A 100957-nucleotide genomic window follows, 5' to 3' on the forward strand; every position below is an offset into this window, starting at 1 on the left:
ACATGTCCCAAATATTGCAATACTTAGCTTAATATTGATTCCACTAATGCTAGCAACCTCAGGAACAATTCACAAGGATGTGACAGATTAAAGGTCAACGGAATGAAAGTATGCCAAAATAAATGAATGTGGCTGTTACTGACAGTGGCTCCCGATAGTGGCTAATATTTAACATGATACAAATGTCAAATAAAACTGGGAAAAGCCCCACAGTGGAGGTGTCATAATACCCATAAAACCTAGCGGTCAAACAGGGAAATGGTTCCAACCATTTTTCCACCTTCATTTTTCCATAGGGGATTTTAGAAACACTTAAAATAATACATTTGTAGTTCTTATGATAGCCACATTAGCAGTTAATAGCATTAATTTTGGGGGGGTAAATACAGGCGAATATTTTTTATAAAAGTCACCTTGTCCTAGAGAGAATTACACGGTTACCATGCCAGGGTAAGCCAACAGAAACCAGGCCTTTTTTAATTGTTTTTAAATCCCCTGTGGGGAATATGAATGGTGTGAAAAACGATTGGAACCATTTCCCTGTTCACCGCTAGTTCTTATGGGTATTATGACTCCTACTGTGGTACTCTATTTGGGATATATGGGCGGTAGACTTGTGTGCATTCCTAACATTTTCCATGACTTCCACTCTTTTTCTTGTAGTTCCGTAGTGTAGTGGTTATCACGTTCGCCTCACACGCGAAAGGTCCCCGGTTCGAAACCGGGGGAAACTAATTTTAACAAAACAGATAGTGATGACAGAAACAGGGTCATAACTGAAAAAAACGAAACAAATACATAGGCCTGCAGAATACATGAATAGACCAGTCTTAGACCGTCTTTCAATAACCAGAGGCAGATAGTGATAACTGAAAAAAAAAACGAAACAAATACATAGGCTACAGAATACATGAATAGACCAGTCTTAGACATGTCTTTCAATAACCAGAGCAATGCAATGTTATAAAAAAGGTTGTTTGGATCCTGGATGCTAATGGGTTAATAGCAGGGAGTTGAAGCACCACCATCCCAGCAATCTGCGGGTAGTGCTGTTAGCGGTTCCATTAGATTTATAAATGCGCATCCACTGTCCCACGGCCCAGCCAGCAATTTATAAACGTCATCTCCCTGGACTTCATTAGGTTCTGAGAGCGATAAATGCCCCACCCACCCAGCCACCCACCCAGCCAAAGTCACACCTTAGATCCTACTCATGCAGTTTCTGTAGTGTAGGTTTATCACGTTCGCCTACACGCGAAAGGTCCCCGGTTTCGAGGACCGGGCAGAAACACATTATAAACAAATTAGACAGTAAGCTATTCACTTAGGGCTCGATCCCAATTTAGGAATTCAGCTTTTCCTACGCACTTCTCAGTATTTGCTATTCAGACTTACCCTTTTAAGTCGCGTAACGCTCTGCTGGGGTGGCTAGCTTGGGCGCTGAATAAATTCCTGCTACGTGTGGTCTGAGTTCCATAATGATTCAAATAGGCTACATGTCCCAAATTATTGCAATACTTTAGCTTAATATGATTCACTAAGCTAGCAACCCTCAGGAACAATTCACAAGGATGTGACAGATAAAGGTCAACGGAATGAAAGTATGCCAAAATAAATGTATGTGGCTGTTACTGACAGTGGCTCCGATAGTGGCTAATATTTAACATGATACAAATGTCAAATAAAACTGGGAAAAGCCCCACAGTGGAGGGTGTCATAAACCCATAAAACCTAGCGGTCAAACAGGGAAAGTTCCAACCATTTTTCTACCATTCATTTTTCCATAGGGGATTTTAGAAACACTTAAATAATACATTTGTAGTTCTTTATGATAGCCACATTAGCAGTTAATTAGCATTAATTTTGGGGGGGTAAATACAGGCGAATATTTTTTATAAAAGTCACCTTGCCTAGAGAGAATTACACGGTTACCATGCCAGGGTAAGCCAACAAGAAACAAAGGCCTTTTTTAATTGTTTTTAAAATCCCTGTGGGGAATATGAATGGTGGAAAAAACGATTGGAACCATTTCCCTGTTCGACCGCTAGTTCTTATGGGTATTATGACTCCTACTGTGGTACTCTATTTGGGATATTAGGGCGGTAGACTTTGGGCAGTCCTAACATTTTCCATGACTTCCAATCTTTTTCTTGTAGTTTCAGTAGTGTAGTGGTTATCACGTTCGCCTCACACGCAAAAGGTCCCTGGTTTGAAACCGGGCGGAAACAAATTTTAACAAAAACAGATAGTGATGACAGAGAAACAGGGTCATAACTGAAAAAAACGAAACAAATAAATAGGCCTGCAGAATACATGAATAGACCAGTCTTAGACATGTCTTTCAATAACCAGAGGCAGATAGTGATATCTGAAAAAAAACAAAACAAATACATAGGCCTACAGAATACATGAATAGACCCAGTCTTAGACATGTCTTTCAATAACCAGAGGCAATGCAATGTTATTAAACAGGTTGTTTGGATCCTGGATGCTAATTGGTTAATAGCAGGAGTTGAAGCACCACCATCCCAGCATTCTGCGGGTAGTGCCTGTTAGCGGTTCCATTAGATTTATAAATGCGCATCCACTGTCCCACGGCCCAGCCAGTCAATTTATAAACTTCATCTCCCCCTGGAAAAATGTGTCTAGAACCAATGGTATTCAAACCTTTTCAGCAGGGACACCATTTTTTTCCTACGAATTTCTGGGGTCCCCATTTTTTTTGCAATCATTTTCTTGTGATCCCACCCCAAATACACTTTAAAATCGGTACGTTACATTTTTTTTTACATCAACAAATAACCTTCAATTACCCAATCAAATACTTTTTTTCTAATTAACTTTCTCAAAAACGTTTCTATATTGTCTCATACAATAATCTGTACTCATAATTTTTTGTTCCTAAATAATGAATATATATACCCCCACTTTAAATATCACTGGTCTAGACAATATTTCCAATGCCCCTAGGCTAGCATATGGTTTGAAACAGTTGAGGTTTGTCAATTCAAATAGGCTACATGTCCCAAATTATTGCAATACTTTAGCTTAATATGATTCACTAATGCTAGCAACCCTCAGGAACAATTCACAAGGATGTGACAGATTAAAGAAGGTCAACGGAATGAAAGTATGCCAAAATAAATGTATGTGGCTGTTACTGACAGCGGCTCCCGATAGTGGCTAATATTTAACATGATACAAATTGTCAAATAAAACTGGGAAAGCCCCACAGTGGAGGTGTCATAATACCCATAAAACCCTAGCGGTCAAAACAGGGAAATGGTTCCAACCATTTTTCCACTATTCATTTTCCCTTAGGGGATTTTAGAAACACTTAAAATAATACATTTGTAGTTCTTATGATCGCCACGTTAGCAGTTAATTAGCATTTAATTTTGGGGGGGTAAATACCAGGCGAAAATCTTTTATAAAAGTCACCTTGTCCTAGAGAGAATTACACGGTTACCATGCCAGGGTAAGCCAACAAGAAACACAGGCCTTTTTAATTGTTTTTTAAAATCCCCTGTGGGGAATATGAATGGTGGAAAAACGATTGGAACCATTTCCCTGTTCGACCGCTAGTTCTTATGGGTATTATGACTCCTACTGTGGTACTCTATTTGGGATATTATGGGCGGTAGACTTGTGGCAGTCCTAACATTTTCCATGACTTCCACTCTTTTTCTTGTAGTTTCCGTAGTGTAGTGGTTATCAAGTTTGCCTCACACGCGAAAGGTCCCCGGTTAGAAACCGAGCGCATTTTTTTTTTTTTAAAACAGATAGTGATGACAGAAACAGGATCATAACTGAAAAAAACGAAACAAATACATAGGCCTGCAGAATACATGAATAGACCAGTCTTAGACATGTCTTTCAATAACCAGAGGCAGATAGTGATAACTTGAAATAAAAATGAAACTAATACATAGCCTACAGAATACATGAAAAGACCAGTCTTAGACATGTCTTTCAATAACCAGAGGCAATGCAATGTTATAAAACAGGTTGTTTGGATCCTGGATGCTAATTGGTTAATAGCAGGGAGTTGAAGCACCACCATCCCAGCATTCTGCGGGTAGTGCCTGTTAGCGGTTCCATTAGATTTATAAATGCGCATCCACTGTCCCACGGCCCAGTCAGTCAATTTATAAACTTCATCTCCCCTGGAAAAATGTGTCTAGACCAATGGTATTCAAACCTTTTCAGCAGGGACACCATGTTTTCCTACAGAATTTCTGGGGTCCCCATTTTTTTTCAATCATTTATTGTGATCCACCCCAAACACAACTTTAAAATCGGTACGTTACATTTTTTTTTTACATCAACAAATAACCTTCAATTACCCAATCAAATACTTTTTTTCTAATTAACTTTCTCAAAAACGTTTCTATATTGTCTCATACAATAATCTGTACTCATAATTTTTTGTTCCTAAATAAATGAATATATATATCCCCACTGCAGTCCCCCCGACCCCGACTTTAAATATCACTGGTCTAGACAATATTTCCCAATGCCCCTAGGCTAGCATATGGTTTGAAACAGTTGAGGTTTGTCTAAACCTTGCTGTCTGCCCTCTCCGACCTGTGGATCAATGTTGCCGTATTTTTGGTGACCTCCACCGTGCGATGTGTATGAATGTGACCAGAATGACAGCTTCTCTGAGCCAGGCAAATTAATTTATCAGGGTCATTATAATGGATATATCCAAAGAAATGGCAATATAATCCAAGGTAAAACAAACAAAAGTGCAGACAGTTTTCTGTCATTTCAGCTGCTTGATGTGATTGTGTGATAGATTTAGTTGGCTGGCTAGCAAAGGGAAAAGTAGCTAGCCTGCATAAGCTACAGTGCATTCGGAAAGTATTCAGACCCCTTACTTTTTTCCACATTTTGTTACGTTACAGCCTTATTCTGAAAATGGATTAAGTCAAATAAAATCTATCTACACACAATACCCCATAATGACAAAGCGATAACATATCATTTTTAATTCATAAAAAAGATTTAAAAAATACCTTATTTACATACGTTTTCAGACCCTTTGCTATGAGGCTGGAAATTGAGCTCAGGTCAATCCTGTTTCCATTGATCATCCTTGAGATGTTTCTACAACTTGATTGGAGTCCACCTGTGGTAAATTCAATGGATTGGTCATGATTTGAAAAGGCACACACCTGTCTGTCTATATAAGGTTCCACAGTTGACAGTGCATGTCAGAGCATAAACTAAGCCATGAGGTGGAAGGAATTGTCCCTAGAGCTCCGAGACAGGATTTGTCGAGGCACAGACGTGGGGAAGGGTACCGATACATTTCTGCAGCATTGAAGGTACCCAAGAACACAGTGGCTTCCATCATTCTTAAAAGGAAGAAGTTTGGAACCACCAAGACTCTTCCAAGAGCCGGCTGCTCAGCCAAACCATCCCTACGGTGAATCAGCCCTTATTCAGGAGTTATTCACACGATAATTCCCGGGATCTCAAGCCTTATTGCTCAGTTAATGGACTAAGTCATTTTTGACTTCGTTAGGTTCTGAGAGCGATAAATGCCCCACCCACCCAGCCACCCACCCAGCCAAAGTCACACCCTTAGTATCCTACTCATGCAGTCACCTTGTCCTATAGAGAATTACACGGTTACCATGCCAGGGAAAGCCAACAAGAAACACAGGCCTTTTTTAATTGTTTTTAAAATCCCCTGTGGGGAATATGAATGGTGGAAAAACGATTGGAACCATTACCCTGTTCGACCGCTAGTTCTTATGGGTATTATGACTCCTACTGTGGTACTCTATTTGGGATATTATGGGTGGTAGACTTGTGGGGATTCCTAACATTTGCCATGACTTCCACTCTTTTTCTTGTAGTTTCCGTAGTGTAGTGGTTATCACGTTTGCCTCACACGCGAAAGGTCCCCGGTTCGAAACCGGGAGGAAATAAATTTTAACAAAACAGATAGTGATGACAGAAACAGGGTCATAACTGAAAAAAACGAAACAAATACATAGGCCTGCAGAATACATGAATAGACCAGTCTTAGATATGTCTTTCAATAACCGGAGGCAATGCAATGTTATAAAACAGGTTGTTTGGATCCTGGATGCTAATTGGTTAATAGCAGGGAGTTGAAGCACCACCATCCCAGCATTCTGCGGGTAGTGCCTGTTAGCGGTTCCATTAGAATTTATAAATGCGCATCCACTGTCCCACGGCCCAGCCAGTCAATTTATAAACTTCATCTCCCCTGGAAAAATGTGTTTAGACCAATGGTATTCAAACCTTTTCAGCAGGGACACCATTTTTTCCTACAGAATTTCTGGGGTCCCCATTTTTTTGCAATCATTTCTTGTGATCCCACCCCAAATACAACTTTAAAATCGGTACGTTACATTTTTTTTTACATCAAAAAATAACCTTCAATTACCCAATCAAATACTTTTTTCTAATTAACTTTCTCAAAAACGTTTCTATATTGTCTCATACAATAATCTGTACTCATAATTTTTGTTCCTAAATAATGAATATATATATCCCCACTGCAGTCCCCCCGACCCCCACTTTAAATATCACTGGTCTAGACAATATTTCCCAATGCCCCTAGGCTAGCATATGGTTTGAAACAGTTGAGGTTTGTCAATTCAAATAGGCTACATGTCCCAAATTATTGCAATACTTTAGCTTAATATGATTCACTAATGCTAGCAACCCTCAGGAACAATTCACAAGGATGTGACAGATTAAAGAAAGGTCAACGGAATGAAAGTATGCCAAAATAAATGTATGTGGCTGTTACTGTCAGTGGCTCCCGATAGTGGCTAATATTTAACATGATACAAATTGTCAAATAAAAATGGGAAAAGCCCCACAGTGGAGGTGTCATAATACCCATAAAACCTAGCGGTCAAACAGGGAAATGGTTCCAACCATTTTCCACCATTCATTTTTCCCATAGGGTATTTTAGAAACACTTAAAATAATACATTTGTAGTTCTTTATGATAGCCACATTAGCAGTTAATTAGCATTTAATTTTGGGGGGGTAAATACAGGCAAATATTTTTTATAAAAGTCACCTTGTCCTAGAGAGAATTACACGGTTACCATGCCAGGGTAAGCCAACAAGAAACACAGGCCTTTTTTAATTGTTTTTAAAATCCCCTGTGGGGAATATGAATGGTGGAAAAACGATTGGAACCATTTCCCTGTTCGACCGCTAGTTCTTATGGGTATTATGACTCCTACTGTGGTACTCTATTTGGGATATTATGGGCGGTAGACTTGTGGGCATTCCTAACATTTTCCATGACTTCCACTCTTTTTCTTGTAGATTCTGTGGTGTAGTGGTTATCACGTTCGCCTCACACGCGAAAGGTCCCTGGTTCGAAACCGGGCGGAAACAAATTTTAACAAAACAGATAGTGATGACCGAAACAGGGTCATAACTGAAAAAACGAAACAAATAAATAGGCCTGCAGAATACATGAATAGACCAGTCTTAGACATGTCTTTCAATAACCAGAGGCAGATAGTGATAACTGAAAAAAAAACGAAACAAATACATAGGCCTACAGAATACATGAATAGACCAGTCTTAGACATGTCTTTCAATAACCAGAGGCAATGCAATGTTATTAAACAGGTTGTTTGGATCCTGGATGCTAATTGGTTAATAGCAGGGAGTTGAAGCACCACCATCCCAGCATTCTGCGTGTAGTGCCTGTTAGCGGTTCCATTAGATTTATAAATGCGCATCCACTGTCCCACGGCCCAGCCAGTCAATTTATAAACTTCATCTCCCCTGGAAAAATGTGTCTAGACCAATGGTATTCAAACCTTTTCAGCAGGGACACCATTTTTTCCTACAGAATTTCTGGGGTGCCCATTTTTTTGCAATCATTTCTTGTGATCCCACCCCAAATACAACTTTAAAATCGGTACGTTACATTTTTTTTTTACATCAACAAATAACCTTCAATTACCCAATCAAATACTTTTTTTCTAATTAACTTTCTCAAAACGTTTCTATATTGTCTCATACAATAATCTGTACTCATAATTTTTTGTTCCTAAATAATGAATATATATATCCCCACTGCAGTCCCCCCGACCCCCACTTTAAATATCACTGGTCTAGACAATATTTCCCAATGCCCCTAGGCTAGCATATGGTTTGAAACAGTTGAGGTTTGTCTAAACCTTGCTGTCTGCCTCTCTGACCTGTGGATCAATGTTGCCGATTTTTTGGTGACCTCCACCGTGCGATGTGTATGAATGTGACCAGAATGACAGCTTCTCTGAGCCAGGCAAATTAATTGATCAGGGTCATTATAATGGATATATCCAAAGAAATGGCAATTTAATCCAAGGTAAAACAAACAAAAGTGCAGACAGTTTTCTGTCATTTCAGCTGCTTGATGTGATTGTTTGATAGATTTAGTTGGCTGGCTAGCAAAGGAAAAGTAGCTAGCCTGCATAGCTACAGTGCATTCGGAAAGTATTCAGACCCCTTACTTTTTTCCACATTTTGTTACGTTACAGCCTTATTCTGAAAATGGATTAAGTCAAATAAAATCTATCTACACACAATACCCCATAATGACAAAGCGATAACATATCATTTTTAATTCATAAAAAATATTTAAAAAATACCTTATTTACATACGTTTTCAGACCCTTTGCTATGAGGCTGGAAATTGAGCTCAGGTCCATCCTGTTTCCATTGATCATCCTTGAGATGTTTCTACAACTTGATTGGAGTCCACCTGTGGTAAATTCAATGGATTGGTCATGATTTGAAAAGGCACACACCTGTCTGTCTATATAAGGTTCCACAGTTGACAGTGCATGTCAGAGCATAAACTAAGCCATGAGGTGGAAGGAATTGTCCCTAGAGCTCCGAGACAGGATTGTGTCGAGGCACAGACGTGGGGAAGGGTACCGATACATTTCTGCAGCATTGAAGGTACCCAAGAACACAGTGGCTTCCATCATATTTAAAAGGAACAAGTTTGGAACCACCAAGACTCTACCAAGAGCCGGCTGCTCAGCCAAACCATCCCTACGGTGAATCAGCCCTTATTCAGGAGTTATTCACACGATAATTCCCGGGATCTCAAGCCTTATTGCTTAGTTAATGGACTAAGTCATTTCTGACTTCATTAGGTTCTGAGAGCTTATTCAGGAGTTATTCACACGATAATTCCCAGGATCTCAAGCCTTATTGCTTAGTTAATGAGCTAAGTCATTTCTGACTTCATTAGGTTCTGAGAGCGATAAATGCCCCACCCACCCACCCAGCCAAAGTCACACCCTTAGTATCCTACTCATGCAGTTTCCGTAGTGTAGCGGTTATCACGTTCGCCTAACACGCGAAAGGAGACCGGGCGGAAGCACATTTTAACAAATTAGACAGTAAGCCTATTCACTTAGGGCTCGATCCCAATTTAGGAATTCATGCTTTTCCTACGCACTTCTCAGTATTTGCTATTCAGACTTACCCTTTTAAGTCGCGTAATGCCCTCTGCTGGGGTGGCTAGCTTGGGCGCTCTGAATAAATTCCTGCTACGTGTGGTCTGAGTTCCATAATGATTCAAAAAGGCTACATGTCCCAAATTATTGCAATACTTTAGCTTAATATGATTCATTAATGCTAGCAACCCTCAGGAACAATTCACAAGGATGTGACAGATTAAAGGTCAACGGAATGAAAGTATGCCAAAATAAATGTATGTGGCTGTTACTGACAGTGGCTCCAGATAGTGGCTAATATTTAACATGATACAAATTGTCAAATAAAACTGTGAAAAGCCCCACAGTGGAGGTGTCATAATACCCATAAAACCTAGCGGTCAAACAGGGAAATGGTTCCAACCATTTTTCCACCATTCATTTTTCCCATAGGGGATTTTAGAAATACTTAAAATAATACATTTGTAGTTCTTTATGATAGCCACATTAGCAGTTAATTAGCATTTAATTTTGGGGGGGTAAATACAGGCGAATATTTTTTATAAAAGTCACCTTGTCCTAGAGAGAATTACACGGTTACCATGCCAGGGTAAGCCAACAAGAAACACAGGCCTTTTTTAATTGTTTTTAAAATCCCCTGTGGGGAATATGAATGGTGGAAAAACGATTGGAACCATTTCCCTGTTCGACCGCTAGTTCTTATGGATATTATGACTCCTACTGTGGTACTCTATTTGGGATATTATGGGCGGTAGACTTGTGGGCATTCCTAACATTTTCCATGACTTCCACTCTTTTTCTTGTAGTTTCTGTAGTGTAGTGGTTATCACGTTTGCCTCACACGCGAAATGTCCCTGGTTCGAAACCGGGCGGAAACAGATTTTAACAAAACAGATAGTGATGACCGAAACAGGGTCATAACTGAAAAAAACGAAACAAATAAATAGGCCTGCAGAATACATGAATAGACCAATCTTAGACCAGAGGCAGATAGTGATAACTGAAAAAAACGAAACAAATACATAGGCCTACAGAATACATGAAAAGACCAGTCTTAGACATGTCTTTCAATAACCAGAGGTAATGCAATGTTATAAAACAGGTTGTTTGGATCCTGGATGCTAATTGGTTAATAGCAGGGAGTTGAAGCACCAACATCCCAGCATTCTGCGGGTAGTGCCTGTTAGCGGTTCCATTAGATTTATAAATGCGCATCCACTGTCCCACGGCCCAGCCAGTCAATTTATAAACTTCATCTCCCCTGGAAAAATGTGTCTAGACCAATGGTATTCAAACCTTTTCAGAAGTGACACCATGTTTTCCTACAGAATTTCTGGGGTCCCCATTTTTTTGCAATCATTTCTTGTGATCCCACCCCAAATACAACTTTAAAATCGGTACGTTACATTTTTTTTTACATCAACAAATAACCTTCAATTACCCAATCAAATACTTTTTTTCTAATTAACTTTCTCAAAAACGTTTCTATATTGTCTCATACAATAATCTGTACTCATAATTTTTTGTTCCTAAATAATGAATATATATATCCCCACTGCAGTCCCCCCGACCCCGACTTTAAATATCACTGGTCTAGACAATATTTCCCAATGCCCCTAGGCTAGCATATGGTTTGAAACAGTTGAGGTTTGTCAATTCAAATAGGCTACATGTCCCAAATTATTGCAATACTTTAGCTTAATATGATTCACTAATGCTAGCAACCCTCAGGAACAATTCACAAGGATGTGACAGATTAAAGAAAGGTCAACGGAATGAAAGTATGCCAAAATAAATGTATGTGGCTGTTACTGACAGTGGCTCCCGATAGTGGCTAATATTTAACATGATACAAATTGTCAAATAAAACTGGGAAAAGCCCCACAGTAGAGGTGTCATAATACCCATAAAACCTAGCGGTCAAACAGGGAAATGGTTCCAACCATTTTTCCACCATTCATTTTTCCCATAGGGGATTTTAGAAACACTTAAAATAATACATTTGTAGTTCTTTATGATAGCCACATTAGCAGTTAATTAGCATTTCATTTTGGGGGGGGTAAATACAGGCGAATATTTTTTATAAAAGTCACCTTGTCCTAGAGAGAATTACACGGTTACCATGCCAGGGTAAGCCAACAAGAAACACAGGCCTTTTTTAATTGTTTTTAAAATCCCCTGTGGGGAATATGAATGGTGGAAAAACGATTGGAACCATTACCCTGTTCGACCGCTAGTTCTTATGGGTATTATGACTCCTACTGTGGTACTCTGTTTGGGATATTATGGGTGGTAGACTTGTGGGCATTCCTAACATTTGCCATGACTTCCACTCTTTTTCTTGTAGTTTCTGTAGTGTAGTGGTTATCACGTTCGCCTCATACGCGAAAGGACCCCGGTTCGAAACCGGGCGGAAACAAATTTTAACAAAACAGATAGTGATGACAGAAACAGGGTCATAACTGAAAAAAACGAAACAAATACATAGGCCTGCAGAATACATGAATAGACCAGTCTTAGACATGTCTTTCAATAACCAGAGGCAATGCAATGTTATAAAACAGGTTGTTTGGATCCTGGATGCTAATTGGTTAATAGCAGGGAGTTGAAGCACCACCATCCCAGCATTCTGCGGGTAGTGCCTGTTAGCGGTTCCATTAGATTTATAAATGCGCATCCACTGTCCCACGGCCCAGCCAGTCAATTTATAAACTTCATCTCCCCTGGAAAAATGTGTTTAGACCAATGGTATTCAAACCTTTTCAGCAGGGACACCATTTTTTCCTACAGAATTTCTGGGGTCCCCATTTTTTTGCAATCATTTCTTGTGATCCCACCCCAAATACAACTTTAAAATCGGTACGTTACATTTTTTTTTACATCAAAAAATAACCTTCAATTACCCAATCAAATACTTTTTTTCTAATTAACTTTCTCAAAAACGTTTCTATATTGTCTCATACAATAATCTGTACTCATAATTTTTTGTTCCTAAATAATGAATATATATATCCCCACTGCAGTCCCCCCGACCCCCACTTTAAATATCACTGGTCTAGACAATATTTCCCAATGCCCCTAGGCTAGCATATGGTTTTGAAACAGTTGAGGTTTGTCAATTCAAATAGGCTACATGTCCCAAATTATTGCAATACTTTAGCTTAATATGATTCACTAATGCTAGCAACCCTCAGGAACAATTCACAAGGATGTGACAGATTAAAGAAAGGTCAACGGAATGAAAGTATGCCAAAATAAATGTATGTGGCTGTTACTGACAGTGGCTCCCGATAGTGGCTAATATTTAACATGATACAAATTGTCAAATAAAACTGGGAAAAGCCCCACAGTGGAGGTGTCATAATACCCATAAAACCTAGCGGTCAAACAGGGAAATGGTTCCAACCATTTTTCCACCATTCATTTTTCCCATAGGGGATTTTAGAAACACTTAAAATAATACATTTGTAGTTCTTTATGATAGCCACATTAGCAGTTAATTAGCATTTAATTTTGGGGGGGTAAATACAGGCGAATATTTTTTATAAAAGTCACCTTGTCCTAGAGAGAATTACACGGTTACCATGCCAGGGTAAGCCAACAAGAAACACAGGCCTTTTTTAATTGTTTTTAAAATCCCCTGTGGGGAATATGAATGGTGGAAAAACGATTGGAACCATTTCCCTGTTCGACCGCTAGTTCTTCTGGGTATTATGACTCCTACTGTGGTACTCTATTTGGGATATTATGGGCGGTAGACTTGTGGGCATTCCTAACATTTTCCATGACTTCCACTTTTTTTCTTGTAGTTTCTGTAGTGTAGTGGTTATCACGTTCGCCTCACACGCGAAAGGTCCCCGTTTCGAAACCGGGCGGAAACAAATTTTAACAAAACAGATAGTGATGACAGAAACAGGGTCATAACTGAAAAAAACGAAACAAATACATAGGCCTGCAGAATAAATGAATAGACCAGTCTTAGACATGTCTTTCAATAACCAGAGGCAGATATTGATAACTGAAAAAAAACGAAACAAATACATAGGCCTACAGAATACATGAATAGACCAGTCTTAGACATGTCTTTCAATAACCAGAGGCAATGCAAAGTTATAAAACAGGTTGTTTGGATCCTGGATGCTAATTGGTTAAGAGCAGGGAGTTGAAGCACCACCATCCCAGCATTCTGCGGGTAGTGCCTGTTAGCGGATCCATTAGATTTATAAATGCGCATCCACTGTCCCACGGCCCAGCCAGTCACTTTATAAACTTCAACTCCCCTGGAAAAATGTGTCTAGACCAATGGTATTCAAACCTTTTCAGCAGGGACACCATTTTTTCCTACAGAATTTCTGGGGTCCCCATTTTTTTGCAATCATTTCTTGTGATCCCACCCCAAGTACAACTTTGAAATCGGTACGTTACATTTTTTTTTACATCAACAAATAACCTTCAATTACCCAATCAAATACTTTTTTTCTAATTAACTTTCTCAAAAACGTTTCTATATTGTCTCATACAATAATCTGTACTATAAATTTTTTGTTCCTAAATAATGAATATATATATCCCCACTGCAGTCCCCCCGACCCCGACTTTAAATATCACTGGTCTAGACAATATTTCCCAATGCCCCTAGGCTAGCATATGGTTTGAAACAGTTGAGGTTTGTCTAAACCTTGCTGTCTGCCTCTCCGACCTGTGGATCAATGTTGCCGTTTTTTTTGTGACCTCCACCGTGCGATGTGAATGAATGTGACCAGAATGACAGCTTCCCTGAGACAGGCAAATTAATTTATCAGGGTCATTATAATGGATATATCCAAAAAAATGGCAATATAATCCAAGGTAAAACAAACAAAAGTGCAGACAGTTTTCTGTCATTTCAGCTGCTTGATGTGATTGTGTGATAGATTTAGTTGGCTGGCTAGCAAAGGAAAAGTAGCTAGCCTGCATAGCTACAGTGCATTTGGAAAGTATTCAGACCCCTTACTTTTTTCCACATTTTGTTACGTTACAGCCTTATTCTGAAAATGGATTAAGTCAAATAAAATCTATCTTCACACAATACCCCATAATGACAAAGCGATAACATATCATTTTTAATTAATAAAAAAAGATTTTAAAAATACCTTATTTACATACGTTTTCAGACCCTTTGCTATGAGGCTGGAAATTGAGCTCAGGTCCATCCTGTTTCCATTGATCATCCTTGAGATGTTTCTACAACTTGATTGGAGTCCACCTGTGGTAAATTCAATGGATTGGTCATGATTTGAAAAGGCACACACCTGTCTGTCTATATAAGGTTCCACAGTTGACAGTGCATGTCAGAGCATAAACTAAGCCATGAGGTGGAAGGAATTGTCCCTAGAGCTCCGAGACAGGATTGTGTCGAGGCACAGACGTGGGGAAGGGTACCGATACATTTCTGCAGCATTGAAGGTACCCAAGAACACAGTGGCTTCCATCATATTTAAAAGGAACAAGTTTGGAACCACCAAGACTCTTCCAAGAGCCGGCTGCTCAGCCAAACCATCCCTACGGTGAATCAGCCCTTATTCAGGAGTTATTCACACGATAATTCCCGGGATCTCAAGCCTTATTGCTTAGTTAATGGACTAAGTCATTTCTGACTTCATTAGGTTCTGAGAGCTTATTCAGGAGTTATTCACACGATAATTCCCAGGATCTCAAGCCTTATTGCTTAGTTAATGAGCTAAGTCATTTCTGACTTCATTAGGTTCTGAGAGCGATAAATGCCCCACCCACCCACCCAGCCAAAGTCACACCCTTAGTATCCTACTCATGCAGTTTCCGTAGTGTAGCGGTTATCACGTTCGCCTAACACGCGAAAGGAGACCGGGCGGAAACACATTTTAACAAATTAGACAGTAAGCCTATTCACTTAGGGCTCGATCCCAATTTAGGAATTCATGCTTTTCCTACGCACTTCTCAGTATTTGCTATTCAGACTTACCCTTTTAAGTCGCGTAACGCACTCTGCTGGGGTGGCTAGCTTGGGCGCTCTGAATAAATTCCTGCTACGTGTGGTCTGAGTTCCATAATGATTCAAATAGGCTACATGTCTCAAATTATTGCAATACTTTAGCTTAATATGATTCACTAATGCTAGCAACCCTCAGGAACAATTCACAAGGATGTGACAGATTAAAGAAAGGTCAACGGAATGAAAGTATGCCAAAATAAATGTATGTAGCTGTTACTGACAGTGGCTCCCGATAGTGGCTAATATTTAACATGATACAAATTGTCAAATAAAACTTGGAAAAGCCCCACAGTGGAGGTGTCATAATACCCATAAAACCTAGCGGTCAAACAGGGAAATGGTTCCAACCACTTTCCACCATTCATTTTTCCCATAGGGTATTTTAGAAACACTTAAAATAATACATTTGTAGTTCTTTATGATAGCCACATTAGCAGTTAATTAGCATTTAATTTTGGGGGGGTAAATACAGGTGAATATTTTTTATAAAAGTCACCTTGTGCTAGAGAGAATTACACGGTTACCATGCCAGGGTAAGCCAACAAGAAACACAGGCCTTTTTTAATTGTTTTTAAAATCCCCTGTAGGGAATATGAATGGTGGAAAAACGATTGGAACCATTACCCTGTTCGACCGCTAGTTCTTATGGGTATTATGACTCCTACTGTGGTACTCTATTTGGGATATTATGGGCGGTAGACTTGTGGGCATTCCTAACATTTGCCATGACTTCCACTCTTTTTCTTGTAGATTCTGTAGTGTAGTGGTTATCACGTTCGCCTCACACGCGAAAGGTCCCCGGTTCGAAACCGGGCGGAAGCAAATTTTAACAAAACAGATAGTGATGACAGAAACAGGGTCATAACTGAAAAAAACGAAACAAATACATAGGCCTGCAGAATACATGAATAGACCAATCTTAGACCAGAGGCAGATAGTGATAACTGAAAAAAAACGAAACAAATACATAGGCCTACAGAATACATGAAAAGACCAGTCTTAGACATGTCTTTCAATAACCAGAGGCAATGCAATGTTATAAAACAGGTTGTTTGGATCCTGGATGCTAATTGGTTAATAGCAGGGAGTTGAAGCACCACCATCCCAGCATTCTGCGGGTAGTGCCTGTTAGCGGTTCCATTAGATTTATAAATGCGCATCCACTGTCCCACGGCCCAGCCAGTCAATTTATAAACTTCATCTAACCTGGAAAAATGTGTTTAGACCAATGGTATTCAAACCTTTTCAGCAGGGACACCATGTTTTCCTACAGAATTTCTGGGGTCCCCATTTTTTTGCAATCATTTCTTGTGATCCCACCCCAAATACAACTTTAAAATCGGTACGTTACATTTTTTTTTACATCAACAAATAACCTTCAATTACCCAATCAAATACTTTTTTTCTAATTAACTTTCTCAAAAACGTTTCTATATTGTCTCATACAATAATCTGTACTCATAATTTTTTGTTCCTAAATAATGAATATATATACCCCCACTTTAAATATCACTGGTCTAGACAATATTTCCCAATGCCCCTAGGCTAGCATATGGTTTGAAACAGTTGAGGTTTGTCAATTCAAATAGGCTACATGTCCCAAATTATTGCAATACTTTAGCTTAATATGATTCACTAATGCTAGCAACCCTCAGGAACAATTCACAAGGATGTGACAGATTAAAGAAAGGTCAACGGAATGAAAGTATGCCAAAATAAATGTATGTGGCTGTTACTGACAGTGGCTCCCGATAGTGGCTAATATTTAACATGATACAAATTGTCAAATAAAACTGGGAAAAGCCCCACAGTGGAGGTGTCATAATACCCATAAAACCTAGCGGTCAAACAGGGAAATGGTTCCAACCATTTTTCTACCATTCATTTTTCCCATAGGGGATTTTAGAAACACTTAAAATAATACATTTGTAGTTCTTTATGATAGCCACATTAGCAGTTAATTAGCATTTAATTTTGGGGGGGTAAATACAGGCGAATATTTTTTATAAAAGTCACCTTGTCCTAGAGAGAATTACACGGTTACCATGCCAGGGTAAGCCAACAAGAAACACAGGCCTTTTTTAATTGTTTTTAAAATCCCCTGTGGGGAATATGAATGGTGGAAAAACGATTGGAACCATTTCCCTGTTCGACCGCTAGTTCTTATGGGTATTATGACTCCTACTGTGGTACTCTATTTTGGATATTATGGGCGGTAGACTTGTGGGCATTCCTAACATTTTCCATGACTTCCACTCTTTTTCTTGTAGTTTCCGTAGTGTAGTGGTTATCACGTTCGCCTCACACGCGAAAGGTCCCCGGTTCGAAACCGGGCGGAAACAAATTTTAACAAAACAGATAGTGATGACAGAAACAGGGTCATAACTGAAAAAAAACGAAACAAATACATAGGCCTGCAGAATACATGAATAGACCAGTCTTAGACATGTCTTTCAATAACCAGAGGCAATGCAATGTTATAAAACAGGTTGTTTGGATCCTGGATGCTAATTGGTTAATAGCAGGGAGTTGAAGCACCACCATCCCAGCATTCTGCGGGTAGTGCCTGTTAGCGGTTCCATTAGATTTATAAATGTGCATCCACTGTCCCACGGCCCAGCCAGTCAATTTATAAACTTCATCTAACCTGGAAAAATGTGTTTAGACCAATGGTATTCAAACCTTTTCAGCAGGGACACCATTTTTTCCTACAGAATTTCTGGGGTCCCCATTTTTTTGCAATCATTTCTTGTGATCCCACCCCAAATACAACTTTAAAATCGGTACGTTACATTTTTTTTACATCAACAAATAACCTTCAATTACCCAATCAAATACTTTTTTTCTAATTAACTTTCTCAAAAACGTTTCTATATTGTCTCATACAATAATCTGTACTCATAATTTTTTGTTCCTAAATAATGAATATATATATCCCCACTGCAGTCCCTCCGACCCCGACTTTAAATATCACTGGTCTAGACAATATTTCCCAATGCCCCTAGGCTAGCATATGGTTTGAAACAGTTGAGGTTTGTCTAAACCTTGCTGTCTGCCTCTCCGACTTGTGGATCAATGTTGCCGTTTTTTTGGTGACCTCCACCGTGCGATGTGTATGAATGTGACCAGAATGACAGCTTCTCTGAGCCAGGCAAATTCATTTATCAGGGTCATTATAATGGATATATCCAAAGAAATGGCAATATAATCCAAGGTAAAACAAACAAAAGTGCAGACAGTTTTCTGTCATTTCAGCTGCTTGATGTGATTGTGTGATAGATTTAGTTGGCTGGCTAGCAAAGGAAAAGTAGCTAGCCTGCATAGCTACAGTGCATTCGGAAAGTATTCAGACCCCTTACTTTTTTCCACATTTTGTTACGTTACAGCCTTATTCTGAAAATGGATTAAGTCAAATAAAATCTATCTACACACAATACCCCATAATGACGAAGCGATAACATATAATTTTTAATCCATAAAAAAAGATTTAAAAAATACCTTATTTACATACGTTTTCAGACCCTTTGCTATGAGGCTGGAAATTGAGCTCAGGTCCATCCTGTTTCCATTGATCATCCTTGAGATGTTTCTACAACTTGATTGGAGTCCACCTGTGTTAAATTCAATGGATTGGTCATGATTTGAAAAGGCACACACCTGTCTGTCTATATAAGGTTCCACAGTTGACAGTGCATGTCAGAGCATAAACTAAGCCATGAGGTGGAAGGAATTGTCCCTAGAGCTCCGAGACAGGATTTTGTCGAGGCACAGACGTGGGGAAGGGTACCGATACATTTCTGCAGCATTGAAGGTACCCAAGAACACAGTGGCTTCCATCATTCTTAAAAGGAAGAAGTTTGGAACCACCAAGACTCTTCCAAGAGCCGGCTGCTCAGCCAAACCATCCCTACGGTGAATCAGCCCTTATTCAGGAGTTATTCACACGATAATTCCCGGGATCTCAAGCCTTATTGCTCAGTTAATGGACTAAGTCATTTTTGACTTCGTTAGGTTCTGAGAGCGATAAATGCCCCACCCACCCACCCAGCCACCCACCCAGCCAAAGTCACACCCTTAGTATCCTACTCATGCAGTTTCTGTAGTGTAGCGGTTATCACGTTCGCCTAACACGCGAAAGGTCCCCGGTTCGAGACCGGGCGGAAACACATTTTAACAAATTAGACAGTAAGCCTATTCACTTAGGGCTCGATCCCAATTTAGGAATTCATGCTTTTCCTACGCACTTCTCAGTATTTGCTATTCAGACTTACCCTTTTAAGTCGCGTAACACACTCTGCTGGGGTGGCTAGCTTGGGCGCTCTGAATAAATTCCTGCTACGTGTGGTCTGAGTTCCATAATGATTCAAATAGGCTACATGTCCCAAATTATTGCAATACTTTAGCTTAATATGATTCACTAATGCTAGCAACCCTCAGGAACAATTCACAAGGATGTGACAGATTAAAGAAAGGTCAACGGAATGAAAGTATGCCAAAATAAATGTATGTGGCTGTTACTGACAGCGGCTCCCGATAGTGGCTAATATTTAACATGATACAAATTGTCAAATAAAACTGGGAAAAGCCCCACAGTGGAGGTGTCATAATACCCATAAAACCTAGCGGTCAAACAGGGAAATGGTTCCAACCATTTTTCCACTATTCATTTTTCCCATAGGGGATTTTAGAAACACTTAAAATAATACATTTGTAGTTCTTTATGATAGCCACATTAGCAGTTAATTAGCATTTAATTTTGGGGGGGGTAAATACAGGCGAAAATCTTTTATAAAAGTCACCTTGTCCTAGAGAGAATTACACGGTTACCATGCCAGGGTAAGCCAACAAGAAACACAGGCCTTTTTAATTGTTTTTTAAAATCCCCTGTGGGGAATATGAATGGTGGGAAAACGATTGGAACCATTTCCCTGTTCGACCGCTAGTTCTTATGGGTATTATGACTCCTACTGTGGTACTCTATTTGGGATATTATGGGCGGTAGACTTGTGGGCAGTCCTAACATTTTCCATGACTTCCACTCTTTTTCTTGTAGTTTCCGTAGTGTAGTGGTTATCAAGTTTGCCTCACATGCGAAAGGTCCCCGGTTAGAAACCAAGCGCATTTTTTTTTTAACAAAACAGATAGTGATGACAGAAACAGGATCATAACTGAAAAAAACGAAACAAATACATAGGCCTGCAGAATACATGAATAGACCAGTCTTAGACATGTCTTTCAATAACCAGAGGCAGATAGTGATAACTGAAATAAAAATGAAACTAATACATAGGCCTACAGAATACATGAAAAGACCAGTCTTAGACATGTCTTTCAATAACCAGAGGCAATGCAATGTTATAAAACAGGTTGTTTGGATCCTGGATGCTAATTGGTTAATAGCAGGGAGTTGAAGCACCACCATCCCAGCATTCTGCGGGTAGTGCCTGTTAGCGGTTCCATTAGATTTATAAATGCGCATCCACTGTCCCACGGCCCAGTCAGTCAATTTATAAACTTCATCTCCCCTGGAAAAATGTGTCTAGACCAATGGTATTCAAACCTTTTCAGCAGGGACACCATGTTTTCCTACAGAATTTCTGGGGTCCCCATTTTTTTCAATCATTTATTGTGATCCCACCCCAAACACAACTTTAAAATCGGTACGTTACATTTTTTTTTTACATCAACAAATAACCTTCAATTACCCAATCAAATACTTTTTTTCTAATTAACTTTCTCAAAACGTTTCTATATTGTCTCATACAATAATCTGTACTCATAATTTTTTGTTCCTAAATAATGAATATATATATCCCCACTGCAGTCCCCCCAACCCCGACTTTAAATATCACTGGTCTAGACAATATTTCCCAATGCCCCTAGGCTAGCATATGGTTTGAAACAGTTGAGGTTTGTCTAAACCTTGCTGTCTGCCTCTCCGACCTGTGGATCAATGTTGCCGTTTTTTTGGTGACCTCCACCGTGCGATGTGTATGAATGTGACCAGAATGACAGCTTCTCTGAGCCAGGCAAATTAATTTATCAGGGTCATTATAATGGATATATCCAAAGAAATGGCAATATAATCCAAGGTAAAACAAACAAAAGTGCAGACAGTTTTCTGTCATTTCAGCTGCTTGATGTGATTGTGTGATAGATTTAGTTGGCTGGCTAGCAAAGGAAAAGTAGCTAGCCTGCATAGCTACAGTGCATTCGGAAAGTATTCAGACCCCTTACTTTTTTCCACATTTTGTTACGTTACAGCCTTATTCTGAAAATGGATTAAGTCAAATAAAATCTATCTACACACAATACCCCATAATGACAAAGCGATAACATATCATTTTTAATTCATAAAAAAAGATTTAAAAAATACCTTATTTACATACGTTTTCAGACCCTTTGCTATGAGGCTGGAAATTGAGCTCAGGTCAATCCTGTTTCCATTGATCATCCTTGAGATGTTTCTACAACTTGATTGGAGTCCACCTGTGGTAAATTCAATGGATTGGTCATGATTTGAAAAGGCACACACCTGTCTGTCTATATAAGGTTCCACAGTTGACAGTGCATGTCAGAGAATAAACTAAGCCATGAGGTGGAAGGAATTGTCCCTAGAGCTCCGAGACAGGATTTTGTCGAGGCACAGACGTGGGGAAGGGTACCAATACATTTCTGCAGCATTGAAGGTACCCAAGAACACAGTGGCTTCCATCATTCTTAAAAGGAAGAAGTTTGGAACCACCAAGACTCTTCCAAGAGCCGGCTGCTCAGCCAACCATCCCTAAGGTGAATCAGCCCTTATTCAGGGAGTTATTCACACGATAATTCCCGGGATCTCAAGCCTTATTGCTTAGTTACTGGACTAAGTAATTTCTGACTTCATTAGGTTCTGAGAGCGATAAATGCCCCACCCACCCAGCCACCCACCCAGCCAAAGTCACACCCTTAGTATCCTACTCATGCAGTTTTCCGTAGTGTAGCGGTTATCACGTTCGCCTAACACGCGAAAGGTCCCCGGTTCGAGACCGGGCGGAAACACATTTTAACAAATTAGACAGTAAGCCTATTCACTTAGGGCTCGATCCAAATTTAGGAATTCATGCTTTTCCTACGCACTTCTCAGTATTTGCTATTCAGACTTACCCTTTTAAGTCGCGTAACGCACTCTGCTGGGGTGGCTAGCTTGGGCGCTCTGAATAAATTCCTGCTACGTGTGGTCTGAGTTCCATAATGATTCAAATAGGCTACATGTCCCAAATTATTGCAATACTTTAGCTTAATATGATTCACTAATGCTAGCAACCCTCAGGAACAATTCACAAGGATGTGACAGATTAAAGAAAGGTCAACGGAATGAAAGTATGCCAAAATAAATGTATGTGGCTGTTACTGACAGCGGCTCCCGATAGTGGCTAATATTTAACATGATACAAATTGTCAAATAAAACTGGGAAAAGCCCCACAGTGGAGGTGTCATAATACCCATAAAACCTAGCGGTCAAACAGGGAAATGGTTCCAACCATTTTTCCACTATTCATTTTTCCCTTAGGGGATTTTAGAAACACTTAAAATAATACATTTGTAGTTCTTTATGATCGCCACGTTAGCAGTTAATTAGCATTTAATTTTGGGGGGGTAAATACAGGCGAAAATCTTTTATAAAAGTCACCTTGTCCTAGAGAGAATTACACGGTTACCATGCCAGGGTAAGCCAACAAGAAACACAGGCCTTTTTTAATTGTTTTTAAAATCCCCTGTGGGGAATATGAATGGTGGAAAAACGATTGGAACCATTTCCCTGTTCGACCGCTAGTTCTTAGGGTATTATGACTCCTACTGTGGTACTCTATTTGGGATATTATGGGCGGTAGACTTGTGGGCAGTCCTAACATTTTCCATGACTTCCACTCTTTTTCTTGTAGTTTCCGTAGTGTAGTGGTTATCAAGTTTGCCTCACATGCGAAAGGTCCCCGGTTAGAAACCAAGCGCATTTTTTTTTAACAAAACAGATAGTGATGACAGAAACAGGATCATAACTGAAAAAAAACGAAACAAATACATAGGCCTGCAGAATACATGAATAGACCAGTCTTAGACATGTCTTTCAATAACCAGAGGCAGATAGTGATAACTGAAATAAAAATGAAACTAATACATAGGCCTACAGAATACATGAAAAGACCAGTCTTAGACATGTCTTTCAATAACCAGAGGCAATGCAATGTTATAAAACAGGTTGTTTGGATCCTGGATGCTAATTGGTTAATAGCAGGGAGTTGAAGCACCACCATCCCAGCATTCTGCGGGTAGTGCCTGTTAGCGGTTCCATTAGATTTATAAATGCGCATCCACTGTCCCACGGCCCAGTCAGTCAATTTATAAACTTCATCTCCCCTGGAAAAATGTGTCTAGACCAATGGTATTCAAACCTTTTCAGCAGGGACACCATGTTTTCCTACAGAATTTCTGGGGTCCCCATTTTTTTTCAATCATTTATTGTGATCCCACCCCAAACACAACTTTAAAATCGGTACGTTACATTTTTTTTTACATCAACAAATAACCTTCAATTACCCAATCAAATACTTTTTTTCTAATTAACTTTCTCAAAAACGTTCTATATTGTCTCATACAATAATCTGTACTCATAATTTTTTGTTCCTAAATAATGAATATATATATCCCCACTGCAGTCCCCCCGACCCCGACTTTAAATATCACTGGTCTAGACAATATTTCCCAATGCCCCTAGGCTAGCATATGGTTTGAAACAGTTGAGGTTTGTCTAAACCTTGCTGTCTGCCTCTCCGACCTGTGGATCAATGTTGCCGTTTTTTTGGTGACCTCCACCGTGCGATGTGTATGAATGTGACCAGAATGACAGCTTCTCTGAGCCAGGCAAATTAATTTATCAGGGTCATTATAATGGATATATCCAAAGAAATGCAATATAATCCAAGGTAAAACAAACAAAAGTGCAGACAGTTTTCTGTCATTTCAGCTGCTTGATGTGATTGTGTGATAGATTTAGTTGGCTGGCTAGCAAAGGAAAAGTAGCTAGCCTGCATAGCTACAGTGCATTCGGAAAGTATTCAGACCCCTTACTTTTTTCCACATTTTGTTACGTTACAGCCTTATTCTGAAAATGGATTAAGTCAAATAAAATCTATCTACACACAATACCCCATAATGACAAAGCGATAACATATCATTTTAATTCATAAAAAAAGATTTAAAAAATACCTTATTTACATACGTTTTCAGACCCTTTGCTATGAGGCTGGAAATTGAGCTCAGGTCAATCCTGTTTCCATTGATCATCCTTGAGATGTTTCTACAACTTGATTGGAGTCCACCTGTGGTAAATTCAATGGATTGGTCATGATTTGAAAAGGCACACACCTGTCTGTCTATATAAGGTTCCACAGTTGACAGTGCATGTCAGGCATAAACTAAGCCATGAGGTGGAAGGAATTGTCCCTAGAGCTCCGAGACAGGATTTTGTCGAGGCACAGACGTGGGAAGGGTACCAATACATTTCTGCAGCATTGAAGGTACCCAAGAACACAGTGGCTTCCATCATTCTTAAAGGAAGAAGTTTGGAACCACCAAGACTCTTCCAAGAGCCGGCTGCTCAGCCAAACCATCCCTAAGGTGAATCAGCCCTTATTCAGGAGTTATTCACACGATAATTCCCGGGATCTCAAGCCTTATTGCTTAGTTACTGGACTAAGTAATTTCTGACTTCATTAGGTTCTGAGAGCGATAAATGCCCCACCCACCCAGCCACCCACCCAGCCAAAGTCACACCCTTAGTATCCTACTCATGCAGTTTCCGTAGTGTAGCGGTTTATCACGTTCGCCTAACATGCGAAAGGGTCCCCGGTTCGAGACCGGGCGGAAACACATTTTAACAAATTAGACAGTAAGCCTATTCACTTAGGGCTCGATCCCAATTTAGGAATTCATGCTTTTCCTACGCACTTCTCATTATTTGCTATTCAGACTTACCCTTTAAGTCGCGTAACGCACTCTGCTGGGGTGGCTAGCTGGGCGCTCTGAATAAATTCCTGCTACGTGTGGTCTGAGTTCCATAATGATTCAAATAGGCTACATGTCCCAAATTATTGCAATACTTTAGCTTAATATGATTCACTAATGCTAGCAACCCTCAGGAACAATACACAAGGATGTGACAGATTAAAGAAAGGTCAACGGAATGAAGTATGCCAAAATAAATGTATGTGGCTGTTACTGACAGTGGGTCCCGATAGTGGCTAATATTTAACATGATACAAATTGTCAAATAAAACTGGTAAAAGCCCCACAGTGGAGGTGTCATAATACCCATAAAACCTAGCGGTCAAACAGGGAAATGGTTCCAACCATTTTTCCACCATTCATTTTTCCCATAGGGTATTTTAGAAACACTTAAATAATACATTTGTAGTTCTTTATGATCGCCACATTAGCAGTTAATTAGCATTTAATTTGGGGGGGGTAAATACAGGCAAATATTTTTTATAAAAGTCACCTTGTCCTAGAGAGAATTACACGGTTACCATGCCCAGGGTAAGCCAACAAGAAACACAGGCCTTTTTAATTGTTTTTTAAAATCCCTGTGGGGAATATGAATGTGGAAAAAACGATTGGAACCATTTCCCTGTTCGACCGCTAGTTCTTATGGTATTATGACTCCTACTGTGGTACTCTATTTGGATATTATGGGCGGTAGACTTGTGGGCATTCTACATTTTCCATGACTTCGACTCTTTTCTTGTAGTTTCTGTAGTGTGTGGTTATCACGTTCGCCTCACACGCGAAAGGTCCCTGGTTCGAACAGGGCGAAAAAACAATTTTAACAAAACAGATAGTGATGACCGAAACAGGGTCCATAACTGAAAAAAACGAAACAATAAAATATGCCTGCAGAATACATGAATAGACCAAATCTTAGACAATAGCAGATAGTGATAACTGAAAAAAAAACGAAACAAATACATAGGCCTACAGAATACATGAAAAGACCAGTCTTAGACATGGGTCCTTTCAATAACCATAGGCAATGCAATGTTAGAAAACAGGTTGTTTGGATCCTGGATGCTTAAGTGGGTAATAGCAGGGAGTTGAAGCACACCCATCCCAGCACCTCTGCGGTAGTGCCTGATTAGCGTTCCATTAGATTTATAAATGCGCATCCACTGTCCCACGGCCCAGCCAGTCAATTTATAAACTTCATCTCCCCTGGAAAAATGTGTCTAGACCAATGGTATTCAAACCTTTTCAGCAGGGACACCATGTTTTCCTACAGAATTTCTGGGGTCCCCATTTTTTTGCAATCATTTCTTGTGATCCCACCCCAAATACAACTTTAAAATCGGTACGTTACATTTTTTTTACATCAACAAATAACCTTCAATTACCCAATCAATATTTTTTTCTAATTAACTTTCTCAAAAACGTTTCTATATTGTCTCATACAATAATCTGTACTCATAATTTTTTGTTCCTAAATAATGAATATATATACCCCACTGCAGTCCCCCGACCCCGACTTTAAATTATCACTGGTCTAGACAATATTTCCCAATGCCCTAGGCTAGCATATGGTTTGAAACAGTTGAGGTTGTCAATTCAAATAGGCTACATGTCCCAAATTATTGCAATACTTTAGCTTAATATGATTCACTAATGCTAGCAACCCTCAGGAACAATTCACAAGGATGGACAGATTAAGAAAGGTCAACGGAATGAAAGTATGCCAAAATAAATGATATTGGGCTGTTACTGACAGTGGCTCCCGATAGTGGCTAATATTAACATGATACAAATGTCAAATAAAACTGGGAAAAGCCCCACAGTGGAGGTGTCATAATACCCATAAAACCTAGCGGTCAAACAGGGAAATGGTTCCAACCATTTTTCCACCATTCATTTTTCCCATAGGGGATTTTAGAAACACTTAAAATAATACATTTGTAGTTCTTTATGATAGCCACATTAGCAGTTAATTAGCATTTAATTTTGGGGGGGTAAATACAGGCGAATATTTTTATAAAAGTCACCTTGTCCTAGAGAGAATTACACGGTTACCATGCCAGGGTAAGCCACAAGAAACAAAGGCCTTTTTTAATTGTTGTAAAATCCCCTGTGGGGAATATGAATGGTGGAAAAACGATTGGAAACCATTCCCATGTTCGACCGCAGTTCTTATGGGTTATTATGACTCCTACTGTGGTACTCTATTTGGGATATTATGGGGCGGTAGACTTGTGGGCAGTCCTAACATTTTCCATGACTTCCACTCTTTTTCTTGTAGTTTCCGTAGTGTAGTGGCTATCACGTTCGCCTCACACGCGAAAGGTCCCTGGTTGAACACGGGCCGGAAACAAATTTTAACAAAACAGATAGTGATGACAGAAACAGGGTCATAACCTGAAAAAAACGAAACAAATAAATAGGCCTGCAGAATACATGAATAGACCAATCTTAGACCGAGATTAATAACAGGGCAGATAGTGATAACTGAAAAAAACCGAACAAATACATAGGCCTACAGAATACATGAAAGACCAGTCTTAGACATGTCTTTCAATAACCGAGGCAATGCAATGTTATAAACAGGTTGTTTGGATCCTGGATGCTAATGGGTTAATAGCAGGAGTGAAGCAACACCATCACAGCATTCTGCGGTAGTGCCTGTTAGCGGTTCCATTAGATTTATAATGCGCATCCACTGTCCCCACGGCCCGCCAGTCAATTTATAAACTTCATCTCCCCTGGAAAAATGTGTCTAGACCAATGGTATTCAAACATTTTCAGCAGGACACCATTTTTTCCTACAGAATTTCTGGGTCCCATTTTTTTGCAATCATTTCTTGTGACTCCCACCCCAAATACAACTTTAAAATCGGTAACGTTACATTTTTTTTACATCAACAAATAACCTTCAATTACCCCAATCAAATACTTTTTTTTCTAATTAACTTTCTCAAAAACGTTTCTATATTGTCTCATACAATAATCTGTACTCATAATTTTTTGTTCCTAAATAATGAATATATATCCCCACTGCAGTCCCCCCGACCCCGACTTTAAATATCACTGGTCTAGACAATATTTCCCAATGCCCCTAGGCTAGCATATGGTTTGAAACAGTTGAGGTTTGTCAATTCAAATAGGCTACATGTCCCAAATTATTGCAATACTTTAGCTTAATATGATTCACTAATGCTAGCAACCCTCAGGAACAATTCACAAGGATGTGACAGATTAAAGAAAGGTCAACGGAATGAAAGTATGCCAAAATAAATGTATGTGGCTGTTACTGACAGTGGCTCCCGATAGTGGCTAATATTTAACATGATACAAATTGTCAAATAAAACTGGGAAAAGCCCCACAGTGGAGGTGTCATAATACCATAAAACCTAGCGGTCAAACAGGGAAATGGTTCCAACCATTTTCCACCATTCATTTTTCCCATAGGGGATTTTAGAAACACTTAAATAATACATTTGTAGTTCTTTATGATAGCCACATTAGCAGTTAATTAGCATTTAATTTTGGGGGGGTAAATACAGGGAATATTTTTTATAAAAGTCACCTTGTCCTAGAGAGAATTACACGGTTACCATGCCAGGGTAAGCCAACAAGAAACAAAGGCCTTTTTTAATTGTTTTTAAAATCCCCTGTGGGGAATATGAATGGTGGAAAAACGATTGGAACCATTTCCCTGTTCGACCGCTAGTTCTTATGGGTATTATGACTCCTACTGTGGTACTCTATTTGGGATATTATGGGCGGTAGACTTGTGGGCATTCCTAACATTTTCCATGACTTCCACTCTTTTCTTGTAGTTTCCGTAGTGTAGTGGTTATCACGTTCGCCTCACACGCAAAAGGTCCTGGTTCGAAACCGGGCGGAAACAAATTTTAACAAAACAGATAGTGATGACAGAAACAGGGTCATAACTGAAAAAAACGAAACAAATAAATAGGCCTGCAGAATACATGAATAGACCAGTCTTAGACATGTCTTTCAATAACCAGAGGCAGATAGTGATAACTGAAAAAAAACGAAACAAATACATAGGCCTACAGAATACATGAATAGACCAGTCTTAGACATGTCTTTCAATAACCAGAGGCAATGCAAGTTATAAAACAGGTTGTTTGGATCCTGGATGCTAATTGGTTAAGCAGGGAGTTGAAGCACCACCATCCCAGCATTCTGCGGGTAGTGCCTGTTAGCGGTTCCATTAGATTTATAAATGCGCATCCACTGTCCCACGGCCCAGCCAGTCAATTTATAAACTTCATCTCCCCTGGAAAAATGTGTCTAGACCAATGGTATTCAAACCTTTTCAGCAGGGACACCATTTTTTCCTACAGAATTTCTGGGGTCCCCATTTTTTTGCAATCATTTCTTGTGATCCCACCCCAAATACAACTTTAAAATCGGTACGTTACATTTTTTTTTACATCAACAAATAACCTTCAAACCCAATCAAATACTTTTTTTCTAAACTTTCTCAAAAACGTTTCTATATTGTCTCATACAATAATCTGTACTCATAATTTTTTGTTCCTAAATAATGAATATATATATCCCCACTGCAGTCCCTCCGACCCCGACTTTAAATATCACTGGTCTAGACAATATTTCCCAATGCCCCTAGGCTAGCATATGGTTTGAAACAGTTGAGGTTTGTCTAAACCTTGCTGTCTGCCTCTCCGACCTGTGGATCAATGTTGCCGTTTTTTTGGTGACCTCCACCGTGCGATGTGTATGAATGTGACCAGAATGACAGCTTCCCTGAGCCAGGCAAATTAATTTATCAGGGTCATTATAATGGATATATCCAAAGAAATGGCAATATAATCCAAGGTAAAACAAACAAAAGTGCAGACAGTTTTCTGTCATTTCAGCTGCTTGATGTGATTGTGTGATAGATTTAGTTGGCTGGCTAGCAAAGGAAAAGTAGCTAGCCTGCATAGCTACAGTGCATTCGGAAAGTATTCAGACCCCTTACTTTTTTCCACATTTTGTTACGTTACAGCCTTATTCTGAAAATGGATTAAGTCAAATAAAATCTATCTACACACAATACCCCATAATGACAAAGCGATAACATATCATTTTTAATTCATAAAAAAAATTTTAAAAAATACCTTATTTACATACGTTTTCAGACCCTTTGCTATGAGGCTGGAAATTGAGCTCAGGTCCATCCTGTTTCCATTGATCATCCTTGAGATGTTTCTACAACTTGATTGGAGTCCACCTGTGGTAAATTCAATGGATTGGTCATGATTTGAAAAGGCACACACCTGTCTTCTATATAAGGTTCACAGTTGACAGTGCATGTCAGAGCATAAACTAAGCCATGAGGTGGAAGGAATTGTCCCTAGAGCTCCGAGACAGGATTGTGTCGAGGCACAGACGTGGGGAAGGGTACCGATACATTTCTGCAGCATTGAAGGTACCCAAGAACACAGTGGCTTCCATCATTTTAAAAGGAAGAAGTTTGGAACCACCAAGACTCTTCCAAGAGCCGGCTGCTCAGCCAAACCATCCCTACGGTGAATCAGCCCTTATTCAGGAGTTATTCACACGATAGTTCCAGGATCTCAAGCCTTATTGCTTAGTTAATGAGCTGGTCATTTCTGACTTCATTAGGTTCTGAGAGCGATAAATGCCCACCCACCCACCCAGCCAAAGTCACACCTTAGTATCCTACTCATGCAGTTTCCGTAGTGTAGCGGTTATCACGTTCGCCTAACACGCGAAAGGAGACCGGGCGGAAGCACATTTTAACAAATTAGACAGTAAGCCTATTCACTTAGGGCTCGATCCCTTTAGGAATTCATGCTTTCCTACGCACTTCTCAGTATTTGCTTCAGACTTACCTTTTAAGTCGCGTAACGCACTCTGCTGGGGTGGCTAGCTTGGGCGCTCTGAATAAATTCCTGCTACGTGTGGTCTGAGTTCCATAATGATTCAAATAGGCTACATGTCCCAAATTATTGCAATACTTTAGCTTAATATGATTCACTAATGCTAGCAACCCTCAGGAACAATCACAAGGATGTGACAGATTAAAGAAAGGTCAACGGAATGAAAGTATGCCAAAATAAATGTATGTGGCTGTTACTGACAGTGGCTCCCGATAGTGGCTATATTTAAATGATACAAATTGTCAAATAAAACTGGGAAAAGCCCCACAGTGGAGGTGTCATAATACCCATACAACCTAGCGGTCAAACAGGGAAATGGTTCCAACCATTTTTTCCCACCATTCATTTTTCCCCATAGGGTATTTTAGAAACACTTAAATAATACATTTGTAGTTCTTTATGATAGCCACATTAGCAGTTAATTAGCATTTAATTTTGGGGGGGTAAATACAGGCAAAATTTTTTATAAAAGTCACCCTTGTCCTAGAGAGAAATTACACGGTTACCATGCCAGGGTAAGCCAACAAGAAACACAGGCCTTTTTTAATTGTTTTTAAAATCCCCTGTGGGGAATATGAATGGTGGAAAAACGATTGGAACCATTTCCCTGTTCGACCGCTAGTTTCTTATGGGTATTATGACTCCTACTGTGGTACTCTATTTGGGATATTATGGGCGGTAGACTTGTGGGCATTCTAACATTTTCCATGACTTCCACTCTTTTTCTTGTAGTTTCTGTAGTGTAGTGGTTATCACGTTCGCCTCACACGCGAAAGGTCCCTGGTTCGAAACCGGGCGGAAACAATTTTAACAAACAGATAGTGATGACCGAAACAGGGTCATAACTGAAAAAAACGAAACAAATAATAGGCCTGCAGAATACATGAATAGACCAATCTTAGACCAGAGGCAGATAGTGATAACTGAAAAAAACGAAACAAATACATAGGCCTACAGAATACATGAAAAGACCAGTCTTAGACATGTCTTTCAACTAACCAGAGGCAATGCAATGGTATACAAACAGGTTGTTTGGATCCTGGATGCTAATTGGTTAATAGCAGGGAGTTGAAGCCACCACCATCCCAACTTCTGCGGGTAGTGCCTGTTAGCGGTTCCATTAGATTTATAAATGCGCATCCACTGTCCCACGGCCCAGCCAGTCAATTTATAAACTTCATCTCCCCTGGAAAAATGGTCTTAGACCAATGGTATTTCAAACCTTTTCAGCAGGTGGACACATGTTTTCCTACAGGAATTTCTGGGGTCCCCATTTTTTTGCAATCATTTTCTTGTGATCCCCACCAAATACAACTTTAAAAAATCGGTACGTTACATTTTTTTTTACAATCAACAAATAACCTTCAATACCCAATCAAATACTTTTTGTTCTAATTAACTTTCTCAAAAAACGTTTCTATATTGTCTATACAATAATCTGTACTCATAATTTTTTGTTCCTAAATAATGAATATATATATCCCCACTGCAGTCCCCCCGACCCCGACTTTAAATATCACTGGTCTAGACAATATTTCCCAATGCCCCTAGGCTAGCATATGGTTTGAATAGTTGAGGTTTGTCAATTCAAATAGGCTACATGTCCCAAATTATTGCAATACTTTAGCTTAATATGATTCACTAATGCTAGCAACCCTCAGGAACAATTCACAAGGATGTGACATGATTAAAGAAAGGTGCAACGGAATGAAAGTATGCCAAAATAAATGTATGTGGCTGTTACTGACAGTGGCTCCCGATAGTGGCTAATATTTAACATGATACAATTGTCAAAATAAAACTGGGAAAAGCCCCACAGTGGAGGTGTCATAATACCCATAAAACCTAGCGGTCAAACAGGGAAATGGTTTCCAACCATTTTTTCCCCCATTCATTTTTCCCATAGGGGATTTTAGAAACACTTAAAAATAATACATTTGTAGTTCTTTATGATAGCCACATTAGCAGTTAATTAGCATTTCATTTTGGGGGGGGTAAATACAGGCGAATATTTTTTATAAAAGTCACCCTTGTCCTAGAGAGAATTACACGGTTACCATGCCAGGGTAAGCCAACAAGAACACAAGGCCTTTTTTTAATTGTTTTTAAAATCCCCTGTGGGGAATATGAATGTGGAAAACGACTTGGAACCATTTCCCTGTTCGACCGCTAGTTCTTATGGGTATTATGACTCATACTGTGGTACTCTATTTGGGATATTATGGGGCGGTAGGATTGTGGGCATTCCTAACATTTTCCCTTGACTTCCACTCTTTTCTTGTAGTTTCTGTAGTGTAGCTGCCGCTTATCACGTTCGCCTCACACGCCGAAAGGTCCCTGGTTCGAAACCTGGGCGGAAACACACTTTTAACAAAACAGATAGCTGGATGACCGAAACCGGGTCATAACTGAAAAAACGAAACAAATAAATAGGCCTGCAGAATACATGAATAGACCAATCTTAGACCAGAGGCAGATAGTGATAACTGAAAAACTAACGAAACAATACATGGCCTTACAGAATACATGAAAAGACCAGTCTAGACATGTCTTTCAATAACCAGAGGCATGCAATGTTATTAAACAGGGTGTTGGATCCTGGATGCTAATGGTTAATAGCAGGCGAGTTGAAGCACCACCATCCCAGCATTCTGCGGGTAGATGCCTGTTAGCGGTTTCCATTAGATTTATAAATGCGCCATCCACTGTCCCACGGCCCAGCCAGTCAATTTATAAACTTCATCTCCCCTGGAAAAATGTGTCTAGACCAATGGTATTCAAACCTTTTCAGCAGGGACACCATGTTTTTCCTACAGAAATTTCTGGGGTCCCCATTTTTTTGCAATCATTTCTTGTGATCCACCCCCAAATACAACTTTAAAATCGGTGACGTTACATTTTTTTTTACATCAACAACTAACCTTCAATTAACCCAATCAAATACTTTTTTTCTAATTAACTTTCTCAAAAACGTTTCTATATTGTCTCATACAATAATCTGTACTATAATTTTTTGTTCCTCAATAATGAATATATATATCCCCACTGCAGTCCCCCGACCCCACTTTAAATATCACTGGTCTAGACAATATTTCCCAATGCCCCTAGGCTAGCATATGGTTTGAAACAGTTGAGGTTTGTCAATTCAAATAGGCTACATGTCCCAAATTATTGCAATAACTTTAGCTTAATATGATTCACTAATGCTAGCAACCCTCAGGAACAATTTCACAAGGATGTGACAGATTAAGAAAGGTCAACGGAATGAAAGTATGCCAAAATAAATGTATGTGGCTGTTACTGACAGTGGCTCCCGATAGTGGCTAATATTTAACATGATACAAATTGTCAAATAAAACTGGGAAAAGCCCCACAGTGGAGGTGTCATAATACCCATAAAACCTAGCGGTCAAACAGGGAAATGGTTCCAACCATTTTTCCACCATTCATTTTTCCCATAGGGGATTTTAGAAACACTTAAAATAATACATTTGTAGTTCTTTATGATAGCCACATTAGCAGTTAATTAGCATTTAATTTTGGGGGGGTAAATACAGGCGAATATTTTTTATAAAAGTCACCTTGTCCTAGAGAGAATTACACGGTTACCATGCCAGGGTAAGCCAACAAGAAACACAGGCCTTTTTTAATTGTTTTTAAAATCCCCTGTGGGGAATATGAATGGTGGAAAAACGATTGGAACCATTTCCCTGTTCGACCGCTAGTTCTTATGGGTATTATGACTCCTACTGTGGTACTCTATTTGGGATATTATGGGCGGTAGACTTGTGTGCATTCCTAACATTTTCCATGACTTCCACTCTTTTTCTTGTAGTTTCGTAGTGTAGTGGTTATCACGTTCGCCTCACACGCAAAGGTCCCTGGTTCGAAACCGGGCGGAAACAAATTTTAACAAAACAGATAGTGATGACAGAAACAGGGTCATAACTGAAAAAAACGAAACAAATAATAGGCCTGCAGAATACATGAATAGACCAGTCTTAGACATGTCTTTCAATAACCAGAGGCAGATAGTGATAACTGAAAAAAAACGAAACAAATACATAGGCCTACAGAATACATGAATAGACCAGTCTTAGACATGTCTTTCAATAACCAGAGGCAATGCAATGTTATAAACAGGTTGTTTGGATCCTGGATGCTAATTGGTTAATAGCAGGGAGTTGAAGCACCACCATCCCAGCATTCTGCGGGTAGTGCCTGTTAGCGGTTCCATTAGATTATAAATGCGCATCCACTGTCCCACGGCCCAGCCAGTCAATTTATAAACTCATCTCCCTGGAAAAATGTGTTTAGACCACATGGTATTCAAACCTTTTCAGCAGGGACACCATTTTTCCTACAGAATTCTCTGGTGTCCCCATTTTTTTGCAATCATTTCTTGTGATCCCACCCCAATACAACTTTAAAAGCGGTACGTTACATTTTTTTTTACATCAAAAAATAACCTTCAATTACGCAATCAAATACTTTTTTTCTAATTAACTTTCTCAAAAACGTTTCTATATTGTCTCATACAATAATCTGTACTCATAATTTTTTGTTCCTAAATAATGAATATATATATCCCCACTGCAGTCCCCCCCACCCCCACTTTAAATATCACTGGTCTAGACAATATTTCCCAATGCCCCTAGGCTAGCATATGGTTGAAAACAGTTGAGGTTTGTCTGCCTCTCCGACCTGTGGATCAATGTTGCCGTTTTTTTGGTGACCTCCACCGTGCGATGTGTATGAATGTGACCAGAATGACAGCTTCTCTGAGCCAGGCAAATTAATTTATCAGGGTCATTATAATGGATATATCCAAAGAAATGGCAATATAATCCAAGGTAAAACAAACAAAAGTGCAGACAGTTTTCTGTCATTTCAGCTGCTTGATGTGATTGTGTGATAGATTTAGTTGGCTGGCTAGCAAAGGAAAAGTAGCTAGCCTGCATAGCTACAGTGCATTCGGAAAGTATTCAGACCCCTTACTTTTTTCCACATTTTGTTACGTTACAGCCTTATTCTGAAAATGGATTAAGTCAAATAAAATCTATCTACACACAATACCCCATAATGACAAAGCGATAACATATCATTTTTAATTCATAAAAAAAGATTTAAAAAATACCTTATTTACATACGTTTTCAGACCCTTTGCTATGAGGCTGGAAATTGAGCTCAGGTCCATCCTGTTTCCATTGATCATCCTTGAGATGTTTCTACAACTTGATTGGAGTCCACCTGTGGTAAATTCAATGGATTGGTCATGATTTGAAAAGGCACACACCTGTCTGTCTATATAAGGTTCCACAGTTGACAGTGCATGTCAGAGCATAAACTAAGCCATGAGGTGGAAGGAATTGTCCCTAGAGCTCCGAGACAGGATTGTGTCGAGGCACAGACGTGGGGAAGGGTACCGATACATTTCTGCAGCATTGAAGGTACCCAAGAACACAGTGGCTTCCATCATTCTTAAAAGGAAGAAGTTTGGAACCACCAAGACTCTTCCAAGAGCCGGCTGCTCAGCCAAACCATCCCTACGGTGAATCAGCCCTTATTCAGGAGTTATTCACACGATAATCATCCCGTAGACCTTCACAGTTATTATCACACGATAATTGGATCTCAAGCCTTATTGCTTAGTTAATGACTAAGTCATTTCTGACTTCATTAGGTTCTGAGAGCGATAAATGCCCCACCCACCACCACCCAGCCAAAGTCACACCCTTAGTATCCTACTCATGCAGTTTCCGTAGTGTAGCGGTTATCACGTTCGCCTAACACGCGAAAGGAGACCGGGCGGAACACATTTTAACAAATTAGACAGTAAGCCTATTCACTTAGGGCTCGATCCCAATTTAGGAATTCATGCTTTTCCTACGCACTTCTCAGTATTTGCTATTCAGACTTACCCTTTTAAGTCGCGTAACGCACTCTGCTGGGGTGGCTAGCTTGGGCGCTCTGAATAAATTCCTGCTACGTGTGGTCTGAGTTCCATAATGATTCAAATAGGCTACATGTCCCAAATTATTGCAATACTTTAGCTTAATATGATTCACTAATGCTAGCAACCCTCAGGAACAATTCACAAGGATGTGACAGATTAAAGAAAGGTCAACGGAATGAAAGTATGCCAAAATAAATGTATGTGGCTGTTACTGACAGTGGCTCCCGATAGTGGCTAATATTTAACATGATACAAATTGTCAAATAAAACTGGGAAAAGCCCCACAGTGGAGGTGTCATAATACCCATAAAACCTAGCGGTCAAACAGGGAAATGGTTGGAACCATTTCCCTCCATTCATTTTTCCCATAGGGTATTTTAGAAACACTTAAAATAATACATTTGTAGTTCTTTATGATAGCCACATTAGCAGTTAATTAGCATTTAATTTTGGGGGGGTAAATACAGGCAATATTTTTTATAAAAGTCACCCTTGTCCTAGAGAGAATTACACGGTTACCATGCCAGGGTAAGCCAACAAGAAACACAGGCCTTTTTTAATTGTTTTTAAAATCCCCTGTGGGGAATATGAATGGTGGAAAAACGATTGGAACCATTTCCCTGTTCGACCGCTAGTTCTATGGGTATTATGACTCCTACTGTGGTACTCTATTTGGGATATTATGGGCGGTATGACTGTGGGCATTCCTAACATTTTCCATGACTTCCACTTTTTTCTTGTAGTTTCTGTAGTGTAGTGGTTATCACGTTCGCCTCACACGCGAAAGGTCCCTGGTTCGAAACCGGGCGGAAACACATTTTAACAAAACAGATAGTGATGACCGAAACAGGGTCATAACTGAAAAAAACGAAACAAATAAATAGGCCTGCAGAATACATGAATAGACCAGTCTTAGACATGTCTTTCAATAACCAGAGGCAGATAGTGATAACTGAAAAAAAACGAAACAAATACATAGGCCTACAGAATACATGAATAGACCAGTCTTAGACATGTCTTTCAATAACCAGAGGCAATGCAATGTTATTAAACAGGTTGTTTGGATCCTGGATGCTAATTGGTTAATAGCAGGGAGTTGAAGCACAACCATCCCAGCATTCTGCGTGTAGTGCCTGTTAGCGGTTCCATTAGATTATAAATGCGCATCCACTGTCCCACGGCCCAGCCAGTCAATTTATAAACTTCATCTCCCCTGGAAAATGTGTCTAGACCAATGGTATTCAAACCTTTTCAGCAGGGACACCATTTTTTCCTACAGAATTTCTGGGGTGCCCATTTTTTTTGCAATCATTTCTTGTGATCCCACCCCAAATACAACTTTAAAATCGGTACGTTACATTTTTTTTTACATCAACAAATAACTTCAATTACCCAATCAAATACTTTTTTTCTAATTAACTTTCTCAAAACGTTTCTATATTGTCTCATACAATAATCTGTACTCTTAATTTTTTGTTCCTAAATAATGAATATATATATCCCCACTGCAGTCCCCCCGACCCCCACTTTAAATATCACTGGTCTAGACAATATTTCCCAATGCCCCTAGGCTAGCATATGGTTTGAAACAGTTGAGGTTTTGTCTAAACCTTGCTGTCTGCCCTCTCCGACCTGTGGATCAATGTCTGCCGTTTTTTTGGTGACCTCCACCGTGCGATGTGTATGAATGTGACCAGAATGACAGCTTCTCTGAGCCAGGCAATTAATTGATCAGGGTCATTATAATGGATATATCCAAAGAAATGGCAATATAATCCAAGGTAAAACAAACAAAAGAGCAGACCAGTTTTCTGTCATTTCAGCTGCTTGATGTGATGTGTGATAGATTTTAGTGGCTGGCTAGCAAAGGAAAAGTAGCTAGCCTGCATAGCTACAGTGCATTCGGAAAGTATCAGACCCCTTACTTTTTTCCACATTTTGTTACGTTACAGCCTTTATTCTGAAAATGGATTAAGTCAAATAAAATCTATCTACACACAATACCCCATAATGACAAAGCGATAACACTATCATTTTTAATTCATAAAAAATATTTAAAAAATACCTTATTTACATACGTTTTCAGACCCTTTGCTATGAGGCTGGAAATTGAGCTAGGTCCATTCCTGTTTCCATTGATCATCCTTGAGATGTTTCTAAAACTTGATTGGAGTCCACCTGTGGTAAATTCAATGATTGGTCATGATTTGAAAAGGCACCCACCTGTCTGTCTATATAAGGTTCCACAGTTGACAGTGCATGTCAGAGCATAAACTAAGCCATGAGGTGGAAGGAATTGTCCCTAGAGCTCCGAGAAGGATTGTGTCGAGGCACAGCCGTGGGGGAAGGGTACCGATACATTTCTGCAGCATTGAAGGTACCCAAGAACACAGTGGCTTCCATCATATTTAAAAGGAACAAGTTTGGAACCACCAAGACTCTTCCAAGAGCCGGCTGCTCAGCCAAACCATCCCTACGGTGAATCAGCCCTTATTCAGGAGTTATTCACACGATAATTCCCGGGATCTCAAGCCTTATTGCTTAGTAATGGACTAAGTCATTTCTGATCATAGGTTCTGAGAGCTTATTCAGGAGTTATTCACACGATAATTCCCAGGATCTCAAGCCTTATTGCCTTAGTTAATGAGCTAAGTCATTTCTGACTTCATTAGGTTCTGAGAGCGATAAATGCCCCACCCACCCCACCCAGCCAAAGGTCACACCCTTAGTATCCTACTCATGCAGTTTCCGTAGTGTAGCGGTTATCACGTTCGCCTAACACGCGAAAGGAGACCGGGCGGAAGCACATTTTAACAAATTAGACAGTAAGCCTATTCACTTAGGGCTCGATCCCAATTTAGGAATTCATGCTTTTCCTACGCACTTCTCAGTATTGCTATTCAGACTTACCCTTTTAAGTCGCGTAACGCACTCTGCTGGGGTGGCTAGCTTGGGCGCTCTGAATAAATTCCTGCTACGTGTGGTCTGAGTTCCATAATGATTCAAAAAGGGCTACATGTCCCAAATTATTGCCAATACTTTAGCTTAATATGATTCATTAATGCTAGCAACCCTCAGGAACACTTCACAAGGATGTGACAGATTAAAGAAAGGTCAACAGAATGAAAGTATGCCAAAATAAATGTATGTGGCTGTTACTGACAGTGGCTACCGATAGTGGCTAATATTTAACATGATACAAAATTGTCAAATAAACTGGAAAAGCCCCACAGTGGATGGTGTCATAATACCCATAAAACCTAGCGGTCAACAGGGAAATGGTTGCAACCATTTTTCCACCATTCATTTTTCCCATAGGGGATTTTAGAAACACTTAAAATAATACATTTGTAGTTCTTTATGATAGCCACATTAGCAGTTAATTAGCATTTAATTTTGGGGGGTAAATACAGGCGAATATTTTTTATAAAAGTCACCTTGTCCTAGAGAGAATTACACGGTTACCATGCCAGGGAAGCCAACAAGAAACACAGGCCTTTTTAATGTTTTAAAATCCCCTGTGGGGAATATGAATGGTGGAAAAACGATTGGAACCCATTTCCCTGTTTGACCGCTAGTTCTTCTGGGTATTATGACTCCTACTGTGGTACTCTATTTGGGATATTATGGGCGGTAGACTTGTGGGCATTCCTAACATTTTCCATGACTTCCACTCTTTTTTCTTGTAGTTTCTGTAGTGTAGTGGCTATCACGTCGCCTCACACGCGAAAGGTCCCCTGGTTCGAAACCGTGCGGAAACAAATTTAACAAAACAGATAGTGATGACAGAAACAGGGTCATAACTGAAAAAAAACGAAACAAATACATAGGCCTGCAGAATACATGAATAGACCAGTCTTAGACCATGTTCTTTCAATAACCAGAGCAGATAGTGATAACTGAAAAAAACGAAACAAATACATAGGCCTACAGAATACATGAATAGACAGTCTTAGGACATGTCTTTCAATAACCAGAGGCAATGCAAAGTTATTAAAACAGGTTGTTTGGAATCCTGGATGCTAATTGGTTAATAGCAGGAGTTGAAGCACCACCATCCCAGCATTCTGCGGTGTAGTGCCTGTTAGCGGATTCCATTAGATTTATAAATGCGCATCCACTGTCCCACGGCCCAGCCAGTCAATTTATAAACTTCATCTCCCCTGGAAAATGTGTCTAGACCAATGGTATTCAACCTTTTCAGCAGGGACACCATTTTTTCCTACAGAATTTCTGGGGTCCCCATTTTTTGCAATCATTTCTTGTGATCCCACCCCAAGTACAACTTTAAATCGGTACGTTACATTTTTTTTTACATCAACAAATAACCTTCAATTACCCAATCAAATACTTTTTTTTTAATTAACTTTCTCAAAAACGTTTCTATATTGTCTCATACAATAATCTGTACTATCTAATTTTTTTGTTCCTAAATAATGAATATATATATCCCCACTTGCAGTCCCCCCGACCCCGACTTTAAATATCACTGGTCTAGACAATATTTCCCAATGCCCCTAGGCTAGCATATGGTTTGAAACAGTTGAGGTTTGTCTAAACCTTGCTGTCTGCCTCTCCGACCTGTGGATCAATGTTGCCGTTTTTTTTTTGGTGACCTCCACCGTGCGATGTGAATGAATGTGACCAGAATGACAGCTTCCCTGAGACAGGCAAATTAATTTATCAGGGTCATTATAATGGATATATCCAAAAAATGGCAATATAATCCAAGGTAAAACAAACAAAAGTGCAGACAGTTTTCTGTCATTTCAGCTGCTTGATGTGATTGTGTGATAGATTTAGTTGGCTGGCTAGCAAAGGAAAAGTAGCTAGCCTGCATAGCTACAGTGCATTTGGAAAGTATTCAGACCCCTTACTTTTTTCCACATTTTGTTACGTTACAGCCTTATTCTGAAAATGGATTAAGTCAAATAAAATCTATCTTCACACAATACCCCATAATGACAAAGCGATAACATATAATTTTTAATTCATAAAAAAAGATTTAAAAAATACCTTATTTACATACGTTTTCAGACCCTTTGCTATGAGGCTGGAAATTGAGCTCAGGTCCATCCTGTTTCCATTGATCATCCTTGAGATGTTTCTACAACTTGATTGGAGTCCACCTGTGGTAAATTCAATGGATTGGTCATGATTTGAAAAGGCACACACCTGTCTGTCTATATAAGGTTCCACAGTTGACAGTGCATGTCAGAGCATAAACTAAGCATGAGGTGGAAGGGAATTGTCCCTAGAGCTCCGAGACAGGATTGTGCGAGGCACAGACGTGGGAAGGGTACCGATACATTTCTGCAGCATTGAAGGTACCCAAGAACACAGTGGCTTCATCATTCTTAAAAGGAAGAGTTTGGAACCACAAGACTCTTCCACGAGCCGGCTGCTCAGCCAAACCATCCATCCCTGTGAATCAGCCCTTATTCAGGAGTTATTCACACGATAATTCACAGGATCTCAAGCCTTATTGCTTAGTAATGAGTTAAGTCATTTCTGACTTCATTAGGTTCTGAGAGCGACTAAATGCCCCACCCACCCACCCAGCCAAAGTCACACCCTTAGTATCCTACTCATGCAGTTTCCGTAGTGTAGCGGTTATCCGTTCGCCTAACACGCGAAAGGAGACCGGCGGAAGCACATTATAACAAATTAGACAGTAAGCCTATTCACTTAGGGCTCGATCCCAATTTAGGAATTCATGCTTTTCACTACGCACTTCTCAGTATTTGCTATTCAGACTTACCCTTTTAAGTCGCGTAACGCACTCTGCTGGGGTGGCTAGCTTGGGCGCTCTGAATAAATTCCTGCTACGTGTGGTCTGAGTTCCATAATGATTCAAATAGGCTACATGTCCCAAATTATTGCAATACTTTAGCTTAATATGATTCACTAATGCTAGCAACCCTCAGGAACAATTCACAAGGATGTGACAGATTAAAGAAAGGTCAACGGAATGAAAGTATGCCAAACTAATGTATGTGGCTGTTACTGACAGTGGCTCCCGATTAGTGGCTAATATTTAACATGATACAAATTGTCAAATAAAACTGGGAAAAGCCCCACAGTTGAGGTGTCTAAATACCCATAAAACCTAGCGGTCAAACAGGGAAATAGTTCCAACCATTTTTCCACCATTCATTTTTCCCATAGGGATTTTAGAAACACTAAAATAATACATTTGTAGTTCTTTATGATAGCCACATTAGCAGTGTAATTAGCATTTAATTTTGGGGGGGTAAAATACAGGCGAATATTTTTTATAAAAGTCACCTTGTCCCTAGAGAGAATTACACGGTTACCATGCCAGGGTAAGCCAACAAGAAACACAGGCTTTTTTAAGTGTTTTTAAAATCCCCTGTGGGGAATATGAATGGTGGAAAACGATGGAACCATTTCCCTGTTCGACCGCTAGTTCTTATGGGTATTATGAACTCCTACTGTGGTACTCTATTTGGGATATTATGGGCGGTAGACTTGTGGGCATTCTAACATTTTCCATGACTTCCACTCTTTTTCTTGTAGTTTCCGTAGTGTAGTGGTTATCACGTTCGCGTCACACGCGAAAGGTCCCTGTTTTGAATCCGTGCGGAAGAACAAATTTTAACAAAACAGATAGTGATGACAGAAACAGGGTTCATAACTGAAAAAAAACCAAACAAAATACATTAGGCCAGCAGAATACATGAATAGACCAGTCTTAGACATGTCTTTCAATAACCAGAGGCAGATAGTGATAACTGAAAAAAAAACGAAACAAATACTAGGCTACAGCATACATGAATAGACCAGTCTTAGACATGTCTTTCAATAACCGGAGGCAATGCAAGTTATAAAACAGGTTGTTTGGATCCTGGATGCTAATTGGTTAATAAGCAGGGAGTTGAAGCACCACCATCCCAGCATTCTGCTGGTGAGCCTTTTAGCGCTCCCATTAGATTATAAATGCGCATCACTGTCCCACGGCCCCAGCCAGTCAATTATAAACTTCATCTCCCCTGGAAAAATGTGTCTGACCAATGGTATTCAACCTTTCAGCAGGGACACCATTTTTTCCTACAGAATTTCTAGGGTCCCCATTTTTTGCATCATTTCTGTGATCCCACCCCAAATACAACTTTAAAATCGGTACGTTACATTGTTTTTTTACATCAACAAATAACCTTCCAATTACCCAATCAAATACTTTTTTTTCTAATTAACTTTCTCAAAAAACGTTTCTATATGGTCTCATACAATAATCTGTACTCTAATTTTTTGTTCCTAAATACTGAATATATATATCCCCACTGCAAGTCCCCCGACCCCCACTTTAAATATCACTGGTCTACACAATATTTCCCAATGCCTCTAGGCTAGCATATGGTTTATGAAACAGTTGAGGTTTGTCTAAACCTTGCTGTCTGCCTCTCCGACCTGTGGATCAATGTTGCCGTTTTTTTTGGGTGACCTCCACCGTGCAATGTGTATGAATGTGACCAGAATGACAGCTTCTCTGAGCCAGGCAAATTAATTTATCAGGGTCATTATAATGGATATATCCAAAGAAATGGCAATATAATCCAAGGTAAAACAAAACAAAAGTGCAGACAGTTTTTCTGTCATTCAGCTGCTTGATGTGATGTGTGATAGATTTAGTTGGCTGGCTAGCAAAAGGAAAGTAGCTAGCCTGCATAGCTACAGTGCATTCGGAAAGTATTCAGACCCCTTACTTTTTTCCACATTTTGTTACGTTACAGCCTTATTCTGAAAATGGATTAAGTCAAATAAAATCTATCTACACACAATACCCCCATAATGACAAAGCGAGTAACATATCATTTTTAATTCATAAAAAATATTTAAAAATACCTTATTTACATAGTTTTCAGACCCTTTGCTATGAGGCTGGAAATTGAGCTCAGGTCCATCCTGTTTCCATTGATCATCCTTGAGATGTTTCTTACAACCTTGATTGGAGTCCACCTGTGGTAAATTCAATGGATTTGGTCAGATTTGAAAAGGCACAACCTGTCTGTCTATATAAGGTTCACAGTTGACAGTGCATGTCAGAGCATAAACTAAGCCATGAGGTGGAAGGAATTGTCCCTAGAGCTCCGAGACAGGATTGTGTCGAGGCACAGACGTGGGGAAGGGTACCGATACATTTCTGCAGCATTGAAGGTACCCAAGAAACAGTGGCTTCCATCATTCTTAAAAGGAAGAAGTTTGGAACACCAAGACTCTTCCAAGAGCCGGCTGCTCAGCCAAACCATCCCTACGGTGAATCAGCCCTTATTCAGGAGTTCTTCACACGATAATTCCCGGGATCTCAAGCCTTATTGCTTAGTTAATGGACTAAGTCATTTCTGACTTCATTAGGTTCTGAGAGCTTATTCAGGAGTTTTCACACGATAATTCCCAGGATCTCAAGCCTTATTGCTTAGTTAATGAGCTAAGTCATTTCTGACTTCATTAGGTTCTGGAGAGCGATAATGCCCCACCCACCCACCCAGCCAAAGTCACACCCTTAGTATCCTACTCATGCAGTTTCCGTAGTTGTAGCGGTTATCACGTTCGCCTAACACGCGAAAGGAGACCGGGCGGAAGCACATTTTAACAAATTAGACAGTTAGCCTATTCACTTAGGGCTCGATCCCAATTTAGGAATTCATGCTTTTCCTACGCACTTCTCAGTATTTGCTATTCAGACTTACCCTTTTAAGTCGCGTAACGCACTCTGCTGGGGTGGCTAGCTTGGGCGCTCTGAATAAATTCCTGCTACGTGTGGTCTGAGTTCATAATGATTCAAAAAGGCCTACATGTCCCAAATTATTGCAATACTTTAGCTTAATATGATTCACTAATGCTAGCAACCCTCAGGAACAATCACAAGGATGTGACAGATTAAAGAAAGGTCAACGGAATGAAAGTATGCCAAAATAAATGTATGTGGCTGTACTGACAGTGGCTCCCGATAAGTGGCTAATATTTAACATGATACAAATTGTCAAATAAAACTGGGAAAAGCCCCACAGTGGAGGTGTCATAATACCCATTAAACCTAGCGGTCAAACAGGGAAATGGTTCCAACCATTTTTCCACCATTCATTTTTCCCATAGGGGATTTTAGAAACACTTAAAATAATACATTTGTAGTTCTTTATGATAGCCACATTAGCAGTTAATTAGCATTTAATTTTGGGGGGGTAAATACAGGCGAATATTTTTTATAAAAGTCACCTTGTCCTAGAGAGAATTACACGGTTACCATGCCAGGGTAAGCCAACAAGAAACACAGGCCTTTTTTAATTGTTTTTAAAATCCCCTGTGGGGAATATGAATGGTGGAAAAACGATTGGAACCATTTCCCTGTTCGACCGCTAGTTCTTCTGGGTATTATGACTCCTACTGTGGTACTCTATTTGGGATATTATGGGCGGTAGACTTGTGGGCATTCCTAACATTTCCATGACTTCCAATTTTTTTCTTGTAGTTTCTGTAGTGTAGTGGTTATCACGTTCGCCTCACACGCGAAAGGTCCCCGGTTCGAAACCGGGCGGAAACAAATTTTAACAAAACAGATAGGTGATGACAGAAACAGGGTCATAACTGAAAAAAACGAAACAAATACATAGGCCTGCAGAATACATGAATAGACCAGTCTTAGACATGTCTTTCAATAACAGAGGCAGATAGTGATAACTGAAAAAAACGAAACAAATACATAGGCCTACAGAATACATGAATAGACAGTCTTAGACATGTCTTTCAATAACCAGAGGTAATGCAACGTTATAAAACAGGTTGTTTTGGATCCTGGATGCTAATTGGTTAAGAGCAGGGAGTTGAAGCACCACCATCCAAGCATTCTGCGGGTAGTGCCTGTTAGCGGATCCATTAGATTATAACTGCGCATCCCTGTCCCACGGCCAGCCAGTCAATTATATAAACTCATCTCCCCTGAAAAATGTGTCTAGACCAATGGTATTCAAACCTTTTCAGCAGGGACACCATTTTTTCCTACAGAATTTCTGGGGTGCCCACTTTTTTTTGCAATCATTTCTTGTGATCCCACCCCACATACAACTTTGAAATCAGTTACTTTATCTTTTTTTTACATCAACAAATAACCTTCAATTACCTTATCAAATACTTTTTTCTTAATTAACTTTCTCAAAAACGTTTCTCTATTGTCTCATACAATAATCTGTACTATTAATTTTTGTTCTAAATAATGAATATATATATCACCACTGCAGTCCCCCCCGACCCCGACTTTAAATATCACTGGTCTAGACAATATTTCCAATGCCCCTAGGCTAGCATATGGTTTGAAACAGTTGAGGTTTGTCTAAACCTTGCTGTCTGCCTCTCCGACCTGTGGATCAATGTTGCCGTTTTTTTGGTGACCTCCACCGTGCGATGTGTATGAATGTGACCAGAATGACAGCTTCCCTGAGACAGGCAAATTAATTTATCAGGGTCATTATAATGGATATATCCAAAGAAATGGCAATATAATCCAAGGTAAAACAAACAAAAGTGCAGACAGTTTTCTGTCATTTCAGCTTCTTGATGTGATTGTGTGATAGATTTAGTTGGCTGGCTAGCAAAGGAAAAGTAGCTAGCCTGCATAGCTACAGTGCATTCGGAAAGTATTCAGACCCCTTACTTTTTTCCACATTTTGTTACGTTACAGCCTTATTCTGAAAATGGATTAAGTCAAATAAAATCTATCTACACACAATACCCCATAATGACAAAGCGATAACATATCATTTTTAATTCATAAAAAATATTTAAACAATACCCTTATTTACATCGTTTTCAGACCCCTTTGCTATGAGGCTGGAAATGAGCTCAGGTCCATCTGTTTCCATTGATCATATGAGATGTTTCTACAACTGATTGGAGTCCACCTGTGGTAAATTCAATGGATTGGTCATGATTTGAAAAGGCACACACCTGTCTGTCTATATAAGGTTCCACAGTTGACAGTGCATGTCAGAGCATAACTAAGCCATGAGGTGGAAGAATTGTCCCTAGAGCTCCGAGACAGGATTGTGCGAGGCACAGAGTGGGGAAGGGTACCAGATACATTTCTGCAGCATTGAAGGTACCCAAGAACACAGTGGCTTCCATCATTCTAAAGGAAGAAGTTTGGAACCACCAAGACTCTTCAAGGCCCGGCTGCTCAGCCAACCCATCCCTACGGTGAATCAGCCCTATTCAGGAGTATTCACACGATAATTCCGGGATCTCAAGCCTTATTGCTTAGTTAATGGACTAAGTCATTTCTGACTTCATTAGGTTCTGAGAGCTTATTCAGGAGTTATTCACACGATAATTCCCAGGATCTCAAGCCTTATTGCTTAGTTAATGAGCTAAGTCATTTCTGACTTCATTAGGTTCTGAGAGCGATAAATGCCCCACCCACCCACCCAGCCAAAGTCACACCCTTAGTATCCTACTCATGCAGTTTCCGTAGTGTAGCGGTTATTCACGTTCGCCTAACACGGCGAAAGGAGACCGGGCGGAAGCACATTTTAACAAATAGACAGTAAGCCTATTCACTTAGGGCTCGATCCCAATTTAGGAATTCATGCTTTTCCTACGCACTTCTCAGTATTTGCTATTCAGACTTACCTTTTAAGTCGCGTAACGCACTTGCTGGGTGGCTAGCTTGGGCGCTCTGAATAAATTCCTGCTACGTGTGGTCTGAGTTCATAATGATTCAAATAGGCTACATGTCCCAAATTATTGCAATACTTTAGCTTAATATGATTCACTAATGCTAGCAACCCTCAGGAACAATTCACAAGGATGTGACAGATTAAAGAAAGGTCAACAGAATGAAAGTATGCCAAATAAATGTATGTGGCTGTTACTGACAGTGGCTCCCGGATAGTGGCTAATATTAACATGATACAAATTGTCAAATAAAACTGGAAAGCCCCACAGTTGAGGTGTCAAATACCCATAAAACCTAGCGGTCAAACAGGGAAATAGTTCCAACCATTTTTCCACCATTCATTTTTCCCACAGGGGATTTTAGAACACTTAACATAATACATTTGTAGTTCTTTATGATAGCCACATTAGCAGTTAATTAGCATTTAATTTTGGGGGGGTAAATACAGGCGAATTTTTTTATAAAAGTCACCTTGTCCTAGAGAGAATTACACGGTTACCATGCCAGGGTAAGCCAACAAGAAAACAAGGCCTTTTTAATTGTTTTTTAAAATCCCCTGTGGGGAATATGAATGGTGGAAAAACGATTGGAACCATTTCCCTGTTCGACCGCTAGTTCTTCTGGGTATTATGACTCCTACTGTGGTACTCTATTGGGATATTATGGGCGGTTAGACTTGTGGGCCTTCCTAACATTTTCATGACTTCCAATTTTTTTCTTGTAGTTTCTGTAGTGTAGTAGTTATCACGTTCGCCTCACACGCGGAAAGGTCCCCGGTTCGAAACCGGGCCTGGAAACAAATTTTAACAAAACAGATAGTGATGACAGAAACAGGGTCATAACTGAAAACAACGAACAAATACATAGGCCTGCAGAATACATGAATAGACCAGTCTTAGACATGTCTTTCAATAACCAGAGGCAGATAGTGATAACTTGAAAAAAAACGAAACAAATACATAGGCCTACAGAATACATGAATAGACCAGTCTTAGACATGTCTTTCAATAACCAGAGGTATGCAAAGTTATAAAACAGGTTGTTGGATCCTGGATGCTAATTGGTTAAGAGCAGGGAGTTGAAGCACCACCATCCCAGCATTCTGCGGGTAGTGCTGTTAGCGGATCCATTAGATTTTTAATGCGCATCCACTGTCCCACGGCCCAGCCAGTCAATTTATAAACTTCATCTCCCCTGGAAAATGTTGTCTAGACCAATGGTATTCAAACCTTTTCAGCAGGGGACACCATTTTTTCCTACAGAATTTCTGGGGTGCCCATTTTTTTGCAATCATTTCTTGTGATCCCACCCTAATACAACTTTAAATCGGTACGTTACATTTTTTTTTTACATCAACAAATAACCTTCATTACCCAATCAAATACTTTTTTTCTAATTAACTTTCTCAAAAACGTTTCTATATTGTCTCATACAATAATCTGTACTCATAATTTTTGTTCCTAAATAATGAATATATATATCCCCACTGCAGTTCCCCCCGACCCCGACTTTAAATATCACTGGTCTAGACAATATTTCCCAATGCCCTAGGCTAGCATATGGTTTGAAACAGTTGAGGTTTGTCTAAACCTTGCTGTCTGCCTCTCCGACCTGTGGATCAATGTTGCCGTTTTTTTGGTGACCTCCACCTTGCGATGTGTATGAATGTGACCAGCATGACAGCTTCTCTCAGCCTCCAGTATTTATGCTGCAGTAGTTATGTGTCGGGTGGGCTAGGGTCAGTCTGTTACATCTGGAGTATTTCTTGTCTTATCCGGTGTCTGTGTGAATGTAAATATGCTCTCTCTAATTCTCTCTTTCTTTCTTTCTTTCTTTCTCTCGGAGGACCTGAGCCTAGGACTACTGGCACGATGACTCCTTGCTGTCCCAGTCCACCTGGCCATTGCTGCTGCTCCAGTTTCAATGTTCTGCCTGCGGGCTACGGAACCCTGACCTGTTCACGGACGTGCTTGTTGCACCCTCGACAATTACTATGATTATTATTATTTGACCATGCTGGTCATTTACGAACAATTTTTAACATCTTGACTATGTTCTGTTATAATATCCCCCGGCACAGCCAGAAGAGGACTGGCCACACCTCATAGCCTGGTTCCTCTCTAGGTTTCTTCCTAGGTTTTTGGCCTTTCTCAGGAGTTTTTCCTAGGGAGTTTTTCCAGCCACCGTGCTTTCTTTCACATGCATTGCTTGCTGTTTGGGGTTTTAGGCTGGGTTTCTGTACAGCACTTTGAGATTTCAGCTGATGTACGAAGGGCTATATAAATAAATTTGATTTGATTTGATTTTGATTTGATTCTCTGAGCCAGGCAAATTAATTGATCAGGGTCATTATAATGGATATATCCAAAGAAATGGGCAATATAATCCAAGGGTAAAACAAACAAAAGTTGCAGACAGTTTTCTGTCATTTCAGGCTGCTTGATGTGATTGTGTGATAGATTTAGTTGGCTGGCTAGCAAGGAAAAGTAGCTAGCCTGCATAGCTACAGTGCATTCGGAAAGTATTCAGACCCCTTACTTTTTTCCACTTTTGTTACGTTACAGCCTTATTCTGAAAATGGATTAAGTCAAATAAAATCTATCTACACACAATACCCCATAATGACAAAGCGATAACATATCATTTTTAATTCATAAAAAAAGATTTTAAAAAATACCTTATTACATACGTTTTCAGACCCTTGCTATGAGGCTGGAAATTGAGCTCAGGTCCATCCTGTTTCCATTGATCATCCTTGAGATGTTTCTACAACTTGATTGGAGTCCACCTGTGGTAAATTCAATGGATTGGTCATGATTTGAAAAGGCACACACCTGTCTGTCTATATAAGGTTCCACAGTTGACAGTGCATGTCAGAGCATAAACTAAGCCATGAGGTGAAGGAATTGTCCCTAGAGCTCCGAGACAGGATTGTGTCGAGGCACAGACGTGGGGAAGGGTACCGATACATTTCTGCAGCATTGAAGGTACCCAAGAACACAGTGGCTTCCATCATTCTTTAAAAGGAAGAAGTTTGGAACCACCAAGACTCTTCCAAGAGCCGGCTGCTCAGCCAAACCATCCTACGGTGAATCAGCCCTTATTCAGGAGTTATTCACACGATTAATTCCGGGATCTCAAGCCTTATTGCTTAGTTAATGGAACTAAGTCATTTCTGACTCATTAGGTTCTGAGAGCTTATTCAGGAGTTATTCACACGATAATTCCCAGGATCTCAAGCCTTATTGCTTAGTTAATGAGCTAAGTCATTTCTGACTTCATTAGGTTCTGAGAGCGATAAATGCCCCACCCACCCACCCACCCAGCCAAAGTCACACCCTTAGTATCCTACTCATGCAGTTTCCGTAGTGTAGCGGTTATCACGTTCGCCTAACACGCGAAAGGAGACCCGGGCGGAAGCACATTTTAACAAATTAGACAGTAAGCCTATTCACTTAGGGCTCGATCCCCAATTTAGGAATTCATGCTTTTCCTACGCACTTCTCAGTATTTGCTATTCAGACTTACCCTTTTAAGTCGCGTTAACGCACTCTGCTGGGGTGGCTAGCTTGGGCGCTCTGAATAAATTCCTGCTACGTGTGGTCTGAGTTCCATAATGATTCAAAAGGCTACCATGTCCCAAATTATTGCAATACTTTAGCTTAATATGATTCACTAATGCTAGCAACCCTCAGGAACAATTCACAAGGATGTGACAGATTAAAGAAAGGTCAACGGAATGACACAGTATGCCAAAATAATGTATGTGGCTGTTACTGACAGTGGCTCCCGATAGTGGCTAATATTTAACATGATACAATTGTCAAATAAAACTGGGAAAAGCCCCACAGTGGAGGTGTCATAATAACCATAAAACCTAGCGGTCAAACAGGGAAATGGTTCCAACCATTTTCCACCATTCATTTTTCCCATAGGGATTTTAGAAACACTTAAAATAATACATTTGTAGTTCTTTATGATAGCCACATTAGCAGTTAATTAGCATTTAATTTTGGGGGGGTAAATACAGGCGAATATTTTTTATAAAAGTCACCTTGTCCTAGAGGAGAATTACACGGTTACCATGCCAGGGTAAGCCAACAAGAAACACAGGCCTTTTTTAATTGTTTTTAAAATCCCCTGTGGGAATATGAATGGTGGAAAAACGATTGGAACCATTTCCCTGTTCGACCGCTAGTTCTTCTGGGTATTATGACTCCTACTGTGGTACTCTATTTGGGATATTATGGGCGGTAGACCTTGTGGGCATTCCTAACATTTTCCATGACTTCCAATTTTTTTCTTGTAGTTTCTGTAGTGTAGTGGTTATCACGTTCGCCTCACACGCGAAGGTCCCCGGTTCGAAACCGGGCGGAAACAATTTTAACAAAACAGATAGTGATGACAGAAACAGGGTCATAACTGAAAAAAACGAAACAAATACATAGGCCTGCAGAATACATGAATAGACCAGTCTTAGACATGTCTTTCAATAACCAGAGGCAGATAGTGATAACTGAAAAAAAAACGAAACAAATACATAGGCCTACAGAATACATGAATAGACCAGTCTTAGACATGTCTTTCAATAACCAGAGGTAATGCAAAGTTATAAAACAGGTTGTTTGGGATCCTGGATGCTAATTGGTTAAGAGCAGGGAGTGAAGCACCCACCATCCCAGCATTCTGCGGGTAGTGCCTGTTAGCGGATCCATTAGATTTATAAATGCGCATCCACTGTCCCACGGCCCAGCCAGTCAATTTATAAACTTCATCTCCCCTGGAAAATGTGTCTAGACCAATGGTATTCAAACCTTTTCAGCAGGGACACCATTTTTTCCTACAGAATTTCTGGGGTGCCCATTTTTTTGCAATCATTTCTTGTGATCCCACCCCAAATACAACTTTGAAATCGGTACGTTATATTTTTTTTTTACATCAACAAATAACCTTCAATTACCTTATCAAATACTTTTTTTCTAATTAACTTTCTCAAAAACGTTTCTATATTGTCTCATACAATAATCTGTACTATAATTTTTTGTTCCTAAATAATGAATATATATATCCCCACTGCAGTCCCCCCGACCCCGACTTTAAATATCACTGGTCTAGACAATATTTCCCCAATGCCCCTAGGCTAGCATATGGTTTGAAACAGTTGAGGTTTGTCTAAACCTTGCTGTCTGCCTCTCCGACCTGTGGATCAATGTTGCCGTTTTTTTGGTGACCTCCACCGTGCGATGTGTATGAATGTGACCAGAATGACAGCTTCCTGAGACAGGCAAATTAATTTATCAGGGTCATTATAATGGATATATCCAAAGAAATGGCAATATAATCCAAGGTAAAACAAACAAAAGTGCAGACAGTTTTCTGTCATTCAGCTTCTTGATGTGATTGTGTGATAGATTTAGTTGGCTGGCTAGCAAAGGAAAAGTAGCTAGCCTGCATAGCTACAGTGCATTCGGAAAGTATTCAGACCCCTTACTTTTTTCCACATTTTGTTACGTTACAGCCTTATTCTGAAAATGGATTAAGTCAAATAAAATCTATCTACACACAATACCCCATAATGACAAAGCGATAACATATCATTTTTTAATTCATAAAAAAATATTTTAAAAAATACCTTATTTACATACGTTTTCAGACCCTTTGCTATGAGGCTGGAAATTGAGCTCAGGTCCATCCTGTTTCCATTGATCATCCTTGAGATGTTTCTACAACTTGATTGGAGTCCACCTGTGGTAAATTCAATGGATTGGTCATGATTTGAAAAGGCACACACCTGTCTGTCTATAAGGTTCCACAGTGACAGTGCATGTCAGAGCATAAACTAAGCCATGAGGTGGAAGGAATTGTCCCTAGAGCTCCGAGACAGGATTGTGTCGAGGCACAGACGTGGGGAAGGGTACCGATACATTTCTGCAGCATTGAAGGTACCCAAGAACACAGTGGCTTCCATCATTCTTAAAAGGAAGAAGTTTGGAACCACCAAGACTCTTCCAAGAGCCGGCTGCTCAGCCAAACCATCCCTACGGTGAATCAGCCCTTATTCAGGAGTTATTCACACGATAATTCCCGGGATCTCAAGCCTTATTGCTTAGTTAATGGACTAAGTCATTTCTGACTTCATTAGGTTCTGAGAGCTTATTCAGGAGTTATTCACACGATAATTCCCAGGATCTCAAGCCTTATTGCTTAGTTAATGAGCTAAGTCATTTCTGACTTCATTAGGTTCTGAGAGCGATAAATGCCCCACCCACCCACCCACCCAGCCAAAGTCACACCCTTAGTATCCTACTCATGCAGTTTCCGTAGTGTAGCGGTTATCACGTTCGCCTAACACGCGAAAGGAGACCGGGCGGAAACACATTATAACAAATTAGACAGTAAGCCTATTCAACTTAGGGCTCGATCCCAATTTAGGAATTCATGCTTTTCCTACGCACTTCTCAGTATTTGCTATTCAGACTTACCCTTTTAAGTCGCGTAACGCACTCTGCTGGGGTGGCTAGCTTGGGCGCTCTGAATAAATTCCTGCTACGTGTGGTCTGAGTTCCATAATGATTCAAATAGGCTACATGTCCCAAATTATTGCAATACTTTTAGCTTAATATGATTCACTAATGCTAGCAACCCTCAGGAACAATTCACAAGGATGTGACAGATTAAAGAAAGGTCAACAGAATGAAAGTATGCCAAAATAAATGTATGTGGCTGTTACTGACAGTGGCTCCCGATAGTGGCTAATATTTAACATGATACAAATTGTCAAATAAAACTGGGAAAAGCCCCACAGTAGGAGTCATAATACCCATAAGAACTAGCGGTCAAACAGGGAAATAGTTCCAACCATTTTTCCACCATTCATTTTTCCCACAGGGGATTTTAGAAACACTTAAAATAATACATTTGTAGTTCTTTATGATAGCCACATTAGCAGTTAATTAGCATTTAATTTTGGGGGGGTAAATACAGGCGAATATTTTTTATAAAAGTCACCTTGTCCTAGAGAGAATTACACGGTTACCATGCCAGGGTAAGCCAACAAGAAACACAGGCCTTTTTTTAATTGTTTTTAAAATCCCCTGTGGGGAATATGAATGGTGGAAAAACGATTGGAACCATTTCCCTGTTCGACCGCTAGTTCTTCTGGGTATTATGACTCCTACTGTGGTACTCTATTTGGGATATTATGGGCGGTAGACTTGTGGGCATTCCTAACATTTTCCATGACTTCAATTTTTTTCTTGTAGTTTCCTGTAGTGTAGTGGTTATCACGTTCGCCTCACACGCGAAAGGTCCCCGGTTCGAAACCGGGCGGGAAACAAATTTTTAACAAAACAGATAGTGATGACAGAAACAGGGTCATAACTGAAAAAAACGAAACAAATACATAGGCCTGCAGAATACATGAATAGACCAGTCTTAGACATGTCTTTCAATAACCAGAGGCAGATAGTGATAACTGAAAAAAAACGAAACAAATACATAGGCCTACAGAATACATGAATAGACCAGTCTTAGACATGTCTTTCAATAACCAGAGGTAATGCAAGTTATAAAACAGGTTGTTTGGATCCTGGATGCTAATTGGTTAAGAGCAGGGAGTTGAAGCACCACCATCCCAGCATTCTGCGGGTAGTGCCTGTAGCGGATTCCATTAGATTATAAATGCGCATTCCACTGTCCCACGGCCCAGCCAGTCAATTTATAAACTTCATCTCCCCTGGAAAAATGTGTCTAGACCAATGGTATTCAAACCTTTTCAGCAGGGACACCATTTTTTCCTACAGAATTTCTGGGGTGCCCATTTTTTTGCAATCATTTCTTGTGATCCCACCCCTAAATACAACTTTAAAATCGGTACGTTACATTTTTTTTTACATCAACAAATAACCTTCAATTACCCAATCAAATACTTTTTTTCTAATTAACTTTCTCAAAAACGTTTCTATATTGTCTCATACAATAATCTGTACTCATAATTTTTTGTTCCTAAATAATGAATATATATATCCCCACTGCAGTCCCCCCGACCCCGACTTTAAATATCACTGGTCTAGACAATATTTCCCAATGCCCCTAGGCTAGCATATGGTTTGAAACAGTTGAGGTTTGTCTAAACCTTGCTGTCTGCCTCTCGACCTGTGGATCAATGTTGCCGTTTTTTTGGTGACCTCCACCTTGCGATGTGTATGAATGTGACCAAATGACAGCTTCTCTCAGCCTCCAGTATTTATGCTGCAGTAGTTATGTGTCGGGGGCTAGGGTCAGTCTGTTACATCTGGAGTATTCTCTTGTCTTATCCGGTGTCCTGTGAATGTAAATGCTCTCTCTAATTCTCTCTTTCTTTCTTTCTTTCTTTCTCTCGGAGGACCTGAGCCCTAGGACTACCTGGCACGATGACTCCTTGCTGTCCCCAGTCCACCTGGCCATGCTGCTGCTCCAGTTTCAACTGTTCTGCCTGCGGCTACGGAACCCTGACCTGTTCACCGGACGTGCTTGTTGCACCCTCCAATTACTATGATTATTATTTGACCATGCTGGTCATTTACGAACATTTTAACATCTTGACTATGTTCTGTTATAATATCCACCCGGCACAGCCAGAAGAGGACTGGCCACCCCTCATAGCCTGGTTCCTCTCTAGGTTTCTTCCTAGTTTTTGGCCTTTCTCAGGAGTTTTTCCTAGGGAGTTTTCCCAGCCACCGGCTTCTTTCACATGCATTGCTTGCTGTTTGGGGTTTTAGGCTGGGTTTCTGTACAGCACTTTGAGATTTCAGCTGATGTACGAAGGGCTATATAAATAAATTTGATTTGATTTGATTTGATTTATTCTCTGAGCCAGGCAAATTAATTGATCAGGTCATTATAATGGATATCCCAAAGAAATGGCAATATAATCCAAGGTAAAACAAACAAAAGTGCAGACAGTTTTCTGTCATTTCAGCTGCTTGATGTGATTGTGTGATAGATTTAGTTGGCTGGCTAGCAAAGGAAAAGTAGCTAGCCTGCATAGCTACAGTGCATTCGGAAAGTATTCAGACCCCTTACTTTTTCCACATTTGTTACGTTACAGCCTTATTCTGAAAATGGATTAAGTCAAATAAAATCTATCTACACACAATACCCCATAATGACAAAGCGATAACATATCATTTTTAATTCATAAAAAAAGATTTAAAAAATACCTTATTTACATACGTTTTCAGACCCTTTGCTATGAGGCTGGAAATTGAGCTCAGGTCCATCCTGTTTCCATTGATCATCCTTGAGATGTTTCTACAACTTGATTGGAGTCCACCTGTGGTAAATTCAATGGATTGGTCATGATTTGAAAAGGCACACACCTGTCTGTCTATATAAGGTTCCACAGTTGACAGTGCATGTCAGAGCATAAACTAAGCCATGAGGTGGAAGGAATTGTCCCTAGAGCTCCGAGACAGGATTGTGTCGAGGCACAGACGTGGGGAAGGGTACGATACATTTCTGCAGCATTGAAGGTACCCAAGAACACAGTGGCTTCCATCATTCTTAAAAGGAAGAAGTTTGGAACCACCAAGACTCTTCCAAGAGCCGGCCTGCTCAGCCAAACCATCCCTACGGTGAATCAGCCCTTATTCAGGAGTTATTCACACGATAATTCCCGGGATCTCAAGCCTATTGCTAGTTAAGGACCTAAGTCATTTCTGACTTCTTAGGTTCTGAGAGCTTATTCAGGAGTATTCACACGATAATTCCCAGGATCTCAAGCCCTTATTGCTTAGTTACTGAGCTAAGTCATTTCTGACTCATTAGTTCTGCGAGCGATAACATGCCCCCCCACCCACCCACCCAGCCAAAGTCACACCCTTTAGTATCCTACTCATGCAGTTTTCCGTAGTGTAGCGGTTATCACGTTCGCTAACACGCGAAAGGAGACGGGCGGGAAGCACATTTTAACAATAGACCAGTAAGCCTATTCACTTAGGGCTCGATACCCAATTTAGGAATTCATGCTTTTCCTACGCACTTCTCAGTATTTGCTATTTCAGACTTACCACTTTTAAGTCGCGTAACGCACTCTGCTGGGGTGGCTAGCTTGGGCGCTCTGAATAAATTCTGCTACGTGTGGTCTGAGTTCCATAATGATTCAAATAGGCTACATGTCCCAAATTATTGCAATACTTTAGCTTAATATGATTCACTAATGCTAGCAACCCTCAGGAACAATTCACAAGGATGTGACAGATTAAAGAAAGGTCAACAGAATGAAAGTATGCCAAATAAATGTATGTGGCTGTTACTGACAGTGGCTCCCGATAGTGGCTAATATTTAACATGATACAAATTGTCAAATAAAACTGGGAAAAGCCCCACAGTGGAGGTGTCATAATACCCATAAGAACTAGCGGTCGAACAGGGAAATGGTTCCAACCATTTTTCCACCATTCATTTTTCCCATAGGGGATTTTAGAAACACTTAAAATAATACATTTGTAGTTCTTTATGATCGCCACATTAGCAGTTAATTAGCATTTAATTTTGGGGGGGTAAATACAGGCGAATATTTTTTTTAAAAGTCACCTTGTCCTAGAGAGAATTACACGGTTACCATGCCAGGGTAAGCCAACAAGAAACACAGGCCTTTTTTAATTGTTTTTAAAATCCCTGTGGGGAATATGAATGGTGGAAAAAAGATTGGAACCATTTCCATGTTCGACCGCTAGTTCTTCTGGGTATTATGACTCCTACTGTGGTACTCTATTTGGGATATTATGGGCGGTAGACTTGTGGGCATTCCTAACATTTTCCATGACTTCCACTCTTTTTCTTGTAGTTTCCGTAGTGTAGTGGTTATCACGTTCGCCTCACACTGTGGAAGGTCCCCCTGTTCGAAACCGGGTTGGAAACTAATTTTAACAAACAGATAGTGATGACAGAAACAGGGTCATAACTGAAAAAAACGAAACAAATACATAGGCCTGCAGAATACATGAATAGACCAGTCTTAGACATGTCTTTTCAATAACCAGAGGCAGATAGTGATAACTGAAAAAAAACGAAACAAATACATAGGCCTACAGAATACATGAATAGACCAGTCTTAGACATGTCTTTCAATAACCAGAGGCAATGCAATGTTATAAAACAGGTTGTTTGGATCCTGGATGCTAATTGGTTAATAGCAGGGAGTTGAAGCACCACCATCCCAGCATTCTGCGGGTAGTGCCTGTTAGCGGTTCCATTAGATTTATAAATGCGCATCCACTGTCCCACGGCCCAGCCAGTCAATTTATAAACTTCATCTCCCCTGGAAAAATGTGTCTAGACCAATGGTATTCAAACCTTTTCAGCAGGGACACCATTTTTTCCTACAGAATTTCTGGGGTGCCCATTTTTTTGCAATCATTTCTTGTGATCCCACCCCAAATACAACTTTAAATCGGTACGTTACATTTTTTTTTTACATCAACAAATAACCTTCAATTACCCAATCAAATACTTTTTTTCTAATTAACTTTCTCAAAAACGTTTCTATATTGTCTCATACAATAATCTGTACTCATAATTTTTTGTTCCTAAATAATGAATATATATATCCCACTGCAGTCCCCCCGACCCCGACTTAAATATCATGGTCTAGACAATATTTCCAATGCCCCTAGGCTAGCATATGGTTTGAAACAGTTGAGGTTTGTCTAAACCTTGCTGTCTGCCTCTCCGACCTGTGGATCAATGTTGCCGTTTTTTTGGTGACCTCCACCGTGTGATGTGTATGAATGTGACCAGAATGACAGCTTCTCTGAGACAGGCAAATTAATTTATCAGGGTCATTATAATGGATATATCCAAAGAAATGGCAATATTAATCCAAGGTAAAACAAACAAAAGTGCAGACAGTTTTCTGTCATTTCAGCTGCTTGATGTGATTGTGTGATAGATTTAGTTTGCTGGCTAGCAAAGGAAAAGTAGCTAGCCTGCATAGCTACAGTGCATTCGGAAAGTATTCAGACCCCTTACTTTTTTCCACATTTTGTTACGTTACAGCCTTATTCTGAAATGGATTAAGTCAAATAAAATCTATCTACACCAATACCCCATAATGACAAAGCGATAACATATCATTTTTAATTCATAAAAAAGATTTAAAAAATACCTTATTTACATACGTTTTCAGAACCTTTGCTATGAGGCTGGAAATTGAGCTCAGGTCCATCCTGTTTTCCATTGATCATCCTTGAGATGTTTCTACAACTTGATTGGAGTCCACCTGTGGTAAATTCAATGGATTGGTCATGATTTGAAAAGGCACACACCTGTCTGTCTATATAAGGTTCCACAGTTGACAGGCATGTCAGAGCATAAACTAAGCCATGAGGTGGAAGGAATTGTCCCTAGAGCTCCGAGACAGGATTGTGTCGAGGCACAGACGTGGGGAAGGGTACCGATACATTTCTGCAGCATTGAAGGTACCCAAGAACACAGTGGCTTCCATCATTCTTAAAAGGAAGAAGTTTGGAACCACCAAGACTCTTCCAAGAGCCAGCTGCTCAGCCAAACCATCCCTACGGTGAATCAGCCCTTATTCAGGAGTTATTCACACGATAATTCCCGGGATCTCAAGCCTTATTGCTTAGTTAATGGACTAAGTCATTTCTGACTTCATTAGGTTCTGAGAGCGATAAATGCCCCACCCACCCAGCCACCCACCCAGCCAAAGTCACACCCTTAGTATCCTACTCATGCAGTTTCTGTAGTGTAGTGGTTATCACGTTCGCCTAACACGCGAAAGGTCCCCGGTTCGAGACCGGGCAGAAACACATTATAACAAATTAGACAGTAAGCCTATTCACTTAGGGCTCGATCCCAATTTAGGAATTCATTCTTTTCCTACGCACTTCTCAGTATTTGCTATTCAGACTTACCCTTTTAAGTCGCGTAACGCACTCTGCTGGGGTGGCTAGCTTGGGCGCTCTGAATAAATTCCTGCTACGTGTGGTCTGAGTTCCATAATGATTCAAATAGGCTACATGTCCCAAATTATTGCAATACTTTAGCTTAATATGATTCACTAATGCTAGCAACCCTCAGGAACAATCACAGGATGTGACAGATTAAAGAAGTCAACGGAATGAAAGTATGCCAAATAAATGTATGTGGCTGTTACTGACAGTGGCTCCCGATAGTGGCTAATATTTAAAATGATACAAATTGTCAAATAAAACTGGGAAAAGCCCCACAGTGGAGGTGTCATAATACCCATAAAACTTAGCGGTCAAACAGGGAAATGGTTCCAACCATTTTTCCACCATTCATTTTTCCCATAAGGGATTTTAGAAACACTTAAAATAATACATTTGTAGTTCTTATGATCGCCACATTAGCAGTTAATTAGCATTTATTTTGGGGGGATAAATACAGGCGAATATTTTTTCTAAAAGTCACCTTGTCCTAGAGAGAATTACACGGTTACCATGCCAGGGTAAGCCAACAAGAAACACAGGCCTTTTTGAATTGTTTTTAAAATCCCCTGTGGGGAATATGAATGGTGGAAAAACGATTGGAACCATTTCCCTGTTCGACCGCTAGTTCTTATGGGTATTATGACTCCTACTGTGGTACTCTATTTGGGATATTATGGGCGGTAGACTTGTGTGCATTCCTAACATTTTCCATGACTTCCACCACTTTTTCTTGTAGTTTCCTGTAGTGTAGTGGTTATCACGTTCGCCTACACACGCGAAAGGTCCCCGGTTCGAAACCCGGGCGGAACAAATTTTAACAAAACAGATAGTGATGACAGAAACAGGGTCATAACTGAAACAAACGAAACAAATACATAGGCCTGCAGAATACATGAATAGACCAGTCTTAGACATGTCTTTCAATAACCAGAGGCAGATAGTGATAACTGAAAAAAACGAAACAATACATAGGCCTACAGAATACATGAATAGACCAGTCTTAGACATGTCTTTCAATAACCAGAAGGCCAATGCAATGTTATAAAAAAGGTTGTTTGGATCCTGGATGCTAATTGGTTAATAGCAGGGAGTTGAAGCACCACCATCCCAGCATTCTGCGGGTAGTGCCTGTTTAGCGGTTCCATTAGATTTATAAATGCGCATCCACTGTCCACGGCCCAGCCAGTCAATTTATAAACGTCATCTCCCCTGGAAAAATGTGTCTAGACCAATGGTATTCAAACCTTTTCAGCAGGGACACCATTTTTTTCCTACAGAATTCTGGGGTCCCCATTTTTTTGCAATCATTTCTTGTGATCCCACCCCAAATACAACTTTAAAATCGGTACGTTACATTTTTTTTTTTACATCAACAAATAACCTTCAATTACCCAATCAAATACTTTTTTTTCTAATTAACTTTCTCAAAAACGTTTCTATATTGTCTCATACAATAATCTGTACTCATAATTTTTTGTTCCTAAATAATGAATATATATATCCCCACTGCAGTCCCCTCCGACCCCGACTTTAAATATCATTGGTCTAGACAATATTTCCCAATGCCCCTAGGCTAGCATATGGTTTGAAACAGTTGAGGTTTGTCTAAACCTTGCTGTCTGCCTCTCCGACCTGTGGATCAATGTTGCCGTTTTTTTGGTGACCTCCACCGTGTGATGTGTATGAATGTGACCAGAATGACAGCTTCTCTGAGCCAGGCAAATTAATTTATCAGGGTCATTATAATGGATATATCCAAAGAAATGGCAATTTAATCCAAGGTAAAACAAACAAAAGTGCAGACAGTTTTCTGTCATTTCAGCTGCTTGATGTGATTGTGTGATAGATTTAGTTGGCTGGCTAGCAAAGGAAAAGTAGCTAGCCTGCATAGCTACAGTGCATTCGGAAAGTATTCAGACCCCTTACTTTTTTCCACATTTTGTTACGTTACAGCCTTATTCTGAAAATGGATTAAGTCAAATAAAATCTATCTACACACAATACCCCATAATGACAAAGCGATAACATATCATTTTTAATTCATAAAAAAAGATTTAAAAATACCTTATTTACATACGTTTTCAGAACCTTTGCTATGAGGCTGGAAATTGAGCTCAGGTCCATCCTGTTTCCATTGATCATCCTTGAGATGTTTCTACAACTTGATTGGAGTCCACCTGTGGTAAATTCAATGGATTGGTCATGATTTGAAAAGGCACACACCTGTCTGTCTATATAAGGTTCAACAGTTGACAGTGCATGTCAGAGCATAAACTAAGCCATGAGGTGGAAGGAATTGTCCCTAGAGCTCCGAGACAGGATTGTGTCGAGGCACAGACGTGGGGAAGGGTACCGATACATTTCTGCAGCATTGAAGGTACCCAAGAACACAGTGGCTTCCATCATTCTTAAAATGAAGAAGTTTGGAACCACCAAGACTCTTCCAAGAGCCGGCTGCTCAGCCAAACCATCCCTACGGTGAATCAGCCCTTATTCAGGAGTTATTCACACGATAATTCCCGGGATCTCAAGCCTTATTGCTTAGTTAATGGACTAAGTCATTTCTGACTTCATTAGGTTCTGAGAGCGATAAATGCCCCACCCACCCAGCCACCCACCCAGCCAAAGTCACACCCTTAGTATCCTACTCATGCAGTTTCCGTAGTGTAGAGGTTATCACGTTCGCCTAACACGCGAAAGGTCCCCGGTTCGAGACCGGGCGGAAACACATTTTAACAAATTAGACAGTAAGCCTATTCACTTAGGGCTCGATCCCAATTTAGGAATTCATGCTTTTCCTACGCACTTCTCAGTATTTGCTATTCAGACTTACCCTTTTAGTCGCGTAACGCACTCTGCTGGGGTGGCTAGCTTGGGCGCTCTGAATAAATTCCTGCTACGTGTGGTCTGAGTTCCATAATGATTCAAATAGGCTACATGTCCCAAATTATTGCAATACTTTAGCTTAATATGATTCACTAATGCTAGCAACCCTCAGGAACAAATCACAAGGATGTGACAGATTAAAGAAGGTCAACGGAATGAAAGTATGCCAAAATAAATGTATGTGGCTGTTACTGACAGTGGCTCCCGATAGTGGCTAATATTTAAAATGATACAAATTGTCAAATAAAACTGGGAAAAGCCCCACAGTGGAGGTGTCATAATACCCATAAAACTTAGCGGTCAAACAGGGAAATGGTTCCAACCATTTTTCCACCATTCATTTTTCCCATAAGGGATTTTAGAAACACTTAAAATAATACATTTGTAGTTCTTTATGATCGCCACATTAGCAGTTAATTAGCATTTAATTTTGGGGGGATAAATACAGGCGAATATTTTTTCTAAAAGTCACCTTGTCCTAGAGAGAATTACACGGTTACCATGCCAGGGTAAGCCAACAAGAAACACAGGCCTTTTTGAATTGTTTTTAAAATCCCTGTGGGGAATATGAATGGTGGAAAAACGATTGGAACCATTTCCCTGTTCGACCGCTAGTTCTTATGGGTATTATGACTCCTACTGTGGTACTCTATTTGGGATATTATGGGCGGTAGACTTGTGGGCATTCCTAACATTTTAAATGACTTCCGCTCATTTTCATGTAGTTTCCGTAGTGTAGTGGTTATCACGTTCGCCTCACACGCGAAAGGTCCCCGGTTTCGAACCGGGCGGAAACAAATTTTAACAAAACAGATAGTGATGACAGAAACAGGGTCATAACTGAAAAAAACGAAACAAATACATAGGCCTGCAGAATACATGAATAGACCAGTCTTAGACATGTCTTTCAATAACCAGAGGCAGATAGTGATAACTGAAAAAAAACGAAACAAATACATAGGCCTACAGAATACATGAATAGACCAGTCTTAGACCAGAGGCAGATAGTGATAACTGAAAAAAAAACGAAACAAATACATAGGCCTACAGAATACATGAAAAGACCAGTCTTAGACATGTCTTTCAATAACCAGAGGCAATGCAATGTTATAAAACAGGTTGTTTGGATCCTGGATGCTAATTGGTTAATAGCAGGGAGTTGAAGCACCACCATCCCAGCATTCTGCAGGTAGTGCCTGTTAGCGGTTCCATTAGATTTATAAATGCGCATCCACTGTCCCACGGCCCAGCCAGTCAATTTATAAACTTCATCTCCCCTGGAAAAATGTGTCTAGACCAATGGTATTCAAACCTTTTCAGCAGGGACACCATGTTTTCCTACAGAATTTCTGGGGTCCCCATTTTTTTTGCAATCATTTCTTGTGATCCCACCCCAAATACAACTTTAAAATCGGTACGTTACATTTTTTTTATTTTTACATCAACAAATAACCTTCAATTACCCAATCAAATACTTTTTTTCTAATTAACTTTCTCAAAAACGTTTCTATATTGTCTCATACAATAATCTGTACTCATAATTTTTGTTCCTAAATAATGAATATATATATCCCCACTGCAGTCCCCCCGACCCCGACATTAAATATCATTGGTCTAGACAATATTTCCCAATGCCCCTAGGCTAGCATATGGTTTGAAACAGTTGAGGTTTGTCTAAACCTTGCTGTCTGCCTCTCCGACCTGTGGATCAATGTTGCCGTTTTTTTGGTGACCTCCACCGTGTGATGTGTATGAATGTGACCAGAATGACAGCTTCTCTGAGCCAGGCAAATTAATTTATCAGGGTCATTATAATGGATATATCCAAAGAAATGGCAATTTAATCCAAGGTAAAACAAACAAAAGTGCAGACAGTTTTCTGTCATTTCAGCTGCTTGATGTGATTGTGTGATAGATTTAGTTTGCTGGCTAGCAAAGGAAAAGTAGCTAGCCTGCATAGCTACAGTGCATTCGGAAAGTATTCAGACCCCTTACTTTTTTCCACATTTTGTTACGTTACAGCCTTATTCTGAAAATGGATTAAGTCAAATAAAATCTATCTACACACAATACCCCATAATGACAAAGCGATAACATATCATTTTTAATTCATAAAAAAAGATTTAAAAAATACCTTATTTACATACGTTTTCAGAACCTTTGCTATGAGGCTGGAAATTGAGCTCAGGTCCATCCTGTTTCCATTGATCATCCTTGAGATGTTTCTACAACTTGATTGGAGTCCACCTGTGGTAAATTCAATGGATTGGTCATGATTTGAAAAGGCACACACCTGTCTGTCTATATAAGGTTCAACAGTTGACAGTGCATGTCAGAGCATAAACTAAGCCATGAGGTGGAAGGAATTGTCCCTAGAGCTCCGAGACAGGATTGTGTCGAGGCACAGACGTGGGGAAGGGTACCGATACATTTCTGCAGCATTGAAGGTACCCAAGAACACAGTGGCTTCCATCATTCTTAAAATGAAGAAGTTTGGAACCACCAAGACTCTTCCAAGAGCCGGCTGCTCAGCCAAACCATCCCTACGGTGAATCAGCCCTTATTCAGGAGTTATTCACACGATACTTCCCGGGATCTCAAGCCTTATTGCTTAGTTAATGGACTAAGTCATTTCTGACTTCATTAGGTTCTGAGAGCGATAAATGCCCCACCCACCCAGCCACCCACCCAGCCAAAGTCACACCCTTAGTATCCTACTCATGCAGTTTCCGTAGTGTAGAGGTTATCACGTTCGCCTAACACGCGAAAGGTCCCCGGTTCGAGACCGGGCGGAAACACATTTTAACAAATTAGACAGTAAGCCTATTCACTTAGGGCTCGATCCCAATTTAGGAATTCATGCTTTTCCTACGCACTTCTCAGTGTTTGCTATTCAGACTTACCCTTTTAGTCGCGTAACGCACTCTGCTGGGGTGGCTAGCTTGGGCGCTCTGAATAAATTCCTGCTACGTGTGGTCTGAGTTCCATAATGATTCAAATAGGCTACATGTCCCAAATTATTGCAATACTTTAGCTTAATATGATTCACTAATGCTAGCAACCCTCAGGAACAAATCACAAGGATGTGACAGATTAAAGAAAGGTCAACGGAATGAAAGTATGCCAAAATAAATGTATGTGGCTGTTACTGACAGTGGCTCCCGATAGTGGCTAATATTTAAAATGATACAAATTGTCAAATAAAACTGGGAAAAGCCCCACAGTGGAGGTGTCATAATACCCATAAAACTTAGCGGTCAAACAGGGAAATGGTTCCAACCATTTTTCCACCATTCATTTTTCCCATAAGGGATTTTAGAAACACTTAAAATAATACATTTGTAGTTCTTTATGATCGCCACATTAGCAGTTAATTAGCATTTAATTTTGGGGGGATAAATACAGGCGAATATTTTTTCTAAAAGTCACCTTGTCCTAGAGAGAATTACACGGTTACCATGCCAGGGTAAGCCAACAAGAAACACAGGCCTTTTTGAATTGTTTTTAAAATCCCCTGTGGGGAATATGAATGGTGGAAAAACGATTGGAACCATTTCCCTGTTCGACCGCTAGTTCTTATGGGTATTATGACTCCTACTGTGGTACTCTATTTGGGATATTATGGGCGGTAGACTTGTGGGCATTCCTAACATTTTAAATGACTTCCGCTCATTTTCATGTAGTTTCCGTAGTGTAGTGGTTATCACGTTCGCCTCACACGCGAAAGGTCCCCGGTTCGAAACCGGGCGGAAACAAATTTTAACAAAACAGATAGTGATGACAGAAACAGGGTCATAACTGAAAAAAACGAAACAAATACATAGGCCTGCAGAATACATGAATAGACCAGTCTTAGACATGTCTTTCAATAACCAGAGGCAGATAGTGATAACTGAAAAAAAACGAAACAAATACATAGGCCTACAGAATACATGAATAGACCAGTCTTAGACCAGAGGCAGATAGTGATAACTGAAAAAAAACGAAACAAATACATAGGCCTACAGAATACATGAAAAGACCAGTCTTAGACATGTCTTTCAATAACCAGAGGCAATGCAATGTTATAAAACAGGTTGTTTGGATCCTGGATGCTAATTGGTTAATAGCAGGGAGTTGAAGCACCACCATCCCAGCATTCTGCAGGTAGTGCCTGTTAGCGGTTCCATTAGATTTATAAATGCGCATCCACTGTCCCACGGCCCAGCCAGTCAATTTATAAACTTCATCTCCCCTGGAAAAATGTGTCTAGACCAATGGTATTCAAACCTTTTCAGCAGGGACACCATGTTTTCCTACAGAATTTCTGGGGTCCCCATTTTTTTTGCAATCATTTCTTGTGATCCCACCCCAAATACAACTTTAAAATCGGTACGTTACATTTTTTTTTATTTTTTACATCAACAAATAACCTTCAATTACCCAATCAAATACTTTTTTTCTAATTAACTTTCTCAAAAACGTTTCTATATTGTCTCATACAATAATCTGTACTCATAATTTTTTGTTCCTAAATAATGAATATATATATCCCCACTGCAGTCCCCCCGACCCCGACATTAAATATCATTGGTCTAGACAATATTTCCCAATGCCCCTAGGCTAGCATATGGTTTGAAACAGTTGAGGTTTGTCTAAACCTTGCTGTCTGCCTCTCCGACCTGTGGATCAATGTTGCCGTTTTTTTGGTGACCTCCACCGTGTGATGTGTATGAATGTGACCAGAATGACAGCTTCTCTGAGCCAGGCAAATTAATTTATCAGGGTCATTATAATGGATATATCCAAAGAAATGGCAATTTAATCCAAGGTAAAACAAACAAAAGTGCAGACAGTTTTCTGTCATTTCAGCTGCTTGATGTGATTGTGTGATAGATTTAGTTGGCTGGCTAGCAAAGGAAAAGTAGCTAGCCTGCATAGCTACAGTGCATTCGGAAAGTATTCAGACCCCTTACTTTTTTCCACATTTTGTTACGTTACAGCCTTATTCTGAAAATGGATTAAGTCAAATAAAATCTATCTACACACAATACCCCATAATGACAAAGCGATAACATATCATTTTTAATTCATAAAAAAGATTTAAAAAATACCTTATTTACATACGTTTTCAGAACCTTTGCTATGAGGCTGGAAATTGAGCTCAGGTCCATCCTGTTTCCATTGATCATCCTTGAGATGTTTCTACAACTTGATTGGAGTCCACCTGTGGTAAATTCAATGGATTGGTCATGATTTGAAAAGGCACACACCTGTCTGTCTATATAAGGTTCAACAGTTGACAGTGCATGTCAGAGCATAAACTAAGCCATGAGGTGGAAGGAATTGTCCCTAGAGCTCCGAGACAGGATTGTGTCGAGGCACAGACGTGGGGAAGGGTACCGATACATTTCTGCAGCATTGAAGGTACCCAAGAACACAGTGGCTTCCATCATTCTTAAAATGAAGAAGTTTGGAACCACCAAGACTCTTCCAAGAGCCGGCTGCTCAGCCAAACCATCCCTACGGTGAATCAGCCCTTATTCAGGAGTTATTCACACGATAATTCCCGGGATCTCAAGCCTTATTGCTTAGTTAATGGACTAAGTCATTTCTGACTTCATTAGGTTCTGAGAGCGATAAATGCCCCACCCACCCAGCCACCCACCCAGCCAAAGTCACACCCTTAGTATCCTACTCATGCAGTTTCCGTAGTGTAGAGGTTATCACGTTCGCCTAACACGCGAAAGGTCCCCGGTTCGAGACCGGGCGGAAACACATTTTAACAAATTAGACAGTAAGCCTATTCACTTAGGGCTCGATCCCAATTTAGGAATTCATGCTTTTCCTACGCACTTCTCAGTGTTTGCTATTCAGACTTACCCTTTTTAGTCGCGTAACGCACTCTGCTGGGGTGGCTAGCTTGGGCGCTCTGAATAAATTCCTGCTACGTGTGGTCTGAGTTCCATAATGATTCAAATAGGCTACATGTCCCAAATTATTGCAATACTTTAGCTTAATATGATTCACTAATGCTAGCAACCCTCAGGAACAAATCACAAGGATGTGACAGATTAAAGAAAGGTCAACGGAATGAAAGTATGCCAAAATAAATGTATGTGGCTGTTACTGACAGTGGCTCCCGATAGTGGCTAATATTTAAAATGATACAAATTGTCAAATAAAACTGGGAAAAGCCCCACAGTGGAGGTGTCATAATACCCATAAAACTTAGCGGTCAAACAGGGAAATGGTTCCAACCATTTTTCCACCATTCATTTTTCCCATAAGGGATTTTAGAAACACTTAAAATAATACATTTGTAGTTCTTTATGATCGCCACATTAGCAGTTAATTAGCATTTAATTTTGGGGGGATAAATACAGGCGAATATTTTTTCTAAAAGTCACCTTGTCCTAGAGAGAATTACACGGTTACCATGCCAGGGTAAGCCAACAAGAAACACAGGCCTTTTTGAATTGTTTTTAAAATCCCCTGTGGGGAATATGAATGGTGGAAAAACGATTGGAACCATTTCCCTGTTCGACCGCTAGTTCTTATGGGTATTATGACTCCTACTGTGGTACTCTATTTGGGATATTATGGGCGGTAGACTTGTGGGCATTCCTAACATTTTAAATGACTTCCGCTCATTTTCATGTAGTTTCCGTAGTGTAGTGGTTATCACGTTCGCCTCACACGCGAAAGGTCCCCGGTTCGAAACCGGGCGGAAACAAATTTTAACAAAACAGATAGTGATGACAGAAACAGGGTCATAACTGAAAAAAACGAAACAAATACATAGGCCTGCAGAATACATGAATAGACCAGTCTTAGACATGTCTTTCAATAACCAGAGGCAGATAGTGATAACTGAAAAAAAACGAAACAAATACATAGGCCTACAGAATACATGAATAGACCAGTCTTAGACCAGAGGCAGATAGTGATAACTGAAAAAAAACGAAACAAATACATAGGCCTACAGAATACATGAAAAGACCAGTCTTAGACATGTCTTTCAATAACCAGAGGCAATGCAATGTTATAAAACAGGTTGTTTGGATCCTGGATGCTAATTGGTTAATAGCAGGGAGTTGAAGCACCACCATCCCAGCATTCTGCAGGTAGTGCCTGTTAGCGGTTCCATTAGATTTATAAATGCGCATCCACTGTCCCACGGCCCAGCCAGTCAATTTATAAACTTCATCTCCCCTGGAAAAATGTGTCTAGACCAATGGTATTCAAACCTTTTCAGCAGGGACACCATGTTTTCCTACAGAATTTCTGGGGTCCCCATTTTTTTGCAATCATTTCTTGTGATCCCACCCCAAATACAACTTTAAAATCGGTACGTTACATTTTTTTTTACATCAACAAATAACCTTCAATTACCCAATCAAATACTTTTTTTCTAATTAACTTTCTCAAAAACGTTTCTATATTGTCTCATACAATAATCTGTACTCATAATTTTTTGTTCCTAAATAATGAATATATATATCCCCACTGCAGTCCCCCCGACCCCGACATTAAATATCATTGGTCTAGACAATATTTCCCAATGCCCCTAGGCTAGCATATGGTTTGAAACAGTTGAGGTTTGTCTAAACCTTGCTGTCTGCCTCTCCGACCTGTGGATCAATGTTGCCGTTTTTTTGGTGACCTCCACCGTGCGATGTGTATGAATGTGACCAGAATGACAGCTTCTCTGAGCCAGGCAAATTAATTGATCAGGGTCATTATAATGGATATATCCAAAGAAATGGCAATATAATCCAAGGTAAAACAAACAAAAGTGCAGACAGTTTTCTGTCATTTCAGCTGCTTGATGTGATTGTGTGATAGATTTAGTTGGCTGGCTAGCAAAGGAAAAGTAGCTAGCCTGCATAGCTACAGTGCATTCGGAAAGTATTCAGACCCCTTACTTTTTTCCACATTTTGTTACGTTACAGCCTTATTCTGAAAATGGATTAAGTCAAATAAAATCTATCTACACACAATACCCCATAATGACAAAGCGATAACATATCATTTTTAATTCATAAAAAAGATTTAAAAAATACCTTATTTACATACGTTTTCAGAACCTTTGCTATGAGGCTGGAAATTGAGCTCAGGTCAATCCTGTTTCCGTTGATCATCCTTGAGATGTTTCTACAACTTGATTGGAGTCCACCTGTGGTAAATTCAATGGATTGGTCATGATTTGAAAAGGCACACACCTGTCTGTCTATATAAGGTTCCACAGTTGACAGTGCATAAACTAAGCCATGAGGTGGAAGGAATTGTCCCTAGAGCTCCGAGACAGGATTGAGTCGAGGCACAGACGTGGGGAAGGGTACCGATACATTTCTGCAGCATTGAAGGTACCCAAGAACACAGTGGCTTCCATCATTCTTAAAAGGAAGAAGTTTGGAACCACCAAGACTCTTCCAAGAGCCGGCTGCTCAGCCAAACCATCCCTACGGTGAATCAGCCCTTATTCAGGAGTTATTCACACGATAATTCCCGGGATCTCAAGCCTTATTGCTTAGTTAATGGACTAAGTCATTTCTGACTTCATTAGGTTCTGAGAGCGATAAATGCCCCACCCACCCACCCAGCCAAAGTCACACCCTTAGTATCTTACTCATGAAGTTTCTGTAGTGTAGCGGTTATCACGTTCGCCTAACACGTGAAAGGTCCCTGGTTCGAGACCGGGCAGAAACACATTTTAACAAATTAGACAGTAAGCCTATTCACTTAGGGCTCGATCCCAATTTAGGAATTCATGCTTTTCCTACGCACTTCTCAGTATTTGCTATTCAGACTTACCCTTTTAAGTCGCGTAACGCACTCTGCTGGGGTGGCTAGCTTGGGCGCTCTGAATAAATTCCTGCTACGTGTGGTCTGAGTTCCATAATGATTCAAATAGGCTACATGTCCCAAATTATTGCAATACTTTAGCTTAATATGATTCACTAATGCTAGCAACCCTCAGGAACAATTCACAAGGATGTGACAGATTAAAGAAAGGTCAACGGAATGAAAGTATGCCAAAATAAATGTATGTGGCTGTTACTGACAGTGGCTCCCGATAGTGGCTAATATTTAACATGATACAAATTCTCAAATAAAACTGGGAAAAGCCCCACAGTTGAGGTGTCATAATACCCATAAAACCTAGCGGTCAAACAGGGAAATAGTTCCAACCATTTTTCCACCATTCATTTTTCCCATAGGGGATTTTAGAAACACTTAAAATAATACATTTGTAGTTCTTTATGATAGCCACATTAGCAGTTAATTAGCATTTAATTTTGGGGGGGTAAATACAGGCGAATATTTTTTATAAAAGTCACCTTGTCCTAGAGAGAATTACACGGTTACCATGCCAGGGTAAGCCAACAAGAAACACGGGCTTTTTTTAATTGTTTTTAAAATCCCCTGTGGGGAATATGAATGGTGGAAAAACGATTGGAACCATTTCCCTGTTCGACCGCTAGTTCTTATGGGTATTATGACTCCTACTGTGGTACTCTATTTGGGATATTATGGGCGGTAGACTTGTGGACATTCCTAACATTTTCCATGACTTCCACTCTCCTTCTTGTAGTTTCAGTAGTGTAGTGGTTATCACGTTTGCCTCACACGCAAAAGGTCCCCGGTTCGAAACTAGGCGGAAACAAATTTTAACAAAACAGATAGTGATGACAGAAACAGGGTCATAACTGAAAAAAAACAAAACAAATACATAGGCCTGCAGAATACATGAATAGACCAGTCTTTGACATGTCTTTCAATAACCAGAGGCAGATAGTGATAACTGAAAAAAAACGAAAGAAATACATAGGCCTACAGAATACATGAATAGACCAGTCTTAGACATGTCTTTCAATAACCAGAGGCGATGCAAAGTTATAAAACAGGTTGTTTGGATCCTGGATGCTAATTGGTTAATAGCAGGGAGTTGAAGCACCACCATCCCAGCATTCTGCGGGTAGTGCCTGTTAGCGGATCCATTAGATTTATAAATGCGCATCCACTGTCCCACGGCCCAGCCAGTCAATTTATAAACTTCATCTCCCCTGGAAAAATGTGTCTAGATCAATGGTATTCAAACCTTTTCAGCAGGGACACCATTTTTTCCTACAGAATTTCTGGGGTCCCCATTTTTTTGCAATCATTTCTTGTGATCCCACCCCAAATACAACTTTGAAATCGGTACGTTACATTTTTTTTTACATCAACAAATAACCTTCAATTACCCAATCAAATACTTTTTTTCTAATTAACTTTCTAAAAAACGTTTCTATATTGTCTCATACAATAATCTGTACTCATAATTTTTTGTTCCTAAATAATGAATATATATATATCCCCACTGCAGTCCCCCCGACCCCGACTTTAAATATCACTGGTCTAGACAATATTTCCCAATGCCCCTAGGCTAGCATATGGTTTGAAACAGTTGAGGTTTGTCTAAACCTTGCTGTCTGCCTCTCAGACCTGTGGATCAATGTTGCCGTTTTTTTGGTGACCTCCACCGTGCGATGTGTATGATTGTGACCAGAATGACAGCTTCTCTGAGCCAGGCAAATTAATTTATCAGGGTCATTATAATGGATATATCCAAAGAAATGGCAATATAATCCAAGGTAAAACAAACAAAAGTGCAGACAGTTTTCTGTCATTTCAGCTGCTTGATGTGATTGTGTGATAGATTTAGTTGGCTGGCTAGCAAAGGAAAAGTAGCTAGCCTGCATAGCTACAGTGCATTCGGAAAGTATTCAGACCCCTTACTTTTTTCCACATTTTGTTACGTTACAGCCTTATTCTGAAAATGGATTAAGTCAAATAAAATCTATCTACACACAATACCCCATAATGACAAAGCGATAACATATCATTTTTAATTCATAAAAAAAGATTAAAAAAATACCTTATTTACATACGTTTTCAGACCCTTTGCTATGAGGCTGGAAATTGAGCTCAGGTCCATCCTGTTTCCATTGATCATCCTTGAGATGTTTCTACAACTTGATTGGAGTCCACCTGTGGTAAATTCAATGGATTGGTCATGATTTGAAAAGGCACACACCTGTCTGTCTATATAAGGTTCCACAGTTGACAGTGCATGTCAGAGCATAAACTAAGCCATGAGGTGGAAGGAATTGTCCCTAGAGCTCCGAGACAGGATTGTGTCGAGGCACAGACGTGGGGAAGGGTACCGATACATTTCTGCAGCATTGAAGGTACCCAAGAACACAGTGGCTTCCATCATTCTTAAAAGGAAGAAGTTTGGAACCACCAAGACTCTTCCAAGAGCCGGCTGCTCAGCCAAACCATCCCTACGGTGAATCAGCCCTTATTCAGGAGTTATTCACACGATAATTCCCGGGATCTGAAGCCTTATTGCTTAGTTAATGGACTAAGTCATTTCTGACTTCGTTAGGTTCTGAGAGCGATAAATGCCCCACCCACCCACCCACCCAGCCAGCCAGCCAAAGTCACACCCTTAGTATCCTACTCATGCAGTTTCCGTAGTGTAGCGGTAATCACATTTGCCTAACACGCAAAAGGTCCCTGGTTCGAGACTGGGCGGAAACACTTTACTTTAGCTTAATATGATTCACTCATGCTAGCAACCCTCAGGAACAATTCACAAGGATGTGACAGATTAAAGAAAGGTCAACGGAATGAAAGTATGCCAAAATAAATGTATGTGGCTGTTATTGACAGTGGCTCCCGATAGTGGCTAATATTTAACATGATACAAATTGTCAAATAAAACTGGGAAAAGCCCCACAGTGGAGGTGTCATAATACCCATAAAACCTAGCGGTCAAACAGGGAAATGGTTCCAACCATTTTCCACCATTCATTTTTCCCATAGGGGATTTTAGAAACACTTAAAATAATACATTTGTAGTTCTTTATGATAGCCACATTAGCAGTTAATTAGCATTTAATTTTGGGGGGGTAAATACAGGCGAATATTTTTTATAAAAGTCACCTTGTCCTAGAGAGAATTACACGGTTACCATGCCAGGGTAAGCCAACAAGAAACACAGGCCTTTTTTAATTGTTTTTAAAATCCCCTGTGGGGAATATGAATGGTGGAAAAACGATTGGAACCATTTCCCTGTTCGACCGCTAGTTCTTATGGGTATTATGACTCCTACTGTGGTACTCTATTTGGGATATTATGGGCGGTAGACTTGTGGGCATTCCTAACCTTTTCCATGACTTCCACTCTTTTTTTTGTAGTTTCTGTAGTGTAGTGGTTATCACGTTCGCCTCACACGCGAAAGGTCCCCGGTTCAAAACCGGGTGGAAATAAATTTTAACAAAACAGATAGTGATGACCGAAACAGGGTCATAACTGAAAAAAACGAAACAAATAAATAGGCCTGCAGAATACATGAATAGACCAATCTTAGACCAGAGGCAGATAGTGATAACTGAAAAAAAACGAAACAAATACATAGGCCTACAGAATACATGAAAAGACCAGTCTTAGACATGTCTTTCAATAACCAGAGGCAATGCAATGTTATAAAACAGGTTGTTTGGATCCTGGATGCTAATTGGTTAATAGCAGGGAGTTGAAGGACCACCATCCCAGCATTCTGCGGGTAGTGCCTGTTAGCGGTTCCATTAGATTTATAAATGCGCATCCACTGTCCCACGGCCCAGCCAGTCAATTTATAAATTTCATCTCCCCTGGAAAAATGTGTCTAGACCAATGGTATTCAAACCTTTTCAGCAGGGACACCATATTTTCCTACAGAATTTCTGGGGTCCCCATTTTTTTGCAATCATTTCTTGTGATCCCACCCCAAATACAACTTTAAAATCGGTACGTTACATTTTTTTTTACATCAACAAATAACCTTCAATTACCCAATCAAATACTTTTTTTCTAATTAACTTTCTCAAAAACGTTTCTATATTGTCTCATACAATAATCTGTACTCATAATTTTTTGTTCCTAAATAATGAATATATATATCCCCACTGCAGTCCCCCCGACCCCGACTTTAAATATCACTGGTCTAGACAATATTTCCCAATGCCCCTAGGCTAGCATATGGTTTGAAACAGTTGAGGTTTGTCAATTCAAATAGGCTACATGTCCCAAATTATTGCAATACTTTAGTTTAAAATGATTCACTAATGCTAGCAACCCTCAGGAACAATTCACAAGGATGTGACAGATTAAAGAAAGGTCAACGGAATGAAAGTATGCCAAAATAAATGTATGTGGCTGTTACTGACAGTGGCTCCCGATAGTGGCTAATATTTAACATGATACAAATTGTCAAATAAAACTGGGAAAAGCCCCACAGTGGAGGTGTCATAATACCAATAAAACCTAGCGGTCAAACAGGGAAATGGTTCCAATCATTTTTCCACTATTCATTTTTCCCATAGGGGATTTTAGAAACACTTAAAATAATACATTGTAGTTCTTTATGATAGCCACATTAGCAGTTAATTAGCATTTAATTTTGGGGGGGTAAATACAGGCGAATATTTTTTATAAAAGTCACCTTGTCCTAGAGAGAATTGCACGGTTACCATGCCAGGGTAAGCCAACAAGAAACAAATACCTTTTTTAATTGTTTTTAAAATCCCCTGTGGGGAATATGAATGGTGGAAAAACGATTGGAACCATTTCCCTGTTCGACCGCTAGTTCTTATGGGTATTATGACTCCTACTGTGGTACTCTATTTGGGATATTATGGGCGGTAGACTTGTGGGCATTCCTAACCTTTTCCATGACTTCCACTCTTTTTCTTGTAGTTTCTGTAGTGTAGTGGTTATCACGTTCGCCTCACACGCGAAAGGTCCCCGGTTCGAAACCGGGTGGAAACAAATTTTAACAAAACAGATAGTGATGACCGAAACAGGGTCATAACTGAAAAAAACGAAACAAATAAATAGGCCTGCAGAATACATGAATAGACCAATCTTAGACCAGAGGCAGATAGTGATAACTGAAAAAAACGAAACAAATACATAGGCCTACAGAATACATGAAAAGACCAGTCTTAGACATGTCTTTCAATAACCAGAGGCAATGCAATGTTATAAAACAGGTTGTTTGGATCCTGGATGCTAATTGGTTAATAGCAGGGAGTTGAAGGACCACCATCCCAGCATTCTGCGGGTAGTGCCTTTTAGCGGTTCCATTAGATTTATAAATGCGCATCCACTGTCCCACGGCCCAGCCAGTCAATTTATAAATTTCATCTCCCCTGGAAAAATGTGTCTAGACCAATGGTATTCAAACCTTTTCAGCAGGGACACCATGTTTTCCTACAGAATTTCTGGGGTCCCCATTTTTTTGCAATCATTTCTTGTGATCCCACCCCAAATACAACTTTAAAATCGGTACGTTACATTTTTTTTTACATCAACAAATAACCTTCAATTACCCAATCAAATACTTTTTTTCTAATTAACTTTCTCAAAAACGTTTCTATATTGTCTCATACAATAATCTGTACTCATAATTTTTTGTTCCTAAATAATGAATATATATATCCCCACTGCAGTCCCCCCGACCCCGACTTTAAATATCACTGGTCTAGACAATATTTCCCAATGCCCCTAGGCTAGCATATGGTTTGAAACAGTTGAGGTTTGTCAATTCAAATAGGCTACATGTCCCAAATTATTGCAATACTTTAGTTTAAAATGATTCACTAATGCTAGCAACCCTCAGGAACAATTCACAAGGATGTGACAGATTAAAGAAAGGTCAACGGAATGAAAGTATGCCAAAATAAATGTATGTGGCTGTTACTGACAGTGGCTCCCGATAGTGGCTAATATTTAACATGATACAAATTGTCAAATAAAACTGGGAAAAGCCCCACAGTGGAGGTGTCATAATACCAATAAAACCTAGCGGTCAAACAGGGAAATGGTTCCAATCATTTTTCCACTATTCATTTTTCCCATAGGGGATTTTAGAAACACTTAAAATAATACATTTGTAGTTCTTTATGATAGCCACATTAGCAGTTAATTAGCATTTAATTTTGGGGGGGTAAATACAGGCGAATATTTTTTATAAAAGTCACCTTGTCCTAGAGAGAATTGCACGGTTACCATGCCAGGGTAAGCCAACAAGAAACAAATACCTTTTTTAATTGTTTTTAAAATCCCCTGTGGGGAATATGAATGGTGGAAAAACGATTGGAACCATTTCCCTGTTCGACAGCTAGTTCTTATGGGTATTATGACTCCTACTGTGGTACTCTATTTGGGATATTATGGGCGGTAGACTTGTGGGCATTCCTAACATTTTCCATGACTTCAACTTTTTTTCTTGTATTTTCCGTAGTGTAGTGGTTATCACGTTCGCCTCACACACGAAAGTTCCCCGGTTCGAAACCGGGCGGAAACAAATTTTAACAAAACAGATAGTGATGACAGAAACAGGGTCATAACTGAAAAAAACGAAACAAATACATAGGCCTGCAGAATACATGAATAGACCAGTCTTAGACATGTCTTTCAATAACCAGAGGCAGATGGTGATAACTGAAAAAAAACGAAACAAATACATAGGCCTACAGAATACATGAATAGACCAGTCTTAGACATGTCTTTCAATAACCAGAGGCAATGCAATGTTATAAAACAGGTTGTTTGGATCCTGGATGCTAATTGGTTAATAGCAGGGAGTTGAAGCACCACCATCCCAGCATTCTGCGGGTAGTGCCTGTTAGCGGTTCCATTAGATTTATAAATGCGCATCCACTGTCCCACGGCCCAGCCAGTCAATTTATAAACTTCATCTCCCCTGGAAAAATGTGTCTAGACCAATGGTATTCAAACCTTTTCAGCAGGGACACCATTTTTTCCTACAGAATTTCTGGGGTCCCCATTTTTTTGCAATCATTTCTTGTGATCCCACCCCAAATACAACTTTAAAATCGGTACGTTACATTTTTTTTTACAACAACAAATAACCTTCAATTACCCAATCAAATACTTTTTTTCTAATTAACTTTCTCAAAAACGTTTCTATATTGTCTCATACAATAATCTGTACTCATAATTTTTTGTTCCTAAATAATGAATATATATATCCCCACTGCAGTCCCCCCGACCCCAACTTTAAAAATCACTGGTCTAGACAATATTTCCCAATGCCCCTAGGCTAGCATATGGTTTGAAACAGTTGAGGTTTGTCTAAACCTTGCTGTCTGCCTCTCAGACCTGTGGATCAATGTTGCCGTTTTTTTGGTGACCTCCACCGTGCGATGTGTATGATTGTGACCAGAATGACAGCTTCTCTGAGCCAGGCAAATTAATTTATCAGGGTCATTATAATGGATATATCCAAAGAAATGGCAATATAATCCAAGGTAAAACAAACAAAAGTGCAGACAGTTTTCTGTCATTTCAGCTGCTTGATGTGATTGTGTGATAGATTTAGTTGGCTGGCTAGCAAAGGAAAAGTAGCTAGCCTGCATAGCTACAGTGCATTCGGAAAGTATTCAGACCCCTTACTTTTTTCCACATTTTGTTACGTTACAGCCTTATTCTGAAAATGGATTAAGTCAAATAAAATCTATCTACACACAATACCCCATAATGACAAAGCGATAACATATCATTTTTAATTCATAAAAAAGATTAAAAAAATACCTTATTTACATACGTTTTCAGACCCTTTGCTATGAGGCTGGAAATTGAGCTCAGGTCCATCCTGTTTCCATTGATCATCCTTGAGATGTTTCTACAACTTGATTGGAGTCCACCTGTGGTAAATTCAATGGATTGGTCATGATTTGAAAAGGCACACACCTGTCTGTCTATATAAGGTTCCACAGTTGACAGTGCATGTCAGAGCATAAACTAAGCCATGAGGTGGAAGGAATTGTCCCTAGAGCTCCGAGACAGGATTGTGTCGAGGCACAGACGTGGGGAAGGGTACCGATACATTTCTGCAGCATTGAAGGTACCCAAGAACACAGTGGCTTCCATCATTCTTAAAAGGAAGAAGTTTGGAACCACCAAGACTCTTCCAAGAGCCGGCTGCTCAGCCAAACCATCCCTACGGTGAATCAGCCCTTATTCAGGAGTTATTCACACGATAATTCCCGGGATCTGAAGCCTTATTGCTTAGTTAATGGACTAAGTCATTTCTGACTTCGTTAGGTTCTGAGAGCGATAAATGCCCCACCCACCCACCCACCCAGCCAGCCAGCCAAAGTCACACCCTTAGTATCCTACTCATGCAGTTTCCGTAGTGTAGCGGTAATCACATTTGCCTAACACGCAAAAGGTCCCTGGTTCGAGACTGGGTGGAAACACTTTACTTTAGCTTAATATGATTCACTCATGCTAGCAACCCTCAGGAACAATTCACAAGGATGTGACAGATTAAAGAAAGGTCAACGGAATGAAAGTATGCCAAAATAAATGTATGTGGCTGTTATTGACAGTGGCTCCCGATAGTGGCTAATATTTAACATGATACAAATTGTCAAATAAAACTGGGAAAAGCCCCACAGTGGAGGTGTCATAATACCCATAAAACCTAGCGGTCAAACAGGGAAATGGTTCCAACCATTTTCCACCATTCATTTTTCCCATAGGGGATTTTAGAAACACTTAAAATAATACATTTGTAGTTCTTTATGATAGCCACATTAGCAGTTAATTAGCATTTAATTTTGGGGGGGTAAATACAGGCGAATATTTTTTATAAAAGTCACCTTGTCCTAGAGAGAATTACACGGTTACCATGCCAGGGTAAGCCAACAAGAAACACAGGCCTTTTTGAATTGTTTTTAAAATCCCCTGTGGGGAATATGAATGGTGGAAAAACGATTGGAACCATTTCCCTGTTCGACCGCTAGTTCTTATGGGTATTATGACTCCTACTGTGGTACTCTATTTGGGATATTATGGGCGGTAGACTTGTGGGCATTCCTAACCTTTTCCATGACTTCCACTCTTTTTTTTGTAGTTTCTGTAGTGTAGTGGTTATCACGTTCGCCTCACACGCGAAAGGTCCCCGGTTCGAAACCGGGTGGAAACAAATTTTAACAAAACAGATAGTGATGACCGAAACAGGGTCATAACTGAAAAAAACGAAACAAATAAATAGGCCTGCAGAATACATGAATAGACCAATCTTAGACCAGAGGCAGATAGTGATAACTGAAAAAAACGAAACAAATACATAGGCCTACAGAATACATGAAAAGACCAGTCTTAGACATGTCTTTCAATAACCAGAGGCAATGCAATGTTATAAAACAGGTTGTTTGGATCCTGGATGCTAATTGGTTAATAGCAGGGAGTTGAAGGACCACCATCCCAGCATTCTGCGGGTAGTGCCTGTTAGCGGTTCCATTAGATTTATAAATGCGCATCCACTGTCCCACGGCCCAGCCAGTCAATTTATAAACTTCATCTCCCCTGGAAAAATGTGTCTAGACCAATGGTATTCAAACCTTTTCAGCAGGGACACCATGTTTTCCTACAGAATTTCTGGGGTCCCCATTTTTTTGCAATCATTTCTTGTGATCCCACCCCAAATACAACTTTAAAATCGGTACGTTACATTTATTTTTTACATCAACAAATAACCTTCAATTACCCAATCAAATACTTTTTTTCTAATTAACTTTCTCAAAAACGTTTCTATATTGTCTCATACAATAATCTGTACTCATAATTTTTTGTTCCTAAATAATGAATATATATATCCCCACTGCAGTCCCCCCGACCCCAACTTTAAAAATCACTGGTCTAGACAATATTTCCCAATGCCCCTAGGCTAGCATATGGTTTGAAACAGCTGAGGTTTGTCTAAACCTTGCTGTCTGCCTCTCTGACCTGTGGATCAATGTTGCCGTTTTTTTGGTGACCTCCACCGTGCGATGTGTATGAATGTGACCAGAATGACAGCTTCTCTGAGCCAGGCAAATTAATTTATCAGGGTCATTATAATGGATATATCCAAAGAAATGGCAATATAATCCAAGGTAAAACAAACAAAAGTGCAGACAGTTTTCTGTCATTTCAGCTGCTTGATGTGATTGTGTGATAGATTTAGTTGGCTGGCTAGCAAAGGAAAAGTAGCTAGCCTGCATAGCTACAGTGCATTCGGAAAGTATTCAGACCCCTTACTTTTTTCCACATTTTGTTACGTTACAGCCTTATTCTGAAAATGGATTAAGTCAAATAAAATCTATCTACACACAATACCCCATAATGACAAAGCGATAACATATCATTTTTAATTCATAAAAAAAAGATTTAAAAAATACCTTATTTACATACGTTTTCAGACCCTTTGCTATGAGGCTGGAAATTGAGCTCAGGTCAATCCTGTTTCCATTGATCATCCTTGAGATGTTTCTACAACTTGATTGGAGTCCACCTGTGGTAAATTCAATGGATTGGTCATGATTTGAAAAGGCACACACCTGTCTGTCTATATAAGGTTACACAGTTGACAGTGCATAAACTAAGCCATGAGGTGGAAGGAATTGTCCCTAGAGCTCCGAGACAGGATTGTGTCGAGGCACAGACGTGGGGAAGGGTACCGATACATTTCTGCAGCATTGAAGGTACCCAAGAACACAGTGGCTTCCATCATTCTTAAAAGGAAGAAGTTTGGAACCACCAAGACTCTTCCAAGAGCCGGCTGCTCAGCCAAACCATCCCTACGGTGAATCAGCCCTTATTCAGGAGTTATTCACACGATAATTCCCGGGATCTCAAGCCTTATTGCTTAGTTAATGGACTAAGTCATTTCTGACTTCATTAGGTTCTGAGAGCGATAAATGCCCCACCCACCCAGCCACCCACCCAGCCAAAGTCACACCCTTAGTATTCTACTCATGCAGTTTTTGTAGTGTAGCGGTTATCACGTTCTCCTAACACGCGAAAGGAGACCGGGCGGAAACACATTTTAACAAATTAGACAGTAAGCCTATTCACTTAGGGCTCGATCCCAATTTAGGAATTCATGCTTTTCCTACGCACTTCTCAGTATTTGCTATTCAGACTTACCCTTTTAAGTCGCGTAACGCACTCTGCTGGGGTGGCTAGCTTGGGCGCTCTGAATAAATTCCTGCTACGTGTGGTCTGAGTTCCATAATGATTCAAATAGGCTACATGTTCCAAATTATTGCAATACTTTAGCTTAATATGATTCACTAATGCTAGCAACCCTCAGGAACAATTCACAAGGATGTGACAGATTAAAGAAAGGTCAACGGAATGAAAGTATGCCAAAATAAATGTATGTGGCTGTTACTGACAGTGGCTCCCGATAGTGGCTAATATTTAACATGATACAAATTGTCAAATAAAACTGGTAAAAGCCCCACAGTGGAGGTGTCATAATACCCATAAAACCTAGCGGCCAAACAGGGAAATGGTTCCAACCATTTTTCCACCATTCATTTTTCCCATAGGGGATTTTAGAAACACTTAAAATAATACATTTGTAGTTCTTTATGATAGCCACATTAGCAGTTAATTAGCATTTCATTTTGGGGGGGTAAATACAGGCAAATATTTTTTCTAAAAGTCACCTTGTCCTAGAGAGAATTACACGGTTACCATGCCAGGGTAAGCCAACAAGAAACACAGGCCTTTTTTAATTGTTTTTAAAATCCCCTGTGGGGAATATGAATGGTGGAAAAACGATTGGAACCATTTCCCTGTTCAACCGCTAGTTCTTATGGGTATTATGACTCCTACTGTGGTACTCTATTTGGGATATTATGGGCGGTAGACTTGTGGGCATTCCTAACATTTTCCATGACTTCCACTCTTTTTCTTGTAGTTTCTGTAGTGTAGTGGTTATCACGTTCGCCTCACACGCGAAAGGTCCCTGGTTCGAAACCGGGCGGAAACAAATTTTAACAAAACAGATAGTGATGACAGAAACAGGGTCATAACTGAAAAAAACGAAACAAATACATAGGCCTGCAGAATACATGAATAGACCAGTCTTAGACCTGTCTTTCAATAACCAGAGGCAGATAGTGATAACTGAAAAAAAACTAAACAAATACATAGGCCTACAGAATACATGAAAAGACCAGTCTTAGACATGTCTTTCAATAACCAGAGGCAATGCAATGTTATAAAACAGGTTGTTTGGATCCTGGATGCTAATTGGTTAATAGCAGGGAGTTGAAGCACCACCATCCCAGCATTCTGCGGGTAGTGCCTGTTAGCGGTTCCATTAGATTTATAAATGCGCATCCACTGTCCCACGGCCCAGCCAGTCAATTTATAAACTTCATCTCCCCTGGAAAAATGTGTCTAGACCAATGGTATTCAAACCTTTTCAGCAGGGACACCATGTTTTCCTACAGAATTTCTGAGGTCCCCATTTTTTTGCAATCATTTCTTGTGATCCCACCCCAAATACAACTTTAAATCGGTACGTTACATTTTTTTTTACATCAACAAATAACCTTCAATTACCCAATCAAATACTTTTTTCTAATTAACTTTCTCAAAAACGTTTCTATATTGTCTCATACAATAATCTGTACTCATAATTTTTTGTTCCTAAATAATGAATATATATATCCCCACTGCAGTCCCCCCGACCCCGACTTTAAATATCACTGGTCTAGACAATATTTCCCAATGCCCCTAGGCTAGCATTTGGTTTGAAACAGTTGAGGTTTGTCAATTCAAATAGGCTACATGTCCCAAATTATTGCAATACTTTAGCTTAATATGATTCACTAATGCTAGCAACCCTCAGGAACAATTCACAAGGATGTGACAGATTAAAGAAAGGTCAACGGAATGAAAGTATGCCAAAATAAATGTATGTGGCTGTTACTGACAGTGGCTCCCGATAGTGGCTAATATTTAACATGATACAAATTGTCAAATAAAACTGGGAAAAGCCCCACAGTGGAGGTGTCATAATACAAATAAAACCTAGCGGTCAAACAGGGAAATGGTTCCAACCATTTTCCACCATTCATTTTTCCCATAGGGGATTTTAGAAACACTTAAAATAATACATTTGTAGTTCTTTATGATAGCCACATTAGCAGTTAATTAGCATTTAATTTTGGGGGGGTAAATACAGGAAAATATTTTTTATAAAAGTCACCTTGTCCTAGAGAGAATTACACGGTTACCATGCCAGGGTAAGCCAACAAGAAACACAGGCCTTTTTTAATTGTTTTTAAAATCCCCTGTGGGGAATATGAATGGTGGAAAAACGATTGGAACCATTTCCCTGTTCGACCGCTAGTTCTTATGGGTATTATGACTCCTACTGTGGTACTCTATTTGGGATATTATGGGCAGTAGACTTGTGGGCATTCCTAACATTTTCCATGACTTCCACTCTTTTTCTTGTAGTTTCCGTAGTGTAGTGGTTATCACGTTCGCCTCACACGCGAAAGGTCCCTGGTTCGAAACCGGGCGGAAACAAATTTTAACAAAACAGATGGTGATGACAGAAACAGGGTCATAACTGAAAAAAACGAAACAAATAAATAGGCCTGCAGAATACATGAATAGACCAATCTTAGACCAGAGGCAGATAGTGATAACTGAAAAAAAACGAAACAAATACATAGGCCTACAGAATACATGAAAAGACCAGTATTAGACATGTCTTTCAATAACCAGAGGCAATGCAATGTTATAAAACAGGTTGTTTGGATCCTGGATGCTAATTGGTTAATAGCAGGGAGTTGAAGCACCACCATCCCAGCATTCTGCGGGTAGTGCCTGTTAGCGGTTCCATTAGATTTATAAATGCGCATCCACTGTCCCACGGCCCAGCCAGTCAATTTATAAACTTCATCTCCCCTGGAAAAATGTGTCTAGACCAATGGTATTCAAACCTTTTCAGCAGGGACACCATGTTTTCCTACAGAATTTCTGGGGTCCCCATTTTTTGCAATCATTTCTTGTGATCCCACCCCAAATACAACTTTAAAATCGGTACGTTACATTTTTTTTTACATCAACAAATAACCTTCAATTACCCAATCAAATACTTTTTTTCTAATTAACTTTCTCAAAAACGTTTCTATATTGTCTCATACAATAATCTGCACTCATAATTTTTTGTTCCTAAACAATGAATATATATACCCCCACTTTAAATATCACTGGTCTAGACAATATTTCCCAATGCCCCTAGGCTAGCATATGGTTTGAAACAGTTGAGGTTTGTCAATTCAAATAGGCTACATGTCCCAAATTATTGCAATACTTTAGCTTAATATGATTCACTAATGCTAGCAACCCTCAGGAACAATTCACAAGGATGTGACAGATTAAAGAAAGGTCAACGGAATGAAAGTATGCCAAAATAAATGTATGTGGCTGTTACTGACAGTGGCTCCCGATAGTGGCTAATATTTAACATGATACAAATTGTCAAATAAAACTGGGAAAAGCCCCACAGTGGAGGTGTCATAATACAAATAAAACCTAGCGGTCAAACAGGGAAATGGTTCCAACCATTTTCCACCATTCATTTTTCCCATAGGGGATTTTAGAAACACTTAAAATAATACATTTGTAGTTCTTTATGATAGCCACATTAGCAGTTAATTAGCATTTAATTTTGGGGGGGTAAATACAGGAAAATATTTTTTATAAAAGTCACCTTGTCCTAGAGAGAATTACACGGTTACCATGCCAGGGTAAGCCAACAAGAAACACAGGCCTTTTTTAATTGTTTTTAAAATCCCCTGTGGGGAATATGAATGGTGGAAAAACGATTGGAACCATTACCCTGTTCGACCGCTAGTTCTTATGGGTATTATGACTCCTACTGTGGTACTCTATTTGGGATATTATGGGCGGTAGACTTGTGGGCATTCCTAACATTTTCCATGACTTCCACTCTTTTCCTTGTAGTTTCCGTAGTGTAGTGGTTATCACGTTCGCCTCACACGCGAAAGGTCACTGGTTCGAAACCGTGCGGAAACAAATTTTAACAAAACAGATAGTGATGACCGAAACAGGGTCATAACTGAAAAAAACGAAACAAATAAATAGGCCTGCAGAATACATGAATAGACCAATCTTAGACCAGAGGCAGATAGTGATAACTGAAAAAAAACGAAACAAATACATAAGCCTACAGAATACATGAAAAGACCAGTATTAGACATGTCTTTCAATAACCAGAGGCAATGCAATGTTATAAAACAGGTTGTTTGGATCCTGGATGCTAATTGGTTAATAGCAGGGAGTTGAAGCACCACCATCCCAGCATTCTGCGGGTAGTGCCTGTTAGCGGTTCCATTAGATTTATAAATGCGCATCCACTGTCCCACGGCCCAGCCAGTCAATTTATAAACTTCATCTCCCCTGGAAAAATGTGTCTAGACCAATGGTATTCAAACCTTTTCAGCAGGGACACCATGTTTTCCTACAGAATTTCTGGGGTCCCCATTTTTTTGCAATCATTTCTTGTGATCCCACCCCAAATGCAACTTTAAAATCGGTACGTTACATTTTTTTTTACATCAACAAATAACCTTCAATTACCCAATCAAATACTTTTTTTCTAATTAACTTTCTCAAAAACGTTTCTATATTGTCTCATACAATAATCTGCACTCATAATTTTTTGTTCCTAAATAATGAATATATATACCCCCACTTTAAATATCACTGGTCTAGACAATATTTCCCAATGCCCCTAGGCTAGCATATGGTTTGAAACAGTTGAGGTTTGTCTAAACCTTGCTGTCTGCCTCTCCGACCTGTGGATCAATGTTGCCGTTTTTTTTGGTGACCTCCACCGTGCGATGTGTATGAATGTGACCAGAATGACAGCTTCTCTGAGCCAGGCAAATTAATTGATCAGGGTCATTATAATGGATATATCCAAAGAAATGGCAATATAATCCAAGGTAAAACAAACAAAAGTGCAGACAGTTTTCTGTCATTTCAGCTGCTTGATGTGATTGTGTGATAGATTTAGTTGGCTGGCTAGCAAAGGAAAAGTAGCTAGCCTGCATAGCTACAGTGCATTCGGAAAGTATTCAGACCCCTTACTTTTTTCCACATTTTGTTACGTTACAGCCTTATTCTGAAAATGGATTAAGTCAAATAAAATCTATCTACACACAATACCCCATAATGACAAAGCGATAACATATCATTTTTAATTCATAAAAAAATATTTAAAAAATACCTTATTTACATACGTTTTCAGACCCTTTGCTATGAGGCTGGAAATTGAGCTCAGGTCCATCCTGTTTCCATTGATCATCCTTGAGATGTTTCTACAACTTGATTGGAGTCCACCTGTGGTAAATTCAATGGATTGGTCATGATTTGAAAAGGCACACACCTGTCTGTCTATATAAGGTTCCACAGTTGACAGTGCATGTCAGAGCATAAACTAAGCCATGAGGTGGAAGGAATTGTCCCTAGAGCTCCGAGACAGGATTGTGTCGAGGCACAGACGTGGGGAAGGGTACCGATACATTTCTGCAGCATTGAAGGTACCCAAGAACACAGTGGCTTCCATCATATTTAAAAGGAACAAGTTTGGAACCACCAAGACTCTACCAAGAGCCGGCTGCTCAGCCAAACCATCCCTACGGTGAATCAGCCCTTATTCAGGAGTTATTCACACGATAATTCCCGGGATCTCAAGCCTTATTGCTTAGTTAATGGACTAAGTCATTTCTGACTTCATTAGGTTCTGAGAGCTTATTCAGGAGTTATTCACACGATAATTCCCAGGATCTCAAGCCTTATTGCTTAGTTAATGAGCTAAGTCATTTCTGACTTCATTAGGTTCTGAGAGCGATAAATGCCCCACCCACCCACCCAGCCAAAGTCACACCCTTAGTATCCTACTCATGCAGTTTCCGTAGTGTAGTGGTTATCACGTTCGCCTAACACGCGAAAGGAGACCGGGCGGAAGCACATTTTAACAAATTAGACAGTAATCCTATTCACTTAGGGCTCGATCCCAATTTAGGAATTCATGCTTTTCCTACGCACTTCTCAGTATTTGCTATTCAGACTTACCCTTTTAAGTCGCGTAACGCCCTCTGCTGGGGTGGCTAGCTTGGGCGCTCTGAATAAATTCCTGCTACGTGTGGTCTGAGTTCCATAATGATTCAAAAAGGCTACATGTCCCAAATTATTGCAATACTTTAGCTTAATATGATTCATTAATGCTAGCAACCCTCAGGAACAATTCACAAGGATGTGACAGATTAAAGAAAGGTCAACGGAATGAAAGTATGCCAAAATAAATGTATGTGGCTGTTACTGACAGTGGCTCCAGATAGTGGCTAATATTTAACATGATACAAATTGTCAAATAAAACTGTGAAAAGCCCCACAGTGGAGGTGTCATAATACCCATAAAACCTAGCGGTCAAACAGGGAAATGGTTCCAACCATTTTTCCACCATTCATTTTTCCCATAGGGGATTTTAGAAACACTTAAAATAATACATTTGTAGTTCTTTATGATAGCCACATTAGCAGTTAATTAGCATTTAATTTTGGGGGGGTAAATACAGGCGAATATTTTTTATAAAAGTCACCTTGTCCTAGAGAGAATTACACGGTTACCATGCCAGGGTAAGCCAAGAAGAAACACGGGCCTTTTTTAATTGTTTTTAAAATCCCCTGTGGGGAATATGAATGGTGGAAAAACGATTGGAACCATTTCCCTGTTCGACCGCTAGTTCTTATGGGTATTATGACTCCTACTGTGGTACTCTATTTGGGATATTATGGGCGGTAGACTTGTGGGCATTCCTAACATTTTCCATGACTTCCACTCTTTTTCTTGTAGTTTATGTAGTGTAGTGGTTATCACGTTTGCCTCACACGCGAAAGGTCCCTGGTTCGAACCCGGGGTTGAAACAGATTTTAACAAAACAGATAGTGATGACCGAAACAGGGTCATAACTGAAAAAAACGAAACAAATAAATAGGCCTGCAGAATACATGAATAGACCAATCTTAGACCAGAGGCAGATAGTGATAACTGAAAAAAAACGAAACAAATACATAGGCCTACAGAATACATGAAAAGACCAGTCTTAGACATGTCTTTCAATAACCAGAGGCAATGCAATGTTATAAAACAGGTTGTTTGGATCCTGGATGCTAATTGGTTAATAGCAGGGAGTTGAAGCACCAACATCCCAGCATTCTGCGGGTAGTGCCTGTTAGCGGTTCCATTAGATTTATAAATGCGCATCCACTGTCCCACGGCCCAGCCAGTCAATTTATAAACTTCATCTCCCCTGGAAAAATGTGTCTAGACCAATGGTATTCAAACCTTTTCAGCAGGGACACCATGTTTTCCTACAGAATTTCTGGGGTCCCCATTTTTTTGCAATCATTTCTTGTGATCCCACCCCAAATACAACTTTAAAATCGGTACGTTACATTTTTTTTTACATCAACAAATAACCTTCAATTACCCAATCAAATACTTTTTTTCTAATTAACTTTCTCAAAACGTTTCTATATTGTCTCATACAATAATCTGTACTCATAATTTTTTGTTCCTAAATAATGAATATATATATCCCCACTGCAGTCCCCCCGACCCCAACTTTAAATATCACTGGTCTAGACAATATTTCCCAATGCCCCTAGGCTAGCATATGGTTTGAAACAGTTGAGGTTTGTCAATTCAAATAGGCTACATGTCCCAAATTATTGCAATACTTTAGCTTAATATGATTCACTAATGCTAGCAACCCTCAGGAACAATTCACAAGGATGTGACAGATTAAAGAAAGGTCAACGGAATGAAAGTATGCCAAAATAAATGTATGTGGCTGTTACTGACAGTGGCTCCCGATAGTGGCTAATATTTAACATGATACAAATTGTCAAATAAAACTGGGAAAAGCCCCACAGTGGAGGTGTCATAATACCCATAAAACCTAGCGGTCAAACAGGGAAATGGTTCCAACCATTTTCCACCATTCATTTTTCCCATAGGGTATTTTAGAAACACTTAAAATAATACATTTGTAGTTCTTTATGATAGCCCCTTACTTTTTTCCACATTTTGTTACGTTACAGCCTTATTCTGAAAATGGAATAAGTCAAATAAAATCTATCTACACACAATACCCCATAATGACAAAGCGATAACATATCATTTTTAATTCATAAAAAAATATTTAAAAAATACCTTATTTACATACGTTTTCAGACCCTTTGCTATGAGGCTGGAAATTGAGCTCAGGTCCATCCTGTTTCCATTGATCATCCTTGAGATGTTTCTACAACTTGATTGGAGTCCACCTGTGGTAAATTCAATGGATTGGTCATGATTTGAAAAGGCACACACCTGTCTGTCTATATAAGGTTCCACAGTTGACAGTGCATGTCAGAGCATAAACTAAGCCATGAGGTGGAAGGAATTGTCCCTAGAGCTCCGAGACAGGATTGTGTCGAGGCACAGACGTGGGGAAGGGTACCGATACATTTCTGCAGCATTGAAGGTACCCAAGAACACAGTGGCTTCCATCATATTTAAAAGGAACAAGTTTGGAACCACCAAGACTCTACCAAGAGCCGGCTGCTCAGCCAAACCATCCCTACGGTGAATCAGCCCTTATTCAGGAGTTATTCACACGATAATTACCATGCCAGGGTAAGCCAAGAAGAAACACGGGCCTTTTTTAATTGTTTTTAAAATCCCCTGTGGGGAATATGAATGGTGGAAAAACGATTGGAACCATTTCCCTGTTCGACCGCTAGTTCTTATGGGTATTATGACTCCTACTGTGGTACTCTATTTGGGATATTATGGGCGGTAGACTTGTGGGCATTCCTAACATTTTCCATGACTTCCACTCTTTTTCTTGTAGTTTATGTAGTGTAGTGGTTATCACGTTTGCCTCACACGCGAAAGGTCCCTGGTTCGAACCCGGGGTTGAAACAGATTTTAACAAAACAGATAGTGATGACCGAAACAGGGTCATAACTGAAAAAAACGAAACAAATAAATAGGCCTGCAGAATACATGAATAGACCAATCTCTAGACCAGAGGCAGATAGTGATAACTGAAAAAAAACGAAACAAATACATAGGCCTACAGAATACATGAAAAGACCAGTCTTAGACATGTCTTTCAATAACCAGAGGCAATGCAATGTTATAAAACAGGTTGTTTGGATCCTGGATGCTAATTGGTTAATAGCAGGGAGTTGAAGCACCACCATCCCAGCATTCTGCGGGTAGTGCCTGTTAGCGGTTCCATTAGATTTATAAATGCGCATCCACTGTCCCACGGCCCAGCCAGTCAATTTATAAACTTCATCTCCCCTGGAAAAAATGTGTTTAGACCAATGGTATTCAAACCTTTTCAGCAGGGACACCATTTTTTCCTACAGAATTTCTGGGGTCCCCATTTTTTTGCAATCATTTCTTGTGATCCCACCCCAAATACAACTTTAAAATCGGTACGTTACATTTTTTTTTACATCAAAAAATAACCTTCAATTACCCAATCAAATACTTTTTTTTCAAATTAACTTTCTCAAAAACGTTTCTATATTGTCTCATACAATAATCTGTACTCATAATTTTTTGTTCCTAAAAAATGAATATATATATCCCCACTGCAGTCCCCCCGACCCCCACTTCAAATATCACTGGTCTAGACAATATTTCCCAATGCCCCTAGAATAGCATATGGTTTGAAACAGTTGAGGTTTGTCAATTCAAATAGGCTACATGTCCCAAATTATTGCAATACTTTAGCTTAATATGATTCACTAATGCTAGCAACCCTCAGGAACAATTCACAAGGATGTGACAGATTAAAGAAAGGTCAACGGAATGAAAGTATGCCAAAATAAATGTATGTGGCTGTTACTGACAGTGGCTCCCGATAGTGGCTAATATTTAACATGATACAAATTGTCAAATAAAACTGGGAAAAGCCCCACAGTGGAGGTGTCATAATACCCATAAAACCTAGCGGTCAAACAGGGAAATGGTTCCAACCATTTTTCCACCATTCATTTTTCCCATAGGGTATTTTAGAAACACTTAAAATAATACATTTGTAGTTCTTTATGATAGCCACATTAGCAGTTAATTAGCATTTAATTTTGGGGGGGTAAATACAGGCAAATATTTTTTATAAAAGTCACCTTGTCCTAGAGAGAATTACACGGTTACCATGCCAGGGTAAGCCAAGAAGAAACACGGGCCTTTTTTAATTGTTTTTAAAATCCCCTGTGGGGAATATGAATGGTGGAAAAACGATTGGAACCATTTCCCTGTTCGACCGCTAGTTCTTATGGGTATTATGACTCCTACTGTGGTACTCTATTTGGGATATTATGGGCGGTAGACTTGTGGGCATTCCTAACATTTTCCATGACTTCCACTCTTTTTCTTGTAGTTTCTGTAGTGTAGTGGTTATCACGTTTGCCTCACACGCGAAAGGTCCCTGGTTCGAAACCGGGCGGAAACAGATTTTAACAAAACAGATAGTGATGACCGAAACAGGGTCATAACTGAAAAAAACGAAACAAATAAATAGGCCTGCAGAATACATGAATAGACCAATCTTAGACCAGAGGCAGATAGTGATAACTGAAAAAAAACGAAACAAATACATAGGCCTACAGAATACATGAAAAGACCAGTCTTAGACATGTCTTTCAATAACCAGAGGCAATGCAATGTTACAAAACAGGTTGTTTGGATCCTGGATGCTAATTGGTTAATAGCAGGGAGTTGAAGCACCAACATCCCAGCATTCTGCGGGTAGTGCCTGTTAGCGGTTCCATTAGATTTATAAATGCGCATCCACTGTCCCACGGCCCAGCCAGTCAATTTATAAACTTCATCTCCCCTGGAAAAATGTGTCTAGACCAATGGTATTCAAACCTTTTCAGCAGGGACACCATGTTTTCCTACAGAATTTCTGGGGGTCCCCCATTTTTTTGCAATCATTTCTTGTGATCCCACCCCAAATACAACTTTAAAATCGGTACGTTACATTTTTTTTTTACATCAACAAATAACCTTCAATTACCCAATCAAATACTTTTTTTCTAATTAACTTTCTCAAAAACGTTTCTATATTGTCTCATACAATAATCTGTACTCATAATTTTTTGTTCCTAAATAATGAATATATATATCCCCACTGCAGTCCCCCCGACCCCGACTTTAAATATCACTGGTCTAGACAATATTTCCCAATGCCCCTAGGCTAGCATATGGTTTGAAATAGTTGAGGTTTGTCAATTCAAATAGGCTACATGTCCCAAATTATTGCAATACTTTAGCTTAATATGATTCACTAATGCTAGCAACCCTCAGGAACAATTCACAAGGATGTGACAGATTAAAGAAAGGTCAACGGAATGAAAGTATGCCAAAATAAATGTATGTGGCTGTTACTGACAGTGGCTCCCGATAGTGGCTAATATTTAACATGATACAAATTGTCAAATAAAACTGGGAAAAGCCCCACAGTAGAGGTGTCACAATACCCATAAAACCTAGCGGTCAAACAGGGAAATAGTTCCAACCATTTTTCCACCATTCATTTTTCCCATAGGGGATTTTAGAAACACTTAAAATAATACATTTGTAGTTCTTTATGATAGCCACATTAGCAGTTAATTAGCATTTAATTTTGGGGGGGGTAAATACAGGCAAATATTTTTTATAAAAGTCACCTTGTCCTAGAGAGAATTACACGGTTACCATGCCAGGGTAAGCCAACAAGAAACACAGGCCTTTTTTAATTGTTTTTAAAATCCCCTGTGGGGAATATGAATGGTGGAAAAACGATTGGAACCATTTCCCTGTTCGACCGCTAGTTCTTATGGGTATTATGACTCCTACTGTGGTACTCTATTTGGGATATTATGGGCGGTAGACTTGTGGGCATTCCTAACATTTTCCATGACTTCCACTCTTTTTCTTGTAGATTCTGTGGTGTAGTGGTTATCACGTTCGCCTCACACGCGAAAGGTCCCTGGTTCGAAACCAGGCGGAAACAAATTTTAACAAAACAGATAGTGATGACCGAAACAGGGTCATAACTGAAAAAAACGAAACAAATAAATAGGCCTGCAGAATACATGAATAGACCAGTCTTAGACATGTCTTTCAATAACCAGAGGCAGATAGTGATAACTGAAAAAAAACGAAACAAATACATAGGCCTACAGAATACATGAATAGACCAGTCTTAGACATGTCTTTCAATAACCAGAGGCAATGCAATGTTATTAAACAGGTTGTTTGGATCCTGGATGCTAATTGGTTAATAGCAGGGAGTTGAAGCACCACCATCCCAGCATTCTGCGTGTAGTGCCTGTTAGCGGTTCCATTAGATTTATAAATGCGCATCCACTGTCCCACGGCCCAGCCAGTCAATTTATAAACTTCATCTCCCCTGGAAAAATGTGTTTAGACCAATGGTATTCAAACCTTTTCAGCAGGGACACCATTTTTTCCTACAGAATCTCTGGGGGTCCCCATTTTTTTTGCAATCATTTCTTGTGATCCCACCCCAAATACAACTTTAAAATCGGTTACGTTACATTTTTTTTTACATCAAAAAATAACCTTCAATTACCCAATCAAATACTTTTTTCTAATTAACTTTCTCAAAAACGTTTCTATATTGTCTCATACAATAATCTGTACTCATAATTTTTTGTTCCTAAATAATGAATATATATATCCCCACTGCAGTCCCCCCGACCCCCACTTTAATATCACTGGTCTAGACAATATTTCCCAATGCCCCTAGGCTAGCATATGGTTTGAAACAGTTGAGGTTTGTCAATTCAAATAGGCTACATGTCCCAAATTATTGCAATACTTTAGCTTAATATGATTCACTAATGCTAGCAACCCTCAGGAACAATTCACAAGGATGTGACAGATTAAAGAAAGGTCAACGGAATGAAAGTATGCCAAAATAATGTATGTGGCTGTTACTGACAGTGGCTCCCGATAGTGGCTAATATTTAACATGATACAAATTGTCAAATAAAACTGGGAAAAGCCCCACAGTAGAGGTGTCATAATACCCATAAAACCTAGCGGTCAAACAGGGAAATGGTTCCAACCATTTTTCCACCATTCATTTTTCCCATAGGGGATTTTAGAAACACTTAAAATAATACATTTGTAGTTCTTTATGATAGCCACATTAGCAGTTAATTAGCATTTAATTTTGGGGGGGGTAAATACAGGCGAATATTTTTTATAAAAGTCACCTTGTCCTAGAGAGAATTACACGGTTACCATGCCAGGGTAAGCCAACAAGAAACACAGGCCTTTTTTAATTGTTTTTTAAAATCCCCTGTGGGGAATATGAATGGTGGAAAAACGATTGGAACCATTACCCTGTTCGACCGCTAGTCTTATGGGTATTATGACTCCTACTGTGGTACTCTATTTGGGATATTATGGGTGGTAGACTTGTGGGCATTCCTAACAATTTGCCATGACTTCCACTCTTTTTCTTGTAGTTTCCGTAGTGTAGTGGTTATCACGTTCGCCTCACACGCGAAAGGTCCCCGGTTTGAAACCGGGCGGAAGGAACAAATTTTAACAAACAGATAGTGATGACAGAAACAGGGTCATAACTGAAAAAAACGAAACAAATACATAGCCTGCAGAATACATGAATAGACCAGTCTTAGACATGTCTTTCAATAACCAGAGGCAATGCAATGTTATAAAACAGGTTGTTTGGATCCTGGATGCTAATTGGTTAATAGCAGGGAGTTGAAGCACCACCATCCCAGCATTCTGCGGGTAGTGCCTGTTAGCGGTTCCATTAGATTTATAAATGCGCATCCACTGTCCCACGGCCCAGCCAGTCAATTTATAAACTTCATCTCCCCTGGAAAAATGTGTTTAGACCAATGGTATTCAAACGTTTTCAGCAGGGACAACCATTTTTTCCTACAGAATCTCTGGGGTCCCCATTTTTTTGCAATCATTTTCTTGTGATCCCACCCCAAATACAACTTTAAATCGGTACGTTACATTTTTTTTTACATCAAAAAATAACCTTCAATTACGCAATCAAATACTTTTTTTCTAATTAACTTTCTCAAAAACGTTTCTATATTGTCTCATACAATAATCTGTACTCATAATTTTTTGTTCCTAAATAATGAATATATATATCCCCACTGCAGTCCCCCCGACCCCCACTTTAAATATCACTGGTCTAGACAATATTTCCCAATGCCCCTAGGCTAGCATATGGTTTGAAACAGTTGAGGTTTGTCAATTCAAATAGGGCTACATGTCCCAAATTATTGCAATACTTTAGCTTAATATGATTCACTAATGCTAGCAACCCTCAGGAACAATTCACAAGGATGTGACAGATTAAAGAAAAGGTCAACGGAATGAAAGTATGCCAAAATAAATGTATGTGGCTGTTACTGTCAGTGGCTCCCGATAGTGGCTAATATTTAACATGATACAATTGTCAAATAAAAATGGGAAAGCCCACCAGTGGAGGTGTCATAATACCCATAAACCTAGCGGTCAAACAGGGGAAATGGTTCCAACCATTTTCCACCATTCATTTTTCCCATAGGGTATTTTAGAAACACTTAAAATAATACATTTGTAGTTCTTTATGATAGCCACATTAGCAGTTAATTAGCATTTAATTTTGGGGGGGTAAATACAGGCAAATATTTTTTATAAAAGTCACCTTGTCCTAGAGAGAATTACACGGTTACCATGCCAGGGTAAGCCAACAAGAACACAGGCCTTTGTTAATTGTTTTTAAAATCCCCTGTGGGGAATAGGATGGTGGGAAAAAACGATTGGAACCATTTCCCTGTCGACCGCTAGTTTCTTATGGGTATTATGACTCCTACTGTGGTACTCTAGTTTGGGATATTATGGGCGGTGATGACTTGTGGGCATTCCTACATGTTTCCATGACTATCCACTCTTTTTCTGTAGAGTCTGTGGTGTAGTGTTATCACGTTCGCCTCACACGCGAAAGGTCCCTGGTTCGAAAACCGGGCGGAAACACATTTTAACAAAACAGATAGTGATGACCGAAACAGGGTCATAACTGAAAAAACGAAACAAATAAATAGGCCTGCAGAATACATGAATAGACCAGTCTTAGACATGTCTTTCAATAACCAGAGGCAGATAGTGATAACTGAAAAAAAACGAAACAAATACATAGGCCTACAGAATACATGAATAGACCAGTCTTAGACATGTCTTTCAATAACCAGAGGCAATGCAATGTTATTAAACAGGTTGTTTGGATCCTGGATGCTAATTGGTTAATAGCAGGGAGTTGAAGCACCACCATCCCAGCATTCTGCGTGTAGTGCCTGTTAGCGGTTCCATTAGATTTATAAATGCGCATCCACTGTCCCACGGCCCAGCCAGTCAATTTATAAACTTCATCTCCCCTGGAAAAATGTGTCTAGACCAATGGTATTCAAACCTTTTCAGCAGGGACACCATTTTTTCCTACAGAATTTCTGGGGTGCCCATTTTTTGCAATCATTTCTTGTGATCCCACCCCAAATACAACTTTAAAATCGGTACGTTACATTTTTTTTACATCAACAAATAACCTTCAATTACCCAATCAAATACTTTTTTTCTAATTAACTTTCTCAAAACGTTTCTATATTGTCTCATACAATAATCTGTACTCTTAATTTTTTGTTCCTAAATAATGAATATATATATCCCCACTGCAGTCCCCCCGACCCCCACTTTAAATATCACTGGTCTAGACAAATTTCCCAATGCCCCTAGGCTAGCATATGGTTTGAAACAGTTGAGGTTTGTCTAAACCTTGCTGTCTGCCTCTCCGACCTGTGGATCAATGTTGCCGTTTTTTTGGTGACCTCCACCGTGCGATGTGATGAATGTGACCAGAATGACAGCTTCTCTGAGCCAGGCAAATTAATTGATCAGGGTCATTATAATGGATATATCCAAAGAAATGGCAATAATCCAAGGTTAAACAAACAAAAGAGCAGACAGTTTTTCTGTCATTTCAGCTGCTTGATGTGAT

The 100957-nt window shown here is 39.7% G+C and overlaps 28 non-coding genes across 28 annotated transcripts; all 28 read left to right on the forward strand.

Annotated features, from left to right (window-relative positions):
* Positions 1 to 7328: 7328 nt before the first annotated feature.
* trnav-cac (transfer RNA valine (anticodon CAC)) lies at positions 7329 to 7401 on the forward strand. The gene has a single exon. It is a non-coding gene; the product is annotated as a tRNA-Val (tRNA).
* Positions 7402 to 11816: 4415 nt separating this feature from the next.
* On the forward strand, positions 11817 to 11889 carry trnam-cau (transfer RNA methionine (anticodon CAU)). Its single transcript has one exon. It is a non-coding gene; the product is annotated as a tRNA-Met (tRNA).
* Positions 11890 to 13278: 1389 nt separating this feature from the next.
* trnav-cac (transfer RNA valine (anticodon CAC)) lies at positions 13279 to 13351 on the forward strand. Its single transcript has one exon. It is a non-coding gene; the product is annotated as a tRNA-Val (tRNA).
* A 2878-nt stretch (positions 13352 to 16229) lies between these two features.
* trnav-cac (transfer RNA valine (anticodon CAC)) lies at positions 16230 to 16302 on the forward strand. Its single transcript has one exon. It is a non-coding gene; the product is annotated as a tRNA-Val (tRNA).
* Positions 16303 to 17749: 1447 nt separating this feature from the next.
* trnav-cac (transfer RNA valine (anticodon CAC)) lies at positions 17750 to 17822 on the forward strand. Its single transcript has one exon. It is a non-coding gene; the product is annotated as a tRNA-Val (tRNA).
* A 1751-nt stretch (positions 17823 to 19573) lies between these two features.
* On the forward strand, positions 19574 to 19646 carry trnav-aac (transfer RNA valine (anticodon AAC)). Its single transcript has one exon. It is a non-coding gene; the product is annotated as a tRNA-Val (tRNA).
* Positions 19647 to 22448: 2802 nt separating this feature from the next.
* On the forward strand, positions 22449 to 22521 carry trnav-aac (transfer RNA valine (anticodon AAC)). The gene has a single exon. It is a non-coding gene; the product is annotated as a tRNA-Val (tRNA).
* A 2794-nt stretch (positions 22522 to 25315) lies between these two features.
* On the forward strand, positions 25316 to 25390 carry trnav-aac (transfer RNA valine (anticodon AAC)). The gene has a single exon. It is a non-coding gene; the product is annotated as a tRNA-Val (tRNA).
* A 3950-nt stretch (positions 25391 to 29340) lies between these two features.
* trnav-cac (transfer RNA valine (anticodon CAC)) lies at positions 29341 to 29412 on the forward strand. Its single transcript has one exon. It is a non-coding gene; the product is annotated as a tRNA-Val (tRNA).
* Positions 29413 to 32172: 2760 nt separating this feature from the next.
* Positions 32173 to 32245, forward strand: trnav-cac (transfer RNA valine (anticodon CAC)). The gene has a single exon. It is a non-coding gene; the product is annotated as a tRNA-Val (tRNA).
* A 5894-nt stretch (positions 32246 to 38139) lies between these two features.
* Positions 38140 to 38212, forward strand: trnav-cac (transfer RNA valine (anticodon CAC)). Its single transcript has one exon. It is a non-coding gene; the product is annotated as a tRNA-Val (tRNA).
* Positions 38213 to 46886: 8674 nt separating this feature from the next.
* On the forward strand, positions 46887 to 46959 carry trnav-cac (transfer RNA valine (anticodon CAC)). The gene has a single exon. It is a non-coding gene; the product is annotated as a tRNA-Val (tRNA).
* Positions 46960 to 53394: 6435 nt separating this feature from the next.
* trnav-cac (transfer RNA valine (anticodon CAC)) lies at positions 53395 to 53466 on the forward strand. Its single transcript has one exon. It is a non-coding gene; the product is annotated as a tRNA-Val (tRNA).
* A 2882-nt stretch (positions 53467 to 56348) lies between these two features.
* On the forward strand, positions 56349 to 56421 carry trnav-cac (transfer RNA valine (anticodon CAC)). The gene has a single exon. It is a non-coding gene; the product is annotated as a tRNA-Val (tRNA).
* A 5404-nt stretch (positions 56422 to 61825) lies between these two features.
* trnav-aac (transfer RNA valine (anticodon AAC)) lies at positions 61826 to 61898 on the forward strand. The gene has a single exon. It is a non-coding gene; the product is annotated as a tRNA-Val (tRNA).
* A 2799-nt stretch (positions 61899 to 64697) lies between these two features.
* trnav-aac (transfer RNA valine (anticodon AAC)) lies at positions 64698 to 64770 on the forward strand. Its single transcript has one exon. It is a non-coding gene; the product is annotated as a tRNA-Val (tRNA).
* Positions 64771 to 67653: 2883 nt separating this feature from the next.
* trnav-aac (transfer RNA valine (anticodon AAC)) lies at positions 67654 to 67726 on the forward strand. The gene has a single exon. It is a non-coding gene; the product is annotated as a tRNA-Val (tRNA).
* Positions 67727 to 68610: 884 nt separating this feature from the next.
* On the forward strand, positions 68611 to 68683 carry trnav-cac (transfer RNA valine (anticodon CAC)). The gene has a single exon. It is a non-coding gene; the product is annotated as a tRNA-Val (tRNA).
* Positions 68684 to 70612: 1929 nt separating this feature from the next.
* On the forward strand, positions 70613 to 70685 carry trnav-aac (transfer RNA valine (anticodon AAC)). Its single transcript has one exon. It is a non-coding gene; the product is annotated as a tRNA-Val (tRNA).
* Positions 70686 to 71570: 885 nt separating this feature from the next.
* trnav-cac (transfer RNA valine (anticodon CAC)) lies at positions 71571 to 71643 on the forward strand. Its single transcript has one exon. It is a non-coding gene; the product is annotated as a tRNA-Val (tRNA).
* Positions 71644 to 73546: 1903 nt separating this feature from the next.
* trnav-aac (transfer RNA valine (anticodon AAC)) lies at positions 73547 to 73619 on the forward strand. The gene has a single exon. It is a non-coding gene; the product is annotated as a tRNA-Val (tRNA).
* A 3538-nt stretch (positions 73620 to 77157) lies between these two features.
* On the forward strand, positions 77158 to 77230 carry trnav-cac (transfer RNA valine (anticodon CAC)). The gene has a single exon. It is a non-coding gene; the product is annotated as a tRNA-Val (tRNA).
* A 1467-nt stretch (positions 77231 to 78697) lies between these two features.
* Positions 78698 to 78770, forward strand: trnav-cac (transfer RNA valine (anticodon CAC)). Its single transcript has one exon. It is a non-coding gene; the product is annotated as a tRNA-Val (tRNA).
* Positions 78771 to 82886: 4116 nt separating this feature from the next.
* trnav-cac (transfer RNA valine (anticodon CAC)) lies at positions 82887 to 82959 on the forward strand. Its single transcript has one exon. It is a non-coding gene; the product is annotated as a tRNA-Val (tRNA).
* Positions 82960 to 85724: 2765 nt separating this feature from the next.
* Positions 85725 to 85797, forward strand: trnav-cac (transfer RNA valine (anticodon CAC)). Its single transcript has one exon. It is a non-coding gene; the product is annotated as a tRNA-Val (tRNA).
* Positions 85798 to 87277: 1480 nt separating this feature from the next.
* On the forward strand, positions 87278 to 87350 carry trnav-cac (transfer RNA valine (anticodon CAC)). The gene has a single exon. It is a non-coding gene; the product is annotated as a tRNA-Val (tRNA).
* Positions 87351 to 95301: 7951 nt separating this feature from the next.
* Positions 95302 to 95374, forward strand: trnav-cac (transfer RNA valine (anticodon CAC)). The gene has a single exon. It is a non-coding gene; the product is annotated as a tRNA-Val (tRNA).
* Positions 95375 to 96846: 1472 nt separating this feature from the next.
* On the forward strand, positions 96847 to 96919 carry trnav-cac (transfer RNA valine (anticodon CAC)). Its single transcript has one exon. It is a non-coding gene; the product is annotated as a tRNA-Val (tRNA).
* The last annotated feature ends 4038 nt before the right edge of the window (positions 96920 to 100957 follow it).

Source organism: Salmo trutta, unplaced genomic scaffold (assembly GCF_901001165.1).
Source record: "Salmo trutta unplaced genomic scaffold, fSalTru1.1, whole genome shotgun sequence".
Classification (NCBI taxonomy): domain Eukaryota; kingdom Metazoa; phylum Chordata; class Actinopteri; order Salmoniformes; family Salmonidae; genus Salmo; species Salmo trutta.